We start from the raw sequence: 144,179 nt of genomic DNA on the forward strand, positions 1-144,179 counted from the left end.
TACTGTAACAGATGAACATCCCGCTGCGTTCATTTATTTTGTCCATTATGTCTGCTCTTTGGTTTTCTCCATGTAAGTGCAATTTGTTTGTTATTGACATATGATTTCATTCTGCACATGACACAGCCCTGTTGGCTTCATCCAGATGTGAACTCCAAGCAGGCATTGAGACTTTTTTTGACTGAGTGTGAAGTGGCAGAGATGAGGATTAGCACCTCCAAATCTGAGACCCTGATCCTCAGTGGGAAAAAGGTGGACTGTCCTCTCTGAGTGGGAGGTGAGTTACTGCCTCAGGTGGAGGTGTTTAAGTACCTCGGGGTCTTGTTTATGAGTGAGGGAGAAAGGGATGGTGAGATTGGCAGATAGATGGGGGTGGCGAGTGCAGTTATGCAGTCACTATACCAGTCCATAGTGCTGAAGAAGGAGCTGAGCCAGAAGGAAAAACTCTCTCCATATACCATATACAGTACATCCTGTAGGGGCTCAGAGTAGAGCTGCTGACCCTCCACTTCAAGGGGAGCCAACTGAGATGATATTGGCATATGATATGGTTGCCTTCCTGTGGAGGGTTTATGAATATAACTTCAGCCACTTCAACCATTTATTACAGCACAGTATCCCCTTTACTGCACTGGGATCCACATTCAGACCAAATGATGGTCTCACCAACACCTCTTCCAGAAGCAACCCATGCTTTTCACTGGCCAGGCCTGAAAACGCTTAGCTTGAGGTGGAGGACCTGTTATGAAGTGCATGTGCTGCTGACCTGGGAACACCTTGGTATCCCACACTGTGAGCTGTCAGGTGTGGCTGAGAAAAGGGATGTATGGGCCTCACTGCTCAGACTGTTGCCCCCGCAACCCGGTTTTGAATAAGCATTGAGAAATGAATGCATGAATAATTGCATTTTTTTTCCATAATAGGATCTAAAAGGCTTCAGTTTTGAATTAAGAACTGGATCTCATTTGCTTAATATCTTAACATACTTTTATTAAGTAGGACAAAAGTCATAGAGTCAGTTGTGCCAAAGTAAAGCGGATGATTAATTAAAAGGACTAGCATGACCACTTATAATTTGTCAGATTACAGAGATGAAATGGTTCATGATGAGAACTAATTAAAGATTTTCCTGAATTATCTACAGAAATTCACGCTGGACAGTAAGAATAAAGCACACACAAAAGACATTAGAAAGCATGACATTAGAAGTCAATGCAATTAACATAAATAGAGATTAAACCAGATTAGCTTTATATTCATTTTCATGCAATTTATATATTGTAATAGATTATGGTGCTTCTCGCACCCTTGTACCCTCAGACTATACGTCAGGCACCAGGTAAAAGTCCAATGATGATATTTATTATAATAATAAAGTGCACAAAGCACGCTCCTCTCCACAATTCTCAATAACCAATACAATAATTAATAACAATCCTCCACTCCCAGACGCTTAGCCACCCTGCCTCCCAACTCAGCTCATCATCTGGGAGCTCCCACAGTTCTTTTATATTCCCTGACCCGGAGGTGTTCCTGCCCAACAGTCCATAAGTCCTTATTCCTTCTGGGTCAGGGTAAATAGTCCTTTTCTTCAACCCGGGAGCACGTCGTTTCTTCCTGTCACGTGACCGTGACGCACTCCCGGGTTATAGGGCACATAAGAGCCTACGAGCCCCCCTACAGCGACGCCTGGTGGCCCCCAAGGTATCCAGCAGGGCTGTGTACAAACACTACATAGTCCATGATACCCTGCTGGAACTCGGGGCATGATCATGCTGTCGGGAGAGCTCCTCCCGGCGGCCTGGGGTTGAGGGCCGAAGTGAAATGCCGGCAATCCACCACAATATATATATATATATATATATATATATATCCATCCATCCATTCATTATCCAACCCGCTATATCCTAACTACAGGGCCACGTGGGTCTGCTGAGGCCAATCCCAGTCAACATAGGGCGCAAGGCAGGAAACAAACCTTGGGCAGGGCACCAGCCCACAGCAGTGTGTATATATATATATAGTAGAAGAAATGCCACAAAGAAAAAGGAATCTTCACAAGATAAAGGTTTGGGGACCGTCCTCGTATATTGTCCTGTGGACAAATGAAAGCAAGAGATGCAAAAGGTAAATCAAAAGTGCATGTATTGTAACAGATGACCATGTGGTATTGCCAAAATGGCATTTTCATATAATGGTGGATGATGGGAACAGAAAATGGTTGGCAGGAAATAGCGTTATGGGGGAGGAACCGGAAGTGATGTCCAAGGTGAGAGTCGGAAGTGATGCTATATGGAGTTGCCGGAAGTGACATCATGGCGGCCATTTTGAAGCCCGGAAATAGCCGCAATTATTTTTTTTCAGTTCTCCTGTGAAGAGGAGAGGTTCAGGTAAGCACCATGTGACATCCTTCCTCTTGCAATATTTCACTCACCTTTGAGCTTTTTGACTGCTTCCTAATCGAACGTGTGTGACAATATATAGAGATGTATATATATATAGTGTATATATATATATATATATATATATATATATATATACAGTTTGGCCAGGGCGTTTCCTTAAGAGAAGGACAGGGGGAGATTGCTTTTGAAGGCCGCTATCTCCACCAAACTGCTATTTGCCAGCCCCCCTGGGGTGTCCCACAGGGTTATGTGGGACTTAGTATTGGTCTACTCAGCCCTGTTGGGTTCCAGGGTTGCCACCAGGGGGAGCTGCAGGAGTTGCAAAGCCCCACATTGGGATTCCTCCACACCTGGGAGTAATTCCAGACCTCCCTAACAAGCCACCCGGAGTTTTACCGGATGTGGCTTACAAAGGAGCCAACTACCTCACAGTACAAGCCAGAGCCGGGTGGAAGAAGACAAAGCTTGTCAGTGGAGGAGGAATAGGAAAGACAGAAGAGGAAGAAAGAGCTGCTTTTCTGTGCTATTTGGTGCTATGCTGTGGGGAGCAGGGAAATAGAGCTCTTGTGCTGGACTTGTGTCTGGTGTGTCGTGTGGTTGGGGAGCTGTACGCCCTCTGGTTTCCAAAATATATATGCTTTGCAATTATTATTCCTACAGATCTCAAACTAAAAAAGTATTTTAAGTATTTGTAATACAACGACAGACACTCTGTTAGAAAAGATTGGGGTCCCAGCAGGAAAAACACCATTAAATTGCCTTACACAAAGGGGTAAAAACAAGATAAAATGAAAAAAGGAAGGGTTGTGTAAGACCAGCATGATGGTGTGCTTGTGAACTTGCTACTCTTACAATTAATGACACCTTTCCCTATTTCACCATCCCTTATATGTGGGGACCAGGAAACGTAGGTTTAAGTTTGTCCACTCTGAGAGCAAATCTGGAAGACATAGTAGTGATGGTGCCACTGTGCTGACTGAAAAAAGAGACAATTTTAATTTTCCTGAACAGGATCAGGAGATGAGACATAGTATCACGCATGCATGTCTGGGGTTCGCCTTCCAGGCTCATCCAGTTTAAGCATTAACACTCCGGGATATGACGGGACGCTGTTGCTGACAATATCACCTCCTATTCCTGCCGCAGTCCTTAGAAACTACCCACGTAGGGAAACTGACTCTGCCCATCCTGGTCCCTCCCTTATACACTATAACTGAGATGCTCCCAGCACGGCTTGTCTCATTCTGGAGAGACGCTCCCATCCAAATACTGACGGCTCAACAGAGGCATTAAAACATCCTGAATTTATTTTCCTTTACTATGCTTTGATCTCTTGTACCTTTTCGAACCATGAGAGGACCTGTTTATTTTGGGGACATTGTATATGTTTAAAGGGGTGACAGATTGGTGCCCCAACATTTCATTTTGTGGACTGTGCCTTCCCTTGGGTGACGGAAATAATAAAAAAGGTTGAGTCAAAATCATTACCAAAAATTTAACTTGTAGTGGAGATGAAAACACTGGCAATATCTAGTATGTATGCTGATAAATATTTTGTATTTTCTCTTTATCAAATAGCTAGAATTTCCCCTTGGGATTAATAAAGTATCTATCTATCTATCTATCTATCTATCTATCTATCTATCTATCTATCTATTATCTATCTATCTATAAGAAAGTAATATTTAAGGGAAGCTTTGTAAGCCGGTTGTTTCACGGGCACATTTATAATTCTACAATATGAGATAAAATCATCTCTTTAGCTGCTTTGGGGTGTGTATTTATGTTACGCAATTGAAGGCTACAGGTAGAATTTACGAGCCACCATTAAAACAGGATAACAGAACATTCTGCCTAATAAAGCTTAGCAATCCTTTCTTAAAGTTTTGAAGATCCATCAAGTCCTACTGTCCACTAAACTACTTGGTAACTCATTCCATATGTCTGTAGTTCTCAGTATGAACAAAAAACTCCTAGCATTTGTTTGAAATTTACCCTTAACAAGTTTCCAACACACACACACACTCACACACAGACTCGCACGCGAGAGAGAGACACACACGCACGCGTGCGCGAGAGAGACAGGCTGGACGCATATGGCATGCTTTTAAAGAGACAGATTCGAGCGTTGTTTTAACCTTGTTGTATTTAATGAAGACTTTTTTCTATTGGATTTTAACCTCCAGTGTTATTCAGTGTTTTTTTATTTAATTTACTATTACACTGTGCATTCTATGGTATAATTAACTGTATGTGTGCTTAAAAATCTTTAAAAATATATATTTACATATAGTTCGTACAGTCTGGAATGGATTAATTGTATTTACATACAATCCTATGGGGGAAATTACTTCGGTTCACGACCAAATCGGTTTACGACCAGAGTTTTGGAACGAATTATAGTCGTGAGCCGAGGTTCCACTGTATCTATGCAAAAGAATGAACATCCAAATCTTTAGAGTTTTGGTGCTCCTTATATGGTTGCGGCACATGTACGTTATCCATTGACCTGAGATGAAGACTGGACTCCTTCAATATTGTGACTCTTCAGAGAATCCTTGGGTACACCTGGTTTGACTTTGTGTTGTTCATGGAGTCCCAAGTGAGGCACATGACCTGCATTGTGAGGGAGCGTCAGTTACAGAACTACGGCCATGTGGCATAATTACACCGAGGGTGAACCGGCTTATAGGATTGTCATTGTTGGCTGGACCAGGCCACGTAACGGCTGACTGTGTAAGATAGAAGGTCATTTCCACACAATGCAAATAATAATAATAATAATAATAATACTGCAGTGGGCTGGCGCCCTGCTCGGGGTTTGTTTCCTGCCTTGTGCCCTGTGTTGGCTGGGATTGGCTCCAGCAGACCCTGCAGTTAAGATATAGCAGGTTGGATAATGGATGGATGGATAATAATAATAATAATAATTATTACTATTATTATCATTATTAACAACAATAATAATGATACAGATTTAGATTATTTATTTATAAAAGCACATTTAAAACAACAGAGATTGTGCCAAATTGTTGTACAAAGAAGCCTTAAAATAACTACAATTCAAACAATCATGCAGAAGCAGACACAAATAGAAGAACACATACAGGCTTGGACCACAATAGAAGTAAAATCCTGCAGTACTTCTTTGTATTCCTTGCTCTGCACTCCAATAAACACACGTTATCGGCAATACACTAACAACCCAATTGTGCTCCACTCGCTTAGAATCTGGAACCAATGTAGAAAGCATTTTAAGACGGAGAAGCTTCTTTCTGTGGCACCCCTGCAAGAGAACCACCTCTTTCAACCTTCACAGACATATGCAGTTTTTAATATCTGGAAAAAATTTGGAATTAACTTGCTTAGAGATCTTTATATAGACAACGTCTTTGCATCCTATGAACAATTACAGTCCAAATTTAACATTCCAGCTACACATTTCTTTCACTATCTTCAAATCAGGAACTTTGTTAAACAGAACCTTCCAGATTTTCCTCATCTTGCACCCTCATCCATGCTGGAAAAAATATTGCTCAATCTCAAGGAATTAGACTCCATCTCTACAATATATAAAATCATTTTACAATCCCTTCCCTTCAAAGATCCAAGAGGACACTGGGAAAATGACCTCTCAATTAATATATCAGAAAGGAGTGGAAAGTAGCAATGCAGAGAATTCACTCAAGCTCCATATTCGCAAAGCATACAATTATACAACTCAAAATTATATATCAAGCACATCTGTCTCGACTAAAACTCTCCAAAATATTTCCAGGGTGAGATCCAACCTGCGAACGTTGCAACCAAGTCCCAGCCTCACTGGGTCACATGTTCTGGGCCTGCTCCAAATTAACATTATTCTGGACAAAAATTTTTAATTTACTTTCAGACAGCCTTGGACTCACAATCCCTCCTAACCCATTAACAGCTGTGTTTGGGGTTCTTCCAGAGGGGTTTAAAGTGGAGAAAGACAAACAAACTGTGATTGCATTCACAACACTGTTGGCACGCAGACTTGTTCTGATAAACTGGAAGAATCCAAACTCTCCTCTTTTAAGTCAGTGGGAAACTGATGTGTTATATTATTTAAAATTGGAAAAAATCAAATACTCAGTTAGAGGATCCGTACAGACTTTTTTCAAAACATGGCAGGATCTAATCAGTAATATTTTAAAATGAGTTCATAAAGCACAGAGAATTTATTAATTTAGGTATGTTTACAAGCCTTAAATTTTACACCGTCTGGCTTGCTCTCTCTCTCTCTCTCAGAGGTGGGGATCGATCTGTTCTTAACTCAATTTTTCTTTTTGTAAAAACTTGATTGCTTTGTATGGATTGTAATAAAATTAATAAAAAAAAAAAACAAAAACAAAACAACAGAGATTGTGCCAAATTACAAAGAAGCCTTAAAATAACTACAATTCAAACAATCATGCAGAAGCAGCTTAATAAAGAACCAATTATAAAATCCACCACAATTCCATTATACACAGGATTATTATTATTATTATTACTAACCCAGCCACAGGGGATGTGCAGACCAGAGTGTTTCTTCATGCCGGTCCCAAGTATCTGGTGTAAAGTTTTGACAATATACGGAAGACAATATAGATTTGCATATTTGGTTGAGGGCCGGGTTAACAACAGCCGCCACTCAAGGCCCGGGTTAACAACGGCCACCACCAGTACTGTTAGCCAACAATATTAATTATTATTATTATTATTATTATTATTATTATTATTATTATTATTCATTCTATTGGTGCTGCCTTGTCCCTGACTCACTTTCCAACTCAATGACTCCATCAGTTCAAGGTTTCAGGCCTTCTGGGGTGGTGCTGAAGACCCTCTGAACTTTTTATTTTACACTCCATTGAATATCAGCAGACTGTGGAGACTCCTGACGTGTTTAGTTGTCTCATCCTTAATGAATTAATGCGGGGTGACAATGTTTATGTGCATTAACATCAGGAGTTTCAGTTGCCACAACGTGCACGTGCTGATGTGCTCAACATTTAGTGTACAATTAGGAGTGAGTTGCCTTTTCTAAGTGACAGCAGTTTATGTTTATTTTAAGAGCATGTCAGACAGCTTGAATGGCAGGTTGGTGATGATGAATGTCGGCTCCTGAAAACTGGTTTCTGCTCTGGCTCCTGTCTGTGTGAAATGGACATACTTGCAGATATTTTCTTTTGGCATTCCAGTTTCCTCCTACGGCTGAAAGATATGCGTGATATGAGGTCTCGTAGTTCTTCTAAAGGCAGCCAATACCACACAGGACATCACCTGTTTGAGTCGCTGCCCTGCCAGCCATCCAATTAGAGACAAACAGATTTAACAACAGTTTTTAGCCCAGAGCCATACGAGAACTGAATACTACTAAACATTTATAATGATTGACAATGACCAATATAACCGTCACGCTTGCACTACTTTTTATTTTTATTTTACTAGAGGGCTTCCCCCTGCTCGCTTCGCTCGCCCACCCCCGGGTTTGGTTTTCCAGATATATTCCATATTGTTATACGTTTGCATTATTTTCATTTTTACTTTAAAACTTTAATAAAAACTATATTTGGAATTAAGTTTTCTCCAAGATCGCTTTGAATTTTGATTCCGTGTTTGGACTTACATCGTGACAATGCAACGTATAACTGCCTGTGAGTGAATATCGTTTCTTTCTCTCTAATAAATAAAATGACTTTCTCAAATGTTTGTACCTGCTCTTTCTTCTTCGCTTTGTCATTGACGTATCATCTAGAACATATACAATTATTGTCCTGATAAAATTTATAAGAGCTGAGAACGCAGGAAGTGTGTCTGAAAAAAGCATTGAGGTTAGATGACCGTGGACTTGTTTGAAAACAGTTGTAAGTAGAGCGTGACTTGAAAGAATCTCATGTTAAAAGTCTCCGTCTCATGGGACTTCATACCACGCCAACATTTTTGGAATCTTTTAATTCTCGCTGGCAACATGAATTAGACGATCTACAGGTCTCTAACTTAAAGTTTAAATCAAAATGATATAGTCTTGTCTCTTGTAGCTGTTCTATTATTTCACCGAGCAATAAGTTCTGTTTGTTTGCTTTAATGCGATCCTTACTATTATTTTGAGACTTTCGAATTTTAGTACTTTCATTCTCTCTAACCTGCCCTGCCTGTGTATCGCGCCAACATTTTTGAATTCTTTACAACGTTCGACTAAATCTCTTTCTCACAGGACGTATAAGTGTCTCTCCGAGAAAATCACATCTCATCCCCTTCCAAGATTTTTTGTATAATAGAGAGACTATTATACAGTATTAAGGATTGCTTGGGTTCTGTTCTGTGTATTGTATTTACTCCCTTTTTTTGACACCCACTACACGCCCAACCTACTTGGAAAGGGGTCTCTCTTTGAACTGCCTTTCCCAAGGTTTCTTCCAATTTTTGGGGGGAGTTATTCCTTGTCTTTTTAGAGAGTCAACGCTTGTGGGCTGTCAATTGGTGGCGCGGAGGCTGTTAAAGCCCATTGCGGCACTCCTTGTGTGATTTTGGGCTAAACAAAAATAAATTCTATTCTATTGTATTGTAGAAGCACATGCTCACAATGTTTTTTTGTTAAATTAGTAAATGCTGGAAAATGAAAGTAGTCCATTTACAGAAGATCCCTTCACACAATATGATTTTGAAGGAAACAGAATTTTAACGTAAGTGACTTTTTTGGTATTAAATATGGTACAATTTAAGTGATATTTTAAGTCTGACAAAATTGAAATGTAAAATAAAGTTTCGATATTTTTTTATGGTTTAAGTGTGGCCTAATGGTTAAGGCTTAAGACCTCAAACCCTAAGGTTTTGTGCTCAAATCCAACTATAGAAACTGGGTGCTGAGGAGCAGGTCACTTCACCTGCCTGAGCTCCAAAGAGTTCAACAAAAAGAAACGTAACCAACTGTATTGGAAATGTTGTAAGTCGCCTTAAATAAAGGTGTCAGCCAAATAAATAAATGTAACTTCAAAAAAAAAAGTCATTATTTTAGATAGATAGATAGAACTTTATTTGTCCTCAGGGGGAAATTTGGCTTTTTATAGAGGCTCTTTAAATAAATAAATACATAAATAGATGAATAAATAAATACACACACACTGTGGTCTGAACACACACCAGAATGACTATAAAGCAAGAAAATTATAAAAGAAGAAAACTTCTGACTTGGCTGTCACAGTCTCAGTGAGGTGCTATACAATCGTATTTCTGTTGGTGTAAAGGAGCCCCCGTAACGTTTCTTGACACACCTATGAATAATTCACTAGCGGAAAGTCTTCAGTGTTGGTGTGTCAGAGAGGGGTTGTGCAGCATTGGTCCTATTGGCACTCACTTTTGGTTTAATCCCCTCCTTTGCTATGACCTACAGGGGGTCCAGAGTGCATCCCCATAACTGAGCTTGTTGATTCAGTGGGCCTCTCTTGAAGTGATGTTAGCAGCCCAGGACACCAAAGCATACAAAAGTCAGACTGGCTGACAGAGAGTTGTAGAAGATGTGAAGGATGTCACTTCCCACTTCTCCTGAGAAAGAACAGCCTGCTGTGCTCTTTCTTCTCTAGTTCAACTGTATTATGAAAGGAGTCCAACCCGTCATTGATGTGGACCCCCAAGTACTTGTAGGAGTGGACCACCTCTACATCCACTCCCTGAAGAGTAACCCGACATATGTATATTTTACATAATGCCATGCTAGCAATTGTAATCCGTCTGTTCAAATCAGGTTTATGTGAAGTTCCATTTCATTTTATGTAACTGGCCACGAACATGAATTACCATTTTCTATTTTCCTAATTATTCCTCCCTTTAGGGTTGTGCTGGAATGTTAATTTCAATAAGGATGGTAGATATGGAAAAAAAAGTTTTTAAACTTTAGGTGGAGTTAAGTCTCACTGCTTCTGCTTTAACTGACGATGAGCAAAGTTGCTTTTTATAGTCTTAGCCTTTCTGCTTTACTCTTTAACAAGCCTTTTAAGCATCTGACTCATCCTGACTGGGGAATTTGTGGAAACACTGTTTCTGTCTTCCTGAATCTAAAAAAGGGATTAGTTGGAACCAATAAGATTAAAGGAAAAGCCTAGAGGTTTTTCTTTTTTGGTTTTTAAGCAGTTGAAAATACTGTTAATTAAATATAATGTGTAGTGCAGCATTCAAAACCCCAACAGCACAAATTAATACAGCTGCCGCGGTGCATAAGGTAAACAGGGCAAAGGATAGATAGATAGATAGACAAGGCACTATAATAGATAGATAGATAGATAGATAGATAGATAGATAGATAGATAGATAGATAGATATGAAAGGCACTATAATAGAAAGGCACTATAATAGATAGATAGATAGATAGATAGATAGATAGATAGATAGATAGATAGATAGAGATAGATAGATAGATAGATAGATAGATAGATAGAAAGACAAGGCACTATAATAGATAGATAGATAGATAGATAGATAGATAGATAGATAGACAAGGCACTATAATAGATAGATAGATAGATAGACAAGGCACTATAATAGATAGATAGATAGATAGATAGATAGATAGATAGATAGATAGATATGAAGGGCACTATATAATAGATAGATAGATGTACAGGTACTGTATAATTGATATTTAGATATCAAAGGCACTATATAATAGTTAGATATAGGGTGGTCGAGATCTAATTATGCAATTTTCATTACGCTATAACTTATTAAGTTTATTACATAGAGAATTCACAAAAAATTATTTTTCTCACCGATAGATGGAAGCATCTGCCCTGCATTCCAAAATGGCGGGAAGACGGTTGTCATTCGAACAGCGGGTGCGATGTGTTTGCCTTTTCATAATTGCATAATTAGATCTGGACCACCCTGTAGATAGATAGATATATGTACAGGTACAGTATAATTGATATTTAGGTATTAAAGGCACTATATAATAGATACATAGATAGAGTGGCATCCTGGTCGGTTGGGGTCTGTAATGGAAGGACTGCAGGATTGGAGACATAACCCCGCCAGAACACTTTTTTCTGTTCATTCTAACTGGAATAGATGTATAAGTAATGAATACCAGAAGCAGTTCGGACCCCCACAATGGAGGTGGGAACAGTGCCAACAGTCTCAACTGAAAAAGCAGTTTTTAACAACAGAATTTATCTGTTTGTCCAGTTTAAGGCTGCTGTTAAAACTCACTCACAAATTCCTAACTGATGTCCAGTACTGTTCCAGCGGAGCAAGACGATTAGTGGTCATACCAGAAACCACAGAAGGACCAAAAATCAAAACCTCAGTTTTGTCCTGATTAAAATCCAGAAAATTTAAGGACCTGATGTCATCGAGACATTTTAATAGAGACTATAACAGAGTTGTTTTTAAGTGGTATGTAAATTTGGATGTCATCGGCCTAGCAGTGGAAAGACATACCATGTTTTTTAAAAACAGAACCTAGAGGAAACATATAGATGGAGAATAAAATAGTGCCAGGGATGGACCCCTGAGGAACTCCATAATTAAAATTGGGCCTGGAGGACAAATATTTGCCTATAGAAACAGAACAAGGTCCTGTCATTAAGGTATGATTTAAAGCAGTCAAGCATGGAGCTTCTAAAGCCAATAACTTTTTTAAGGCAAGATAAAAGGATGCTGTGGTCTACTGTATCAAAAGCTGCAGTTAAATCTAAAAGGCACATGTGCAACAAAAACCCCAGAGTCAACAGTTAACAAGGCGTCATTAAAGACTTTTAGAAGTGCTGTCTCAGTACTATGGTATGGTTTAAAACCAGACTGAAAAGTTTCATGCATATGATTTTTCATCTAAAAATAATGGGAGCTGCTCAAGGACCAAAGGAGCTTAGCAATAAAAGGAGCTTGCGATATAGGCCTAGAATTTAAAAGCACAGTGAAGGTCCAAATTGGGATTTTTGAGGAAGGAACGATCGCAGCACATTTACATTATGAAGGCACAAATCCAGTAGAAATACCATCCCAGGCAGACAGGTGGCACTCACGCTAACCTTTTCCTCTTCTTTTTCCTCCTCAGTGGCCAGAAGACATCCAGTGGGGACAATTGACTCCGCCCCTTCCTGTCTTCCACCTTTAAAGTCCACAGCTGCTGTAAAGAGGCGGTCAGTTCTGATTCAACTGAACCGTAGGATGGAGCTCCGAAAAAACTTAGCAAGAAGAATACCAGAAGATACTGCCTAACCTGCCTTGTTTTGCTGCTCTTTACTTATAGAAGCGCACACAGCAGCCCTCTTTGTTTCATTTATTGGACTGTGTTAAATGGGGACGACTGGGTTGGAGTGCCCTACAGTTTCTTCTGGGAACCTGCAGTGCTGCAACTTAACTAGACTTGTCTCCTTCAAAGTATTCCCCTCTTCTATTTATAATCTGCTCCCAATTTCCTGGAATTCATTTTACGAAATGTACTGCTTCTATATTTTTCATTAATGGGTTATGAGATTCCTCATAGAACTGCTGCTTGACCAGCCACCATTTAATTCTGCGAAGGGTTCTTTACATGTGAAGTTGGTTCCTTGTGCTTTGAAGAACGTCCTACTATGTAGAAACAAACTGAACTCTTTAATGTATGGTTCGCTCTTAAAAATTCAAGATGCCAGAGTGGTTTTCTTCAGAGTGATCCCATGGGGGAACCATTTGTGGCTCCCAAATGTCTCATTCACATGAAGGTTCCAGAAAGAACTGGTTATTTATTTATACCTACGAGGGTGAGTCAAAAATTATCCGCACTCCGGTTGTAGAATTTATTTTCATTGACTTTCAGAAAAGACAAATGCATCATTTTTCAATATCATCTCCCTGCTTTTCAATACACCTTGTCCATCTGTCAACAAGCTGTTAAGCTGAGCTGCGAGCCACGAATGCACCACTTTCTTCACCTCTTCATCAGACGTGAATCTTCGTCCTTGTAGGGCTTCTTTCTGTCGTGGATTACTGCATAGGCAGACCCATGGCTGATTTACGAAATGATTTGCCACATCATCTGCTGTCTCTCATCTATTCAACAGAATCATTTCACGGGTGCGCTCAATGTTGTTATCGGTCGTGGCTGACACTAGTGCGACCTCCCTCGTACTTCTCTATCCATTCATAGAGACTTCTTCACGACAAAATACTTTCTCCATATAGTGCACAAAGTCTCTGATAAATATCAGCACTGGGCGCAGCCTCAGACGACAAAAATGAATTTCTGCACGTTGATCTTCATTCATGCAAATCACAAGTGGGGCAGTCATTGTTTCTCGCAGTTACAAATGACCTGACATAATACTTTCACACCTGCGGAGAAAGGGACCTCGTACGGAAAGCAGTGATAAGAAAGTGATGCTAATCAGAAATTTTAATATAACCGGAGTGCAGAGAATTTTTGATTCACCCTCGTATAATGGGCTCCTTGCAGTAAATAACCGTGAACAAGATGGTAACAGATTGTGAAACACCAGTAGGTCATGATATTCAAAAGACTTGCTGGGTACCCTAATACAGGCTACGTACAGGTTTTATTAATCAGTTACTGTCCTAGTTAGTGTACCGTACATCCAAGATTTCAAGCTTTTTCTACATATTAGGAGTCATTGGTATTTCACAAATCTGTTACCATCTAATCATGGCTATTTACTGTATGAACGTTGTTATGGATCTAAACAAAATTAGGGTTCTTTTTAGAACTTTTATGTGGGTGGGTCTTTAGGGAACCAAAAAATGGTTCCCCTAGGCCAGGGGTGTCCAACTCTGGTCCTGGTGGGCCGCAGTGGCTACAAGTTTTCATTCTAACCCGTTTCCTAACCAGTGACCAGTTTTCACTGCTAATTAACTTTTTCTCCATCAATTTAATATCCCTGTTAGAAGAGTTCAGGCCTCTGAATTGATTCCTTTCTTCATTAAATGACAGCCAAGCAGAAATGAGACGTGAAACGTGCTAAGAGATGACCAGCTAAACTGGGGCTTCAAACTCCAACCAGTTTCACTCCAATCACTTTCTTAATGAGAAGCCGATGCTTGCTGTTAATTAAACCCATTATTTAATTCCATGGCTAGTTGCTGCTCTCATTCTGCCACAGCAGACATTTCCAAAACAGTTGTTTTTCTGTTCTTTCTAAGAGCACCAGTGTCAAAATGTTTTGGTGACCTGAGAGACCAACCTTACCAAGACCATCAGCTCTCTTTAATTTCAGATATTTTGTAATGGGCACAGGGGAGCTGGTCAGGTGGTGGCTTGTTTTGTGTCTCATTATTGTTTGGCTGCTAATTAAAGAAAAAGAAACAACTTTGGGACCTGAGTCAAGTGAATTAAAAGAAGTAATCAGCAGCAAAAACTGGTCACTAATTAAGAAGATGGTAAGAATGAAAACCTGCTGCCACTGCGGCACTCGAGGCCATGGAGTTTGCGACCCCTGCCCTATGACATCACTCTGAAGATCTGCTCTGGCACCTTTCATTTTTAAGAATGAACCGTACACTAAATATTTCAGTTTTTTGCTATATAGTACGATATTTTTCAAAGCCCAACAAGTCACCTTAATATGCAAAGAATCATTAACAGAAAAGATAGATAGATAGATAGATAGATAGATAGATAGATAGATAGGCACTATATGATAGATAGATAGATAGATAGATAGATAGATAGATAGCTAGACAGATACTTTATTAATCCCAAGGGGAAATTCACATACTCCAGCAGCAGCATACTGATAAGAACAATATTAAATTAAAGAGTGATAACAATGCAGGTATAACAGACAATAACTTTGTATAATGTTAACGTTTACTCCCCCGGGTGGAATTGAAGAGTCTCATAGTGTGGGGTCTCCTCAGTCTGTCAGTGGAGCAGGACGGTGACAGCAGTCTGTCGCTGAAACTGCTCCTCTGTCTGGAGATGATCCTGTCCAGTGGATGCAGTGGATTCTCCATGACTGACAGGAGTCTGCTCAGCGCCCGTCGCTCTGCCACGGTTGTCAAACTGTCCAGCTCCGTGCCTACAATAGAGCCTGCCTTCCTCACCAGTTTGTCCAGGCGTGAGGCGTCCTTCTTTATGCTGCCTCCCCAGCACACCACCACGTAGAAGAGGGTGCTCACCACAACCGTCTGATAGAACATCTGCAGAATCCTATTGCAGATGTTGAAGGATGCCAGTCTTCTAAGGAAGTATAGTCGGCTCTGTCCTCTCTTACACAGAGCATCAGTATTGGCAGTCCAGTCCAATTTATCATCCAGCTGCATTCCCAGGTATTTATAGGTCTGCACCCTCTGCACAGTCACCTCTGATGATCACGGGGTCCATGAGGGGCCTGGGCCTCCTAAAATCCACCACCAGCTCCTTGGTTTTGCTGGTGTTCAGTTGTAGGTGGTTTGAGTCGCACCATTTAACAAAGTCCTTGATTAGGTTCCTATACTCCTCCTCCTGCTCACTACTGATTCAGCCCACGATAGCAGTGGCATCAATGAACTTTTGCATGTGGCAGGACTCCGAGTTGTACTGGAATGGTGCTTGGTCAAGCAATATTTCCGTGAAGAAACTCACAATTCAGTAAAGAACCATAGAGTGCCATTAAAGTACCTGCATTTTTCAGAGTGTAGATTACCTAGCAGGACAGGAACAGATTAAGAAAGCCTGGGTTTAGCTTGTGTTATTGTATACAGGAAGAGTCCATCACCCACTGGTATTTCATAAATCTGTTACCATCTAGCCTGGGCTATTTACTGTATGGAGCCCATTACAGACCTACATAAATGAATTCTTTCTGGAACCTTCATGTGAATGAGTCTTTTGGGAACCAAACATACAGTAGTTCCCCTATGGCATTGCCCTGAAAAACCACCTTTATTTTTAACCAGTAACAGTGCACTGCACAATAACGTGCGGTGAATACACTTGGCTGAGAGCGTTCTAGCTATTCTCATGCATCTCTTTGTCGTCACTCATTTGTTTTTGCAATTCTGGCACATTTGATTGCCAGTGTCGATTAGCCTCTTCCTCAGTCTCATTTGCTCTTGCGATTCTCTTTCACTCAGTGTCAGCCTGTCTTCATTGTATGGTCTGTTCTTTGCTCTCAGTTGCTCGAGCAATTCTCTTTCGCTCTGTCAGCCTGTCGTAAATGCTCTTCATAGTTTCTATCCTCTTTCTCTGTACGTTTACCATTCGTTTGCTCAGAGTTTGATGCACTTGCTGCTTCCTGAGCAGCTCTTCTTTTCTCCACCCTATCGGCCCGCTTCTTCTCTTCTTCCGTCGACATCTTATTCGCATTAAAACTGATTAAGTCAGTGTTTGTGTTGCAATTACTTAGTATGTTTTCCTTAATTTTTTACTTAAGCTGGCACTTAAGAATTCAATGTGCCTCGAGAATGATTGAAGATATGAAGAAGTTGGGGAAGTGACGGAGTAGGTGGTAGGGAATGAAAACGGCGCCCGTACGCATGCGCAGCATGGATGCCCTGCTGCCGCTGCCAAGAGTTGATTCTACAATAAAATAAAATAAAAATACAAAAAGGAATAACCTTGGAGGTCAAAGTAGATAGTAGATGTTACGTTGTATACATGTACCAAATTTCAGGTCAATATTTCAAACGGTTTGCGAGCCACAGGTGATTTAAAATCCTGGACAGACAAATGGACAGCCATGGTAGAATATTATATAAGTTACTGTAGGTCCAGTAGCGAATTTTCTATCCATTCAAATCGGCAACCTTTTAGGGTGGGTTTCGATTTTGGTACTGAAAAAGTCCGTAGGAACTCTACCCTCACGTTTCACCACCAGTTATGATGTGTTTCCGAATGTTTTCTTCTGCATTTGTTTCGTGAAATGATTTGCTTATCTATCAAGAGAGGTGACACAAATTTCACAGTAGCACGATGCATCGCAAAATTGTGTGGCACAGACTTTTACTGATGCATTCTTCTTCTGCAACTTCACAAATTGTATTTTCATGAATTGACACACACGTGTGCATGGGGGGCAGCTAAAGGGCTTGAGAGAGGATAATACCATGCCAGACCAGGGGGTGGCAGAAATCACTGACCGTTTCTCTTTCTTTTGCAGAACAAACAACGGGAAATTCCGCCTGGGCCCGATGACATCAATTCCAGTCCCGGGCCCGATTTCATCACTTCCTCCACCCGGCTTTAAAAACGCCATTTTGTTTTTCACACATCAGTTCTGTTCTAGACTTAGCACTGTAAAGAGATATTGATGCTTTTTTCTTTGATTTTTCAACCCAATCTTTGAGTAGATGGGGTGGCTACCCCAAACATTTTTGCAGTGTTTCTCGTTTTATTTGACAGAATCAAAGCACAAACTTTCTCAATGTGATCACCGTCCATCATCTGCCCAAACTGAGACATCGGAACTATTCATAACATGGCGTGTGCCTTAAACAATCCTCTCTGTAAGCTTGTGGCAATATCTGAAAAGCCTCGGTAAACAAATTTGCCAGTTTCACACAGAATTTCACAGAGACATGTTATTCTTCAAGATCCTTCATGTTTCATCTTGAGAAAAAAATCACAAAAGGCACAGGAGACAAATTCACTCTACCACAACTACTCGATGACTTATTGATGTGGCAAGATCAAGCAAGTAGGGATTTTGAAGATCAGGGTCACTGATATACACCACCACTAACACAATTCTGCTGTGTTGTGGCTTGTTGGCACCCGATTTAAGAAGTTTGTTTTTTTTTTTTGGACTGACCTCACATGGGAGCGAGTCACAAGGTGCAAAAGAAAGGAATTCCATGTCCAGGTGGTGGGTGGTGGAATGCATTCAACGTTCTTATTTTGTCCCCGCAGACCAGACACAGGAAATTCCACCTGAATACAAAGACGCCACTTCCGCCTCAGCTCTGAAGACGTCACTTCGTGGCCTGACCCCGAGGACCACATCATTTTGTGCCCCGGCCCCGAGGACCACATCACTTCGTGTCCCGGCCCCGAGGACCACATTACTTTCACCATCGTCCCTATAAAAACCCACTCTCTTCCTCTGTTGATCAGTTCTGTTTTGGACTCTGTTCTATACACTATTGTGTTGAATATTTTGCTTATTTTGCAGCCAAGGTCAAGTACACGGGTGGCGGCCCCAAACCTTTGTCTTGTGTCAAGGCATCTTATTTTACACAGTATATCTTGTAAGTGCCTAAAAGACAAAACTCCAAATACCCAAGCATAAAGTGTATTGTTCACTTAAAATGATGGCAACAATGACAATGACAATAACAAGAAGAAGAATAAAAGCTAAATTAGAATGTACTGTATCAGATTGGTCCAAAATAAATACAATTCTTTTGGACAAGTTACATTATTCACATATTCACATAGACAGGGGTGTGCATTCTGTATTTTTTGTTTTTTTCTTGTGTATATGTATTTTAATTTACTCCCCATGTTTATCCCTACCTTGAGTGTATTTTTAGTATTGGATAAATGTAGGGTGGCACGGTGGCACAGTGGGTAGCGCTGCTGCCTCGCAGAAAGGAGACCTGGGTTCGCTTCCTGGTTCCTCCCTGCGTGGAGTTTGCATGTTCTCCCCGTGTCTGCATGGGTTTCCTCCCACAGTCCAAAGACATGCAGGTTAGGTGGATTGGCGATTCTAAATTGTCCCTAGTGTGTGTCCTGTGGTAGGTTGGTGCCCTGCCCAGGACTGGTTCCTGCCTTGCACCCTGTGTTGGCTGGGATTGGATCCAGCAGACCCCCGTGACCCAGTAGTTAGGATATAGCGGGTTGGAAAATGGATGGATGGATAAATGTATGATTTTCATGTGCAGTCTGTACTTTAAATTGTGTGTACATTTTGGATTTACTTCGGGTATGAGGGTGCTGGGTCACAGTATATACGCTAACCCATATGTCTTCATCTCGCTTTAGTGATGTTTTAGAAACCCCGACGTACAGGGCTTATTTTCAACACTACTTCACGCTTACACTGGGATACCATTGATGCCATTCTATTCCTCTTTTTGAGAATATACTGTACCTTGTCACTCACGTGCGCCTTGGAGATAGTTAATGAGCCTGACTAAATGTTGTATGCTGGACCAGGGTACACTAACACCTTTGCTCGTTCCTCTGCAGATCCTCCAAAGCTTGCTTAATTCTAATCTCATTACTCAGACAGACTCCATTTCCGGTCCCAGTTCCTGCCCTGACGTCACTTGGACAAACCTCCTCCTACTCCTCCTCCTCTCCGACTATAAAGCCAACCACATTTTCTTTTTTACATTAGTGGACTCAGTCTCAACTTATTACTCAGTCATATAGATTATTTGCTTTTTGCATGCTAGTGAGAATATACGGGGTGGAACCCACTAAACCTTTTTTGCCTCTCTCTTGCTCTTTTCTTACAACGTATGTTAAAAAAGTCTGAAGTCACCCTAATTCTGAGTGGTTATAAGAAAACTAATGAGGTAGAAATACAGTCATGGCCAAAAGTTTTGAGAATGACACAAGTGTTGGTTTTCACAAAGTTTGCTGCTCCAGTGTTTTTAGATCTTTTTTGTCAGATATTTCTATGGTATACTGAAGTAGAATTACAAGCATTTCAGAAGTTTCAAAGGCTTTTATTGACACCAGTAACGACGCACTGCACGATAACGTCCAGTGAATACACTTGACTTGAGCATTCATGGCTGTCATCCTCTTTCTCTGTACGTTTACCACTCGTTTGCTCAGAGGTTGATGCCTTTGCTTCTTCCTGAGCAGCTCGTCTTTTCTCCACCCTAGTGGCCCGCTTCTTCTCTTCTTTTGTCGGCACAGGCATTCCCTCTGTACTTGGAGGAATGCTAGACTCGGTGACTTGGCAACGAATCCTTGCGTGTGCGTGAGTTGCGAAATGTAAACAATGGCAAGATGGCATCAACATGTGACAAGGGAGCGAAGTGAGTGCAGAAAAGAAAACACTCGGCAGACAATGTTTTGCGCATTATCGCGGAGTCGGACTCTGATTTTTCAGAATCGGATTTTATTGACAGTGATCAGGAGATCGAGCAAGAGAGTGAGAAGCCGGCATCAGCTGATCAAACACCAGCCGATGCCACGCCAGCGGATCTGCTGCCAGTTGAGCACCTTCGCGCAGCCGATGTATCTACGGCAAGGTTCGCGTGGGATAAATACACAGACATTGATCCGTTGAGAGCCGATCTGACTACTGGACTTCACAAGACGGCTTGCTGTTGGACACGACAGATCACCAGCTGCTGTACTTCAGGCTGCTCTCTCCTGATGCTGCTTTTCAGCTACCGTCAGACGAGATAAACAGGTAGGCAGAGAAATTTTTTGAATCGCGGGCTGCGTTTGCATCGCATTCTCGTTTTTCAAAGTGTAAACACACAACAAAAGACGAGATGAAGCATGCTGTGGTATTACAAATAGAGATGGGACAGAACTGGTGATATAACTTCAGGGAGCATTGGTCCAAACGTGCTTTGTCCCCTGGTGGCTTTGGACAGGTTATGCAGCATGGTGATAGGTGCGTGCTGCTGCAAAGTTTTATTCACTTCTGTAATAAACAGAAGCAAATCCTATGGGGTGAGCCAGGCTATAATGCCATGCATAAAGTTCATAAAGTTTCAGAAGATGAAAAGAGGTGACAATACGGTTTTCATGCGGGCAGAAAACTTGGTGGCAGTGGAATGGCACAATGGCAAAAGGGTGACTTGTCTCTCTACAGTACACACTAACAATATATGTGAGCAAGTGCAGCAACAGACAATTGACAAGTAGGCACCAAAGCAACACGTATTGTAAGCAGTGCAATGTGGCAATGACTGAAATTGGCTGCTTTGAGCGAGATCAGACTTTGCAGTGTAAAATGTATGTGATATGTATGTGAAATCATAGAGTATGCAGGCTCATACAACATGCAAGACAGTAACATTTGTCAAAAGTAAATATTTTTTGTTGATTTGATATGTTAAACAATTGCTTTGTGTTCTTTTTTAAAAAATGTTAGTTTTTGGAAAAATATTCAGCCCTGGGAGATAAGAAACCAAAAAAAAATTAGCCCTAAAAGAGTTAAGATATGAAAAGGTAGGGGAAGTGACGGCAAAGGTGGTAGGGATGAGAATGGTGTCCTGCTGGCTACTGCCGAGAGCTGATTCTACAATAAAATAAAGGGGGTAACCTTACAGGTCAATCATCACCCCGAAAGCGGATAGTAGAGGTCATGTAGTATTTGTGTAGCAAATTTCAGGTCAATATTTCAAAGGGTTTGCGAGCTACAGGTGATTTAATATCCTGTACAGACAAACGAACAGCCCCGGTAGAAAGATTACATTAAGTTTATGTGCAGAGTCAATATTTGCAGTGTTGGCCCTTCTTTCTTTTTCAAGACCTCTGCAATTCACTCTGGCAGGCTGTCCATCAACTTTTGGGCCAAATCCTGACTGATGGCAGCCCATTCTTGCATAATCAATGCTTGGAGTTTGTCACAATTGGTGGGTTTGTGTTTGTCCACCCACCTCTTGAGGATTGACCACAAGTTCTCAATGGGATTATGGTCTGGGGAATTTCCTGGCCATGGATCCCAAAATTGTGAGTGAGCCCACTGCCTTGGCTGAGAAACAACCCCACACATGAATGGTCTCAGGATGTGATGGAGGCAAATGTGAGCACTAAGTGGCTCAGGGAATAAAACATCGAAATTTTGGTGTTCATAGCCAGGAAAATACACAGACCTTAACCCATTGAGAACTTGTGGTCAATCCTCAAACAAAAACCCACCAATTCTGACAAACTCCAAGCTTTGACTATGCAAGAATGGGCTGCCATCAGTCAGAATTTGGTGCAGAAGTTGATGGACAGCATGCCAGGGTGAATTGCAGAGGCCTTGAAAAAAAAAGAAGGGCCAACACTGCAAAAATTGACTCTTTTTATAAACGTAATGTAATTGTTGTGAAAACCAATACTTATGTCATTCTCAAAACTTTTGGCCACAACTGTATTCATAATCATAGACCTTGAAATAGTCTAAAATGATACCCCACATGCTGATGTTTAAAATTTGTCACTTGTAACATTCTGGGAGTGGCCCATAGCAGGCTAGGACCACTGGTTGAGAATCAAATATCCAAAATATTATCACATTCAGGTGGCACGGTGGTGCAGTGGGTAGCGATGCTGCCTCGCAGTTAGAAGACCTGGGTTTGCTTCCTGGGTCCTCCCTGCGTGGAGTTTGCATGTTCTCCCCATGTCTGCGTGGGTTTCCTCCCATAGTCCAAAGACATGCAGGTTAGGTGCATTGGTGATTCTCAGTTGTTTCTGGTGCGTGTGTGTGCCCTGCGGTGGGCCGGTGCCCTACCCGGGATTTGTTTCCTGCCTTCTGCCCTTTTGGGATTGGCTCCTGTGACCCTGTAGTTAGGATATAGCAGGTTGGATGATGGATGGATGGATGGATTATCAGATTCACCCCGGCTCTTCCTAAAGTTGTTCATCTGTTAAGAAGGGTCACTCTTAAGAGAACTTCTGTTGAAACTGGAGAAGCTGTCACAAGGATGATAATCTCAGCAGCACTACATCAACGAGGCATTTATGATAGAGTGGCTAGATGGGAACCCCTCAAGTAAAAGGCATATGATGGTTTAAAGGACTGGGAGAGCATGAGGAAGAAGACTCTCTGGTGTGAAGAGACAAATATTAAACTCTTTAGTTGGAACTCCAAGCAATATGCCCGGTGAAGACAAGGCACTAAACTACACTACTCATCACCTGCCTAATGACATTCCTACGGTGAAGTATGGTGGTGGCAGCACTATGCTATGAGGGGTACTTCTGAGCAGAAGGGGCAGAATTGAGGAAAGGATGATATACAGCCAAATATAAAGAGGACCTTGAAGAAAACTTGCTTCAGGGTGCACCCGACCTCAGACTCGGATGATGGTTCACTTTTTAGCTAAGACAACGCTGGATTAGTTTTGGGACAAGTCCCAGACTGTCCTTGAGTAGCCCAGCCAGAGCCCAGTTTTAAACCCCATTGAACAATTCTGTGGAAAGACCTGAAAATGGCAGTTTACAGACACTTCCCCTGCAATATAACAAAACTTGAGAAGATCAAGAACTGTCCTGATCCTCTTCCTGTTGACCCTCCCAATGAAAGACGTCCAACACAATACTGTCCCTTGCCATCTACAGAAATTTTCAGACGACTCTTCCATCATTGGCTGCATTAATAATGGAGACCAGTCAGAGTACAGGAAGGTTGTGGAAGACTTCGTCTTATGGTGCAGGGACAACAATGTACAACTCAACATCAGCAAAGCAAAAGAGAGCTGGTGTTGGACTTCCGCTGTGCCAAGGAGCCTCTGAGACCACCAGTCACCATTCAGGAGGAGGATGTGGAAGTGGTGCAGAGCTACACATAAATAACAAATTGGACTGGTCTGACAACATGGTGGTGCTGGACAAGAAGGGCTATAGCTGACTGGACATCCTGAGAAGACTTGTGTCTATGGATGTGTGCAGCAAGCTGCTGGAAATGTTCTACCAATCCATAGTAGCCAGTGTGGTGTTCAATGCTGTGGTCTGCTAGAGAAGCAACTTGAGCACGAAAGAAGCACAAGGCCTGAACAAACTTATCAGCCTGCTCCATCACAGAGCAAAACCCTGGACACACTGCACGGGGATGGTGGCAAAATTGAATGTCTGTAGCATAGTCAATGTTTAAAGTACATTGATCTGTAAAGTGTATTTCATTGTTCTTGATTCATATGAACAGAAACCAGACACATTTAGGTAAGACAGCTCACAGGAAAAAGGCATGCGTCTCTCACATCACACACGAGGCAATGAGATAAGATGAGATGAGTCAAGTGTGACATAATGCTGATGTGCCCTATTTGGCCATCGTCATGGTCGACAGCTGTTCCATGGCTTCCCAATCAAGCAACCTCTGCAGTCAGCAGACCAACTGTACCTATCTTTGGAGCCTGCATGTGTAAAGAGAAGGTATACAAATCAAACAACTGCATGAAACTCCAGAGCTCACCCAAGGACGGAGGGAAGACATCATTCCTGCCCGTGCCTACGACACAATGCTTTCCCATGCCTCTCTGTCAAAGACTGAAGAAGTGGCGATCACAGGAAACCTCGACTGCATCATGCTTTGGTCAAGCAGAGCTCTCCTTTGACTATTGTTTTATTGTAAGTGTTAAGCCAACATTAAACTGAAGCTAAAATACACTCACCTAAAGGATTATTAGGAACACCATACTAATACAGTGTTTGACCCCCTTTCGCCTTTAGAACTGCCTTAATTCTACATGGCATTGATTCAACAAGGTGCTGAAAGCATTCTTTAGAAATGTTGGCCCATATTGATAGGATAGCATCTTGCAGTTGATGGAGATTTGTGGGATGCACATCCAGGGCACGAAGCTCCCGTTCCACCACATCCCAAAGATGCTCTATTGGGTTGAGATCTGGTGACTGTGGGGGCCATTTTAGTACAGTGAACTCATTGTCATGTTCAAGAAACTAATTTGAAATGATTCGAGCTTTGTGACATGGTGCATTATACTGCTGGAAGTAGCCATCAGAGGATGGGTACATGGTGGTCATGAAGGGATGGACATGGTCAGAAACAATGCTCAGGTAGCCCGTGGCATTTAAACGATGCCCAATTGGCACTAAGGGGCCTAAAGTGTGCCAAGAAAACATCCCCACACCATTACACCACCACCACCAGCCTGCACAGTGGTAACAAGGCATGATGGATCCATGTTCTCATTCTGTTTACGCCAAATCCTGACTCTACCATTTGAATGTCTCAACAGAAATCGAGACTCATCAGACCAGGCAACATTTTTCCAGTCTTCAACTGTCCAATTTTGGTGAGCACGTGCAAATTGTAGCCTCTTTTTCCTATTTGTAGTGGAGATGAGTGGTACCCGGTGGGGTCTTCTGCTGTTGTAGCCCATCCGCCTCAAGGTTGTGCATGTTGTGGCTTCACAAATGATTTGCTGCATACCTCGGTTGTAACAAGTGGTTATTTCAGTCAAAGTTGCTCTTCTATCAGCTTGAATCAGTCGGCCCATTCTCCTCTGACCTCTAGCATCAACAAGGCATTTTCGCCCACAGGACTGCCGCATACTGGATGTTTTCCCTTTTCACACCATTCTTTGTAAACCCTAGAAATGGTTGTGCGTGAAAATCCCAGTAACTGAGCAGATTGTGAAATACTCAGACCGGCCCGTCTGGCACCAACAACCATGCCACGCTCCAAATTGCTTAAATCACCTTTCTTTCCCATTCTGACATTCAGTTTGGAGTTCAGGAGATTGTCTTGACCAGGACCACACCCCTAAATGCATTGAAGCAACTGCCATGTGATTGGTTGATTAGATAATTGCATTAATGAGAAATTGAACAGGTGTTCCTAATAATCCTTTAGGTGAGTGTATAATCTTCCTTTAGTGTTGCCAATTCTTTCTTCCTTTTAGAAGCACCATTGTACCACTGGGGAATGATACAATACTTTATTTTATATATTTTTATGTATGTTAGTGGTATAGTAAAGGCTGCAATCACTAACAAACCTCTTCCCTCTGAGTATGTGCCTCTTGCTGGATACAATGTCATCACGAAACATCCCCTTCATCCCCCCTAGGAGGTGCCCTCTCAGAGCACTTTTAGCCACAGGCTTATTTACCATGGTGTGCTAAGAAGTACCTCTGGGAGTCTTTTCTGCCCACTGCTATCAGGCAATTCAATGATTCCACCCAATGTTCTCATTAAGTTTATTTATATTTATGTATTGATTAATTGATTGATTGACAATATCATCTGTCCTGTGAATCTGTATATTTGTTTTTCCTTTTGGGGTTAATAAAGTTTTATCTAATTTAATCTAAGAATGGGATAATCTGCCCAAATCCATGTGTGCAAAGCTTGCAGAGACTTACTCAAGAGAACTCAAAGCTGTTTCTAAAAAGTGCATAAGTAAGGGGTTGAACACTTCTGTGAATGAAAGATTTCAGTATTTGATTATTTAATAAGTTTGCAGACCTTTCTGAAAACAGGTTTTCACTTTGTCATTATGGGTTATTCCAAGTGGATTAGGGGTCCTCAACTCCAGTCCCAGTGGCTCCAGGTTTTCATTCTATCCCTTTTCATAACTCGTTTTTGCTCCTAATTAACTTCTTTTGAATTAAATGTATTTGACTTACTCTTGAAGATTAATTGTTTCTTTTCCTTAATTAGCATCCAAACAATAATGAGATACAGAATGATCTAAAACGAGCAAACTTTGTCCATCACACAATATCTGAAAATAAAGAAAGATGAAGGTCTCAGGAATGCTGATCTGCTCAGGTCCACAAAACATTTTCACAGAGCTCTTAGAAAAGAGGAAATCAGTAATTGCGCAAATGTCTGCTATTGCACAATGAGAGCAGCAACAAGCCACAGAATTAAAGAATGAGTTTAATTAACGACAAGACTCGGCGCCTAATTAAGCAACTGGTTGGAGTTTGAGGCTCTGACTTAGTTGGCTCACTCACCCAATTTCATTTCATTTTGGCTGCCACTTAAGGAAAGAAAACATCGAAATACATCAAAATCTTGACATCGAATTGTTTGGACAATTACAATACTTTCCCTACGAGAAAATACATCAAACTCAGGGAGGTCTAAAACATCGAGATACATCAAAACGATGAAGAAATTTAGGGGGAAAAATCATAAAAAACAAGTCAATTAAAATGAGTTCAAAAGAAGTTAATTCACAGCAAAACCAGGACACTATTTAAGAAAAGGGTTAGAATGAAAACCTAAGGCCACTGGGGAGCTCCAGGACTGGAATTTAGGACCCCTAGTGTAGATTGATAAGCAAAAATGGCAAATTTATCCATTGGAAATGACCTAATAATGTGTGCAGAAAGAGAAGTGGTCTAAATGGTTTCTGAATCCACTGTATGAGCTTGAGTGAGGTTTGTAATATTTTCCTTCATTTTGTTTTCGCACCTGCTTTAAATGTGTTTTGAGAAACTGTAAAATGTCAGCACGCCCTGTTAGCAGGGATGAGAGCCTGCTGCTAAGTGAGCTCTTTGGAGGTGCGGATTGTCTTTTAGAAAAACTGGCACATCTCAGAGATGTTTGTCTCCTCCTCAGAAAGAAACATTTTGCTTCATATTTGAAGGAGAAGACATAGTCTGTAACTAAGAAAAGAAGCCAACCTGGTAATATTAACCAGCGTTTTACTGCTGCTGATGGGGCGACGTGAAGATTTAACCCACCAAGATTGTACGATGTTACGGAAGCATGCTAAAATATTCAGTCCGTAGTCTTTTTTGGACAATCACTGCAATAATGAAGACAAAGGAGCATCCTACTGATGTTAGAAACAAAGCCATTAAAACACACAAGGCAGGAAATGGCTGCAAAAAATATCAAAGAGTTTGAATGTCCCGATAGGCGTTGTTGGATCCATCACAGCACCCAGACACTCACTAGAACAGGCCTTCCCTCAAAACTAAACGTCAGAGTTAGACGTCGACTGCAGGGAGAGGCGACTAAAACTCCAACCGTCACTCTCACAAGTCTGCAATGCTCTTTGACTGAAACTGGCGTGAAGGTTGCAGGGTTCCACAATTTCAAGGAGCTTTCCATACAACAGGCCTCTATAGAAGGGGAGCAAGAAAGAAGCTCCCATTTTATTAGCAACATTTACAGAAGCTAGAGACAATAAAATTCTACCTCAAACTTTTCGCTAAGCATTAATTACTGTCTTTCAAAATAAAGACTTATTACAATGTGCATCATACAGACCAATTTCACTTCTGAATAATGATGTTAAGATACTCTTCAAAGTCCTAGTAAGAAGGATTAAGAAAGTGCTTCCTTCTCTAATATCACTAGACCAAACTGGATTTATTAAAGGCATACACTTAGTTTCTAATCTTCGATGCCTGTTTAATGTAATATATTTACCCACAAAGTGTAACACCCTGGAGACGTTATTATTGTTGAATACAGAAAAAGCATTTGATATGGGAGAATGCATACAGGGGCAGCTGGGCGCCAGACAATTTGGCGAAAAGACAACTCGGCGAAAGACTATTTGGCGAAAAGACAACTCGGCGAAAGACAATTCGGCGAAAGGACTTGTCATTTAAATATAATTAAAAAATCTCTTTGAACCTAACTATTACCTAACCGGTAAAGGATGTCGACGAGTTGTATTTCCCCAAGATGTTTTTTCGCCAAATTGCCTTTCGCTGAGTTGTCTTTTTGCTAAGTTGACTGTCGCCCAGTTGCCACCAAAACGGTTGAATGGAACTACCCTTTCAATACGTTAGAGAAATTTGGGTTTGGCCCGAACATTTGTGCATGGATAAAATTACTGTATACCAGTCCAGAAGCTTCAGTTTGTATTAATAACATTAAGTCAGACTACTTTAAACTACAACATGGTACTAGACAAGAATGCCCCCTGTCACCACTGCTTTTTGCAATTGCCATTGAGCCACTGGCAATTCACCGTCAAAATGCTCATGAGATAAAGGGATTATCAGAGAAAGATTTGAACAGAAAATTTCACTATATGCAGATTATATGGTACTGTATACTGTATATCTGATCCATAAAATACTGTGCCTGCAGTCCTAACAGCACTAACAGAATTTGAAAAGATTTCTGGTCTTAGAATTTAAAAAAAAATAAAAGTTAGTTCTTCCCAGTTTAAAAGACCACTCTGCGGCAGTCCTAGTGTCTCACTGCCTTGTCTCTCTTCCACTAGACACCCTCTGCTCCGGTTAGGGCTCCTGAGCCGCTGCGCCCCTTTGAGGAGGAACATTATGTGTTCTTTTGACCAAGAGGCGGAGCTGAGCCAGCCGATTCGACAGTTGTACCTTGTGTGGCCGAATCGCTCCTGGAAGAGATTTGTCTTTGTTCCACCTGTTCTGAAATTCTCAGTTTACAAGAACACAATATTAGACTGGACACTTTCTCTTTAATCATTGCAGATCAGTTTAAATACCTAGGGGTAAACATCACAAATAAATATAAAGCTCTTTATCAAGAAAGAAGCCATTCCTTAAGGAGGTCACATAAAAGCATATATGACATTTGCTACAAAGCATGAGAAAGACCCGTTAAGATGTGGTAGAAGATTTTCTGGTCACATGAGACCAAAAAGAACTTTTTGGCCTGAATTCAAAGAGGTTTGTGTGGCATAAAACTACCACTGTCCATACCTCAATAAACACCATACCTACAGTGAAATATGGTGGTGGCAGCAGAATCAGGCTGTGGTAATCCTGGTACTGGGAATCTTGTCAGAGTTGAAGGGACAAAGGATGGCACAAATAACACACAATAATGCAGAACTAATAGTCTGCTATGAACCAGCAGCTCGGGAGAAGATTAATCTTTCAACAGGACAAGGACCCTCAGCATGAGGCCAAAACGACACTGGAATGGCTCAGAAACAGAAAGGGGAATGTTTTGGAATATCCAAGTCGAAGACCTCACACCTCTTACACCTATTGAGAATCTGTGGCACTATTTGAAAACTGCTGTCCAGAGGAGCCATCCCACCAACCTAGAGGGTATCCCAAGAAGAATGGGGAAGTGAACAAAGTGCAAAACTGAGACATACTTATATACCGCAAATGAATGAAGGCTTATTGCTGTAAAGGGTTCTTGACAAAGTGTGAATGTGAAGAGCTTGAATACTTATGGAAACATGAACTTTGGAGTTCTTCTTCAGTTAAATATTTACAGAAAATGTTTTTGTTTGATTTTGGAAATGTATTTTACAGCATAAGAGTTCACTTTAAAAATACTGAATGGATAAATATGTAGACAAATCTTTTGTCAGGCATTAGAATGACTTTTCTAGGGGTTTGAATACTTTTGCACACCACTGTAAGTGTCACTTTGTACTTTTGCTTACTGGTTTAGATTTAAATAAATATAGTTTGTGAGTGAAAGCCTAAAGAAAGTCTCTCCGTCAAAGTGCTTCTAGGTTAGAGCACAAGAGGACATCTTTGTGAAGTCCTCTAATGGTGAGTTGAAGTAGAGGTTTGAAACGAAAGACAGCCAAGTCAGTGAGCAACCCATCATAGAGGTTCTGTAGGTGGAACTCACGGGATGCAGCAGGACAGTGAAACAGGAAAGAGGTAACAGGTAATAATTCCAAAGTTGTGGTGGACATTTCTTCTTATCCTCCATATAGCAAAGAACCTCAGATGTTTAATGGGAGAATGACATAATAAAATAATAAGCATTGCACCTTAGATCAAAACCTTCAAAGATTCAAAGTCAATAGGTTAGTAAAGGCATATATCATGTTCTGTTTTGTACTTAATACTTCTCGAAACAGCAAAGCCATGTGTAAAAAATAAGCCATTGATTCATCTCTCAACCTTTCTAAGTCTTAGACTGAAAGTTGTATAGGAAGTGCATTTTTGTATTCAAGTAAATGTGGGGTGTGCTTTACAGAGCAGTCATTACAATACAACTCTTTCTAAAAGACACTTCTAACAAATTAGAGCGTGATGGACATTGAGTTTACATGAACACCAGTGAGAATGAGACTTATTTTTCATTTTCTCAAAAAAATCCCTTTTCTCCGCAGCAGTCTCTTGTCATCAAGCGTCATGGAGATGCGTATCACTAAAGAGAAAGTACAACACTTGACATATTATCTCAGAAAGCCTATCAGAGGCTGGAGAAACAATCCCAGAGTTCCCAAAAGACAAACCAATACAAACACCCACAGAAAGATCCGGTCGATCACCATAGCCACGTACTTCCAGTCGTCTTCAACCTGAAAGAGGAAAGAAGGATCCATAAGTTGAGTTTCCAAAGTTGAATGATAATTTATGCCACCGATCTAAGATATTTAAATGTATCAACTCTTTTCGGTAGCTCTCCCAGAAGGCTAACTTCTGAATTCTGATCATCATTAAACCTCAGATATTCTCTCTTCTTCCTATTTATCTTCAACCCTCAATCTTCCAAACCTTTCTCCATTTTTCCAACTTCCTCTCCACTTCTTTTCTGGTGCTACACAACTCAATGTCATCAGCATCAGCGGAGATTGGTCTTTTATCCCATGACTCAACATATTCATAGCCAGATCAAAGTAGTACAAACTTGATGAAGATCCCTGGTGCAGACTTCCTTTAACTGGTTTCTTGTCTGTTACCCCAACACTATTCTTATCCCTAGTCCTCACTCCCTCGTACATATCCTGGACAATCCTCACACACGTCTTTGATCCTCCTTTCTCTCTCATGCACCTCCAGACCTCTTGACGTGGTGCTCCATCATAAACCTTCTCCAAATCAATAAACACCACATGCAAACCTTCTGTTGTTCTCAATGTTTCTCTATCTGCTGTCTCAATGTTAAGACTGCATCAGTTGTTCCTCTCCCTGGCATAAAACCAAACTGCTCTTCCCTTATGGTGGTCTCTTTCCTAAGCCTTCTCTCTATAACCCTTTCCCAAATGTTCATTGTGTGTGACATCAGCTTTATCCTTCTATAGTTTCCACAAGCCCAAATGTCTCACGTCACACACGTGCGACTGGGAGACAGCTGAAGGGCCTAAATGATAGAAATTCCACGTCAGAGCAGGGGGCAGCGGGGTGCTCTGATTGTCTCTGTCAATCTCTTGCAGACCATTCACAGGAAATCCTGCTGGGTTTCAGCACCACTGATGACATCAATTCCGGTCCCCACGACGACACGCTTCCGGCGCAAATGATGGCGCCACTTTCGGTCCCGATGATGTCACTTCAGGTTTCGATGATGTCATTTCCTTTACTGGCCTTCAAAACCACCATCTTACCTCCATACTATCAGTGCTATTTTGGAGTCGAATCTGTGAACATCTCTGTTCAATTAACTTCAATTTTGCAGCCTGGCAATAATATGCGGGTGGCTGCCCCAAACCTTCATGATGTCTGTGACTCATTCATGTGACAGTGGCTTAGGAACCCAGCAAGATTCCCCGTGAATGGTCTGCAAGAGACTGACAAAGACAGTCAGTGCACCTCGCCGCCCCCTGCTCTGGTGTGAAATTTCTATTATTTAGGCCCTTCAGCTGTCTCCCAATCGCACGTGTGTGACACTCTCTTCTCTCTACAAAATGGTACAATCTCACCGCTCCTCCACTCCTCCGGTATTCTCTCCCGCTCATAGATCTTCTTCATTAGATCCCACAACAGACCTAACCCCTCGTCTCCTGAACCCTTTCACACTTCTGCTGGTATTTCAACCTGTCTTGTTGCCTCTCCATTTTTCATTCAATTTTGTTTCCTCCCTGCTTATTCTTCATACTTGACCTTCACTTAGGACTTCATCCCCAAATACTATACAGATCACTAATTGAAAAAATCATTTGATTTTATCACTACTCCTTATCAGCAAAATATCCACTAAGAGGGTGCTTTGTATTTTAGAAAAGATTTTCTCTCTGTGATGCAGAAATATGAGATTTGAATATATCTGGAGATAACCATTGCCTTCATCCTTAAACTTTTTAAAATGAAACTTCAAAACAATCTTAATCCTTTGAAAGTGCTGACATTAACTTCATATTGAGATAAAAGAGAGCCTATAATTTGTTTTCCTCCTGTTGGTATTGCTTTTAAGTAGACATATGAGTCATAAATATTAATGTAAGAAGAACTGTCTCTAAAAATGTGCACACATTTGCAGCCATTTTGCTGTTCTTTCCTATTTTTTAGAACTTTAGAACAATCTGAACAAGAACAGGCCATTCAGTCCAACAAAGCTCACCAGTTCTATCAACTTAATTTTTCTAAAATAACTTCAAGTCGAGTTTTGAAGGTCACCAAAGTCCCCCTGTCCACCACACTACTTGGTCACTTATTCCATGTCTCTATGGCAGGGGCGGCCAACTCCGATCCTGGCTGCTGGTTTTTGTTCATACCAAGTTGCTTAATTAGTAGCCAATCCTCACCAATAACAGATCTTATTTAATTTCATGGCTTGTTAGTGTTTTAACTCATCCATGTCAGCTCATTCCTAAATCATAGATTATTTTTTTCCTTTCTAATGATACTTGCATCATCCAAGTGATTTATCTATTTAATTAAACCAAATAATGAATTATGAATACACACAGGTGAAAATGGAGACAAGTGAGATGGAGAACTGCTGGGGCCTCATGCATAACGCCATGCATAGAATTTACACTAAAACATGGAGTACGGACAAAAGCGGAAATGTTCGTACGCACAAAAAAAAAAAATCCAGATGCATAAATCTGTGCATTCACCAACTTCCATGTTCTTCTGCTAAATAAATCCCGGTCAGCATGAAAAGTAACACATGTGCATGCGCCTGCTGTCCCGCCCCATCTCCTCCCAGAATTACACCTCTTTGAATATGCAAATCAATATAAATAGCCCTTAAGCTCAGTGTTCTGTGAAAAGGTAATGGCAAAAGCACGAGGGGAAATAGAAGAATTTCAGAGAATACCAAGTGGAGGCAAAGAAAAACGTACTATTTGTTGGTTTAAACAGTGGTATAAACAACAAAAGGAAGTTGATCGAGTGACATAGAGTGTCGGAGAAACTTGAAAGCTCAAGTTCACAAAGTCGCACAGTGCCTGAAATAAAAAAGAAGTTGTCAGATATCATAGTCGTAGCCCACCGTCAGAGTGTCATATGAAAACTTATTAGGCTACAGAGAAAAGAAAAAAAATAGGCACACAGTGCGGAAAAAAGCTTGAAATGTCAACATCAATCTCGACATTTCCACTTTAATCACATATTTTTTTTGTCATTTAAGTAGAACATCATAAACTTCATCTTTAAATCGTTTAATTTACTAGTTTCTCAAATCCCATCGTAACTAAAGTAGCACGTTAAATGCTTTGTTTTGTATTTGTTCTTCTATGTGCTCTATGTGTGTGAATCACTATGTGCTTCTTAAACTGGCTTTCTCTTCCAAAGACTGGACACAGAATCCATTACATTCATGATATTACAGCTCTCTGAATAATTAAAATACTGAGATTTATACTTGATATCATTTTCATGATGATAAGAATTAAAGCATGTTATTAAACATGGGAACAAACGGTGGCGCAGTGATAGTGACGAGCTGGTCTCCTGTCCTTGCCTCATGTAAGATGCTTGCTGCGCCATGTGCGACCTTCGATGAAATTATTTATTGCTACAGTACTGTCTCTTTCAAATGATCAGCTACTGTAGAGCTGTGATTCCACACTCAGATACAGTTATATAATTTCTCCGAGTGGCGCAGCGAGAGTAATATGGAAAAAGATGATCCGCTGTTTCAACCCCTAACAGGAGCAGCTGAAAGAAGAAGAAGGTGCAGTGACAGTAGTAGTAATAGTTTGGCTATTCCATGGACCATTATATTGTTACAAGGGTAATTACAATCAGATGCCTTAAACTAATACAAAATATGAGGTTAATTTCAGTGTATGTGATAAAGCCGCGTCAGGGATGTGGATCTAAAAAAAAAAAAGGAAACCACACTGGAACAAAAGCACTGCTCTGACGCTGGGTGCCACCAATTTGTAAAATTGAGAGGAGAATTTACATATGCCAGGGTTTGAGCTGGCGTGAAAATGTGCGTATGCACTGTTTATACATGAGGCGCCTGGTTCATTTGTCATGTGCATATTACTGCTAACTAGCTGTCCCCTATGGCTCTGCCCGCATAGTAGTGAAACAGGACAAACTTTAAAAATCAATAAACAAATTTAAAAATAAATGTAATAATTTGTATTGAGAAGACTTTATATTGATACCTTTCATATCCAAGGACCTCTTGATATATAATATTTTTGGTTTTGCTATCAGGGGCGAGAATGTAGCTTTGTTAAAAATGTAAAAATTTGGCAAGGTATCTCTGGCCAAGTATAAGGGAGGTACACTCCAACATCAAACGTTGTCACTGTATCTGATTGTGTTCATCTCTGATGGTAGAGTGTTCCCTGTGTGGGGAGAAGAGCATGTGGCTGTGATATCTCGGCCAATGGGCAGGTAATCTCTAAAACACATGTAGCTGTGATCTCTCTCTCTCTCAAAAACGTCAACCATTAATCCATAACAATCTCTAGATAATGTCTGCTGAACAAACAGGTATCGCTAGCTAAGCGGAGGCAGGGTACGCTCCAACATGTGGCGAGTGGTAGACCAACTCGAATGGAGGCCGGCATGTGAGTGAGGAGGGCCCTGGCCGACTCCCCACTCCTGAGATCCCACCTCCCCCTACCCTTGGCCTGCAGCCTGTCTCTTGGATTTGTACGAATAAATCGGTGCAGCAACCGAACTATGATACTTAGTGTGATGAGAGAAGTCGCAAAATCAACCGGAATGTTCCAGCAAATTATATAAATAAACCCGATCTAAATACCTTAAGTAGTTTTCTCGTGAAAAACAGACAGACATACAGACAGACAGACGTTGGATTTTATAAATCTAGAGACAAGAAGCAGTTAAAACAATGAATATAACTGTTTTAGACTAAAATAAGCAATTAAAGGTTCAAAATCTTAACATGCCGGATAAGCAGAAAAATCTCACTTTGTCATGTAGCAATTGGGTTTGAACAAAAATCTGAACCCACTGTGGCCCTCCAGTACCGATGTTGCTCAGTCCCAATTTAAACTTTCTGAGTCTTAAATATCAAATAAATAAATAAAATTAAATGAATTAATTATTAGCAAAAACTAGTCATTAATTAAGAAAATGGTTAGAATAAAAACCTGTAGCCACTGTGGTTTTCCAAGACTGGAGCTGACCGCCCTTGGTCTGTGGTTCTCTGTGTAACGAAAAACCTTCCTAATGTTTGTGCAAAGTTTTCCCCAAATGGGATTTGAACCTACAACTTCACAGTTTGAGGTCCTAAGCCTCAACCACTACACCACACTGTCTACAATGCACCATTCAAACAATCCTGATGATAACAGACCATTCAGCCCAACAACGATCGCCAGTCCTATCCACTTAATTCATCCAAACAACATCAAGTCAAATTTTGAGGGTCCCTAAAGTCCTCCTGTCCACCTCACTACTTGGTCACTTATTCCACGTGTCTGTGGTTCTCTGTGTGAAAAAAAACTTCCTAATGCTTGTGTGAAATTTACCTTTAACAAGTTTCCAGCTGTGTCCCCGTGTTCTTGATGAACCCATTATAAAATAACAGCCTCAATCCAACTGGACTGATTCCCTTCATAATTTTAAATACTTCAGTTGGGTCTCCTCTTAATCTCCTGAAAACGCTCAGCTCTTTTAATCTTTCCTCATAACTCATCCCCTGTAGCCCCTGAATCAGCCTAGTTGCTCTTCTCTGGACTTCTTCTAGTGCAGCTATGTCCTTTTTGTAGCCTGGAGACCAAAACTGCACCCAGTACTCCAGATGAGACCTCACCAGTGTGTTATAAAGATTGAGCAGAACGCCCTTGGACTTGTACTGCATACATCAGGGTGCTATATAACCTGACATCCTGCTATCCGTCTTAATGGCTTCTGAACAATGCAACACATTTCTGGGACAGTTAGCAAGATCTCTTACCTCTTTTGCTTTATTCTGGCTCCGCATGTTTTCCGCTATGTATTTCACACTTTCAATAGCCTGTTTGATTTCTGGGGAGACAACGGAGAATGCGACCACCGTATTAAGAGGTTGTGGATTCAGCTGTCTGCTCAGCTTGCTGGAATCGGGTTCTGTGTGCTCCTTAGAATGTTTACATGGACACTTTTTCTGCTCGGTGGATAGCTTACTTTCTCCAAACTCCATGCAATTCTTGGATCCCGATTGGGACATGCTGTTTTTTCTCTTCTTATTGCTGGACTTCCCTGGTGGCTGGTCCATAGGCCTTCTCATCAGCATAATTCGAGGCAAGATACAGAGAAAGACAGACCTGACCCATTCCGGCATGGTATGGGTCATTGGTGTCCTGTAGTGAACGTTCAAAACAAAGACGGTTATCACAATTGAAAGTGTCACAAATATCATTGTGAACAGAAGATATTCGCCAATAAGTGGGATCACCAAAGAGGTGGAGGGAATGGTCTCGGTGATCACAAGCAAAAACACAGTCAAAGACAAAAGCACTGAGATGCACAGGGTGACTTTTTCTCCACAGTCAGAAGGGAGGTAAAACACGAGAACTGTTAGAAACGAGATCAGCAGGCAGGGGATAATAAGATTTATGGTATAGAAAAGTGGAAGTCTTCTGATGTAAAAGGAGTAGGTGATGTCTGGATAGATTTCCTCACAGCAGTTGTACTTGATATCGTGCTTATACCCCGGAGCATCTATGATTTCCCATTCACCACTCTCCCAAAAATCTTTCAGGTTTACTTTGGAGCCAATTAGCACAAGGTCTATTTTAGCCTTATCGTAAGTCCAGGAGCCAAATTTCATCGAGCAGTTTTGATAGTCAAATGGAAAATAGGTGATGTCCATTGGACAAGAGCTTTTGAAAATAGCAGGTGGAATCCAAGTCACTGTGCCATCATATTTCAACAAAGCTTTGGTTTTGTCCTCAACGAGAAAGTCACCAACAGCACTGGAAAGAGAACAATGCAATATATGTGAGAACATGAGATGATGCACAAAGATGGCAGCAATGCACCACACGCAAAATCCATACTGACTTACTTGTTATAAAGTACAATGTCAGGCCTCCATATCTTATTGGATGGAACTCGTATGAACTCAATGCCATCAAATTCAACTGGATTCCACCTCAACTTGTAGTCATTCCATATCTGTCAAAAAAAAAGATTAAGATAACAAAGCAGACCATTGTTTGTATGTTATCACATGTAATAATTCCCAGTGCTTCAGAACCACTACCTTCAAATCCATGCCAATGCATGTCTCTCTCACTATTGCTCTCATACTGGTCATCATGAAGTACTGAGAGTGGCTAGTCTTGGGCCACCTAAAAGATAGACTTCACACATCACATGACCCCCTCCAGTTTGCCCATCGCCTAAACCATTCCATTGTGGATGTCATATCATCAATTCTTCATCTAGTCCTGTTCCATCTAGACAAAGCAGACATTTATTCTAGAATGCTGCTCACAGCCTCAGAGGTTCATAGAGAAGCTGAGGCTACCAGGTGTGGACCTCTAAGGTGGGCACCGCTCACCCCAACCCGGCACAGACAGACACAGAGGCACAACTCCAAAGCACACAGGACTTTTCCCAGTCTTCCCCGTCTCCCACATGCACAACAACACAGTCCCAAGCACAATACACAACACAATTCTTTTCTTCCTTTTCTTTTTCTTTTTCTCCTCCACTCCTCCTGGCAAGTTTCATCTCACTCCTCCCGACTCTGGCTCACCGAGTAGTGTCTGCTGACCCCGTATATAAGGCACCCAGAAGTGCTCCATTTGTTTTAATGACCTACTTCCGGCAACACTTCCGGGTGTGGTGAAAGAACTGCCCACGAGGGCTCAGCATTTGCTGCAGCACCCCCTGGCGGCACCCACGGACCCCATCAGGGCTATACCAAACTCAAACTCCCATGGAGCCCTGTGGGAGTCCTAGGCACCACTGCAACCAAGGGGGGGCTCCCAACTAGCTCTCTGGTGGAGGTAACACGCTGGCCATGCTTGCTCCCCTGATCCTCCCAGTGTGGAGGCGTCCAGGCCAGGGGAAGGTCCCCGGTTATCCGCCACTTAGGTTACAACAATTCATTATGTAACTGGATACTTGCCTTCCTGACAGAGAGGTCCCAGAAACTTGGTGCTCCCCAAGGCTGTGTACTCAGCCCACTTCAGTTCACTCTGCTGACTCATAACTGTACAGCTGCATATACATCTAAATCCACCATTAAGTTGGTTGACAAAACAACTCTGGTGAGTCTTATCAGCAATGGGGATGAGTCAGCTTACAGAAAAAAATATGAAGCTGGTTTTAAATTAAAAGTCGTTGAATTGGCAAAAGAAATTTGAAACTGCGCTGCTGCAAAAAAAATTTGATGTGTCTCAGAAACTGGTGCAAGATTGGAGGAGGTAAGAAGATGTATAAAAGAAATTGTCACATTTTTGAATGGCCGTATAAGTTTGGGTCTGATTTTATGATCATTTTTCGGGTTTCAAAACCCAACTTATACGCAAGTATATACAGTATCTTAAATTTCAGAAACCATTTGATAAGGTGACAAATGAGAGGTTGGGCATCAAACTAAAACTTCAAGTTGATGTTTTTAGATGGGTGCAGAATTGGCTCAGACACAGGAAGCAGAGAGTGATGGTGCGAGGAGCCACTTCAGAACTGGCCGATGTGAAGAGTGGTGACCAGCAGGGGGCAGTGCAGGGACACTGTTATTTTTAACAAATATAAATGATTTAGATAGGAATATAAGTAACAAGCTGGTTAAGTTTGCAGATGATACCAAGATAGGTGGATTAGCAGATAATCTGGAATCCGTTATATCATTACAGAAGGACTTGGACAGTAGACAGGCTTGGGCAGGTTTGTGGCAGATGAAATTTAATGCCAGTAAATATAAAGAATTACACGTAGGAAGGAAAAATGTGAGGTTTGAATGCACAATGGGCGGTCTGAAAAATGAGGGTACACCTTATGAGAAGGATTTAGGAGTCATAGTGAACTAACTCTACGCTATCAACTACTTATGTTTCATGATTATTACAAAATGCTCGATCCAGACAGGCTTCACTCCACATTGGTGCTTTAACTTCTTCAGTAGCCCAATTTCCAGCAGCACCCTGCTGGCTAACAGTACTGGTGGTGGTTATTGTTAACCCGGGTTTCGACCGATGTGGTATAGAAATTTGTATTATTGTCCGCATATTGATTTGGCAAAATTTTACACCATATGTATGTTCTGCCTTTTTTGTACCAGCCAGGAGATGAGCGGCTGCATTTTGCAAACAGGAAAAATAGCGAGAATTACAATAGTCGAGATGAGAAGAAATAAATGCATTAATAACTATCTCTAAGTCTTTAAAGGAAAGTACAGATTTCAGTTTGGCAATTCTCATTAGCTGAAAGAAACTTTCTTTTACTATGCCATTCATTTACTTGTCAAATTTAAAAAGCTGGATCAAAGATTACACCTTGGTTAGCCAATTCTGTACCCATTTACACATGACACCCCCTTAATTGGGTGCCTAACCTCTCATGTTGGACCTTATCAAATGCTTTCTGTAAAATAAAGATAGTCTGGTCATATCTTCCAGTGTTTTCGTAAAACACAACCTCCCACATCTGAACTCGTGCGAAATGTTCCATAAACTTCGGTTTTTGCCATGTAATGCTCAATCTTTTCCCTAATAATTAATTTATTAATTTAATGTGATGAACATTAAACTTTCTGACTATAGTCGCTTGAATCTGCCCGATCACCCTTTTTATATTATATATTTAAATAATATTTGCTATTTCTCAGTCCTTAGGAATTCCCCAGTGTGCAGTGACTAACCTCACTAACCTCCTAAAGCACTGAAGAATAAATATTATCTACTCCTGGTGATTTATTTGATTTCAGCCTATTTAATCTAAGCAGTATTCTCCCTCCAAAATTTCCAAATCCCTCAGTACATCCTTAGTAGTCCCTGTTATTGCTGAGAGGTTATCAACTTCCTCACATGTGAAGATCTCAGATAATGCAAGTGTAGAGCACCTACTTTTTTCACTATTTGTATATTTGAATTTGTCTTTACTATTCCTGATGCTGGCTGTTTTGGCTCCAGCAGCCACCGCGACCCTGTTCAGGAATAAGCAGGTTAAAAAATGACTGCCTTACTATTCCTGATGCACTTAACCTCTTCCTTGACTGTTCTTTTCTTACAAAAATACCGAAAGAATCTCTTTGGGACTTCTTTCACCTTATCCTCTATGTTCCTCTCTAACTGCCTTTTAGCCTCCCTAATATCCTTCTTAATGGTTGCCATCATGCTTGCGTTGTGAAGATGGGGGCTGAATGCATCCCAAGGAGACGCGGTTGCTGCTCTGAAACCCACTCTTAAACGGTGATACAATGGGAAACAAATATATATATATTTTTACCTCCTCTTTGCTTAATCAGCTGCTGGCTTACTGCTGCTGCTGCCGCCGCTGCTGTACCGCGTGATCTGCATCTCGCACAGCTTACTTTTCTCATATCACCTATGTCCATATATTCGATCTCTTTTCACTTTTACCTTTTCATCAATATCGCATTGAATTTTGATTCTATGTTTGGAATTACATTGTGACAACGCAACGTATAACTGCCTGTGAGTGAATATTGTTTTTTTCTCTGTACAAGAAATGTGTCTGACAATAGCATTCACACAAATGAGAAAAGAGTTCTCTCGCGTAATTTCACTTTCACCGAACAACAAATCTTTTAATTCCTGCGGATACACCTCTTCATTGGGAAGAAACACTACTTTTCCCTGATTGCAACACGAATTAGATGATCCACAAGTCTCCAACTTAAAGTTTAAAGCCGAACAATATACTCAAACTCTTTTTGCTGTTCCGTTATTTCACCAAGTAATAATTTCTGTTTGTTTGCGCTAATGCGATCTTTACTATCATTTTTTTGAGACTTTCGAATTTTCGTACTTCCGTTATCTCTAACCTGCTCTGCATGTGTATCGCGCCAACGTTTTTGAATTCTTTACGATGTTCTACTTTGTCATCTACTCTTTGTCTTTTATTTCCAGCCCTCGGGTGTGGTTAAATCTCTTGGCACAAAGACTCGTCTCGCGGGACGTGAAAGTGTCTCTCTGAGAAAATCACATCTCATCTCCTTCCAACCTGCCAAGATTTTTTTTTATAATAGAGAGATTTATGCACTACATAGTTTTTTCTCTTTAATTTCTTACTAGTTCTAAATTTTAGGATGCACCTGCCCTGCATTATGTGTAAAATGTTTCTAAACCGACTCCACTGCTCCTCAACTGTCTCCGCACTTAAAAGCTTATCCTAGTCTGACCTCCTTAGTCTTTGCAGCATCTGCTCAAAATTTTCCCTCATAAAACTTCCCAGTTTTACTCTTAGCATCTGCACTCTGCCAATATACTGAGAATTGTATTATATTATGGTCACTTGACCTTCATCACCTCTGCACCCTGAATTCCACACTGATTATTACAAAATACTAAATCTACACAGGCTTCCATTCTCAATCATTCTGAGTAGGTGTCCTTATTGCAATATGAGGGCAGTAAGTTGCTCTGGTTATGAAAGGAGAACTGCACACTACTGCAAATTTGAACATTACAATTGCTGGCACATTTCACTCAGGCGACTTAACGACATTATGATACAATTGGTTACAATTACAATACAGTACAATACAATACAAATTATTTTTGCATAGCCCAAAATCATGCAAGGAGTGCCACAATGGGCTTTAACAGGCCCTGCCTTTTGACAGCCCCCCAGCCTTGACTCTCTAAGAAGACAAGGAAAAATTCCCAAAAACCCTAGTAGGAAAAAAAATGGAAGAAACCTTGGGAAAGGCAGTTCAAAGAGAGACCCCTTTCCAGGTGGGTTGGGCGTGCAATGGGGGTCAAAGAAAAGGGGGTCAATACAACACAATACACAAAACAAAACACAAGTAATCCTCAATACAATATAATAGTACAATAAAAATTTTACAAGGATAGAGTAGAATTTAACAGTAGATGATATCACATAATAGGATCGTTTTTGTATTCAAATTAGAGCACAGACCAAGTGCCAAGTGACCTGCTCATGGTCACACAGTGTCAGAACTGGGATTAGACCCCACAACTTCAGGGTTTGAGTTCCTAAGCCTTAACCTCTAAACCACACTGTCTACAATGCAGCATTAGAACACTCTAGATGAGAACAGGCCATTCAGCCCAACAAATCTCGCCAGTCCTATCCACTTAATTTTTCCAGAAAACATAAATTCGAGTTTTGAAGGTCCCTAACCTTCTACTGTCTACCATGCTGCTTGGTCAATAATTGCATGTGTCTGTGAAAATAACACCTTCCTAATTCTTAACAAGTTTCCAACTGTGTCCCCATGCTCTTGATGAAGTCATTTTAAAGTCACAGTCTCGATCCACTGGACTAATTCCCTTCATAATTTTAAACACTTCAATCAGGTCTCCTCTTGATCTCCTTTAAAGGCTCAGCTCTTTTAATCTTTCCTCATAATCCATCCCCTGTAGCCCTGGAATCAGCCACGTCACTCTTCTCTGGACATTTTCTAGTGCTGCTATGTCCTTTTTGTAGCCAGGAGACTAAAACTGCACACAGGAGTCCAGATGAGGCCTCACCAGTGTGTTATAAAGCTTGAGCAGAACCTCCTGTGACTTGTACTCCACACATCAAGGCGCTATATAACTTGACATTCTCTTAGCCTTCTTAATGGCTTCTGGACACTGTCTGGCAGTCGATAGCTTAGAGTCCACTATGACTCCTAAATCCTTCTCAAATGCAGTACTTTCAGGTTTCAGATCTACCACTGTGTATTCAAACCTAACATGTTTACTTCCTACATTGAATACTTTATATTTACATTACTTGACATTAAATTTCATCTGCCACAAATCTGCCCAAGCCTGTATGATGTCCAAGCCCCCTGTAATGACTCAACAGAATCTACCTGCCAATCCACCAAGCTTGGTATTATCTGAAAATCTAGCCAGCTTGTTACTTATTTTATATAAATGTCTTTTTTGGTATTTTTACGTATGTGCATCCACACCACACAAAAATTGGACGCAGCCCCTCACTGGTTATTTAATGGCTTCCAGAACGGTAGACAAGACTGAGAGAAGCTTGACTGAGATATTCCTGTTCCCTGAGAAGTGAAAACAGGTAGCTGATATAAACTGATGGATAACCATAAAGGTTCTTTTGTGTAAATACACAGCAGTGACCCTGTTAAAAGCAAACTCAAGTACAGTCTTACAGTCTGTACATCACATTCATCACTTTTGAGGTGTATTATGTTTGTCACATCAACGCACATATTTATAAAGCCTTGGTGATGTGAATTATTATGTGTGTGACTCATCATTTAGCTGTATAGGCTGCGTTTTTCTACTTAATCAAGGGTGTCATCCCAATTTCTCTGAAATGTTGCATATGGGTCAGAGCTGCCATAAATATACGCATCATTTTTGTTTTATAAATCCCGACATTTGTGTGGGAAGTTGCATAAGCAAATTTCAAACCTCTTTGTGCATACGTGAGCTTTATTAATGAGACCCCTGCACTCCATTTCTCTTCTGGGCAGCTCTGGCTCATTAAATAAAAGTAGGTTTCTTGGTAAAACATGAAAATGCTTTTATATTTATATGATTTTGTAATCTTTGAAGACCATATCAAAAGTCTATAAACCGAGAATAACTTTGAAAGCACCTGTGTATCTTAAAACATCAAAACTGAATTTCTTTGTCTGAAGACAGAGGTGAATTTTCTGCCTGTACTCTAAAGGGAATGGATGACTTGAAGAACGTGACCTGTCACTGAAGAAAGTGCTAAAAGTGCCAGTACAGAGTCTGCCAGGCGAATTAGACGGTGGATCAATACAAAGTGTACTCTCTGATCACCTCTGAGGCAGTCAATTATATTAACACCACTATCTGAAACACACAATTAATCCGCTCTTTCATCAATCGGATCAAAAGACTAAGGAGTAAAGGGTACAAAATGAGGGAGGATTAAATTGTGGTGGCAATCACTACACGGGTCCTCCTAGGAAATGGCATCAGATCAATGTGAAGAAGACAAAAAGGAATTGGGAACTTGAGATGTGATGATTTTTTAATTAGCCATATGACAAATAAAGATCTATCTATCTATCTATCTATCTATCTATCTATCTATCTATCTATCTATCTTATCTATCTATCTATATCTATCTATCTATCTATCTATCTATCTATCTATCTATCTATCTATCTTATAGTGCCTTCCTATCTATCTATCTATCTATCTATCTATCTATCTATCTATCTATCTATCTATCTATCTATCTATCTATCTATCTATCTCAGCGTTTCTCAACCTTTAAGTATTTGCGACCTGAGTTTTCATAACAGTTTTAATCGCGCCCACTAACATTTTTTTTGAAAGGAGCCCACTAATACCAATTTGTTCTTTTTTAATTAATGATATATCATAGATGCATATTTAATTATACCTACTTAACTTTTATTAACATTTATCTAACTTTATATTTGTTTTTCTAGTATCAGAATGTAGTTTAAGCTAATTTGTTTTGGTTTCAATATGTATTGAAGATGTATTTTTCATATTTTTGATTCTTGTTTTCTTTTTTGCACATCTTTGCGACCCCCTTTTTGTTATTTCACGTCCCCCTAGGGGGGCCTGCCCCACAGTTTGAGAACCACTGATCTATCTATCTATCTATGTATCTTAGGCACTATATCAACACCTGACTCGACACAGACAGACACGGGAGGCACACTTATAAAACAAATAAATGTTTTATTTTTCTTCGCCTGTGGGCAATGCCTTCCCCATTCCCACCGGCACAACTAAGTTCCAAAGCACAATAACACAATCACCACATTACTTTTTTTTTTCTCTTTCCTTCTCCACCACTCCTCCTCAACAAGCTTTGTCTCTCTCCACCCGACTCTGACTCCCGGAGTGGTGGCTGCTGGTTCCTTTTATAGCCCACCCAGAAGTGCTCCAGGTGTCTGACGACCCAGCCTCCGGCTGCACTTCCGGGTGTGGCGGAAGAACCACCCACATGGGCTCAGGAGCCACTACTGTGCCTGGTGGTGGCCATGGACCCTAACAGGCTTGAGTTCCAAAATCCCATGCCCATGGCCCTGATGCAACCCAGGGGGGCTGCCATCTAGTGTTCCGGGGGAGGTACTGTCCTGACCAGACTTGCTGCCCCGGTCCATACAATGAAAAGGTGACCCGGCCAGACAAGAACCACAGCCATCCATCTATCTATCTATTTATCTCTCTAACTTCTTTTAAAAATCAGATCCTCACAGACAATTCCATTTCTTGATACTACAGCTGTAAAGTGCAATGCACACCATCTTATTGAGCATGGAAGTTTTATAGAGTGTCAGAGGATCACCCTCCAAGTTCTTCCCAGGTATATAATACCACCCCAGGCAGAGAAAGGACACTGACACTAACTGTCTTGTCTTTTTCTTCCTTCACACTACAAAGAAAGTGCCCAGTGAGGGCAACTGACTCCATCCATTCTGGTCCCTGGGCTATAAAAACATGACCACTCAGAAGGAGGTGTTACTTCTATGCAGAACAACCAGTGCTATGAAGCTTCAAGTCTTTCCAAAGGCAGACCAGAAAGCATAATTGATTGCAGCCACCTCAATTTCATGGCAATAATTTTGTTTTCCTTTAATGTCATTGTGCATTTGGTTTGGACTAAGAAGTAAATGTGCACAGCCAGGTTGGTGCCCCCAAAATTCTCTCTCTTCTGAGCCTGTTATTCCCTTGGGTGACCACAAGAGATAAAGGTGTGGCTTTAAGTGGTGTTGTAGCAGACTGCTGACTTTGGACTGATGTTAGCAACCTTTTAAAAGTCACAGCCATTTATCAGTTGGGTACTGTAACATGAGATGATATCTGCATAGATAGATAGATAGATAGATAGATAGATAGATAGATAGATAGATAGATAGATAGATAGATAGATAGATAGAATTTTATTTGGCTTTTTACAGGTCTTTAAATAAATACATTCATAAATACAGGAGGTAGATATGTAATTATGAGATGGACCTGGCAGTCATAGTGGACTCATCACTTTCAACATCCACACAGTATACAAAAGCCATCAAGAAAGCTATCAGAATGTTAGTTTATACTTCATGGTGTGCTGAGTATAAGTCCTAGGTGGTTATGCTGAGGTTACATCTCTTCTGGAGTACTCTGCACAGTTTTGGTCTCCATAATCCAAAAAAAAAGACAAAGTAGCACTAGAAAAAGGCCAAAGAAGGGCAATATGGCTCATGTAGGGTATGGGTTATGAGGAAAGGCTGTAGGAAATAAAAGCTATTTCCATTTAAGCAAACGCTGATATGATTGGAAGTGTTTCAAATTATGAAAGGTATTAGTTCAGTGGATTGAGGCTGTGACTTTAAAATGAGCAAAGCAAGAACACAGGGACACAGCTGGAAACTTGTTAAGGGAAAATTTCGTTCAAATGTTACGAAGTTGTTCTTCACATAAAGAACTATACACAAATGGAATTAGTTACAAAGTAGTGTGGTGGAAGGTAGAACTTTAGGGTCATTTGGTATTGTTTTGGAGAAATTAAGTGGACAGGATTGGGGAGCTTTATTGGGCTGATTGGTTTGTTCTCTTTTACCATTTTTCTGATGTTCCTATCATCAAACCAGTAGAGCCACTAATATTCTACAGAGCCAGGTGCAGTGGTTTGGATATAGTGTTAAGATGATACCCAGATGCCTCTTGTTGGTTATACTGTACCAGGCACAACTGGACTGAAAGTAGACTCAGCAGCAGACGCTGGGCAGTATCATATCTCCTGGCCAGCCTAAGGGGGATCTTCCAGGAGGATGGACAGTCCTGGCCTGTCTACCTTGGCGTGATGCCATTGTAGTATTCAGCAGGATAATCGCATGTGAAAGTGAGGAACTGCTCTTTCCACAATAATTTTTTTCCTGAAATTGACTTTAATGTACTTTAATTATACCTTCTTGTATCTTCTTGTCAATTTATTCTTAGGCGCATACATTCATTGATCTACTAGAGTGTGGGTGGATGGCAGGTCATTTGGCAGCCTCACACAGTCTTCTGATTATATTGCTTCACAATATGTTTTGCCAATTCTATTCATTTCTAACTATCAAGTGCAATGTGATACTGTCTGTTTTGTCATATATCATAAACAGCGGATAATTTGTTGGCTGATATTCCGGCTGTTAATTCTGAATCTGCAAAAGCAAATATCGTTCATTAAAGAGTTCAGCTTATTGCTAAAATCCACAATTGATTCAAGGGCTGCCTGCAATAAAAATAAAGAAAACCTGTAGACGCTGTCATTCTTCCTCGACTGGGTTGTGATCCACACTGTTAACAGATTATAGAAGTGAAGGGAACCTGTGCCAAGTCGCCAGCACAGATTAGCAGTCGATGCGTCACTTTGCAGCTCTTGCTCTCTCCTGTGAGCGCTTTCACTGCAAGTGAGCAACGACTTGTCAGAAATCGTTACAGCATTTACAAATGCCTGCATGGCTTCCTCCGCCAGGTTTCGTTAAGTCAAAAACTATAAGTTTAATGCTTGAATAGAAAATGTGGAAAAGAAAAAACAAACCTTCCAATACAATCTACAGTACAGTGCCCTCCATCATGTTTGGGACAAAGACCCATTTCTCTCTGACTTCCCTCTCTGCTCCACAGTTTAAAATTACAAATCAAACAATTCAGACATTGGGATCAAAGAGCACATCGCAGATGTTCATTTAAGGGGATTTGGAGACATTTTGGTCACACAACACTTGTTCTACCCGAACCCCCAGTTTAGGGCACAGGGACACAGCCATGGCAGGTCTATTAAAGCCGTTGTCAAATTTAGGACTTTGTCGCATATCCCAGCTTGCAATGACTGCTTGAAGTCTGCAATCCATAGACATCACTAAGGTGCTGAGGACTTTCTCTGGTGATGCTCTGCCAAGCCTCTCATGCAACTCCTGCTTGTTTCAAGGGGGTTTGTCCCCTTAAGGTTATCTCTTCAGCATATGGAAGGCCTGCCCAATGGGACTGAAATCAGGTGACTAGCTTGGCTATTCAACAATCTTCCATTTTTTTAGCTTTGATAAACTCCTGTGTTACCTCAGCAACATGTTTGGCTCATTATCTTGTTGTAGGATGAAGTTCTGCCCAATGAGTTTGGAGGCCTTTACTGGAACTTGAGCAGATCAGATGTTTCTCTACACCTCAGAGTTCATTGTGCCGTCAGCAGATCCATCATCAGTGAAGAGAAGTGTGCCAGGACCTGTGGCAGCCATACATTCTCAAGCCATAACACCCCTGGCACTGCCATGTTTAACAGATGAGGTGGTCTGCTTTGGATCCTGGGCAGTTCCTTGTCATCTCCACACTTTTCTCTTGCCATCACTCTGAGGAGATTCATCCTCATCTCGTCTCTCCACAAGACATTTTCCCAGAATTCTGCAGGCTTTTCGAAGTCCTTTTTCACAAACTGTAATATGGTCATCTTGTTTTATGTGACTAACTTGTGGTTTCCATCTTGCAGTGTGTCCGACCTCTGTGTTTCTGTACATGATGTCTTCTGCTGATAGTCTTCTCTGACACACACACACATCGGCTCTCTGATGTCTGTTTCTGACCTGTCCATAGTGAGGATTGTTCTGTCATCAGCACTGGAGGTCTTCCTTGGCCTTCCAGTCCCTTTGTGATTATTGAGCTTACCAGTGTGTTCTTTCTTCTTCATGATATTCCAGACAGTTGATTTTGATCATCTTAAGGTTTTACTGATGACTCTCGAATGTTTTTATTCTTGTTTTTGTCCTCTTTGACTTTCACTGGCTGTGGTGAGCTGGCGCCTTGCCCAGGGTTTGTTTCCTGCCTTTCGCCCTGTGTTATCTGGGATTGGTTCCAGCAGACCCCCATGACCCTATAGTTAGGGTATAGCGGGTTGGATAATGGATGGATGGATGGACTTTCACTGGCACAGCCCTTTCATGTTGAACACTGGCGATTATCTATCTATCTATCTATCTATCTACAGACTCCAAAGGGTAGAAGCAAACCGAGGTCTCTCATGAAGCCATGAAACGCACCTGAGGAATCACAAACACCTGTGACGCCAATTGTCCCAAACATTATAGTGCCCTGAAATGGGGGGGCTGTGTAGAAAAAGTGTTGTCATTTCTACATGGTGGGACCGAAATGTCTCCAACTCCCCTGAAATGAAAGTCTGCAACGTGCACATTAACAACAAATCTGAATTGTTTAAACTGTGGAGCAGAGGGGCTAATCAAATAAAAATGTGTCTTTGTCCCAAACATTATGGAGGGCCCTGTACCTCATAATAGGTCAGTCGAGCTAAAGCAGTCATTTATATGTTCTTCCTGTGTCTGTGTGTTTTCCTGTAAGTTCTCTCTGACTTTTTTCCCATGTACTAGATAATCAGGTTGTATGTTGTCAGACCCTTTAAACTCTTTGAGGGGTGAATATTTTTGGAGCAATTCTGTTTTCTGAAAAGCACGCAAAGTAAAGGTTTCACATGTAAATCAACATCTATTGCCGTGGCTGCTGTCGACGCCCGTTCAGTGTCTCTGGTGGCTGTGTAGGGACAGCTCGGTGGCTGGTAGGAATGTGTGGAGGGCCGGCTGCCTGGCCTGTCTTCGAGTGGCAGTGCGACACAATCTGGTTTGTACCTCTTGTCATCGTTAAATGGCGCTTCCTCCCAGGCGAACATTACCGTGGATGCATCAGCTATACAAGCGCATTCAGCAACATGATCAGCTGGGGACTGATGAGCTGAAGCCAGTACCTCACTTTCGTTTTCAATCTCCATCTTTAGATCACTTCCATCAACTTTGGATTCCGACAAGTCAAGAGTCTGATTCGGTGATAATACACAAAATGTCGTCCACTGAGTACTTTGGTTTATGCACTCCCTTTGGTCTCTCGCCAGATGTTGATGCCATTTTAGAGGCCGTTTGCTCTTCTGTACTCCCGCATGCGCAGGAAATCGAGGTCAAATCAATGAAGCTAATTTTCCTTCTAGCAAAGAGAGCTGAACTAAAACATAACAGCGAGTTTAGTCGCCGTTTATGGCTGATTACCATCCTCTACCCCTGAATTTCGACAAAAGTCGACATCCACCCTAAAGAGTTAAACTGCCTCTGTGGTTCTTTAAGATACTGGTCTCTGAGATGGACTGGCGTCTCATTCCAGGCTGGTTTCTGTCCTTCTCCATGCCTGTGAATTGCATTAAGCAGCTTTTAGAATGTTATGTAGTTACCTTAGAATATGTTTTAGACCTACGGGGCCTATTAAAAAGTCTTCAATGGAAGTTTTCACATTTTATTGTTATATGGTGGATTTAATTTGGCGTTTTCTGACACTGACCAGCAGAAAAAGACTTCAGTGTCAAAGAGAAAATCAGATCTAAAATAATTGCAAACATAAAACCAAAAAATCATGGATTGTGTAAGTATTCACCCCTTTAAACTGGCACACCATCAGAAGGTGGAAGCCAGAGCAACCATTTGTCAAAAATTTCATGAAACAAGAAAAGAGAAGATGACCCGAACAGCATCAAATAAACACTTCAGAGCTCTGATGTTTCAACTTAACCTCTGGTGGTGAGGATAACATTTGCCTTAATAAAAAAAATGCACGTAACAATGGTCGATGTCTGTTTGATGAAAAACAAAATTTCCAACCACCCGCCATCCCTGACTGTCCATCATCCCACTTTGACAAATGCATCATGTCAGAAGATGGTATAACTATTCAGCTAATTTGCTTAATTTCTTGTGCCTGTAATGTTGTCGTGGCGCAGTGGTAATACTGCTGCCTCGCAGTTAGGAGACCCGGGTTTGCTTCCCAGGTCCTCCCTGCGTGGAGTTTGCATGTTCTGCCCGTGTCTGCGTGGGTTTCCTCCCACAGTCCAAAGACATGCCGGTTAGGTGGATTGGTGATTCTAAATTGGCCCTCGTGTGTGCTTGGTGCGTGAGTGTGTTTGTGTGTGTCCTGTGGTGGGTTGGCACCCTGCCTGGGATTGGTTCCTCCCTTGTGCCCTGTGTTGGCTGGGATTGGCTCCAGCAGACCCCCGTGACCCTGTGTTCGGATTCAGCGGGTTGGAAGATGGATGGATTGATGACATGTTGTCACCGTCATTCTGCATTATTCACAAGTCGTGCCTGCAGTTCAGTTATAGCAGGAGACCTGACATAGCGGCACTTACATTACTTCGTCTTGAAAAGAATTTGATAACATTATCAAATCTATACCGAATAACAGATGAACATTCTGCTGTATTTATTCATTCTATTTTCTTAATTATTTTGTATTTTTTCTCTTTCTTTGTCCTGTAAGGTCACCTTGAGCTACATGATTTGTATGAAAATGTGCTATAGAAATAAATGTTATTGTTGTTGTTGTTTTTGTTGTTATGTTCATTATGTCTTCTCCTCAACTGCTGCTGCTTATTAAAATATACTTCAGACCAGTAACAGTGCACTGCGTGATAACGTGCGGTGAATACACTTGACTGAGAGCGTTCTAGCTATTCTCACATGTCTCTTTGTCGTCGCTCATCTGGCACGTTTGATTGGCGATGTCGATTAGCCTCTTCCTCAGTCTCATTTGCTCTTGCGATTCTCTTTCGCTCAGTGTCGGCCTGCCTTCGTTGTATGGTCTCTTCTTTGCTCTCAGTTGCTCCAGCAATTCATTTTCGCTCTACGTCAGCTGAGTGCACTCCTCATAGTTCACATAATCTTTCTCCATACGTTTATCATTCTTTTGCTCAGAGGTTGATGCGCTTGCTGCTTACCATGCCATTAACAAAATGACATTATACGAGAAATGCTAAATATTCCATATAGATTGATTTCTATACAAATTATGTTGAAGCAAAAATGAAATTAAAAATCTCCATCACTCCAATAATGCATAAAATCTAATATTAACCAGTAACGGCACACTGCACACACGATAACATGCAGTGAATACACTTGACTTGAGCATTCATAGTCTTCCTCCTCTTTCTCTGTACATTTAGCATTCATTTGCTCAGAGGTTGATGCCTTTGCTGCTTCCTGAGCTGTTCTTCTTTTCTCCACCCTAGTGGCCCGCTTCTTCTCTTCTTTCGTCGCCATCTTTTCACGTTAAAATTGATTAAGTCAGTGTTTGTGTTGCAAATGCTTAGTAAGTTTTCTTGCATTTTTCACTTAAGTTGGCATTTAAGTCTTCAATCTGCCTCAAGAATGATTTAAGATATGAAAAGGTAGGGGAAGTGACGGCGAAGGTGGTAGGGATGAGAACGGCGCCCTGCTGCTGCTGCCAAGAGCTGACTCTACAATAAAATAACATAAAAATAAAAAGGAATAATTCCGAAACTCTTCGCTTTTAATATAAAGCTGTAGTGCAGAGTTTCGGCGTAGTACATGTGTACCAAATTATAAGCTATAGGTCATTTGATTTTTGACCTTGACCTTCCTGGGTTGACCTTTAACCTTGGAGGCCAATCATCACCCCAAAAATGGACAGTAGGCGTCACATAGTATATTTGTACCAAATTTCAGGTCAATAGGTCAAACGGTTTGCAAGCTACAGGTGATTTAAAATCCTGGACAGACAAATGGACAGCCACGGTAGCGTATTATATAAGAAGACAGTTACAAGAATGACAAAAATTAAATCATATCTTCCACGGTTTTCTTAACAAATATCTTTGTTGTTCTTTGCTAGTTGTACATAAAGTGCCTATTAAAAAGTCCTAACCCCTTTGGAGGTTTTCACATTTTCTTGTTGCACAACATTGAATCCCAGTGGATTTAATGTGACATTGTTGACACTGATCAACAGAAAAAGACTCTTAAACATCAAATATTAAAATATTAAAATAAATATCACATCTTCTATAATGCTGTGATGACCAGTGTGATTTTGTACAGTGTGGTGTGCTGGGCTGATAGATAGATAGATAGATAGATAGATAGATAGATAGATAGATAGATAGATAGATAGATAGATAGATAGATAGATGTGAAGGGCACTATATGAGAGATAGATAGATAGACAGATGTGAAAGGCACTATATAATAGATAGATAGATAGATAGATGTGAAAGGCACTATATAATAGATAGATAGATAGTGTGGTCCCCGGCCCCGGGACACCTTGGAGGACCAGAGGAGGGCGTGTGCCTCCTCCAGACCGAGGGGGGGCGTCCGTCCTGGTTATGTTGGGGACCGGGTAGGGGCTTGAAAGCCCAGCCCTGTAGGGACCCGTGGCCACCGCCAGGCGGCGCCCCAGTGCCTATTTATCCCGGGAGCCCGGCACTTCCGCCACACCAGGAAGTGCCGGGGGGAAGACGACAGGGGACACCCGGACGGCTTCCGGGTGCGCAGCCGGCACTTCTGCCACACAGGGGTGTGGCCAAGTCTAATTGCCGGGAAGCAGCTGGAGCCCATCCGGGTTCCCATAAGAGGGGCCGCCTCCCTCCAGTCAATGGTGAATGTCGGGAGGTAGTTGGCAGAGCTGGAGAGAGGACTGGAGGTGGCCAGAGGAAAGGCACAAGGACTGTGAGCCCTGGACTTTGGGGGAATCGGTGCAAGAGGCACTGGGGGTGCACGTGAGCAGATTGTAAATATTGTAAATAAACAGTGTGTGGTGATGAACAATATGTTGTCCGTCTGTGTGTGTCCGGGCCAGCTTTCACAATAGATAGATAGATAGATAGATAGATGTGAAAGGCACTATATGATAGATAGATAGATAGATAGATAGATAGATAGATAGATAGATAGATAGATAGATAGATAGATAGATAGATAGATAGATAGATAAAAATACCCACACACTTTGTGCTGAACACACACCAGAATGATTATAAAGAAAGAACATTTAAAAGGAAGACAAGGAAAAGAAAGAAAGGTTCTCACTTGGTTGTCACCGTCACAGTGAGGCAATCCAACAGATGTGTTGCTGCTACTATTAAGGAGCCGCTGTTGTGTTTCTTGACACACTTCTACTGAATGATTTGTTGGCTGAAAGTCCTCAGTGTTGGTGTGTCACAGAGAGGATGTGCAGCATTGTTCACAACGGCACTCAATTTTATTTTTGTTCTCTCTCTTTGCTGTGACCCCTGGTGGGGTCCAAAGTGTGTCTGTTAACTGGGCTTGACTTTTTAATTATTTTTTTGATTTGGTGGCCCTCTCTTGAAGTGATATTACCAGTCCAGCACATCACAATGTAGAAAATCACACTGAACATCACACTGGACATCACAGAGTTGTAGAACATGTGAAGGATGTCAATTTTCACCTTCAAGGAACACAGTCTCCTCAGGAAAAAGAACCTGCTCTGCCCTTTCCTCGATAGTTCATCTGTGTTCTGAGACCAGTCCAGCCTGTCATTGATAAGGATCCCTAAGTACTTGTAGGAGTGCATCTTGACATCCACTCCTTGAATAGTCATCAGACATAGAGGGTCTGTGATGTGGTGAAAGTCAATAAGCAGTTCCTTGGTTTTGCTGATGTTAAGTTGTAGACAATTCTCTTTGCACCAAGAAACAAACCTCCCCCTGACTCCTCTCACCTGTCTCATTCCCCTTATCAATAACACCCCTTAAATACAGAATCATCTGAGAATTGCTGTGAGGGACATGACCTGCTGTTATATTTCTAATTTGAGGTGTACAGAGTGTGGAGATGAGCAGACAGGCATGTTCCTTGTGGTGCTCCAGTGTTGCTCACACAGTCCTTGAGACTCACAAACTAAGCTCTGCCTGACAGATAGTCCATCATCTGGACACCCCAAGCTCATCCACCTGCATATCTCTGAGGGGCTGGATGGTCTTGAAGACCCTGGAGAACTCAATTACCATCATCCTCCCAGGGCTGCCAGCTTTGTCCAGCCTTGCCCAGCAGTGAGTAAAGAAATGATTTTATACAGTATTATGGTCTGGTCCTACTAGTGAGTCCAACACAATGGGGTTGAGTTTAAAGAGTTGACCTTTGAACCCTACCAATGCTTTATTGTTCTTTTCTGGAGGCCTCCCCTTTGCTGCCAAGTCCATATGGTGAAAAGCAAACTGGCAGAATTCTGACTGAAACATAATATGACACTAAAAAACAACACCTTATGATCGATTGGATTTGACACAAGACATATTCTAATGTGAATTTCATCTTCATAAAGAATATTTGAAATAACAGTCACACTTACATGCCTTAACCAAAGGTTGGTCTCCATTATCTGATTTACTTCGTCCTGAAAAAAACAAACACATTCATATAACGTAAAAAGGTGAAATATACTCTGGTCAATTTACAACACTCATGGCAATAAGATGTGTAACTTAAACTTTCTCTTACCACTTTCACCAGCTGGGAAATGGATACTTCAAACTCAACCGTTACGGGATCAGAAACATTCTCTACCGGTCTGATAAACTGATTGTAGCGGCGAAACAGTTTCCTAAACAAACGGTCTTCACCTTTGGATCCCAGGCCACCTGTTTACCCAAAAAAGAAGCAAAAAATCAAGTTAATTGAAATGATAAAGCACAGTTTTGAACTGTCAGTGTTCTCAAACAACAGCATTTATTTCTAGAGTGCGCTTTCATACAACTGATGAAGCTCAAAGTGCTTGACAAGATGAAGAAAAAATAATATAAAAATAAGATTAGATAATGCTAAGTAACAAAGGATAAAGTAAAGTCCGATGGCCAAGAGAAGAGAAAAAACAAAAACTCCAGAGGGCTAGAGAAAGAAAGAAAAACAAAATCTGCAGGGGTTCCAAGGCCTTGAGACCACCCAGCACCTACTGGGCATTCTACCTCACATAAATGACCTCAATCAGTCCTCATGGCTTTCAGGCTTCACTTGGAAGAATTAGATGATGACGGTCATGTGGACCTCTGGCCTTCAATCCATCAACGTAAGGACAGTACGGTGCCCTGATCAGGTGGTGGTGGCTCAGATCACCCCCACAGAAAACCAGAAAAAGAACAGCAGAGCAAGAAGGGGTTAGTATGGATGGCGGAGCCATGATAAAAATGATAATTAACTCTTTGAGGGCTGAATATTTTTTCCAAAAATCATTCTATGGTTTCACATAGAAATCATAATAAAATGTCTGTTGCTGCATGCATGCTGTGGCTGCCAGTTTGCCAAGAATGTGTGGCAGGCAAGCCTGCCAGGCTGTGTTCACATGGCTGCACGGGGCAGCAGCAGTGGTCACGGTCATAGTGGATTGCAATCTGGTTTCTACCTCTTATCATTGTTAAGTGGCATTCCTCCCTGGTGAAAAGTGCCATAGGCTGTGTCAGCTACATGAACTTGTTCAGCACCACGATTAGCTAAGGACCAATCTGCAAAACTTCATATTCGTCTTTGATCACTTGTATCAAAATTAGAGTCCGACAAGTCTTAGTCCAATTCAGAGAGAACAGGCAAAACATCATCCACAGAGTATTTTGCTTTACGCGTTCACTTTGATCTCTCGCCAGATGTCAGTGCCATTTTTGCCATTGTCTGCCCCTTGCTACCCACGGGAGTGCAGGAAAACTCGTTCAAAACCAATGAAGCTAACTTTCCTTCTACCAAAGAGAGTTTAGCTAAAATGTAACGGTTGGTTTTGTCACAGTTTACAGCTGATTACCGATTATCATCAACTCCTCCTTTTGACAAACGTCAACATCAGCCCTGAAAGAGTTAATTGTATGTACAGAATATGAGGGTTACACTAAAATAAAGCTATGAGAAAGCCATGTTACAATAATGAGTTTTGAGCAGTTTTTTAAAGTGCTCCACCTGGTGGATTTCTATCGGTCAGCTTTTCCAGATTTGAGGCCGCCTCACCACTTCTTGTAAGTTTAGCTCTTGGAATGATAAGCAGACACTCATCTGAAGATCTAAGGTTACGATTTGGAGTGTAAGGTGACAGGCATTCTGAGATATAAGATGGAAGGAGAATATTTAAGGCTTTGTAAAACATAAGCAGTATTTTAAAGTCACTTTTTAATGGCACAGGTAACCAGTATAGTGAGATGTGCCCGGATTTTCTTTTCCTAGTTAAGATTCTGGAAGCTGCATTCTGCACTCGTTGTCTTTTTTTTTGGGTGGTCCTAAGAGGAGTGCACCTTTTCCTTGTTTGGAATGGCATGATTTACCTAAGTGGGGGTCTGCACATTGTATGTTGGGTTTTAATCCTTAAACTGCCACATATTTGGCCGTTAATGTATCCCTGGATGCCAAATACTTTTTTGCTGCACTTTTTAAGTAAACGTCACAATTCACAAAGAAAATGTGAAATTTTAATGGAATACATTTTTTTCAATGCAAAGAGCATTACAATACTGCAACACTGATCATTTTACACACTGCTAATGAACTGTAAAAACTATTAAAAAAACTACTGCAACAATCAATTATTATATGTTCAAGGTGCAACTGACGCCATTGATAAAATTCAGTAAATCACCGAGCCGACTGCGCTTGAACTGGCTGCACGTGAGCACACAGAGGTAAGCGCTGATGCTTGCAGGCTCATCTTGTGCAGCGGCTGAATCCCAGGGACAATGATGCTGCAGTTCTGCTGGGGCCAGAAGTGGTCATGAGCTGGCTGCTCAACGAATGTGCAGCATGGACTGATCAGCAATGGCAAGCTGGGAAATTGCACTGGGAAGTGACTATAGCCGGTTGTGGCGTTCAATGAATGTACGTCGCCAAATGTATGTCGCTGAATATACTCGGCTCCGGTGTGCTTCCAAATTGCACTGGAAACCGACTTTAGCCATATGCGGCATTCAACAAATTGAATTTCCCCTTGGGATTAATAAAGTATCTATCTATCTATCTATCTATCTATCTATCTATCTATCTATCTATCTATCTATCTATCTATCTACTTTGCCGAATATACTCAGCTCCAGCGTGCTGGCAAATTGCATTGGGAACCAACTATAGCCAGTTCCGGCGGTTTAAAGGTTAATGTGAAAAGGTAGGGTGTATCATCATAAGGACAAAACTGAGTCATATTTAAAATAATATTTTAGAATACCCGGTATTACACACTTTCTTAAAGTGATGAGACTTTAATGAGAGAAACGTTGTGTTTGGCTGCATTCATCCTTCCTTCAGTTCTCACCAGTCTCCCTGACCCTGCTGCTGAGAAGCATCCTAATAGCATAACGCTGTCACCTCCATGCTTCACATTTTGGATGGTATTAGACAGGTGATAAGCAGGTGCTTGGAGTTCCGCACAAAGAGTTCAATTTTTGTTTCATCAGATTGGAGAATGTTTTCCTTAGGCTCTCAGAGTTCTTTAAATGTCATTTAGAAAACCCAAAGCCTGCTGTCATATGCTCCTAATTGATTGAGTGCTGCAGAGTCGGTCGTCCTTTCCCCCTTCACAGGCAAGGAAAGACACCCAATGAGAAAGCCTAACCCCGCCTCAAGGCCAAGAGATGGCTCCGCCCATTCTGATATCGGCCCTTTAAAGCCAACCCACTCCTGGTCACTCCTCACATGTTCCACTGTCACCTGACCAGGACAGCTCTCCTAGCATGTTCTCACCTCCATAGAAAAGAGTACAGAAAGCTATTTTTTACTTTTTTCTTTAAAGTTGTTTCGACTGTCTTTCCAGTTCCTGTTCTTTCAGGGCTGGTACCCTAACCTTTCTTGGTTGTTCCCCACATTCTGCTTTCCCAGCCACACTTACAGGCCACAAAATAAATGTTGAGTTTTAATGTGAAAAGGTAGGGTGTATCATCATAAATACAAAATTGAGTCATATTTAAAATAAAATTTTAGAATACCTGGTATTGCACACTTTGTTAAAGTGCTGAGGCCTTACTGAGAGAGAGACGTGTTTGGCTGCATTCATCCTTCCCTTAGTTCTCACCAGTCTCCCTGACCGTGCTGCTGAGAAGCATCCCAATAGCATAACACTGCCACCTCTGTGCTTCGCGTTGGGGATGGTATTAGACAAGTGATAAGCAGGTGCTTGGAGTTCTGCACAAAGAGTTCAGATTTTGTTTCATCAGACTGGAGAATGTTTTTTCCTCAGGCTGTCAGGGTTTTTTAAATGTCATTTAGCTAAGTTGAAGCCTGCTGTCATATGCTCCTAATTGATTGAGTGCTGCTGAGTCGGTCGTCCTATCCTCCTTCACAGGCAAGGAAAGATGAAAAAGCCTAATCCTGCCTCCAGGCCAAGAGATGGCTCTGCCCCTTCTGATATCAGCCAGTTTTTGTCATATTCTAGTGATTGATTGAGTGCTGTTGAGTTGGCCGTCCTTCTGACAGGTTCTCCCATCTCAGCTGAGGACTTTTATATTAGAGTGACCATCGAGTTCTGATACACCTCCCTGACCAAGGCCCTTATTGCCCAATTACATGGCTTGGCCAGACGACCAGCTCTAGGAAGAGACCTGGCAGTTCCAAACGTTTTCCATTTCATGGTTATTGAGGTCATTGTGCTCCTGTGAACACTCAAAGCTTTAGAAAAGGCTTTATTCCATTGAACTGATCTATTGCTTAACACATTTCGACTATGGATGTCTTCAGAGAGTTTCTTGGACCTCATGGCTTGGTTTTAGTCCCGATAAACAGTGTGAATTACAGGATTTTAAATATACAAGTGTGTACCTTTCCACACAATATACAATCAATTCACTTTGCCGCAGGGAGACTCCAATCAAGTTCTGGGTACATCTAAAGGAAATTTAAAGTATACCTGAGCACAAATTGCAGTGCAGCAGCAAAGGGTCTGAATATTTATATGAATGGGAGATTTCAGTTTTTTATGTTAATAAATTTGGAAACATTTGAAAAAATATGTTTTCACTTTGTCATTGTGGGTTATTGAGTGTCAATTGATACAAAAAATGACAAATATATCAATTTAAAATCTACAACACAATTAAATGTTCAGAAGGTTTCAGAGGTCTGTAAATTTTCTGAATCTATCAATCTATTATATAGGGCCTTTCATATCTATCTATCTATCTATTATATAGTGCCTTTCATATCTATCTATCTATCTATCTATCTATCTATCTATCTATCTATCTATCTATCTATCTATTATATAGTGCCTTTCATATCTATCTATCTATCTATCTATCTATCTATCTATCTATCTATCTATCTATCTATCTATCTATCTATCTATCTATCTATCTATATATCTATCATATAGTGCCTTTCATATCTATCTATCTATCTATTATATAGTGCCTTTCATATCTATCTATCTATCTATCTATCTATCTATCTATCTATCTATCTATCTATCTATCTATCTATCATATAGTGCCTTTCAAATCTGTCTATTGATTCTGAACCCAGTTGACTCAAGTTTATGGCTATGGAGAGCCCAAGCTATAAAACAGCATAGTTTTGTCATATGTTTAGTATTTTTTTTTTTGTAATATCTACCAAAATACCAAGAAAAAAGAAAATAAAAACAATTTAAAGAAAATGCTGTGGTTGCCATATCATTGGCTGAATTGCTGAAGCCAAGCCAGATGGCAGGGATTAGTACTGCAACATTTAGTTGGAAACTTCCCCCAAGGAAAATGCAGAAATTCCAATAAGACGTCTGTTTGAAAGACTGTCGTCCAGCTGCTAGCTAAAATGGAAGAAATTCACTGAACTATCGTAACCGTTTGATTAAATATAAAAAAGCTTCCCAAAGTAAATATATGCAGCTTATCTGGACTCTGCATTTATTAATGCATAATCTTCACAGAAATATTTTAAATTTCTATTTAAGCAGTTAACTGCTTAAAATTTTGCATTTCAAAAGGGATTAGAAGTAAGTTTAAATATTGTGAATTTCCAAAGGTCAAGGAAGGCTAAATATAACTGAAATAAGCAGGAATGGGCAAAATGTCTCCACCATGAGTAGACACAGACATAATTTCAAACTCCAAAATGAAGCACCTTATAAATTTAATAGCTTAGTGTTTAATAGCTAATATTCGGGCTGTATCCTATTTTATTTGTAATATTATATGTTGTCTTTTGCATTGTGACTTTACACATGTTATTTTTTTGTTCTTCTGAAAGAGGTCAGGGTCAGAGCCCTTGAAGGTTTTCACATTTTATTGTTCTTCAACAATGAATCCCAATGGTTTTAATTTGGCTTTTTGATAGTGATTAGAAGAAAAAAAATGTCTTTAATTTCAAAGTGAACACAGATCTCTGAAAAGTGGTCTAAATTAATGACAGATATAAAACACAGAATCATTTTTTTTTTTTTTTTTTTTTTTTTATTTATTTATTTATTAATTTTATTACAATCAATACATAGCAATCAAGTTTTTACAAAAAAAAAGAATTATGCTAAGAACAGATCGATCCCCACCCTTGAGAGAGAGAGCAAGCCAAACGGTGTAAAATTTAAGGCTTTTAAAAATACCTAAATCAACAAATTCTCTGTGCTTTATAAAATCATTTCAAAATATTACTGATTAGATCCTGCCATGTTTTGAAAAAAGTCTGCACAGATCCTCTAACTGAGTATTTGATTTTTCCAATTTTAAATAATATAACACATCAGTTTCCCACTGACTTAAAAGAGGAGAGTTTGGGTTCTTCCAGTTTATCAGAATAAGTCTGCGTGCCAACAGTGTAGTGAATGCAATCACAGTTTGTTTGTCTTTCTCCACTTTAAGACCCTCTGGAAGAACCCCAAACACAGCTGTTAATGGGTTAGGAGGGATTGTGAGTCCAAGACTGTCTGAGAGGTAATTAAAAATTTTTGTCCAGAATAATGTTAATTTGGAGCAGGCCCAGAACATGTGACCTAGTGAGGCTGGGGCTTGGTTGCAACGTTCGCAGGTTGGATCATGCCCTGGAAACATTTTGAGAGTTTTAGTCGAGACAGATGTGCTCGATATATAATTTTGAGTTGTATAATTGTATGCTTTGCATATGGAGCTTGAGTGAATTCTCTGCATTGCTACTTTCCACTCCTTTTCTGATATATTAATTGAGAGGTCATTTTCCCAGTGTCCTCTTGGATCTTTGAAAGGAAGGGATTGTAAAAGGATTTTATATATTGTAGAGATGGAGTCTAACTCCTTGAAATTGAGCAATAATTTTTCCAGCGTGGATGAGGGTGCAAGATGAGGAAAATCTGGAAGGTTCTGTTTAACAAAGTTCCTGATTTGAAGATAGTGAAAGAAATTTGTAGCTGGAATGTTAAATTTGGAATGTAATTGTTCATAGGATGCAAAGACGTTGTCTATATAAAGATCTCTAAGCAAGTTAATTCCAAATTTTTCCAGATATTAAAACTGCATATGTTTGTGAGGGTTGAAAGAGGTGGTTCTTTTGCAGGGTGCCACAGAAAGAAGCTTCTCCGTCTTAAAATGCTTTCTACATTGGTTCCAGATTCTAAGTGAGTGGAGCACAATTGGGTTATTAGTGTATTGCCGATAACGTGTGTTTATTGGAGCACAAAGCAAGGAATACAAAGAAGTACTGCAGGATTTTACTTCTATTGCGGTCCATGCCTGTGTATGTTCTTCTATTTGTGTCCAGGTTCTTATCGACTGTATATTTGCCCCAGTAATAAAACTGGAAGTTAGGTAGAGCCATGCCGCTTCTGCCTTTTGTCTTTGTAGGGTCGCTCTTTTGATGCGTGGATGTTTAGAATTCCAAATAAATGAGGTTATTGTTGAATCTAATTGCTTAAAGAACGATTTATTAATGTATATTGGTATGTTTTGAAATAAAAAGGAGCTTAGGAAGAATATTCATCTTAACAGTGTTAATTCTTCCAGCTAGTGTGAGATGAAGGGTTGACCATCTATGCAAGTCTTGTTTAATTTTTTCCATACAGACGATAAATTTTGTTGATAAAGAGCTTTATGTTTACTTGTGATGTTTACCCCGAGGTATTTAAACTGTTCTGCAATGATAAAAGGAAGGGTGTCTAATCTAATATTATATGCTTGAATTCACCGGAAAGAGTACACTTTTATTCAGATTAATTCTGAGACCAGAGAGCTTTTGAAATTCTGTGAGTGCTGCTAAGACTGCAGGCACAGAATTTTCTGGGTCCGATATATACAGTACCATGTCATCTGCATATAATGAGATTTTCTGTTCCAGTCCTTCTCTGCTAATCCCCTTTATCTGATCAGTATTTCGACAATGTATTGCCAGTGGTTCAATGGCAATTGCAAACAGCAGTGGTGACAAAGGGCATCCTTGTCTTGTGCCACGCTCTAGTTTAAAGTAGTCTGAGCAAATGTTATTGATGCAAACTGAAGCTTCTGGGTTAGTATACAGTAATTTAATCCATGCACAAATGTTCGGGCCAAACCCAAACTTCTCCAAAATAGTAAAAGGTATTTCCATTCAATCATGTCGAATGCTTTTTCTGCATCCAATGATAATAATATTTCTGGGGTGTTTGATTTAGTTGGTGAGTATATTACATTAAACAGGCGTCAAGATTTGAAGATAAGTGTCGGCCCCTAATAAATCCAGTTTGGTCTTGTGATATTATTGAGGGAGCACTTTCTCCATCCTTCTAGCTATGATTTTAGAGAGTATTTTAACGTCGTTATTCAGAAGTGAAATTGGTCTGTATGATGCACATTGTAATAAGTCCTTATTTTGTTTTGGAAAGACAGTGATTAGTGCTTGGCGAAAGGTTTGTGGAAGAGATTGGTTATCTCTGGCTTCTGTAAATGTTGCTAATAGGACGGGAGCTAGCTGAGCGGAGAATTTCTTGTAAAACTCTGCAGGGTAGCCATCAGGGCCTGCTGCTTTTCCACCTTGGAGTGACTTTATAGCATCCAGTAATTCTGATAATGACAGAGGTTTATCGAGCTCCTCCACACTAATAGCGTCAATTTGTGGTATCTGTAATTTATCCAGAAATGCATTAGATTGTATATTGTCTTCTTTAAACTCAGTAGTATATAGGGATTTATAGTAGTCTCTAAAAGTGTACATTATATTTTTGTGTTCGATGATTTTATCTCCATTCGTGTTAGTAATTACCGAGATTGCTATGCATTCTTGCTTGTGAATTTGTTGCGCTAAAAGCTTATTAGCTTTTTCCCATGTTCATAATAATGATGTCTGGATTTGTAAATTAGTTGTTCGGTTTCTTTAGTTGTCAAGAGGTTTAATTCTGAATGTAGAGCCTGCCTCCTCTTATGTAGAGTCTCGCTTGGTAGTCTGGCATGTTCTTCATCTATTTTAGTAATTTCGCTTTTTATCTCTGCTACTTTCTTCGCTTCGGATTTATTTCTGTGGGAAAGATATGAGATAATCTGTCCTCTTAAGAAGGCCTTAAGAGTTTCCCAGAGTGTTCCTGCAGAGATCTCAGGGGATGTATTTGTCTCTAGAAAGAATTCAATTTGTTTGGATATAAATTCAGTACAATTCTCGTCAGCTAATAGAAGCGGATTGAGACGCCATCTGGGGGTGAGTGTATGGGGCTTAGTAATTTCAGCTCCAAGATCATCGGAGCATGGTCTGAAATAACAATAGCATCGTATTTACAAGATTTAATCTTAGGCAAGAAGTTATTATCTATAAAGAAGTAATCAATCCTTGAGTAGCAATGATGTACTGGTGAGTAGAAAGAATATGTTCTTGAATTTGGGTTTAAAAACCTCCAGGGATCTGATAAGTTGTGATCAGTTATAAACTTTGTAATTATCTTTGCGGTGTTAGTTGCCGTTCCCCCTGTGGAGGAAGTCTTATCTAAAAGTGGATTTAGAACACAATTAAAGTCCCCAGCCATTATAAGTTTATGAGTGTTCAGATTGGGAATGGATGCAAATAAATTTTGTATAAATTCCTTATCATCAACATTAGGTGCATAAACATTTATCAAAATCATTTTACAGTTAGATAAGTCTCCCATGACCATCACATATCTCCCTTCAGGATCCAATACTACATCTGATGCTACAAATGGTACTGTTCTATGTATGAGAATTCCCACCCCTCTAGTTTTCTTTGTAAAACTAGAATGGAACATTTGGCCAGTCCAGTCTTTTGCAGCCGGAACTGATCCTTACTTAGTAAGTGGGTTTCCTGTAAAAATACTATTTTAGCATTTAGACCTGTTAGGTGAGAAAGTACTTTCTTTCTCTTTAATTCGTGATTCAGGCCTTTAACATTCCAGCTTACGGTTAACTGTCCCATCATGGAGACACTGATTCTGAGTTTTTGGTGTCATATTATAGTCTTAACTGGAAGTGAAATAGTTTAGGTCTTAATTTCCTATTCCCCCAAGAGTTGTTGCCATGCAGCTTATTATTACGTTGATAGTTATAATTATAAAGATTGAGATGATAGATTAGATATAGATCAAGCCTGCTCTCTTTCTCTTCCCCTTAACCCCCACCCTCCCTTTTGCCTCCCCAGGTGAGGCTAAAACCCACTTCATGCAGTCCCAGTCCTCTGACATACCCAGAGACAGAGCACGCCCAAAGCACATCAAGCCCCCATGCAGTGGCGCTTTAAGGTTAAAAGATAGAGATATCTGTTACCAATATAGTCTTTAAAAGAGGAAAAAGAAAGAAAAGAATTTTGCACTTAATATATATATATATATATATATACATATACACATATATATATATATACATACATACATACATATAATCTTCATCAATTTTAGTGCATTAAGATGATATCCCCAGATAATAAACCCAGGTGATGGTGTTAAAGATGTGTCCAAAACAAGCATAACAAGTCTTAATGCAGTAATAGCAATAACAGCAAACCAAGGGTATGATATTGAACAGTCTCATTTAGGGTACACATGAAATAATTAGAAAAGAAAAAAAAAAGAGGAGGAAAACGTAATTAAGCACAATAAAACACAAACATTTAGCGCCCTAGTAATACTAAGTAATGATAAGTAATAAGTAAGTAATAATAATATAAGAATATGAGAATATATGCTGATAAAAAACCCGTATTTTAAAAACAAATAGATCAGACAGTAGATTATTAATCCTAGCTTTATCATTTACCGCCATGACTCACAATTATGTATCAGAATAGTCCCGGGATCAGCTTTCTTAACTCATTTTCTGCCTCCTCCTTGCTAGCGAAAACATAGAAATGCCCCTGCCATTCCACTTTCAGTTTTGCCGGATACAGGAGGCCGTATTTGACATTGGCTTGCCGTAGCCGCTGTTTAATATTATAGAAGGCGGCGCGTTTGATAGCTGTTGCTGGAGAGAAGTCAGGGAAGACGCAATGTGGCAATCTTCATATATAATATCTTCCTTTTTTCCTGAGGAGTTCCATCACCTCTAACTTAAATGATAATCGCTCAAAACGGACTATAAAAGATCTTGGTCGGGTCTGACGGTGTTTGATCCGCGTACGCGGTAAGCCGCTGCTATCTCAGATTCTGCTTTAAAGTCGCCCCCGATTATTTTAGAAAAAAGTTCAGTTGCGAATTTCACCGGGTTTAAACTTTCTCGATTCTCACACATGAACACAGAATCATTTATCACATAAGTGGTCTAAATTAATGACAAATATAAAACACTGATAAAGCACTAATGCACTCTGCACTTTGTAAGTATATACTGTATATACACATAGACATAAACACATATACATATACAGTATACTCACACACACATATTTATATATACATACATACATATACTGTATATATGTATATACACACACACACATACACACACATATATATATATATATATATATATATATATATATATATATATATATATATATATATATATATATATATATATATTATATAATGTATAAACGTCTACACGTGGAAGTGTATGTGTCTGTCTCTCCAGTCCGGAAGTGTGAGGCTACAGTATGAAGCTGAAAGAAATTGACTGTTTTACCAAAGTGAAAGAGAAAGCAAAACTTGCTTAGGCGCCAATACACAAGCGAGGCAAGCACGTTGGTAAAACGAAACCTCCCTGAGGGCCCTGGCTGTCTACCACAATACATATATATTGTAACACTAGATGGCACTATACCAGTGCTTAACCTGACACACAGACACTGACAATATGTTAAAAGCACTAAGAAGTTATTTTTATTTCTTCTTTTTGTGCAGTGCTCCTCAAGCATCATCACCACCAATAAACAGGCAAATAATTACACTAGTAATCACAATTCTCTCCTCTACACCTCCCAGCAAGCTCTGTCCTCTACCCACCAACTCCGGCTCACTTGCTGGGTCTCCAACAGTCCTTTAAATAGTCCTTGACCCAGAAGTGCTTCTGTCCTTACGAACACATGACTGCCTAGCACTTCTGGGTCTAATGAAGAACTGCCTTTTTTCTTCATCCCAGAAGTACTTTAGGGCTTCCATCCTCGTGACTGCCTTGTACTTCCAGGCTATAGGGAAAGGATGAGTCCCCAGGTCCTTCGACAGCTCCCCCTGGCGGCACCCATGGAACCCAACAGGGCTGAGAAACCAAATTCCAAGTCCCAGGATGCACTGTGGGAACCTGGGGCATCACTACACTCCAGCAGATCTACCATCTAGCATTTTGGGGGAGGCAGTGTTGGCAAGTAGCTGCATTCCCCCATACTTCCATTCCAGAGGCATCCCGGCCCAGGTTGAGCTGCCGACCGTCCATCACAATATACATTTACATGCTCTGTCTTGTGTGTGTGTGTTTTTATCTCAGGTGTGTGATTAACTGCTGTGTGTATGCTGATTATGTAACTTATAATTGAAGAATCACCTAAACTGAAGTCAGATTCCTTGTTTGCATGCATTCTTGGCCAATAAATCGGATTCTGATTCAGATTCTGTGGGAGTCAGGTGTGGAAATCATGACTCCGGTGCTAAAAATGGAAAAGGTTAATCTCGAACGTGAAGGCAGGATCACACGCTCTCATCCCTGGCTCCGATGTCACTTCACACAAGAATGCAAGTATGTCTGTTATTTAGTCCTCAAAAACGCGCGTGCCACAGAGCCTCTATATCACACACACACACACGTCATCTGTTTACCATTCCTTGTTGTTTTTTGTTTTAAGTTGTTTATCTTTACATCACATCAAGTGATTCAGTTTACTTGTTGTTGTGTCTTTATAGTTCTGTGCCCTTGATGGTAGGCTCTAACGTGATTATTTCTGGATGTATTCAATGACTGATGACAGACCTCATTTTGATGCTGGTGGAGCCTGTACAGCGCACATGTAATGATGCTCAGAAGCCAAAGTAGACCTGAAAGCTCCATAATGACAAGGGCAAAATCCTGGAAGCTATCTGCATCATTCTGTTGCTAACAATGTTGACCTTCTTCAGATCTCAAGCTTAATCAGAAAAGATTTTTTTTTTTTGAGAAGCCGCTGGGGTCTCCAGATAATTCTCTTCTTCATCTGCTCAGGGCTGTTAACACTTGGAGCACTGATTTCATGCGCTTTTGCCCACATCATTCCATAACATTTTTTTTGCTTCAGCATTTCTTCATCTTGCGTTCCTTTAAGAATGCACGTATGGGACTTAAAAAAAATTGAAAAGACCAGGAAGGTGGAAGTCACCAAACTCCAGTCGCCAATGTCAGGCTTTTCAAAATAAAGGAATAATTTCTACAGATTTTGTTCAAGAGATTTCAAAAGAACATTCTTTATTTTATAATATTTAAAGTGGTCTGGCTCAAATTACATTAAAATATTTGAATCCAAAACTGACAATTGAAAAAAGAAAAAAAAAAAAAAAAGAAATGTAGCGAGTTCCAGAAAGTTAAATTGAATCTCTTAAACTGAATCTGCAATAATAAGAGATAACTGGCAAAGAGCCGGCAGTTCTACAAGGTGTCCCAGAAGTCAGGAATTACAGGAAGAAATAACTAATTCATGGATTTTTTTTTTAATCTTTGCAGTTCCAGGATGTCTCGGAATAAAGAAGAATGAGTCCTGCTAATTTTTCTCAGAGGGAATCAGAGTCAGAAAGTGGCAGCCAAATTGATCAGTCTGTGTCCAGACCCAGAGACAAACATATAGGGCTGCCATATTTTATTCTTCCCTATAATTAATAATAATAATAATCCATCCATCCATCCATTTTCCAACCCGGTGAATCCAAACACAGGGGTCTCCTTGAGCCAATCCCAGCCAACACAGGGCACGAACCAAATCCCAGGCAGGGTGCCAACCCACCACAGGACTCACACAAACACCAAGCACACACTAGGGACAATTTAGAATCACCAAACCACCTATCCTGCCTGTCTTTGGACTGTGGGAGGAAACCCACGCAGACACGGGGAGAACATGCAAACTCCACGCAGGGAGGACCCGGGAAGTGAACCTGGGTCTCCTAACTGTGAGGCAGCAGCACTACCACCGCACCACCATGCCGCCCTAATAATAATAATAATAATAATAATAAATTATTATTATTATTATTATTATTATTATTATAATATTTACATTTATATAATTAATTAATTAATCAATCTGTAGCCACAGGAGTGTAAGGCAAGTGCAAGCACGGGTAAAACGCGTGCCGAAAGAAATCTCTCAGTCCAAAAGTTTGTTTTAAAATATTTAGTGAAAATTCAAAGCAAAAAATCCACACAAAAATAAAGAAAAAAGTTGTTACACACGTAGAATAAAAGGCAAAAAAAATTAGAAAAAATGTATCTTCTCTAAACTTAGCTTTCCTTGTAAACTTTAGTTGTTTCTATACTTAAAGATTCTTAAGTTCTTCTTCTGTATGCTTTAAACGTACTGCACAGCACGTTCAATTAAATGCTTTGTCTTACATGTTACTTGGCACACAAAACACGCACACGAGGCATGGTTTAAAACCGTGTGCCCTCTACACCTTACACATGGCAAGGCTGATCACTAACTGAGAATAATGTGTAGTCAGAGAAGCTAGAAATAGTTAGAATACACCAATTCAATTCAGCTTATGGGGTTTATAGGAACCTCCCGTGGCTTATGCACTATCATTTATTAAAACATTTATGTATCTTATGTAACTACATAATCAATCAATCAATCAATCACATTTACATTTATACGAGGGATGTTCAAAAAGTTTCCACACTTTCATTTAACTCTATTTATTAAGAATTTCAAAAGCAAATCACATCACTTTCTACATAGTCACCTTCCTTTGCAATGCAAATTTTCCAGCATCGTACCAACCTTTTAATACCACCAGCAAATAATGTTTTTGGTTGAGCGTGTAGCTGCTTTCACATCATCATCACATGAAAATCTTTTCTCCCGTCCGGAGTGCGCTCTGCGTCCGTCACACTAGTACAGCCATTTTCGAACATTTCAATCCACGCATAGACGACTTTACAAGAGAGAGAACTTTATCCCTACACTGAGCACACATGCAGAGATGAATTTTTGCTCCTGGCACACCCATATAAAGCGTAGGGCAGAACGCTGTTTCTCTTTGGTGCAATATGTACAGTGCATCCGGAAAGTATTCACAGCGCATCACTTTTTCCACATTTTGTTGTGTTACAGCCTTATTCCAAAATGGATTAAATTCATTTTTTTCCTCAGAATTCTACACACAACTCCCCATAATGACAACGTGAAAAAAGTTTCCTTGAGGTTTTTTGCAAATTTATTAAAAATAAAAAAATTGAGAAAGCACATGTACATAAGTATTCACAGCCTTTGCCATGAAGCTCCAAATTGAGCTCAGGTGCATCCTGTTTCCCCTGATCATCCTTGAGATGTTTCATTGGAGTCCACCTGTGGTAAATTCAGTTGATTGGACCTGATTTGGAAAGGCCAACAGCTGTCTATAGAAGGTCCCACAGTTGACAGTTCATGTCAGAGCACAAACCAAGCATGAAGTCAAAGGAATTGTCTGTAGACCTCCAAGACAGGATTGTCTCAAGGCACAAATCTGGGGAAGGTTACAGAAAAATTTCTGCTGCTTTGAAGGTCCCAATGAGCACAGTGGCCTCCATCATCCGTGAGTGGAAGAAGTTCGAAAACACCAGGACTCTTCCTAGAGCTGGCCGGCCATCTAAACTGAGCGATCGGGTGAGAAGGGCCTTAGTCAGGGAGGTGACCAAGAACCCAATGGTCACTCTGTCAGAGCTCCAGAGGTCCTCTGTGGAGAGAGGAGAACCTTCCAGAAGGACAACCATCTCTGCAGCAATCCACCAATCAGGCCTGTATGGTACAGTGGCCAGACAGAAGCCACTCCTTAGTAAAAGGCACATGGCAGCCCGACTGGAGTTTGCCAAAAGGCACTCTCAGATCATGAGAAACAAAATTTTCCGGTCTGATGAGACAAAGATTGAACTCTTTGGTGTGAATGCCAGGCGTCACGTTTGGAGGAAACCAGGCACCACTCATCACCAGGCCAATACCATCCCTACAGTGAAGCATGGTGATGGCAGCATCATGCTGTGGGGATGTTTTTCAGCGGCAGGAACTGGGAGACTAGTCAGGATAAAGGGAAAGATGACTGCAGCAATGTACAGAGACATCCTGGATGAAAACCTGCTCCAGAGCGCTCTTGACCTCAGACTGGGGTGTCGGTTCATCTTTCAGCAGGACAACGACCCTAAGCACACAGCCAAGATATCAAAGGAGTGGCTTCAGGACAACTCTGTGAATGTCCTTGAGTGGCCCAGCCAGAGCCCAGACTTGAATCCGATTGAACATCTCTGGAGAGATCTTAAAATGGCTGTGCACCGACGCTTCCCATCCAACCTGATGGAGCTTGAGAGGTGCTGCAAAGAGGAATGGGCAAAACTGGCCAAGGATAGGTGTGCCAAGCTTGTGGATTCAGATTCAAAAAGACTTGAGGCTGTAATTGCTGCCAAAGGTGCATCAACAAAGTATTGAGCAAAGGCTGTGAATACTTATGTACATGTGAGTTCTCAGTTTTTTTATTTTTAATAAATTTGCAAAAACCTCAAGTAAACTTTTTTCAAGTTGTCGTTATGGGGTGTTGTGTGTAGAATTCTGAGGAAAAAAATGAATTTAATCCATTTTAGAATAAGTTTTGCAGCCATCTTCACCACAGGGTGACAACTCTTATACTAAACTGCAAGGGTAGGTGGCTTGCCAGACAGAACTAGTCACATGACACTCTCAGACATGACCAATTACTACTCCTCCCACCTTCACCGTTTCCAACGAAAATACAAAAGTTTGGAAAAATTTTGAACGATCCAGTATAGCGGTTTTCTCACTACACAAAGCACTTTTACAGAGAGATTAGGGAGCCACTTCAACCACCGCTAGTGTACAGAATCCACCTGGATGATATGACAACAGCCATTTGGCAGGATATGTCCACCACAAAATTAGCTGTAAGGTGGCTAAGAAGTGAAAGAGATAAGCAATTAGGGACAGGGGATGATTAGGTGGCCACAATGACAAGGCCAAAGTGGGCAATTAAGCCTGGACATTGGGATTCACCCTACTCTTTATGGCATCTTTTATGACCACAGAGAGTCAGGACCTCAGTTTTTTACGTCTCATTTGAAGGATGGCTCCATTTTTAAAGCAAGGTGTCTCCCTCACTGCACTGGGATCCACATTCAGACCACAGGGTAAGTGCCCCTTGCAGACCTCACCAACGCCTCTTTCAAGAGCAACCCAAGGTTTTTCCTGGTTGGTCTCCCATCTAAGAACTCGCTAGGCCAGTACATGCTTAGCTTCAGGTGGATGACCTCTTCTGAAGTGCAGGTGGTATAATTCTAGCCTAATGGGACATCCTATATAAATTCCACAGTGTTCTTCACGAGAAATGAGGGTTGTTGATCACCTTGAACTGACAGGTTTTAAAATTAGGAACTCTTCATGTTATAAAAGTGTTGGGAAAAATCACAAAAAAAATGTTAAAAAACATAAAAAAAGCTACAGACAAAAGACGTTTATAGTGGATTCAGAAAGCATTCAGACCCGTTCACTTTCTGTACATTTTATTGTGTTGTTTTAAATTTAAAATTTGACACTTCTGCTCTTCAATCTCCCACTCAAGATGGGAGTCACTGTCATATAAGAACCAACCTCATTAAAAGATTTAGGGGGTTATGTTGATCATAAGAAGTTTGACAAATGAGAGGAGACCATTCAGTCCATCATGCCCGTTTGTTTAGCTCATACCTGAGCTGTCCCAATATCTCATCCGGAGTCTTCATAGAGGTTGTCAAGGTTTCTTCTTCAACGCCAAGTCTCAAAAGATTCCCACAACTCTTTGAGTAAAGAAGTTCTTCCTGGCTTCAGTCTTAAATGTACTTTCTCCTAATTTCCCCCAATGTTCTTGAGTATGTGATTCACTGTTAAGTTGAAAGAATTCTGATGGATCTACTTTATTAGTGTATTTGAGGATTATGAAGACCTGGATTAGAGCCCCACACTGTCTGCTCTGCTCGGGAATAAACAGCTTTAATTCTTAGAGTCTGTCATAGTACACCATCTCCCTAAGTCCAGAGATGCTCCTGGTTGCTCCCACCTGAACAGCTTCAAGTGCTGTTATGTCTTTCTTGTAGTGTGGTGACCAGAATGGCCCATAATACTCCAGATGTGGTCTCACTAGTACATTACATAGTATGAACATAAGGCCCCTTGTCTTACATTCAACAGTTTTTACGATGTAGCCTAATATTTTATTTGCTGTATTATTTGAAAACGAACAGCGTCAGATCGGGTGTGAATGTGTGCTGGCACTGTTACTTAGAGTCAGATCAGGAGCTTATTCAGTGCACGCAAGAACATGCAGGTGGCCAGTTGCTGTGTGCTACAACATGCTGGCGGTGATCAACACAGATGTACTGTGCAAGGCATCCACGGGGCCACTGAGAAAAGAAGAGTGTTCATGGCTCAGCTTGCAGAGGAACTTCGTTGTTGCATCTTACTAGAAAAGGCGATAGAAAAAGAAAAGGAGGATCCAACATCGACAAGCTGCTGTTCCAGACAGCCGCTATCCCCAGGAAAGTAAACTGAGTCAGGACGATCCTTGTGCGTATGTGAACTGTTAACATTTGAATCTGATGATTGCATATACTGTAGTGCTGAAGTTACTGCTCTGTACTATTCTTTCCTCTGCACGTCCTGGAGTACAAAAGAAGCAGCATACAGCAACATGTAGGGACTGGCAAGATCGGGAAAAAAAAACACACGGTCACTGATCACAAACCACAAGATGTTATGCGAATAAATATGAATAATGTTGCATCTGTGCCACAAAGTTTTCCGAAATGTAATATACAGGTCATAAAACGAATAATTCCAAATATCATATATACCTAGGTCTGTGTTTTTTTTTTGTTTTTTTTTGACATCATAGACCATAAGGTGCATACTAATTCAGCGTGTGCAGGAACACTCAATAAAACTAAATAAAAAAAAAAATCAAGTGATGGTGAGATACGAAGAAGGCAGATTTGCCAGAGTTTGTGTGTCAGCTTTTATCCCTCCAGATGAGAGAATGTCCAGTTCCATTGTCTCAAAACACCACTCACATCTCCAGTTATTCCCAGTTTCAAATAAAAAATAACAGCGTCAGATCCTTGGGTGGGGAGGCGGTAGTATGTATCGTGATCGTGATTCAGAGGGAATAAAAGTGAAAAAAATGGCAACTTTTACAAGTCCTATAAATGTACACTGTGTGCTACAGATGCAAACCAAGTGTATGTGTGTACTGTATAATATTAACAATAAGAGCAGCTCACTACTGAAAACGGCAAATACAGGAGACAGTCAGGATCGAACCGGTGACTCTTGATTACAAGTCAGCAAATCTTACCGCTATGCCACAGAAGCTGTTGTTGTTTCTTTGAACCTTTTGTGAAAGTGTTTATTTGATCTATGGACGTCAGGCTTCATACATTATATAGTTTATGCCTACATTTTGTCATTTACTATTAAAATATGAATGTGTTTACACAGATTACTGTAAAAACAGAACACACATGAAATGCGTGTGTTCCAAATAACAATCTATTATTTCCACTCTAAAACTCCACTTCACTCCCAGATAATCAATCAAGACATAAGCTGGCAGAAGTTCATGTACATTCTAAGTCGATGGGCGGATGGAATAGCCGGCTGCTTGCAGCTTGTCTTTATCGGCACATTTAGAGGACAAAGGACGCTGGCAGAGAGGTGCGAACGGATTTATGGTGGGCTGGATCTACGAGTTTTTTCGTAGGCTCTGGTAATTCTAGTGTTAATTGATTCTGCACATGGCTTAATCGATGAAAACGTTGCACCAACATAAACCTCTGCATCCTTTTCACAGGTTTCTTCCTGTAGGTTATTGTCTCCCATCTTGTATTTATAACTGATGTTCATTTGCCCACGTGTAGAACTTTACATTTTCTACATTAAACTGTATTTTTCAGATGTTCACCCAGTTCTGAAGGTTGTCCAGGTCTTTTTTGAATTCTTTTTGATACCTCCTCAGTGTCTGCCATCCCACCAATTTTATCATATGCAAATCTGACAAGTTTACTATGTCATAAGAAAATGCTAGGGTCCAAGGACAGATCCTTGGGCGACTCCATTTATGCCCTCATTCTCCTCTTATCTGTGTACTCTTTGTCTCCTGTGTGTTAACCAACTAGTTATCCACTTTTGTAGGTTACCTCTGATGACGACAAAACCTTCTTGATTCAGAATTAATTTTTGGTATTGGACAACTGTATCAAATGCTTTTCTAAAGTCTAGGTAAATGATTTCACACCATTTTCATCAACTAAGAAAATAAAATGCTAGATTATATCATAGAAACTGCACAATTTAAGTCAGGGGATGCTATGCTGAAACTATTATGGCAGAGAGCGGGGGCCCTTGCCTGATCGGGATGCCTCCATGCTGGGAGGACCAGAGGAGCAAGTGTGGCTAGAATGTTATCTCCCTTGCAATGCTAGATGGCAGCCCCCCTGGGTTGCAGCGGTGCCTCGGACTCCCGCAGGTCTTCATGGGAGTTGGAGTTTGGTGGAGCCCTGTTGGGATCCGTGGGCTCTGCCAGAGGGTAATACAATTACTGCTGAGCCTTGGTGAGCAACTCTTCTGCCACACCTGGAAGTGCTGCTGGAAATACATCATCAGACACCTGGAGCACTTCCAGGTGCCCTATATAAGGTGCCAGCAGACACTAACTACTCCGGGAGCCAGAGTTGGGAGGAGGAGGATGAAGCTTGCTGAGGACTGGAGGAGAAAGAGAGAAAGAAGGACTAGGAGAAAAGAAAGAGTGAGAGACAAAGAAAGAAGAAAATTGTGTGCTTGGGCTGTTGTGGACACTGAACTGTAAATAAGTCACGTGTGCTTTTTGTACTTGTGCCTCCAGCATCTGTTTGTGTCAGGGTTAACCTTTACATATATAATGCACTAGTGAGAACACATCTGGAGTATTATGTGGTGTTCTGGTCACCATGCTACAAAACGACATAGCAGCACTTGAAGCTGTGCAGAGGAACTCAACCAAGTGCATTCCCAGGACTTAAGGACATGTCCTACTGTGACAGACTCCTGTTTAGTCTCGAGTAGAGGAGACTGGGTGGGGACCTCATCCAGGTCTTCGAAATCTTCAAAGACATTTTTAAAGTAGATCCATCAGAATACTTTCAGCTTAACAGTGTATCACGTACTTGAGGACATCAGTTGAAATCAAGGGGAAGTTTATTTAAAACTGAAGCCAGGAAAAGTTGTGGGACTCTGGAACAAATTTCAAGACATGTTGATATCTTGACACCTTTTAAGAAGGATCTGGATGAGACATTGAGACGGCTTTGCTATTAGGTAAACAAACGAGCTCGATGGACTGAATGGTCTTCTCTCATTTGTCAAATTTCTTATGATTCCAAAACACATAATGAAAAAGTGAAAACAGATGTTCAACAAGGTTTGCAAATTCATTAACCATCCAAAACCAAAATCTCTGTAGTCAAACCCTAAATTCATAATTTTGTAGAAGACTCCCTTTGGTTTTCTATTAAAGCATAGCACTTCTTTGTTTTTAACTAAGCACCACAGGGTCCTGGCTGAGTTTAGGTGGGAGTCTTCTGGGCAGGTCAGCTCAGCGAAGGTCCTGACCAGCTTTACAGATCTTTTGGAAGTCTCACACACTCTTTTGTTATGTTCTACTACATTCTATCTTAACGGGGGTAAAAACATAGGTTGAAACAATAATTTAGTTGCTTATATTTGTAAATTATTTGTGCCACATTTCAGGGATCTGCTTTCACTTTGACATTAAAGAGAATATTTTAGCTGATCAGCATCAAAAAAGACATTAAATACATTGCGATTCAAAGTTGTATAAAAACAACATATGAAAACTTTGAAAGGGTGAACATTGGATGAGAGTTACTCGTCTTTGAACACAGTGTCACACACGTGCGTATGGGAGGCAGTTAAAGGGCTTGAGTGAGGGCGATTCCGAATCTGACCAGGATGTGGCAGAGTGCACTGACTCTTTTCCTTGCTTTCCTGCAGACCATTCACGGGAAGTTCAACTTGGTCCTGTTGACGTCACTTCCGCTTCTGGACCTTTAGAGGAAGGCCTTGCCGGCTCCAGCCCCCTTGATGTCACATCCAGGCTCGAGCTAATGGCTGAAGACCTTTCTGATCCCAGCCCCTTGACGTCACTTTCTACCCTGACCTTTAAAAGCCTCCACTTTTTCCCTTTTCCCTCAGTTCTGTTTTGGGCTCCAGTTTGTGCACATCAGTGCTGTCATTTATTTGCAATTTGCAGCCAGGAAAATAATATACGGGTGGTTAACCCAAACCTTGCTATGGCTCTTTGTGGAGTTTGTGACAACAGATAAATCAGAAATGTTAATTACTGGAGGGAATGATGCTGATCGCAACAATATTTTTTCATTATTTAACTCAGTTGGAATCCCCATTAGTTTTATGGACTCTGTTCACTAGCTTTGGCAATAGCAGGCTGTTTGAGGGGCACTGTCAGGTCATGTCAGGTTGGGGAGCATGTACTGGTATGGTATGTTGAAATGCCCACCACGCGACTAAACAGCTCGGGAAACCCGGTTGGCAACCCCTCCAGGCAGACATGCAGTCCAGCCCCACCCTCCGGAAATGCCAAACAAGGTATTACATGGATGTCCCCTTGGCCTGGTCCGCTGCTAGAGTCCTCAGCATTGAGGGTCCTGCGAGCCGGATAACCATTGCGTCACATGGCGGTAGTACCATAGCTGATGCTCCCTGAGCTCCAGATCACAATGAAAAGGAAACACAACCCTACTTATTCATCTTTGTAACAGCTCGTGTTAACACTGCAGGGATGTCGGCTCCCCTACTTGTAAACGTATTCACGGTTGAGTTAAGAATTTGTACAGAAAGTGATCAGGCCAGGTGCCAAACCTATGTAACCTGGAATATTCTCACCGGAACAAAACACCATTAGCATTTTTTACATTAGAACCTGTGAGTGCCAAGCCAATGAACCAGAGCTAAACGGGTCTAGCTCATCTTGGGCATTACCTCTGCATGATAACGCTCCAGCAAAATTTGTATGAAACATCATATGCTAAAAGAGCTATCAACATTTGCTTTAATGGCGCCTGTGTATTACAATCTATTTTTATACACAGGGCAAGCCCTCTTAATCTCATCCCTTCCATACTTTAATCTTGCATCAAATCTGTGGTCAATGGGATGCAATGTAAAGAACAGCATGCATGAAAGCATTACGTCAGTAGGTCGTTTATTCATCGCTCTTCACAATGATGCTGAAAACCAGCCCTGACAGAGATGTCTTGTAACCAGGCAAACGTCTCATGTTATGGATTGATTGTGCACGACAGCCGCTGCTTCAAGATCAGTGCGGTGAGAACATTCTGCCACATTAGGAGAAGATTACGCTTGTTTTGCAGGGCACTTTCTAGACGTTGAAATGCACTTAGCAGTTCAGCTTTTTTTGGAACTACTATAAGATCTATTGCCACGCGGCAGTAAACTGCAAACGGGACTGCTCCAGTCATCATCAGAATCATACAGTGCACTGAGAAAGAATTCAGATCCCTTCACATCCTGCAGACTTCATTGCACTTTACATGTAGACATTTGCCAGTTTTGTCCATCAGTCTACACTCAATAACCCATAACGACAAAGTGAAAACACATTTTCAGAAAGGTTTGCAAATTTACTAAAAATCTAAACCTGATGTTTACCCCTAGGTATTTAAACTGAACTGCGAAGATAAAAGGGAAGGTGTCCAATCTAATGTTATGTGATAGAGAGTTCAATGGAAAAAGAACACTTTTATTCACAAGTTAACATACAGCTCTCTTTCAACAAAATTTTTCTGTCTGCTGTGGCATATGGCCTGGACGCCTCCACTCTGGGAGGACAGGCGGAGGGAGCATATCCAGAGCATTACCTCCCCCAGAGCACTAGGTGGCAGCCCCCCCTGGGTTGTAGTGGTGCTTCAGACTCTTGCAGGGCTCCATGGGAATTGAAGTGTGACACAGCCCTGTTGGGTTCCATGGGCACCACCAGGGGTTGTTACAGCTGCTGCCGAGCCCTTATGGGTAGCTTTTCCGCTAGAGGAAAGAGTTTTGTGACAGTGTTTTGCTTGTGGGACATGGGGGAAGGCATTTCCCATGAGGGAAAAAGAAAAAAGAAAAAAAAAAAAGTGTGCCTTGAACTTGTGTCCCTCGCCTGTCTGTGTTGGGTTTGGGCAGTGGTGCACTCACTGGTGGTCTACGCTGCAGGACAAAAAAATGAAATAAGACGTGCATAGATACCCTCCATCTCACTTTAGCAGCGAGAATTAACACTGTCAAGAAGAATATGGGATAAAAGAAGCAATTAAGGGTTGAGAATTTTAACAGGCGTGTTTACTAAAATGAAACCCAGAGCAATAACTCCTTTAGCACCAATAATTGACTTCTCAGTAAGAAATTGAGTTTGCAGTAAAAGCTGCAGCCGCAGCAGCCCTCCAGGATCTGACATTAATCTCACTCAAGTACTGATACCTGATTATATTTATTGCACACTACAAAGATTCCAAAAAATGAACAACTCGGAGAATGTAAGGTGGGCCTGACGATTAAGCTAATCTGCAGATCCTTGGGATGAAAGTCGTAAACCCAATCCAGACGTCTCTGTGAAGCACACGTGTCTGGAATGCGGCAGACAAAGCAGACCAGTGGATCTCAGGCTCTACCTTTGGGGGTCACCCATGGCCGCAGATTTTTACACAGCAAATCTTTTACCTTTAATTGATTTCATTCTTTACATAGTTGAGCTTTTATTCTTTTCTTATTGCCTTCTGAAAAGCACAATGGTATGAGATTGACATCTATAAGAAATGCTGACATATTTGTACTTTCACCATAGCTGTAAATGATTAACTGTTTCTTGCCATTATTTTATTTGGAGTTAAGAACAAGCTGTGTAGACACAACACTGAACGCCACAAGGCTGCAGCTAATTCAGCTTCAAGACCATCTAAAGTGCGCAAAAATGAAATCAACGGAGAAGAGCTCTGCAATTCAGAAACTGCACTGAATTGCCAATCAGATTGCATGGTTATGTGACTTGATTTCCACAGTAAAATCTTTGAGGAGGTTCTGGCTGCGGCCCACTGCTCTTACGATTCTGTGTATTTTAATATAACCCGAGCGCCCTTTTAAGCTTCTATCATTCCGATTTATAGTTTGTCACACACGCACGATTAGGGGGCAGCCAGAAGGTCCAATGAAGCACGGAAACTCACCAGATGGGGATATGAGGCAGCGTGCTAACATTTCTCTCCTTATTTAATCAGAAAGACCGAAGAGCAGAAGAAACCCGATGCGCAAGGTCTAAATTTCAAAATGTGCACAAACAAGAAGCCTTTCCACATTCCAGCTGTCCCCACGTGACACTTCAACCCGGTCGTCCTCCAATGACCTCTTCTCTGTTCCTTCCCATCCACCACTGCGCCAAAACTCCAATTTCCGGTCCATCTGCCATAAAAATCAGCAGTCTTATCATTTTCCATGATCTGAATGTATATCAAAAATACTTACGTCTTGTAAAGAAAATATTATTCTGGTTCACTTGACAGTATATGGGGACGGTTCGGCAGCCCTTAATCTGTCTCTTTGATCTCTCTTTATCACAAGTTATTAATAAGAAAAATTGTGCTACCTTTATCACAGTTTTGCTTATTTTTATGGGTGCTGACATATTCAGTTGCTGCTGTTACAACAGAAATGTAATAATTAACGTAATTCAATGCAACAATATATAAAGTGTTGTGTTTTGTCACAAAATCAAAGAAGCCACAGAAAGGTTTGGGGCAGCCAGCCGTATATTATTCCCTGGCTGCAAAAATGGTTGAAAGGTTTGTACAGATTAGAGTCCAGAATACAATTATGAAAAAGTTTGGGAACCCCTCTCATCCTACATAATAATTTACTCTTCTTTCAACCAGAAAGATAACAATGGTATGTCTTTCATTTCCTAGGAACATCTGAGCACTGCGGTGTTTTCCGAACAAAGATTTTTAGTGTAGCAGTATTTAGTTGTATGAAATTAAATCAAATGTGAAAACTCGCTGTGCAAAAATGTGGGTCCCCTTGTAATTTTGCCTGTCACTGCTCAATGCTGATTACTTGCAACACCAAATTGGTTGGATTAGCTCATTAAGCCTTGACCGTCATAGACCGGTGTGTCCAATCATGAGAAAAGGTATTTAAGGTGGTCAATTGCAAGTTGTGCTTCCCTTTGACTCTCCTCTGAAGAGTGACAGACAGCATGGGATCCTCAAAGCAACTCTCAAAAGATCTGGAAACAAAGATTATTGAGTCTCATGGTTTAGGGGAAGGCAACAAAAAACGATCTCAGAGGTTTAAATTGTCAGTTTCAACTGTAAGGAATGGAATCAGGAAATGGAAGGCCACAGGCACAGTTGCTGTTAAACCCAGCAGGTCTGGTAGGCCAAGAAAAATACAGGAGCGGTATATGCACAGGATTGTGAGAATGGCTACAGACAACCCACAGATCACCTCCAAAGACCTGCAAGAACATCTCGCTGCAGATGGTGTATCTGTACATCGTTCTACAATTCAGCGTAATTTGCATAAAGAACATCTGAATGCAGGGTGATGAGAAAGAAGCCCTTTCTGGACTCACGCCACAAACAGAGTCGCTTGTTGTATCAAATGCTCATTTAGACAAGTCAGAGTCATTTTGGAACAAAGTGCTTTGGACTGATGAAACAAAAATGTAGTTATTTGGTCAGAACAAAAAGCGCTTTACATAGCGAAAGAAGAACACCGCTTTCCAAGATAAACACCTGCTACCTCCTGTCAAATTTGGTGGATGTTCCATCATGCTGTGGGGCTGTGTGGCTAGTTCAGGGACTGGGGCCCTTGTTAAAGTCGAGGGTTGGATGAATTCAACCCAATATCAACAAATTCTTCAGGATAATGTTCAAGCATCGGTCACAAAGTTGAAGTGAAGCAGGGGTTGGATATTCCAACAAGACAATGACCCAAAACACAGTTCGAAATCTACAAAGGCATTCATGCAGAGGGAGAAGTACAATGTTCTGGAATGGCCGTCAGAGTCCCCTGACTTGAAAATCATTGAAAATCTATGGGATGATTTGAAGCAGGCTGTCCATGCTCGGCAGCCATCAAATTGAACTGAACTGGAGAGATTTTGTATGAAGAATGGTCAGAAATACCTCCATCCAGAATCCAGACACTCATCGAAGGCTATAGGAGGACACCGTCTAGAGGCTGTTATAGTTGCAGTATTGAAGTTTTGATGTCATATCTCTGTTGGGGTACTCAAATATATGTACCTGTCTAATTTTGTTATAATGCATATTACATATTTTCTGTTAATCCAATAAACGTAATGTCACTGTTGAAATCCTACTGTTTCCATAAGGCATGTTGTATATTAAAAGGAAGTTGCTACTTTGAAAGCTCAGCCAATGATAAGCAAAAATCCAAAGAATTAAGAGGGGTTCCCAAACTTTTTCATATGACTGTAGAACTGAGGGGATAGGGGGAAAGGTGGCAGCTTTTAAAGGCCAATATAGGAAATGAAATCAGAGGGGCCAGAACCGGAAGGGTCGTCCATAGGCTCAGACCTGGAAGTGGCGTCAAAGGGGTCGGAACCAGAGTTGACGTCATCAGGGCCAGGTGGAATTTCCCATGAAGGGTCTGCGGAAAAGCTAGAAAAAGAGTCAGTGCACTAGCCATCTTCCGGTATGGCTAGGAATTACCGTCATTCAAGCCCTTTAGCTGCCTCCCATGCGCACACGTGAGATAGTTTCTAGAACCACACGATAGCCAAATGGGTGAGGCCTGCAAAAATATCAAACAAAAAAATAAGAGGCCACAATCTTAACTAAGTGCTGGACACCACTCTTAAAATCAGCCAATTCTGATCAGGTTCCTCACACCATCACCCTCTACTTCCTGCGTCTGAGCCAATTCTGTCCCCATCTACACACAACACCTTGAACTCCCACTTTTTTTAGTTTAGTTTAGTGACTTTTAGTTTTACTTTTTATTATACTATACTAGGGGGCCTTGCCCCCTGCTCACTTCACGAGCCCACCACCCCGGGGCGCGCCACGCGCCAGCCACTTCATGTCTCTGCCGCTCTGCGGTGGCTGAACGTACGCTTTAGAGATACGGACGGATCACCTGCTGGCTTACTGTTCCTCCTGCCATGCTGCATGTTCTGCTTCTTGCGCTGCACGTCAATCATTTCAAAGCCTGAGCAGCAGCTGTCCTCGCTTTGCTCACTCCCCCCCCACTTTTTTTTAAATTGTTTGTAAGTAGGGCATGACGTGCAAAAGTCATCATCTCACGGGTCTTGCTTCCTAAGTTTGTAATGTCTAGTCTCGCATGACATCAAAGTGTCTCTCCGAGATGATCACATCTTGCGTGACGTCAAAATGTCTCTAGGAGATGATCACGCCTCGCGTGACGTCAAACTGTCTCTCCGAGATGATCACGTCTCTCGTGATGTCAAAGTATCTTTCCGAGATGATCACGTCTCGCATATTGTCAAAGTATCTCTCCGAGATTATCACGTCTCTGGTGACATCAAAGTGTCTCTCCAAGATGATCACGTCTTTGGTGACATCAAAGTGTCTTTCCGAGATGATCACGTCTCGTGTGACGTCAAAGTGCCTCTCCAAGATGATCATGTCTCGCGTAACGTAAAAGTGTCTCTCCGAGATGATCACGTCTCTGGTGACATCAAAGTGTCTCTCCGAGATTATCACGTCTTTGGTGACGTCAAAGTGTCTCTCCTAGATGATCACGTCTTGTGTGACGTCAAAGTGTCTTTCCGAGATGATCACGTCTCGACCCAAGATTTTTTTATATAATAGATAGATTTGTTTGTATCAAGAAAGGAGTGCACAGATTAGGGATCAGCTACTGATTAATAAAACATGTATATTAAGGATTTTAAGGATGTATATTAGGACTATCATGAAAAATGCACTACTGGTTTCAAAAGTCAGCATCTCTGTGAGCCACCGTGTCCTTTGAAAGTGATCTGTCCTCTTTAGATGTTCAGCGTATGCTGGTTTCACGCTTGATGGCAGCATATTCACAGCAAAAAGGCATCGGCTCAATGAGATAATTACATTCCCTTTGCCAGCAAGTACTGCAGGCACTTTCTCAATATGTTATCTTCTAAAGACGCCTTTGTTTTTATCAGAAAGAAAATGGCGAGCAAAATCATATTAGTCTGTTGAAACGCTTCCTCAATTTCCTTCTAATAGGTGTTAATGCATGTACTTATACTGTACACACTATGAGGAAAATGAAATGTTAACAATGGATTAAATATCATTTTGCGCTGCCACTTGCTCCACATGGCCTGCCCTTTTATTGCTGCTTTCTATAAACAACCCAGCGGTGCATTGCCATTAAATAACACGTTAATGTCTAAGCTGCACAAGCCTAAAAATCAATATTAGTTAAAATATGTTGATTGCTATAAAAGTCAGTGATCATTGTCCAATTTTGAATGTTCTGTCAGCTTCAAAATTAGAATTTTTAGGTTCATTCCACAGCAGCCATGCCACCTGCACTCGAGAAGAGATCATCCACAGGCCCGGCCATTACTTGGATGGGAGACCATCCATGAGAAGCTTGGGTTCCTGCTGGAAGAGATGTTGGTGAATCCAGCAGAGGGCACTTACCCTGTGGTCTGAATGTGGATCCCAGTGCCCCCAGGGCAGTGATTGGCACACTGTGCTGTAAAAACAGTGCTGTCTTTTGGATGGGACCTAAAAATCAAGGTCCTGTGAACATTAAAAGATGTGCGACTGGGGGGGTTCACAACTAATTGGAGGATCAGCCTCAAGAACCGTGGATCCAGAGAGATCTAACGTCCTAGGCGGAGGATCAGCTTTGAACAACTGCTCAAAGTTGCCAGCCCAGTGGGTCACAACTGCAGTGTCATCCGTAAGGACCGTTCCATCTGACTGCGACTCTCCGAAGAACAGATTCGGATGTGTGTAATGCTTCGATTCCTCTGTAAGCAGGACATGGGTCGCTAGGCCACAGATGGTGTGTCACTTGCTCAAAGATTCCTCTAACAAATGCCTCTTTATTTGCCCTCAGAGCCCTCACAGCCATACTTCTCATTTCCCGGTACATACCAGAGTTGCCATTGAGCCGTGTGCTGTGACTCCTCTTGATGATATCCAGGATGCCCTGCAAGATGAAACACCTCCTTCTGGGAACACCGGTAACACCAACATATTCCCACAGCAACCTTCATGGTCTTGTCATGGAAGGTCTCCCATATCACATTAGGATTGGAAGTCGTACCCAAATCTGAAAGTTCCTCACACAAACTCATTAGAAACTGCCTCGTCTTGGAGTCTGGCCAAGTCCAGGCTCATTTTAGGTGGTAACCTACTGGACAACAAGCAACAACAAGTCTGTGGTCAGAATTCACAAACTGGGCCCTTCTGTAGTCTCTGCAGTTTTGCAAGAGCCTCCAGTGTCTGCACACGAGGATGTGATCGATCTCCTTCACCGCACCAAAAGTATTGGAGTACCAAGTCCAACAATGCGGTTCAGGGCGCTGCAACTAGGATCCAGCAATCTGCGGCCCTTGGCCTTTTGCAAAGTCAAGAAACATGGAGCCACTTTCACCACGGTCACCAGACCCATGGGGACCGAGACGATCCTCATAGCCAGCCCTGTCAGTGCCAGTGGCTGCATTGAAGTCACCCATGACAAGAGGAGTGCCACCACCAAGTGAAGCTGCAAATAAAATGTCTCCTTCACCAAGACATCACAAGACTGGGTCGGAGCAGACACTGAGACAACAGACAAGACACCCAATTGAGTGCCGTAATCTGAGTCTCATAATACGCTTGTTGAAAGGAGTGACATTGGACACCATTGGAAGAAGATAATCTGTTACAGCAACAGCTACTCCCCGAGTATGACAGCCATCAGAACGATCATACCAATAAAAGGTGTATCCACCTACAGAGATCTGGCCAGTCCCCAGTCTGCGCACCTCAGAGAGTGTAGCCACTGAAATGCGGAGTTTACGCAGCTCCTCCGACAGCAAAGGAAGATGATCATCTTGCCGTAGAGACAAGACGTTCCATGCACCTACCCTTATGGGCCGCCTCAAATTGTGACCCAAGTGCTGCTGTGCAGCGGGTGACACCTCAGCACCACCCCAATTCTGATCCCCAACAGACCTCACCCCTTTGGCTCTCCAACAGTTTCAACTCTTCCGGGGATGGGGCTCCCGAGGGCTTTCCCCGATCCCCTTCATGATGCGAGCAGCCTTCCAATGGGTGGCTGCAGCAGAGCTACTCCCGCGGAGAGCAAAAAGTCCTTTCTGTCGTCTCGGAGCTGTCCTGCCACCATCCCTCATGATTTCCCTGCAAGTCATAACCAGGACAGCTCATAACAAATAAATGTAGCTCCCTCTTCTGTCTCTTCCTCTAGTCCTCCCAGGTGATATTTGCCCTTCCTCTGCACCTGACTCCAGTTCACCAGGGTGAGGCAGAGCGGCTCCTTTTTTGCAGGACCTGACAGTGCCAGGATGTTGCATGTAGGAAGCACTTCTGGGTCAGGCGGAAGTAAAGACAGACAATCCTTACAGCTCCCCCTGGTGGTTCCCATGAGGCAACAGTTCCCAGCATGCTCTGCAGGTGTGCGTATGGGTACCCCAGCCCAGGAATGCTGGCACCTAATGTGTCAGGTGGGAACACACAGTCTTGGAAGACCATTGCCCCCAGCCCCTCCATTATACTGGCTTCTTCAATTCAGTCCTGTCAGGACCCTATTGTACCCACCTCTAGTTTCAGGTTATTATGTCGTGCCCGCCTCCTGGCTGAGGTAGGGAATGTCCTGCTTGTCTTTCTGGCCACTCACTATCATGGCCGCCTGGCCAGGTAACAAACTAGGGACTATCCCAGCAGAGACGCCAGCCCATTCCTGCCGCCCATCACAATATGTAACTGCATACTTTTCCTAAATTATACAAATGGAAATTTTAGGCTTTGCATTTTTGTATTCCATGTCAAACCACACTACAGTTCTTACATTAAAAAAGTAAACAATTTAAAATATATTTGGTGTACATACAATTACACACACACGCACACACTCAAAAGGACCTTACACCTTTGAGAAGGTCGGACCTCCCCAGATCTTTCGACTGCATTGATTATTGTAGTCATTGAGGTGATATTTATTTATTTATTTCATTGCCATCGAATGCCTATTTACTTTGTATGCAACCAAGAATATAGGGGACGACCTGGTTGGCACCCCAACATCTTTCCTCCAACCGTCCAAGTGTCTAATAAGAGTTTAGTAATGAACAAAACTGTACTCCAAGAAAAAAAAAAGTTTGAGAATGCCTAGCCTAGAGATATCAAACCACATTTGTTTGCATACACGTCAATGGGCCACTCAAGTTCAGCATTTACTTTGATTATTAGGTCAACGCTTACCCAAAATCATCCCGAATGACTGCTATTAGCGTTAACTAAAAATCCAAACCTTCAAACAACAAGGACGCAGACAGAATGAATACCATAAACAAAATACAGCAAATGCCACCAGCTAGCAACAAGTAAATGAAATGTAGTCCATCGTGGTGATAGAGTTCTAATGTTGGGGCACCACAAGCAGTGACATGTGACTGCCACGTTCCACGGTTTGATGTCACAGTACATAGCCTGGCTTCTCTTGTTTGTCATTTTCTAACCCACTTTTTCCAGACCAGAGTTTTTCGAGGGTGCTGGATCGTATCCCAGCTAGCACTGAGTTGAAGGTAGGAAGAAATTCTGCACAGGACATCAGTCCATCGCATGGCCAACACACACACCAAAAACACACACAGACCTGGGCCAATTTAGCATCTCCATCTCCCCTAACAAGCATGTCTTTGACCAGTGGGAGGAAACAACAAAACCTCTGAGGAAATCTTCACAGACACAGAGAGAACATACTCCAGGCAGGGAGGATCCGGGGCTCCTTATTGCAAGGTAGAAGTGTTAACACTGCACCACCACGTCACCGTCTCTTATTCCTGAGCTGTATAATTAACATGATGTACTTTAATCACATCTCAAATTCATAGTATGCACTGAAACAAAAAATCTTAGCGATCAAGTAAATATCTGGAGAAAGAACACACAGGCCTGAGGAGAATGTGCAAAATCCAGACATACAATCTATCCAATCCAATCTAGGACTATGGAGCTATGAGGCTGTGGTGGAAATTTCACTGCTTGGAGCTGCCATATTAAAATGTATTTAAGGTAAAAAATATATATATTTATTTATTTAAATATACATACAGTGTATATATATATATATATATATATATATATATATATATATATACTACTGTGGCATCCGGCTGGGGTGGAGCCCAGCCGGGACGCCCAGGAGGACCGGAGAAGGGCTTGTACCTCCTCCAGACCGCGAGGGGGCGACCGCTCTGGTTGTATTGGGGTCCATGGGTAGAGGGCTTGGAAGCCCAGCCCTTTAGGGGCCCTTGGCCACCATCAGGTGGCATCCCAGTGCCTGAAGAAATCTGGAGCCCAGCACTTCCGCCACACCAGGAAGTGCTGGGGAAGAAAACAGGGGACACCCGGAGGGCTTCCGGGTGAGCAGCCGGCACTTCCGCCACACTGGGGCGTGTCTGCGGAGGAATGCTGGGAAGCAGCTGGAGCCCATCCGGTTTCTATATAAGGGGCCGCCTTCCTTCATTCAGTAGCGAAGTCGGGTGGAAGAAGGACGGAGCTGGAGAGAGCACTGGAGGCGGCCAGGAGAAAGGCAGTTAGACTGTGAGGCCTGGACTTTGGGGGATCGGTGCAAGAGGCACTGGGTTGTGCACTGAACTTGTTTGTATATGGTGTGTAAATAAACGTGTGTTGTGTGAAATAATGATGTCCGTCTGTCTGTGTCTGGGCCATCTACCACTATATATATATATATTGTGGTATTTGGCCAGCTTGTCATCCTGGCCAATACCCCCAGGCCACCAGATGGAGCCCTCCCTGCAGTATGGAGGTGCCCCGAAGACCAGCAGGGAATCATGGACGCTGTAGTTTTTATCCACAGCCCTGCTGGATACCACAGGGGCCACAAGAGGGAGCTGCAGGGAGGACCAAAGAGTCATATGTGCCCTATAACCCGAAAGTGCGTCATAGGAAGAGCGACGGCAGAAGTGACGTACTTCCAGGGTGAAGATAAGGACTTGTACCTGACCAGGAAGTGATAAAAAATCACATGGACTGGGGATTGGGAACACTTCCGGGTCAGGGAGTATAAAAGGACTGTGGGAGCTCCCAGATGGTGAGTTGAGCTGGATGGAACGGTGGCAACACGTCTGGGAGTGGTGGTGTATTATTGTAGTGATTATTGTTTGGTTTATGAGTATTGTGGAGAAGAGGGTGCATTGTGCACTGTGGAAGATAAATAAAGTCAACATTTGGACTTTTATCTGGTGTCTGGTATCTTGGACAGGGGTTCAAGGGAGCGATAAGCGCCTCCTATCTGTATATATATATATATATATATATATATATATATATATATATATATATATATATATATATATATATATATATATATATATATATATATATAAACACTAAGGGGCTCCGCCCCCTGCTCACTTCGCTCGGCCTTGATTAACTGGATATACAATTTAAAGAGATTGTTATTTTCATGGGAATTGTTACATACTCTTTCAATTTCGATTCTATGTTGCATTGCTTCTCCATGATCATAAATATACACCTGACCGAATTGTGGTTTCTTCGAAATTAAACTTGTCATAGCTTTAATTGTTGTGGGACCACAGATAGTCATAGCGTATGGTCCATTATTGTTTAAATCTACATTTTGAGCATTGAATGATGCGAATTCGAAAAGATTATTGTAGACTCGCGATATTTTGCCTGTAGTGTTTGTGGATTTCACTTTCACCAAACAACAAATCTTTTAATTCTCGCAGATATGCCTCTTCATTGGGAAGAAACACTACTTTTCCCTGATGGCAACATGAATTAAATGATCTACAAGTCTCCTACTAAAAACTGTAAAGCTGAACAATATCTTCTTACTTCTGACATATCACCTATGTCCATATATTGAATTTCTTTTTGCTGTTCTGTTATTTCACCGAGTAATAATTTCCGTTTGTCTGTGTTAAAGCGATCTTTACTTTAGTTTTTTTTTATACTTTCGAATTTTACTACTTTCATATTCTTTAACTTGCTCTGCATTTGTATCGCACCAACGTTTTTGAACCTTTTCATGAAGTCTTTTATTTCTGACCCTGATTGGACCTACGAGGTTTTCAATTCCACTTGGTCCGGGCTGATTATTACTTTCCTTATTTTCAGAATTTGCACTTAGATTATTATCGTTCTCTTGTGCATCCTTTTTTGCCTTCTTTTCTCTCCAACGCTTTCGTGTCTTTTTTTGACGTGCTGCACTTTCTTGTTTGCTTAGTCGTTAACGTGCCATCTAGAATATATAAAATTTTTAAGAGCTGAGAGAACAGAGAAGTGTGTCTGCCAAAAGCTTTCCAACAACTGAGAGGTTAAATGTCCGTGAACTTGTTTTAAATTGGTTGTTCTCGCGGGACATCAATGTATCTTTCTTAGAAGGTCACGTCTCGATCCAAGATTTTTTTATATTATATATAAATAACTTAATATTAAAATAATAAGTTTGTCCAGTTCCTGAATTGGCCAACCGTTTCACATTTTGGCCGAGAGGTGCGGCCAAAATCCGAATTACTACAAATGACCAGCATAAATGCTACTTTGGCTTGCCATTTCGTGAAGTGGCTAGAACGCCTTGGCCAAAGTTCAATGCACTGATGCAAGGCTGTCCGCTCAAGGTGCGAAGATGCTTAAAACTTTCAGATGCAGATTCAGAAGTGAGTTTTCCATTCTGCACGAGAAACTGCTCAAGGCAGGTCTTGTTCAGAAAGCGGACGCCACTTGAGACGGCCTTCCCCTCGCCCAAACACTAACCTTCAGGTCAATAAAATTGTTCCCTGATGTTACTAATAGTCACTATTTTAGGTTCTAAATGATAAAAGAAATGTGAAACCTATTTATATACCTAATCTTAATTAATTTGAAACAAACAAGTGGTGTCCGCTTTCTGAACAAGAGCCACCAAGGCTACACTCGATGCAATTGCACTACTAATCGCTGCTCATGCCTTTTTTCTTCCAACTTTGGCCATTCGCCCCATGCCATTTCCCAAACTGGCTGGCCAAATCACGGAATCGAGGAAAAGATCGGACATTGATCGGTCAATTTACAGTGACATTGGCCATTTCCCACTTTGGCCAATTTCGGGTTTTGGACGTAACATATGAAACACACACTCACATATATATATATATATATATATATATATATATATATATATAAACACATCCACGCGTTTCCTCCGCTTCCAAGGAAACAGAAAACTCACTTAGCCACTAACAACACAAGGGAGGCGAGCACGTCAGCAAAACGAAATCTCAGAAGAAAGCTAACGTCGCTTAATGGTGTCCCTTTTACTTTCCTCCAACGCTAATGCACAAGCGAGGCGAGCACATCAGCAAAACGAATCCTCCTAGCAGAGAGATGCTCAGAGTAGTTCCTTTCAATTACCTGACATCTCTACATTTCAGTTTATTTTCTGATAATTTCAAGTTTCTAAGGCCCCGGGCTTTTTACACCATGGGCTTACACAGCTAGTATATATATATATATATATATATATATATATATATATATATATATATATATATATATATATATATATATATATATATGTGACAGATAGGGCGCTGTCGTCCCTTTGAACCCTCGGACCAGACGCCAGACACCAGATAAAAGTACAAAAGTTGACTTTATTATAATAATCATGTGCACAAAGCACCCTCCACTCCACAATACTCATAAATAATTCACAATAAACAATAATCCAATCCTCCAAGCCTCCAGACGTATTGTCACCCTTCCTCCCAACTCAGCTCAATCCGCTGTGGTTTCCCATAGTCCTTTTAAAGTCCTTGACCCAGAAGTTTTTCTCTCTCTCTCTGTCCATGTGACTGGCAACACTTTCGGGTCAGATGAAAACTCCTTCGTCATCTCTTCTGTCCCCATGACTGGAGTGCGTACTTCAGGGCTGTATGGAAAATAATCCTTGAGCCTCCCTGCAGTGTCCTCTGGTGGCCACCATGGTATCCAGCAGGGCTGTGAAGGAATACTCCAAGGTCCATGATGCCTTGCTGGAATTCGGGGCATCTCCACGTCACAGGGAGGGCTCCATCTGGTGGTGTGGGGGTATTGGCCGGGATGAATGGCTGGCCTTATACCACAATATATACATATATAAATATCTTCTCCTCCCTGCGTGGAGTTTGCATGTTCTCCCCGTGTCTGCGTGGGTTTCCTCCGGGTGCTCGGGTTTCCTCCCACAGTCCAAGGACATGCAGGTTAGATGCATTGGCGATCCTAAATTGTCCCTAGTGTGTGCTGGGTGTGTGTGTGTGTGTGCCCTGTGGTGGGCTGGCACCCTTCCTGGGGTTTGTTCCTGCCTTGCCCTGTGTTGGCTGGGATTGGCTCCAGCAGACCCCATGACTCTGTGTTAGGATATTGCAGGTTGGACAATGACTGACTAACTAAACATCTTTTTTCTCCATGCAGCATTTAAACCACATTATGCATCCTGATGACAGCTTACTGTCATTTATGTACTCTCAGCGTTGCTAAATAATGAGCATGTAATCTGCTGATACACACAATTATAAAGTCAAATGGTAAAGCAATATTTTTCAGTTTCTCGGTCAAAAGGGTGGCAACACGCTTATACGCTTAAAGCTGGTTTTGACTTAGTCATAAATGTCACCAGTTATAGACAGATGCTCCATTGTCACTTGGCAGCACAGAAGAAATGAGTCCACTCCTTTTTCAGAACACCCTTCCTACAATTCAAGGTTGGTGCCCTTATTTATCAAGCGCCCTCAGAAGAACTCCTAGGAATTGCACTAAACGTCTGACTAGGATAAGAATTTCTCCTATCACACAGTAGAACACGAGGCGTAGCTGTAAAGTATCCTACTGCCACTCCAGGTAAGGAGTAGGAGGCCACGTCTGAAAAAGAACGACGGACCAAAACTACCGTGAAATTCGCAAAGACTGCATGTAGTAAAGTGAGGCCCGCAGCTGATCGGGTTACCTTTTGCTGCATGTCGGCACTAATAATATTTATTTACAGCAATCTGAGGTATTAAAGAGGAACTTCATCCCTCTATGCACCAAAGCTAAAAGAAAATGTCGAATTTAGTTGTATCTGGCCCTTACCAAGATTACCAAGATTATCAAGATCGGCATCTTTTTAAAATAAATAATCGCAGCACTCGCCACTTGGTAGGAGAGGGCGTGGTAGAGCGGCGAGAGCTGTTCCGGGCACAATGTGAGAGCGGGTGGGCCTACACTAAGTGCACAGGAGTGAGATCGTCTGTGACACTAATTACCGCCGAGTGCTGCTAATCATAACAGCTGGCCTCAGCGCTCGCCGGGCTTCGGCCTGTAAAATAAAGGAAAAGAGGGCCAGAAGCACAGCCAGGACACTCATCCCAGCGCCCGCCGGTCTCCGTATCGACCGTGCTCCTGCCCCCCTCCGACAGCCCCCAACTTGCCTGCTGAAGTCCTCCGCCGCAGGTTCCATGCCCGTCCGTTCGTCGCCTCGGCACCGCCTCGCAGGCAGCTCGCCCAGCCGCCCAGGGGATCTCCTCTGCCCATCCAGAGGGCGGCCCTTCTCCGACGCGCGCACTCCAGCGCGCGTCCTCCCTATCGGAGGAACCGGCATTCACCCTTCGGTTCCTCCTTCTTTTCTTGACGCGCTGGCGGTCTGGGTCTGAGCACAGCAAAGCTCAAATCCAGCCCGTCTGCGTCCAGGCAGAGCGACAGGAGACAGCTGCAGGCTTGAGCGCAGGGCGCTAGGACCCAGGGCACTCAGCAGCCCGATCCTACCAGCCTTGCGTGTTCGAGCTCCTCGCCTCGCTAGCTGTCTGCACCGCCGCATCCGCTGTTGGGAGGTTGCCTACTCGGAGCCGGTCGTCCCGTAATCGGTCACGCCATGTTCGGAACCCCCTTGCTCTACGGGCAGCAACACTCACCACTCCCGCCGTGTTCTGCCTGCCTCCGGTTCCAGCGCCGCGCCGATCCTCCGTCTCAGTCGGTGGCTTTCTCGGCGCGACCGCCATCTCCATCAGCTGCTCACACTGGCGCGAGAACACGTAGCAGTTCCTCTAAAAGCGGCTTGGCGGGCGAAGGACTCCTCCGGCGCACGCCGAGCCGCTGGTGGAGAGAGACAGGCGTCGGTGGGCTTACCTGTCCATCAGCTCCACGCGGCGCCTGCCTCCTCTGGGCCACTCCCTCTGGCCCAATCGGGTCTCGGTTTGGCACGAGACTGGCATTCCTTGGGCCCGCCTCTATCCAATCATGGGGGGGCACGCAAGACACACCGGCCAATCCCGTGCCTGTCAGCGGGCGGGACCACCGCCCGCCATCTTGTCTCCCTCGCTGGACGGAGGCGTGCCTCCTCACCGCGTTGTAGCTGCAGTGATTCCTCGAGCCGCAGCGGCTCCGATTCCGCAGCCTCCTTTGCTGCCTCCGTAGCCGCACTGCCGACAGCCCGTGGGTCGCGCACTCCTGCCACAGGCGCGATCCGGTCTGTCCCTCCCTGTGGAAAACAAGGTATGACCGACCCGAAGGGCCGATTACTGCAGGGCAGGGCACTCACCTCCCGGATCCCGTCTTGCCGAGGCCCCCACCTCGGTGTGGCCTTTGCGCCGCCACCGCCTGGCTGTCCGTGTCGACAGCGCGACTTCGGAGCCCGCTGCGCCCAGCGAGGCCCGCTCCTCCTCCGCACCGGGGATGGCCTCTTCATTCGGCGGTTTCGGGTAAACGCCCGCTGGGCGCGGCGGGCCGCTCCCGCGGCCAGTGTGTGGGGTCCGCTGCTGCGCCGGGCCGTTCACAAAATATTTATAAAGACGGGTCCCCCCCTTTTAGCAGGGGGTTGGCCCCACGTTGGGCGCCATTGTGAACGCTGGCCCCGGCACAGACAGACGGACAGCATATTTTTGCCCAACACACTGTTTATTGACACACTATTTACAATATAAAGTCCTAGTGCACACTCACACACCCCAGTGCCTCCTCCCGATTTCCCCAAGTCCAGGCCCACAGTCTCTTGTGCCTTCCTGGCCGCCTCCAGTCCTTCCTCTTGCTCAGTCCACTTCCACCCGACTTCCACCAATCACTGGAGGGCGGCCCTAAATAATGCCCCGGATGAGCCCCAGGTGCTTCCGCCTCTAGCCACGCCTGCGCGTGGCGGAAGTGTCGGCTGTCTTCCTGGCAGCCTCCGGTGCCACACAAAGTCTTCCCCGCACTTCCTGGTGTGGCGGAAGTGCCGGGCTCCCGGATAATTAGGCACCGGGCGCCGCCTGGCGGTGGCCACGGGTCCCTACAGGGCTGGGCTTCAAAGCCCTGTACCCGAGGCCCCTGCCTAACCAGGACGGACGCCCCCACTCCGTCTGGAGGAGGCACTCGCCTCCTCCGGTCCTCCAAGCGTCCGGCCGGGCTCCTGCCCCGGCCGGCAACTGCACGGGATAAACCGGCATCGGGGCGCCGCCTGGCGGTGACCACGAGCCCCTACAGGGAAGGGCTTCCATGCCCTCAACCCGTGGCCCCCAACAGAACCAGGACGGACGCCCCTCGCGGTCTGGAGGAGGCACAAGCCCTCCTCACGCCCTCCTACGCCCCGCCGGGCTCCAGCCGCCGGGGCCACAATATATATATATATATAAACACATCCACGCGTTTCCTCTGCTTCCAAGGAAACAGAAAACTCACTTAGCCACTAACAACACAAGGGAGGCGAGCACGTCAGCAAAACGAAATCTCAGAAGAAAGCTAACGTCGCTTAATGGTGTCCCTTTTACTTTCCCTCCCGCCGCTAATGCACAAGCGAGGCGAGCACATCAGCAAAACGAATCCTCCTAGCAGAGAGATGCTCAGAGTAGTTCCTTTCAATTACCTGACATCTCTACATTTCAGTTTATTTTCTGATAATTTCAAGTTTCTAAGGCCCCGGGCTTTTTACACCATGGGCTTACACAGCTAGCTATATATATATATATATATATATATATATATATATATATATATATATATATATATATATATATATATATATATTGTGACAGATAGGGCCGCTGTCGTCCCCTTGAACCCTCGGACCAGACGCCAGACACCAGATAAAAGTACAAAAGTTGACTTTATTATAATAATCATGTGCACAAAGCACCCTCCACTCCACAATACTCATAAATAATTCACAATAAACAATAATCCAATCCTCCAAGCCTCCAGACGTATTGTCACCCTTCCTCCCAACTCAGCTCAATCCGCTGTGGTTTCCCATAGTCCTTTTAAAGTCCTTGACCCAGAAGTTTTTCTCTCTCTCTCTGTCCATGTGACTGGCAACACTTTCGGGTCAGATGAAAACTCCTTCGTCATCTCTTCTGTCCCCATGACTGGGACGTACTTCTGGGCTGTATGGAAAATAATCCTTGAGCCTCCCTGCAGTGTCCTCTGGTGGCCACCATGGTATCCAGCAGGGCTGTGAAGGAATACTCCAAGGTCCATGATGCCTTGCTGGAATTCGGGGCATCTCCACGTCACAGGGAGGGCTCCATCTGGTGGTGTGGGGGTATTGGCCGGGATGAATGGCTGGCCTTATACCACAATATATACATATATAAATATCTTCTCCTCCCTGCGTGGAGTTTGCATGTTCTCCCCGTGTCTGCGTGGGTTTCCTCCGGGTGCTCGGGTTTCCTCCCACAGTCCAAGGACATGCAGGTTAGATGCATTGGCGATCCTAAATTGTCCCTAGTGTGTGCTGGGTGTGTGTGTGTGTGTGCCCTGTGGTGGGCTGGCACCCTTCCTGGGGTTTGTTCCTGCCTTGCGCCCTGTGTTGGCTGGGATTGGCTCCAGCAGACCCCCATGACTCTGTGTTAGGATATTGCAGGTTGGACAATGACTGACTAACTAAACATCTTTTTTCTCCATGCAGCATTTAAACCACATTATGCATCCTGATGACAGCTTACTGTCATTTATGTACTCTCAGCGTTGCTAAATAATGAGCATGTAATCTGCTGATACACACAATTATAAAGTCAAATGGTAAAGCAATATTTTTCAGTTTCTCGGTCAAAAGGGTGGCAACACCGCTTGTACGCTTAACGCTGGTTTTGACTTAGTCATAAATGTCACCAGTTATAGACAGATGCTCCATTGTCACTTGGCAGCACAGAAGAAATGAGTCCACTCCTTTTTCAGAACACCCTTCCTACAATTCAAGGTTGGTGCCCTTATTTATCAAGCGCCCTCAGAAGAACTCCTAGGAATTGCACTAAACGTCTGACTAGGATAAGAATTTCTCCTATCACACAGTAGAACACGAGGCGTAGCTGTAAAGTATCCTACTGCCACTCCAGGTAAGGAGTAGGAGGCCACGTCTGAAAAAGAACGACGGACCAAAACTACCGTGAAATTCGCAAAGACTGCATGTGGTAAAGTGAGGCCCGCAGCTGATCGGGTTACCTTATCGCTGCATGTCGGCACTAATAATATTTATTTACAGCAATCTGAGGTATTAAAGAGGAACTTCATCTCTGTATGCACCAAAGCTAAAAGAAAATGTCGGAATTTAGTTGTATCTGGCCCCTTACCAAGATTACCAAGATTATCAAGATCGGCATCTTTTTAAAATAAATAATCGCAGCACTCGCCACTTGGTAGGAGAGGGCGTGGTAGAGCGGCGAGAGCGGTTCCCGGGCACAATGTGAGAGCGGGTGGGCCTACACTAAGTGCACAGGAGTGAGATCGTCTGTGACACTAATTACCGCCGAGTGCTGCTAATCATAACAGCTGTGCCACGTCCCAATTTTAAAAGGAGAAGTGCGAGTGTGAGATGGGAAGACAAAGAAAGAAAGAAAAATGAGGAAGGGAAGGAGGGAGGGCGCGTTCGTGTGTGTGTGCTAACGATCGAGAGAGAAAGTAAGAAAAGGCAGTGCAGTCAGTGGTCCTGCGATGGATCTGCACTCTAGGGACAGATTGTCCCCAATGAGTGTATAGTGGAGTGGGTGTCATCAAGGTGGTGTCTTCTCTGATGTACGCCGAAGCGAGCGTGAAGAAAGACGAGAGGACAAACGACCCCGAGCGGTCTGAGTGACATAGCTCAAGGCAGTCAGGACAGGGGTTAAGATGGAGAGGACCTCAGCTGTTGAAGTCTCCGTTGAACAAGTGTGCCTAATAAAGTGGCCAGTGAGTGTATATATACATCAGCTTTAGTGCCATCTGCAAATTTCATGTCTACTTACCTATATTGGAATCAAACACATAACTTATTTTTGTGTTGAGAGGCAAAAAATGGTTGCACTTCAAATAATTAACCTAATTTTCTCTCTTCTTGGCATGAGAGCTTAGCATGATATGTTTATAGAGTCATTATCTGTAAGTCTGCAAAATTATAGCATGAAAGCTGTGAGGCCCTGCTATTGTTACACAGATATTCAATTCACAAATTTCCAGCTTACAAAATAGTACTAGTGTGCCTTACAAATACTCGTGAACAAAACACAGACTGTAAGTCCCAAAAGCACTTCCACACAATGTCCACTAGAGGGGGATCTCACCATCAAACCCTGGCTAGTAATAAGGACAAGCACCGAATCTTTATAAAATAAAAAGTTTATTTTTACAAAATGCTCTTTAATAACAATGAAGCTCCATGGAGCACAGGAAGTAAATGAACTGCATAAAAATACTAAAGGCAGTCCAATGCAAACAGAGTCTCAATACTGTACAGTAATACCAGAAATGTGGTCAAACAGCGAGCTTGAGGGTCAAAGTTCCAAAATATACCAAAGGCACAAACACAATTAGCTCACTGACTCCTGAGCGCATTCACAATGAACCACCAGGAACTGTGAAAGACCCTCTGGATTTACTGGGAGAAAAGATCCTCATTCTCCCTGTCTTGTATTTCTTAGGTTTTTGCTCCTCTTCTTGCTGTCATATAACGTGATATTCAAACAAATCTCCTGCTTGTATGCTGTCTTGTATAAAACTGAAAATGTCAGTGCAAACAATGCTGAAATGTCCAGTTATATGCCCTCCATCATCCATATGCTCAACACGTGTCTAAATATATATATTGTAATACAAAACAAAATTACAAATTTTATTGTAATCTATACTCTGTTTTCTCCCAAACCACAGTGGGAAGTAAGCAGAATAGTGTTTCCAGCACAGTTAGGAAGCACACTTTAATCGCACAATTTTAACAGTCCTACAGATCCAGCAGAAACCCTGCTGTGTTATCTGCAGCAGCTTCTTGAGTCCTGCGTTGCTGTTTTGCTTCAACGATTTTCACCGCCGGCTCTAAACTACAAAGACTGATAATGAGATGAATATTAAGTATTATTATCCACGTTTGTCAAATAATTAAATAACTAGCTAACTGAGAAATAAAAAATTAGAAAAGAACTTCCTCTGAGAAAAAAACAAATGTTAAAGTTGATGCCATGCCAAGGACTGGCATCCTGTTCAGTGCTGGATCCCCCAGTGCCAATAACAAATACTCATTACTGTGGAAGTTTTCACATTTTATTGTTATACAACATTGAATCACAGTGGATTTAATTTCTTTCTTCTGACAATGATGAATATGAAAAACATGGATTCATGTCACAATGAAAAAGTGATCTAAATTAAATAGAATTACAATTAATGAATTATAAAATACAAACAAATTGATTGCATAAATAAATATTCACTACCCTTAAATCATAACTGGTGCTGCCGGAAATCACATTTTTAATTAAATGGATCATCTCAGGCAAATTCAGTTGATGGTAATATAAATGGTGCCACTTGTGGTGAGTCAGTGCAGTGGGCTAACCTACACAATGAAGACAGAAGAACACTCCATGAAAATGTGATCAGAAAGCACATTTCAAAGATAGATAGATAGATAGATAGATAGATAGATAGATAGATAGATAGATAGATAGATAGATAGATAGATAGATAGATAGGAAAGGGACTATATAATAGATAGATAGATAGATAGATAGATAGATAGATAGATAGATAGATAGATAGACAGATAGACAGACAGATAGATATGAAAGGCACTATATAACAGATAGACAGACAGATAGATATGAAAGGGACTATATAATAGATAGATAATAGATAGATAGATATTAAAGGCACTATATAATAGATAGATAGATAGATAGATAGATAGATAGATAGATAGATAGATATGAAAGGCACTATATAATAGATAGATAGAGATTAAAGGCACTATATAATAGATAGATAGATAGTGTCACACACATATGGAGGCACGTAAAGACCCGAATGGTAGCGAGAAAACTCCAGCCAAGGGGGAAAACCGAGGTACTAACCTTTCTCTCTTTATTTACCACAGAAAGAAAGAAGTAACACCACCATGAAAATGCCCAGGTTCCACAAACACGTCTGCTACTTCCGCATTCATTCCCTCCCTTCCATCTATCTCTGATGATGTCATGGCTCCCATCTACCACCTCGGTCCTTCCCAGCATTCCTCTATCAGTTCTGGTCCCACTACATAAATGTTCCCCACTCCGCCATCATGTTTCTGACCTGATTTCTATTTTTGCAAGACTGTACAGTATACGGGGCTGGACAAACCCCAAACCTTTATGCTGTCTGATTGCTTTATTTACAATAGATAGATAGATATGAAAGGTGCTATATGACAGATATTATTTTTAATTTTTAAAATAAACTTTTTTTGCACAATATAGAAAACATGAACACATCAATATTATACACTTAAAAAATAAATAACAGCTTCACAAGAAAATTGATAATTACATTGCTCCTCCACTACTCCCCAGTACACGCCTCCTACCCCACCCACAAATTTAAATAATTTTCCTTGATAAGTAAATAGATACATATGTTAACAAAAAAACTAAATGTTTAACTCCTCCACTGCTCCCTTGTGCAGATAGATAGATGGATGGAGACAAGAAAATATCGAAGTCACTGAATATTCCTTGGTAGTCGAGTTAAAACACTCATTGAGAAATGGAGTGTGGCACAGCTGTAAATCAGCTAGATAAGGCCGTCCACCAAAACTGAATGATCCAGCAAGAAGACGAGGAGTGAGGAAGGCCACTAAGTGACCTAGAAGAACTCTGAAGGAGTTACAAGCTACAGTAGTTCAGATTAGAAAGACTGTGCAGGCATCAACTGCTACTCGGTGCCTCACCAGACATAACATTTCAGCTAGGGTGTGCCAGAATGTACATAAGAGACCCTGACGTCAGCTGCAAAAAGGTTCTAAGCTCTGATGTGAACAAAATTGAGATTTCTTTAGGCCATCCAAGTAAACCCGTAATCTAAACACATTATCAAAATCATCCTATGAAACCTGGTGGTGGTGGTGGCGTCAGGCTGTGGGGATGCTCCTCTGCAGCAGGCTCGGGAAGGTTTCTGTGGGTAAAATGAATGCAACAAAATCCAGGGAAATCATGGCCGAAATCCTGAATGCAGGAAATCACAGAGAAATGCCAGAGGAATAACTTGATACTATTTATAAGAAACCTGCATCTTGAGAGAGGATTTGTTTTGAAGCAAGACAACAAGCCTAAGCATAAATCCAAAGTGACACAAGAAATACAACAATGTGAATGTTCTGGAGTGGCCAAGTCAGTGTCCAGATCTCAGTCCAAGTGACAATTTATGACTGGATGGTTCACTCAGGATCACCGGACAGACCTTTTGCAAAGACCAATAGAGAAAAATGGCAGTGTGCAGATGTGCAAATCTAACAGAAAAAGAGACCTGAGCAGATAGACTGAAGACTGCCTTGGCTGCCAAAAGTACGTCTAGTAAAGACCTGAAGAGCACAAATATACTGCTCAAAAGAATTAAAGGAACACTTTTAATCAGAGTATAGCATAAAGTCAATGAAACTTATGGGATATTAATCTGGTCAGTTAAGTAGCAGAGGGGTTGTTAATCAGTTTCAGCTGCTGTGGTGTTAATGAAATTAACAACAGATGCACTAGAGGGGCAACAATGAGATGACCCCAAAACAGGAATGGTTTAACAGGTGGAGGCCACTGACATTTTTCCCTCCTCATCTTTTCTGACTGTTTCTTCACTAGTTTTGCATTTGGCTACAGTCAGTGTCACTACTGGTAGCATGAGGCGATACCTGGACCCTACAGAGGTTGCACAGGTAGTCCAACTTCTCCAGGATGGCACATCAATACGTGTCATTGCCAGAAGGTTTGCTGTGTCTCCCTGCACAGTCTCAAGGGCATGGAGGAGATTCTAGGAGACAAGCAGTTACTCTAGGAGAGCTGGAGAGGGCCATAGAAGGTCCATAACCCATCAGCAGGACCAGTATCTGCTCCTTTGGGCAAGGAGGAACAGGATGAGCACTGCCAGAGCCCTACAAAATGACCTCCAGCAGGCCACTGGTGTGAATGTCTCTGACCAAACAACCAGAAAGACTTCATGAGGGTGACCCAAGGGCCCCATGTCCTCTAATGGGCCCTGAGCTCACTGCCCAGCAGCATGCAGCTCGATTGGCATTCACCATAGAATACCAGAATTGGCAGATGCACCACTGGTGCCCTGTGCTTTTACAGATGAGAGCAGGTTCACCCTGAGCACGTGACAGAAGTGAAAGGGTCTGGAGAAGCCATGGAGAACATTATGCTGCCTGTAACATCATTCAGCATGAGCAGTTTGGTGGTGGGTTAATGATTGTCTGGGGAGGCATATCCATGGAGGGTCACACAGACCGCTACAGGCTTGACAAAGGCACCTTGGCTGCCATTAGGTATCAGGATGAAATCCTTGGACCCATTGTCAGACCCTATGCTGGTACAGTGGCTCCTGGTGCACGACAATTCCTGGCCTCATGTGGTGAGAGTATGCAGGCAGTTCCTGGAGGATGAAGGAATTGATACCATTGACTGGCCACCACACTTTCCTGACCTAAATCCAATAGAACACCTCTGGGACATTATGTTTTGGTCCATCCAATGCCACCAGGTTGCACCTCAGACTGTCCAGGAGCTCAGTGATGCCCTGGTCCAGATCTGGGAGGAGATCCCCACAACACCATCTGTCATCTCATTAGAAGCATGCACCGATGTTGTCAGGCATGTATACAAGAACACAGGGGCCATACAAAGTGCTGCGCACAATTTTGAGTTGCTGCAATTAAATTTTGGCAAAATGGACTAGCCTGCCACATAATTTTTCACTCTGATTTTGGGGCGTCTTTGAATTCAGGGCTCTGTAGGTTGATCATTTTCATTTCCATCAAACGATGTGGCATCCTTTCGTTCCTAACACATTACCCAGTACTTATGTGATCAATTATTGTTTTAGATTTCTAATTTAGATCACCCTTTTCATGTTGACATTAATTATCTTTTTCTGTTGATCTGTGTCAAAAAAGCCCAATTAAATCTATAGGGATTTAAAGTTGTATTACAATGAAATGTGAAAACTTCCAACTTTGCATAGCACTGCATATGGTGTGAAAGTGAGACGAGGAACAATCAATTTATTACCCTTGTTAATGTCCCCTAGGCCACTAGAGTGTACTGGGGGCTAAATTCATTAGAGTATTGGGGAGGACAGACCAAGTGCCACTTACGGGTCCTCAGGGGTACCAGCAGACTTTTGAGTGCTGGCTGGATATTTTGGAGACCGTAGTGAGGGGCCTTACCTGGATGGGTTTCATGACCCGGGCAGTCACTATATGGTGGCCTTGGAGTTGGGAGAAAGCCATTGCTAAGTGAAAAGTTAAATAAAGAAGGCTAGAGGGCAAGTAGAGTGGCCAGAAGGCTGATTTTTTTTTTGTTGTTATTATTTTTAAGCCTTTTTACTTTTGCCACTTATGTTCTTTCTTTATTAATCACTTGGGTTCAGAGATAAAGCACAAGCTACCCCTATAGTCCACATTAGCCACCACCACTTCCCTATTATGGCCATTCCCACACTGGATGAAATTACCCACACCTTTCCAGTGATGGCCCTGCTGTCAAATCTTTGCTTCTCTCAACAGAAGATCTCAAGTGTTCATTTTTTCTCAGAGAGTAAACAAGTACAGGACATTTTACAAAGCAAATTTAAATAAGAGTGAGCTGCAGACTACTACAACTACTATTACTACTAATAATAATAATAATAATTTTATTTATATAGTGCCTTTCATGTGTTGTTAGGAACACCGATTCACTTTTTAACTTTAAAGGCACCATAGTTTGTTCTGCTTCTTCCCACCTTGAGGGATCTGCGTTCACTTCCTGGTCCAGTCTCCCTCTGTGTGGACTTGGCACATTCTCCACAAGTCCCAGTGGCTGTTTTCAGGGTTCTACAGTGTCCGTCTAAAGTTATGCAGGTGTGATAAAGGCGCTATATAGCGCCCGACCCGGCACAGACTACGCAGAGGCACGTGTTCACACTCAAAGGGCTTTTTATTTTCTTCAGCCGTGGGCACACGCCTTCCCCGTGTCCCACAGGCCCAACACAGTCTAAAGCACAAAATAACCCACACAACCAAACGCTTCCTGGCACCACCACTCCTCCCAGGCAACCTCGTCCTCTTCCTCCCGATTCTGGCCTTGATTGCTGGGAGGCAGGCCCTTTTATACCCCACCCGGAAGTGTTCCAGGTGCCTGACCAGCTGGTCTTAATTGCACCTCCGGGTGAGGCTTATAAACCGTCCAGCGTGGTGGCTGGTTGTCCGCAGCACCCCCTAGCGGCCACCCCATCTCCCAACTGGGCTGCTGTGGTGGACTCCATGTCCCATGGAGCCACGGGGAAGATTGAGGAGGGATCCACGGCCAGGGAGGCTGCCCTCAAGCGCCCTGGGGAAGGTACTGTAATGTCCATGATGGTTCCCCCGGGAGCAGCAGAGGCGTCCCGGCCGGGCATGGGACCCGGCTGTCCATCACACAGGTTAATTGAAAAGTCTAAATTTAATGAGTGAGTGTTACCTGTAATGGACTCTCATCTTGTCAATGGTTATTACATTTAACCCAAATCTCGTTGGACTCCAGCACACTGTGGCCCTGGTTTGAGTCTAGTAAATCTATTATTAAATTCTATCCTGAATTTTATAGTACTTTTGTCCTTATAGCAAGTATTCCATACCTTATCATACCATGCTACATCATACCAATCCTGAATGAACCCAGAAAAATGGCCTTTAAAATGGAATTTGAGGGTTGAGGATACCACACTGTTTTTCAAATGCACTTACTCCAAACCAAATCAGGGTTGCACTAGGCTGGAACCTATTCTTACAGCACTGTATGCAAAATGGAAAAAAAACACCAGTCCATTTTAATTCAAAATAAATTCTGTTTTTAGACAAAAGTGCAAACAGTTGTTTCTCAAGTTATGTAACAGTTCTATTCTGGAAATCATTTCATAACTAGAAATTGAGCCCATCTTTCACCTTGCAGGCTGAACACACCTGTGTACAGCAACTAAATGGAACATCAATATGTCAGGGAACACATCATAGATATCACCTCTTAATCTCTTTCTGCTTATACTGAGAAGGAGTTGAACCTTTTTAGTTTGAGCAAAATGGACATTAAAAGGTGTCATGACTGGAGTGTTTAAATAATGAAAGGAATCGATGCAGTGGATCCAAGCGGTTACTTTACGAGAAATTCTGCAACAAGAACACAGAGACACATTTGTTAAGGGCTCTTGACAATTGTTAGATTAATATAATATAATATAATATAATATAATATAATATAATATAATATAATATAATATAATATAATATAATATAATATAATAAAGAGCGGCATGGTGGCGCAGTGGTAGCGCTGCTGCCTCGCAGTTAGGAGACCTGGGTTCGCTTCCCGGGTCCTCCCTGCGTGGAGTTTGCATGTTCTCCCCGTGTCTACGTGGGTTTCCTCCGGGTACTCCGTTTTCCTCCCACGGTCCAAAGACATGCAGGTTAGGTGGCTTGGTAATTCTAAATTGTCCCTAGTGTGTGCTTGGTGTGTGGGTGTGGGTGTGTCCTGCAATGGGTTGGCACCCTGCCCAGGATTGGTTCCTGCCTTGCACCCTGTGTTGGCTGGGATTGGCTCCAGCAGACCCCCGTGACCCTGTGTTCGGATTCAATGGGTTGCAAGATGGATGGATAATATAATATAATATAATATAATATGCTGGGTGTAGATGCAGAGGACAGGAGGATATAGAAAAAGATGATCTGCTGTGGCGACCCCTAATGGGAGCAGCCAAAAGAAGAACAAGAAGAATATAATATAATATAATGTAATATAATAGATTGGCTCCAGCAAACCCCCTGACCCTGTAGTTAGGATATAGCGGGTTGGATAATGGATGGATGGATAATATAATATAATTATATATATTATCTGCCAGCCCACCACAGATATAACATGATATAAAATCCAATGTCTCTCGGTCTGCCTGTTTGTCTGTCTGTCCACTTTTCACGAGAGAACTACTTAACAGATTTAGATCGGGTTTTTTTCTATAATTTGCTTGAGCATTCCGGTTGATTTTGTGACCTCTCTCATCGCGCTAAGTATCATAGTTCGCTTATGGTTCCATTTTATTTGCACAAATCCGAGAGAGACGCAGCGGACTGAGCGTCACGCTCCAGCATCGAGGCATACCTTACCTCCACTTAGCTAGCGAACGAGAGAACTACTTAACGGATTTAGATTTATTTATTTTTTTTTGTATAATTTGCTTGAACGTTCCGGTTGATTCTGAGACTTCTCTCATCACGCTAAAAATCCTAGTCACTTGCATGAGCAATATATTCGCGCTAATCCCAGAGAGAGGCTGCGGGCCTAGGGGGAGGTAAGTGTGACGTCAGAAGTGGGAAGCCTCACTCACATGCCAGACTGCGTTCAAGTTGCTCTACCTCTGTGTTTTGGAGTGTAGCTTGCCTCCACTTAGCAAGCAATACCTGTTTGTTTATTGATTTTTAAAGTGTGTCATGTTTCACTACCACACGGACGGAGCTGTGGGGTATGGCTAGTATACTATAATATGACATGACTTCGGTATTGATAATAGCTTTCAGACCTCAGTATCAGTATCAAAATGGTTCAGAAGCAAATAACAGGTAACTCCAAAACCCCCCGTCTTATTCAAGCCTCATTGGTGCCACAGTACATACTGCTTTCCTCTTGAATCCCTGAGATGAAGCAATAAACATTCCTACGTGAAGTCTCAATTCTACCCCCCCTACCATCATGTTCTAATTGCATCAATGCCTCTTACTTTCATTTCGTGAAGTCTACAAAATGATGGACATCATGAAGTCCTTAACAGTCTGAAGTAATGGGGGTATGGGAGTCCCACGTGAAGTCCTGATTGCATCAAAGCAATAAAAGGAGGGAGGTTCCCCATGATATTCTGGCTGTGTCATAGCATGTACTTCATTTCGTGAAGTCTATGAAATGACAAACCCCCATGAGATCATGAAGTCCTTATCAGTCTGAAACAATGATGGTGTGGGAGTCCCACATGAAGTCCTGATTGCATCAATGTAATAAAAGGAGGAGGAGTGCGTCAAGATATTCTAATCATCTCAAAAGCATAGACTTTCATTCTATGAAGTCTACAAAAAGCAATAAGTGGGGGTCTCCCATGGTATTCTAATCATGTCTTTGCAAGTACTTTCAGTTCGCAACGTCTACCAAATGATGGAGACCATAATACCATGAAGTCTTTAACAGTTTTAAGCAATGGGTGGGGGGGAGTTCCACATGAAGTCCTGATCGTATCAAAGCAATAAGGAGAAATGGAGGGGGGTCCCCCATGATGTTCTAATCGTGGCAAAGCATGTACTTTCATTTCACAATGTCTACGAAATGATGGACACCATAATACCATAAAGTCTTTATCAGTTTGAAGCAATGTGGGTGTAGGAGTCCAACGTAAAGTCCTGATTGCATCAAAGCAATAAAAGGAGGGGGGTTCCCCATGATGTTCTGGTTGTGTCATAGCATCTACTTCATTTCGTGAAGTCTATGAAATGACAAACCCCCATGAGATCATGAAGTCTTTATCAGTCTGAAACAATGATGGTGTGGGAGCCCCACATGAAGTCCTGATTGCATCAAAGCTATAAAAGGAGGAGGAGTGTGTCAAGATATTCTAATCGTGTCAAAGCATAGACTTTCATTCTGTGAAGTCTACAAAAACAATAAGTGGGGTTTCCCATGATATTCTAATCATGTCTAAGCATGTACTTTCATTTCACAATGTCTACGAAATGATGGACACCATAATACCATAAAGTCTTTATCAGTTTGAAGCAATGTGGGTGTGGAAGTCCAACGTAAAGTCCTGATTGCATCAAAGCAATAAAAGGAGGGGGGTTCCCCATGATGTTCTGGTTGTGTCATAGCATCTACTTCATTTCGCGAAGTCTATGAAATGACAAACCCCCATGAGATCATGAAGTCCTTATCAGTCTGAAACAATGATGGTGTGGGAGTCCCACATGAAGTCCTGATTGCATCAAAGCTATAAAAGGAGGAGGAGTGTGTCAAGATATTCTAATCGTGTCAAAGCATAGACTTTCATTCTGTGAAGTCTACAAAAACAATAAGTGTGGGGGTTTCCCATGATATTCTAATCATGTCTAAGCATGTACTTTCAGTTCGCAACGTCTACCAAATGATGGAGACCATAATACCATAAAGTCTTTATCAGTTTGAAGCAATGTGGGTGTGGGAGTCCAACGTAAAGTCCTGATTGCATCAAAGCAATAAAAGGTGGGGGTTCCCCATGATGTTCTGGTTGTGTCATAGCATCTACTTCATTTCGTGAAGTCTATGAAATGACAAACCCCCATGAGGTCATGAAGTCCTTATCAGTCTGAAACAATGATGGTGTGGGAGTCCCACATGAAGTCCTGATTGCATCAAAGCTATAAAAGGAGGAGGAGTGTGTCAAGATATTCTAATCGTGTCAAAGCATAGACTTTCATTCTGTGAAGTCTACAAAAACAATAAGTGTGGGGGTTTCCCATGATATTCTAATCATGTCTAAGCATGTACTTTCAGTTCGCAACGTCTACCAAATGATGGAGACCATAATACCATAAAGTCTTTATCAGTTTGAAGCAATGTGGGTGTGGGAGTCCAACGTAAAGTCCTGATTGCATCAAAGCAATAAAAGGTGGGGGTTCCCCATGATGTTCTGGTTGTGTCATAGCATCTACTTCATTTCGTGAAGTCTATGAAATGACAAACCCCCATGAGGTCATGAAGTCCTTATCAGTCTGAAACAATGATGGTGTGGGAGTCCCACATGAAGTCCTGATCGTATCAAAGCAATAAAAGGAGGGGGAGTGTGCCATGATTTTCTAATAGTTTTAAAATATAGACTTTCATTCTGTGAAGTCTATGAAAAGCAATAACTGGGGGAGGGGGGTCTCCCATGATAGTCTAATCGTGTCTAAGCATGTACTTTCACTTTGCAAAGTCTGTGAAATGATGGACATGAAAATATCATGAAGTCCTTATCAGTTTGCAGCAATGGGAGTGTGCGAGTTCCACATGAAGTCCTGATTGTATCAAAGCAATAAGGGGAAGGGGATCCTCCATGATGTTCTAATCATGTCAACGCATGTACTTTCATTTTATAAACTCTATGAAATGACAGACATTTTTCCCACACTGCAATGGTGAAAGTTGACATTTACTTCTAATATCAAAAATCCTGAAATTCCAGTACTGTTTCTTTTCAAAATTTGTTCTTTTTCAGTACTTTTCCAATACCACCACACAACGCAAACCTACACTTGACCAACGAATAATGGGGAAAGGTAGAAGTTCACTTCCAAAGGTCAAATGTGGTGTTAGTTTCTTGCTTAGGAAGTGCACTGATTTTTCCATTAGTCAGTCAGTCAGTCATTATCCAACCCGCTGTATCCTAACACAGGGTCACGGGGGTCTGCTGGAGCCAATCCCAGCCAACACAGGGCACAAGGTAGGAACAAACCCCGGGCAGGGCGCCAACCCACCACATATTTTACCATTAGTATCTAATATTATTCTAGCAAAAATCATGTTTTTTGCCCAATTTGAAGCATACAATTGGATCAATGACATGTGGATTATGCAATACAAATAATGTGAGGTTATTTGTTCTTTATTTCCATAAACATATTCCCAATTGTTTGCCATTGTACAGCACTGGACACCATTAACATATCATACACTTTTTCCTTCTGCATGAAATTTATTTTATCCAAATTTTTTCTCAGCCATCACTACAAGCTTCATGGGGTAAGTAATGTATAAAACAAAAACAAAAGTCAGTGCTTGTGGCAGCAATGCCAGGACCTCTTCCAATTTCAACATGGAGTACCAGCAGATTTCCTTGCCATACTGGATGTGAGGACAGGCACCTCTTTGAAAATCTTCAAGGGAGGACCCAATCAACCTCCACTGTCTCACGATAATCGATCCACGTTTCAATGTACTGGTCTTTACACCCGGAAACTCTTTCAGCATCATCAAGGGTGAAATAGATCGACTGTTGACGTATCCCACCATTCGAATGTCATCATATGGCAATAAAAACAGCACTGCCGGAAATTTGCTTCCAATTCTAGCATTGTAAAAATATCTCACTTGTGAGTTGAATATTGCTTTAAAAGATAAGAACACCATTAGCAGCTTCTAGGCTTTATGCCTTTGAGTGGTAACCTTGTCACACTAGTTATCCTGCCCTGCAAGCCTTTTGGAACGTGCTAGGTAAACAGGAGCAAACGGGCAAAAATACCTAAAACAGAGGAGAAGAACAAGCAGGCTGCAAAGAGACAACAACCGAGAGAGGATCAGACACAGGAGCTGTGAGGTAACAGCGGCAACCAGTGTGCCACCTCCTTTAAGAAAGGAGTTACCTTATTAAAAGTTAAAAGCTTATTTATTATTCATGGTATAAATGATGTATAATCCACAACTAAAACGTTACTAGATTTATATGCCTGGCAGGCAGTGTGGCCTCGTAATGGCAGCCTTGGCCTTTAAGGCAGGCTGCAGTTTGTGAGACTCAAGTACTGAGGGAGAAACATTGGGACAGGCCTGTCTCCTTCACTTTTCACTCTGTACACCTCCGACTATAAATATAACAGCAGGTCATGTCACTTGCTGAAATTCTCAGATGATTCTGCACTTTTTGAGTGTATTGATAAAGAGGATAAACCAGAGGAGAGGAGTCAATGTGAAGAACTTTGTTTCTTGGTGCAAAAAGAACTGTCTACAACTTAACATCAGCAAAGCCAAGGAACTGATTTTTAACTTTCACCGCACCAAAAGCCTCCATGTCTGGTCACTGTTCAGAGAGTGGAAGTTGAGATGGTGCACTTCTACAATAACTAAGTAGGTCCACATCAATGACAGATTGGATGGGTCTTCCTTAGGAGACTGTGCACCTTGAATGTGGGAAGTGACGTCCTTCACATCTTCTACAACTTTTTAATGACCACTGAGATCTTATACCCTGTAGAGGGCTGGGTTGGTAACATCACACGAAGAGAGGCCCACTGAAGCAACAAGTTCATTAAAAGGGCAGGCTCAGTTGTAGGAGGCTCACTGTGGACCCCCTAGAGGACATATCAAAGGAGAGAATTAAATCTAAACTGAGTGCCATTATGAACAATGCTGCACATCCTCTCTGTGACACACCAGCACTGAGGACTTCAAGGTGTAAAACCATTTAGCAGAAGTGTGTCAAGAAACATGATGGGGGCTCATTTATACCAACATGTCTGCAAAATGACTCCCTGGGGCCGAGACTGCCAAATCAGAAGTTTTCTTTCTTTTTAAATTTTCTTCATTTTAGTCTATCTATCTATCTATCTATCTATCTATCTATCTATCTATCTATCTATCTATCTATCTATCTATCTATCTATCTATCTATCTATCTATTATATAGTGCCTTTCCTATCTATCTATCTATCTATTATATAGTGCCTTTCCTATCTATCTATCTATCTATCTATCTATCTATCTATCTATTATATAGTGCCTTTCCTATCTATCTATCTATCTATCTATCTATCTATTATATAGTGCCTTTCCTATCTATCTATCTATCTATCTATCTATTATATAGTGCCTTTCCTATCTATCTATCTATCTATCTATCTATCTATCTATCTATCTATCTATCTATCTATCTATCTATTATATAGTGCCTTTCCTATCTATCTATCTATCTATCTATCTATCTATCTATCTATCTATCTATCTATCTATCTATCTATCTATCTATCTATCTATCTATTATATAGTGCCTTTCCTATCTATCTATCTATCTATCTATCTATTATATACTACTCTATCTATCTTACTGTTAGGTTTTACAAACAAGGTGCACAACCAAGTATAATTCAAATATGTTTCTTTATAGAGCAGATCTTTACATAATGCGTGTGTTATATCATCTGTCAGCCTACAGCGCCTTTATCTATATGTATATTAACATTATATTATATTATTAGCCTATTTCAGTGGCTTAGAAAACCAAAGTGCAGCTTAATTAGAAAGTACAAACTTACACAACAGAGAAAATCCATTTAAAATACAGTCACTTCCTGGTTATGATAAAATGTACATTTTGTGCGTTTTCTTCGGCAAAGTGAGAATTAAAGATTTGCGCCCATATCCCATATTCTGCATGTATATCTAACTGTTAGGCACTTGCAGCTTTAAAGAATTCAATTCTGTCTGCTCGTACACCCGTCAGTCTTGAATGTTGGTCGGATTCAATACGTCTGCGTGTAATTTCACATTACAATAAAGCCTTTAATGCCACGTCGAAAAGAAATTTCAAAGATGAATTTGTGTACCTCATTAGAAGCCACGTACGCGTGTGAAAGGTCAGTTCTTTTTCAATATAATTGACTTTTATTAAGCGTACTATTCGGTGTCTGCAGGTTTAGTATGTTTCACGTATTGTCAAAAGGCATTACTGATGAGTTATTAATAACTAATAAAAAGTTGCTTGATATGTGTAAGCACCATGTTAGAAATCTGTTTAGTCTTCTCTAGTCATTTGCGTTCACACACAACTCTTAAATTCAAATAGTATTAATGACACTTTAATTTTGTCGGGTCTGTTCATAAAGTCGCCCTTATATTTATAATAATACTTTAATGCTGTCCTGTCTGGTTTTAAAGCAACTCCGAAGAAAGTCGAACAGCAAACGGCAAAGGGGCGCTGACACACCGCACGTGATCCATAATTTATCTGAAATGATGCAGTGCTCCGCTAGGTCTTTATAGTCGTAAGACTCGCGAAGCAATGCTCTGCCATTTGCCCCAGTGGTAAAACGACATCGCCAGTAAGACTAGGTGAGACCACAATCTAAAGCACAAGCCTCAAAGAAATTCTCATTAAAGAAAAATAATATTGCTAGCTAAATAAACTTTGATGTAAAAGCAGTCTTGAACTAAGCGCTGGAAATGCATCATTAATGCTTGGAGTTATATTTTTTGTATTCTTGCCACTACGTGCATGAAGGATCCACATTAAATTCAAAGAAAAAAAAAGAACTGAGAGCTTACACTCCCACCACCCTCATCCTCCCACCCATTCTATTTAACACTCCGTCTCCCTATAGGGATTAAGGTGCCCAGCACGCACAAACTCCAAAGCCGCATCTGTCTGCCAGTCTGTCAGTCAGTCACGGTGCCCAGTTGCAAGTGTAATCGGTTAAAATAAATAATAATAAAAGCGCACGCCTATCGGTCTTTTCACCGACGAAACAATCTTACCTTTCACGGAGACACAGATGAGTAGCAGAAGTAAATTGTGCTGTCCGGTCGGCTTCATCTGGCGTATCCAGTTGCCGGTAATTCGCAAGCAGGAGAAGCAAATGCAGCTTGGCTATACGAGAGGCAGACAATGCGCTTCCTGCTACAGAGCAAGTTCGCGCTGTCCCGCTCCAGACCCCCACCTTCTCCTCCTCTCCCCCCCTCCCCTTTCTCTCTCTCTCTCTCTCTCTCTCTCTTTCTCTCTCTCATATACAGAGACAGAACGCACAATTCACGTTGCAACAAATACCTGATTATTATAAAAAAGCCCACGAATAGCTGCAATCCACCTGGATCAAGGACTATTGGAGCAGAGAAAGAAAAGAGGGACAGAGAAGGGTTTTTGGATGATGAAGAAGACAGATTCCATACGAAAAAAAAAGTTAATAATGAACCTCTCTGAACATGAATTCAAAACTCTACTTACATGCAGAAACAGGGTCCAATGTGTCGTGCTATTTTCGAACCCGTTTATATATAGATAGATAGATAATAATTCAATAGACTCCAAAAGAAGAGTTGGGGGAAAACTGACCTAAGTGTGATGCCCACAGCTGGCACTCTCGTCCATTGAGGGCAATGAGGACATATCACAGACATGGGGTGTTGCAAAGTGCATAGTGCTTTTATTTGAAACGAAAAGTTCAAATGTAATAAAGTGAAATTATAAATAAATTAATAAATATTCCAGGATAAAGACAGAGCTCTCCTGGAGGCTAAAATCAGTGAATAAAACAATCCAACAATGAATCTACTTTTGAGCCTTGGTGAATCAAGCTACAAACTAGCATCTCATTTGCTTACCCTTTTCAGTCTCCTCAATAACAAGAGATGTTCCCTGATGGATGCAGTCAGCCCATTTTATGTGTCTTGTGCCTTCACCACCAACCCTTGGTGTCCATAATCACAATAAGAATGCCAGGCAAGTTGTTCAGTGATGAGCTGTGAGCACAGGTCCCACTAGAAGACGTTAGACCCTCATACCCCTCTCATGGAGTCTGTTTGTGACAGTTTGGTCTGAAACACGAACACCAGTAGCCAGCTGGAGGTCATTTTGTAAGGCTCTGGCAATGCTCCTCCTGTTCGTCCTCGCACAAAGGAGAAGATACCGGTCCTGCTGCTGGATTGATGCCCTTCTACGGCCCTGTCCTACTCTCCTTGTGTGATGGCCCACCTCCTGATATCTCTTTTGAGAAAACCTTTTTGTGATAGTATGTATGGATGCGCCATCCTGGAGGAATTTGACTACCTGTGCTCATGAATTGGCTGCAGGTGCCACCTCATACTACCAGTGGTGACAAGGACAGTAGCAAAACGCAAAACTAGAGAAGAATCAGTCAGGAAGGATAAGGAGAGACTAATTGCCTGTGGCCACCATTCCCTTTTTGGGTGTTGTCTTACTGTTGCCACTCCAGGTCACTTTCATTTGCACCACAGCAGGTGAGGTTGATCCTAAGTCGCTTATGCTTCCTAAAGGGACAGCTTGATATCCCTGAAGCTTCATTGACTTTGTGTTAGACTGAGATGATTTCGTGTCTCCTTCATTTTTTTGAGAACTCACCGCATCATTGAATGAACAATCAGGAAGATTCATACATCCAGTCCACAAAGGTTTTCCTTGTTATGCTGCTCCTTAAAACATTCTACTTTAAACCCCCTTTCCCCTGCTTTGTTGACATGGGATTTTATAAATCAGATTTCTTTGAATAATCAGCTTATCGAAGTGCATGTAAATTGTTCTAAATGAAACTTATAATTTTTCTGCCTTTTCTGGGGTGATTTGCCAGTTTTCTGGGTGGCTCAACTAAGGTCTTGGACCTCAATGTATTTACTTCTGAGGTTTATTTTGCACCATTTGACTTCTTCAGAAATGTATATATTTTTATTATCTTATCACATGGCCATTTTGAATGTTTACAAATGTTGTTACAGTGGGACATTTGCGTCGGTGACTCAAAAGACTCTGGCTGTGGACCTTCAGAGGTCCACTCCATTGAGGAGGTTGTCGCCTTACTTTACACATCAGTGATACATCTGGTTACATTACGGTTAAGGTTAGGGTTGAGGGAAGTCGAACAAACCAGGTGACAAAAACCTGCAATCCAATTGGCTCTCCAGTGCAGCTACTGAATCGTGGGACTGTGGAGGTCTGCAGTTGGACCCATCTCCGGCGACTGCTGTGGGTTCCATCCCAGAATGCTCTGGGAGTGCACATCACAACATAACCCTATGAGAGTCATCATTGGGTGCCAAGTGCTTACTCATCTTTGGATTTATTTAATGTTTTGGTGTACTCCAGCATTTCTCAACCTTTAAGTATTTGCGACCCGAATTTTCATAACAGTTTTAATCGCGCTCCCCCTTAACATTTTTTTGAAATGTACTGTAGATGCATATTTTATTATACCTACTTAACTTTTATCGATATTTATCTAACTCTATATTTATTGTTCTAGTATCAGAATGTAGTTTAAGTTAATTTATTTTGGTTACAACAGGTGTTTTTTTCATATTTTGATTCTTGTTTTCTTTTTTTCACATCTTCACACCCCCCTTTTTGTTACTTCACGCCCCCCTAGGGGAGCCCGTCCTACAGGTTGAGAACCACTGGCATACTCTCTCTTTCTGTTTGCGGAGAGAGTGTCGACCTTATCGAGAGGTTTACTTACCTTAGCAGTGACATTCATGTCTCTGGTGACTCTTGCTATGAAGTCAGTAGACAGATTGGGAGAGCATGGGGGGTCATGCGTTCGCTGGAAAGGGGTGTGTGGCACTCCTGATATCTACTAACGTGTGGAAGTCTCACCCTCAACAGATGAAATTTAGTGGGCTTTTACTTACCTTCATCAGGGGTGTGTTCTGCTCCCACTCTGTTCAATGATTACATGGACTGGGTGTTGGTGCAGGGTCGTGGGCTCCAGTGGCTCTGGGGCATCTGTTGGTAAAGAAAGATTTGCTGATCTTGGCTTTGTCAATGATGCTGTGATCTTCGTGGAATCAATGGAGGCTCTCGAGAGACTAAGCATGGAGTCTAAGTGTCTGGGCTTGCAAGAGTCCTGAATAAAAACCAACAGCCAGGCATTCAATGACCTGTTGGTCACAAACATCAGCAGTGTGTCTGCCTGCGGAGAGTGTCGACCTCATCGAGAGGTTTACTTACCTTGGCAGTGACATTCATGTCTCTGGTAACTCTTCCTATGAAGTCAGTAGATGGATTGGGAGAGCATAGGGAGTCATGAAGTTGCTGGAAAGGGATGTGTTACACTCCCAATATCTATGCAAAAGGGCGAAGGTCCAAGTCTTTAGAGTCATGGGGCTTCCTGTCTTGCTATATGGTTGCGAGACATGGACACTATCCAGTGACCTGAGACGAAGACTGGACTCCTTTGGTACTGTGTCTCTTCGGAGAATCCTTGGGTACAATTGGCTTGATTATATGTCGAAAGAGCAGTTGCTCATGGAGTCCCGAATGAGGCACATGACCTGCATTGTGAGGGAGCATCAGTTACGGCACTACGGCCATGTGGCGTGTTTCCCTGAGGGTGATCCAGCTCGTAAGATCCTCATTGTTGGGGACTCGAGTGGCTGGACCAGGCCAAGGGGTCACCCACGTAACACCTGGCTGTGACAGATAGAGGGTCATTTCCGGATGGTGGGACTGGACCGTGGGCCTTCCTGGAGGGTTGCAGACCGGGATCCCAAGTTGTTTCGTTGTGTAGTGGGTGCGGCAACGCACTGTACCAGTGCATGCTCCCCACCTTGACTTGACTTGACTTGGTGTGCTCTTCATTTATTAACCTCTTAATAGTATCCTGACTAGTTTCAGAATTTTGTTTTTAATTTTTGCTTTATGTCTCTGGCATGGCGAATTATTTGTTTCTTTTCTCGGTTATGATCCAGGCATGTAGCTTTGACTTTGCTTCTACTCCTGATCCTATATTTAAAATTCTCTTCCTGCAGAACAGACATGTGATCAATTCCTAGGACAAGGGGACTTTTTTGGGAGGGGGGGGTAGAATTTTCCCTTGTAGTTTCGAGCAGAGGTGATGCGATTGAACTGTATAAAATTATGAAGGGAATTAATGCAGTGGATTGAGTCTGTTATTTTAAAATGAGTTCATCAAGAACACGGGGACACAGTTGGAAACTTATTAAAGGGAAATTTCACACAAACATTAGGAAGTTTTCCTACACACAGAGAACCACAGACACTTGGAGTAAGTGACCAAGCAGTGTGGTAGACAGTAGGACTTTAGGGACTTTTAAATCCCGACTTGTTATTTTAGAAGAATTAAGTGAATAGCACTGGTAAGCTTTGTTGGGCTGAATGGTCTGTTCTCGTCTAGATTGGACTTATGTTCTCAAGGGATACATTGCCAAGAAATAATAAAAATAAAAATAAAAAAACGGTTTATTAACTCAAAAAAAAACACACAGTTAAAGATAATCATTGAGAGAGTTAATGTTTAAGTGGCTTTACGGCAATAAGACAACCTCAATCTCTACAGTATATAATCCAACACCTGTCTGTCTGTCTGCCTGTCCGTCTGTCCACTTTTAATGAGAGAACTGCTTAACAGATTAGATCGGGTTTTTCCTATAAGTTGCTTGAACATTCCGGTTGATTTTGTGACTTCTCTCATCGCGCTAAGAATCATAGTTTGGTTGCATCACCGATTTATTCACACAAATCTGACAGAGGGCTGCAGGCTGAGAGGAGGGGGAGGCAGGACCTCAGGAGTAGGGAGCCCTCCTCACTCACGTACCAGCCTCTGTTTGAGTCACTGTACATCTCGCCATGTGTTGGCGTGTACCTTACTTCCGCTTAGCTAGCGATACCTGTATGTTCAGCAGACATCATCATCTAGAGATTGTTAAAGAGTAACATTTGACGTTATTGAGAGAGACATCAGAGATTTGTGTGTTTTAGAGGGTAGCTGCTCATTGGCAGAGAGACATGCTCTTCGCCCCAAGCAGGGGATGCCCTCCCATCCGACCTGAACACGATTAGATACAGTGCCAACGTTTTGATGTAGGAGTTGTACCTACCTTTCGCTTCGACAGAGATATCCTGCCGACTTTTTACATTTTTGGCAAAGACATCCCAGCTACATTCTTGCCCATGATAGCAAAACCAAAAATATTGTATATCAATAGGCCCTGGGATATGAAAGCTATCAATATAAATTCTTTTCAATACACATGGTTACATTTGTCTAATCTTTAAATTGATTTTTAAAGTTTGTCCTGTTTCACTACTACGTGGGTGGAACCACAGAGGACAGCTAGTATTTAATAAAATCAAAACACCACAACACATTTATTCCAATTTAGAGACAAAGGGCAAGAACTTATCCCATACTGTGTTCAACTGAGTTTGTCTACAGGCCATAACTGTATTCAAACACTTTTACTAGTGTCAATATACCATTATATAATTAAACCGCAGTACTTCAAAACTAGAGCCTGCCTGGGCCCACCTTATCCAACAGAGTCCTTCTACAGCCCAACTGGGCAGCTGCTCTCCTGCTTCACACAAAACACCTGCCTTTGTCTACTTCTTCCAGAACCACACTGTCTGATATTTCACCCATTGGGCAGGGTTGTCAGATTTCACAGACAACAACAACAACATTTATTTATATAGCACATTTTCATACAAATAGTGTAGCTCAAAGTGCTTTATATGATGAAGAAAGAGAAAAAAAGACAAAGTAAGAATTAAATTTACAACCCCTGCGGTGGGTTGGCACCCTGCCCAGGATTGGTTCCTGCCTTGTGCCCTGTGTTGGCTGGGATTGGCTCCAGCAGACCCCTGTGACCCTGTATTCGGATTCAGTAGGTTAGAAAATGGATGGATGGATGGAAATTTACAACCCAGTCACAGTCAAAATCCCACCCTATCCCACAAAGTCTAGCAATATATATATTGTAATAAGAATGAGTCATAGACATCATAAAGGTCTGGGGCAGCCACCCATATATATATTTTCCTGGCTGCAAAAAGTTGATTTGAATTAAGCACGATGTGTATCGTACAGAGTCCAAAACAGAACTGAGACAAAATGGCCGTTTTAGGCAAGAGTATGGGAAGTGACATCACTGGCTTTGGAACCGGAAGTGACGTCTTCATGACCGGAAGTGACATCATCATTGGCACCGGAAGTGACGTCTTCATGACCGGAAGTGACATCATCGTTGGAAAGTGATGTCATCAGTGGTGCCGTAATCAAGCGGGATTTCCCGGGAATGGTCTGCAAGAGACTGAGAGAGACAGTCAGTACACTCCGCCGCCCCCCGGTCTGGTGTAGAATTATTATTATTTAGGCCCTTCATACAGTCACACACATGCACATGGGAAACAGCTAAAGGGCCTAAACAATAGTAATTCTACGCTAGGCCGGGGGCTGGCAGAGTGTACTGACTGTCTCTCTCAATCCCTTGCAGACCTTTCCCAGGAAATCCTGCCTGTTGCCGGCCCCGATGGTGACGTCACTTCCACGCATGAGGATGCCAGTCCCAGTTCCTGCACTGATGACATCATTTCCCCTCCGGGCCTTTAAAACCGCCATCTTGCCTCAGTGCAGGCAGCTCTGTTTTAGACTTTGTAGTAGGCACATTGTGCTTCCATAAAAAGTGACTTTTGCAGCCGAGAAAATAATATACGGTGGCTGTCCCAACACTTTATGATGTCTACGACTCATTCTTGTGACTATATATATATATATATATATATATATATATATATATATATGTATGTATATATATATATATATGGTATAATCTTTTATTGAATTTATTAAAAGCATGTAACATTTCATACAATCAAGTCAGACTTTTCAAAACTAAATTTAAATCAATCCCCACCCATGAGAAAGACAGGAAGGCCAACAGCCAGAGTAAAACTTTTGAGAGTAGTATAGAAGGAAAAGAGTCCTTCTCCCCAATATAAATGTTTATTCTGAAATGTTATTGATGAGATCCTGCCAGGTTTTAAAAATGTTTTGCACAGATCCTTGTGAGAGCTTGATTTTTTCTAATTTCAAATAGTATTGAACATCAGTTACCCACTGACTTAAAAGAGGTGAGTGGGGATTCTTCCAGTTGAGCAAGATAAGTCTACATGCCAACAGTGAGGTAAAGGCAGTTCCAGTTTGTTTGTCCTTCTCCACTTTAAGACCTTCTCGGGGGTCTAGCATATATGTTGGTTAGTCCATTTCAAGCCAGCCTGCTATCCAAATACCCTCCAACATCTCCAAGCTGCAAACATCTGTAGATGTCGCTCCTCTGATTGGTGAATTTGTACTTAATTCGCATAAGTAGGTGAGGCTATGCATTTCAGATTTGAGAGCAATTTCTTAACAAAACTAAAACTTTTTAAGCTATAAATGAAAAAAGTTGTAAGAAATTTCACTGTCATAGGTTGAAAAGAAAATGAGCCAAAGAGACACAGAAATACAAATAGACATTTTTTGTTTTAACAAAACTGTACACAGTTTCAAGAAAAACAGGCCAGAATGAAGAATCATGTCCAAGCCATTTTTTATCACACACAATGGATTTAAGAATATCTAAACTAGATGTGAACCCCCCAATCTGGTAACTATGCCCACAGGTGAGCACTCGCTAACTACTCCATTTTGTTTTTTTCATGGCTCTGAAATCCGTACTAACACCTATTTTCTCTGCTGTTCCTTTTCTGGTCTGCACCACCACCACCACCTGATCAGGGCACCATGCTGTCCCTACATTCCAAACCTAATTATGTCATATCATCTACTGTTAAACCGTACTTCTAAAATTTTTATTATTATGCTGTCTTAAGGAATTGTTCTGTTCTGTATATTGTATTGTATTGACCCCCTACTTTTGACACCCACTGCACGCCCAACCTACCTGGAAAGGGGTCTCTTTGAACTGCCTTTCCCGAGGTTTCTTCCATTTTTCCCTACAAGGTTTTTATTGGGAGTTTTTCCTTGTCTTCTCAGAGAGTCAAGGCTGGGGGGCTGTCAAAAGGCAGGGTCTGTTAAAGCCCATTGCGGCACTTCCTGTGTGATTTTGGGCTATACAAAAATAAACTGTATTGTACATTGATGGATTGAATGCCAGAGGTCCACATGACCGTCATCATCTAATTCTTCCACGTGAAGCGTGAAAACCATGAGGACCGATTTATGTTAGATAGAATCCACATTCAGACCACACAGTCAACTCCTCTTTCAGCAGCAACCCTAGTTAGAACCACCGTGCATTTTCTCTGTACTATAACCATCCCAGCTATGCCAAGAGGTGTCTTAACCATTTTGTTTTCACTAATGGCTCATTTGCTCAGCATACTAATAAGTGCATCCCTACTGCCCTACCCACAACAACCGTAGAGAGCCTAAAACAGCTTGAGTGAATGTAAAAATAAATGTATTTTTTAACACAGTGTATATTGCGTGCATATATTTTCATTTTAGATGGCGCTATACATTTTCTATTAAAAGAAAAAACTTCCCAGGTGTGCTGATGTTGGGCAGAAAACTGCCAATATTTATCAGTGAAAAACAAAACATCACATTTCAATTAGATAGGCAGACTAAATAATACATGAAGCAAAAGTAATTTTTTTCATTAAAATTAGAGCATAAAAATTATAACCACACTTGCAAATTTCAAGGAAAATTGACAGTAAAGGGCAAGCGGCATGATGAACTCATTATAGTTCTGTAATCTGTCTGCAGACTGTCGACGCTCTGGTGATTTCAGTTGGTTATACAAATGGATGTAAACACATCTTGAAATTGAGAGAACTGAGAGAAAGTGTTGTTTTAATCAGAAAAAACAATCGTCAATAAAGGCTTTTGAAATCCGTAAACTCGGGCAAGAAAGCGTTGAACATGACAAATGAAAGAGATTGTAAAATCTGTGATGACAATGCAGAGCTATCCTAACAACAGGATGACCAACACAGTAACAAAAATGGTATAAAATAAAGGTGTAACAACTCACAGCAACAAAAATATGTTTCCATATGAACAACTAGTAAGAGATTCATAATCTAGGGCTTCAGATACTCCCAAAATGAATGCCTAACTGCATAAATTGGCAAAGAAAAATGCATTAATAATAAATAATGATCACATTCTCAGAAATTAGTCCCAATATAATAATGTCCTATTATTTTTAATTACCACTTTAGAAACAAAAGGCTCTTCACTTTTACAACTTGCAAGATTAGCATATGTTTTTATATTTTAACCATCACAACGTTTTCGGGTCGAATTTGACCCTTTTTTGTATTTCATATAAGTAGGTCAGGTCAGGTTGGGGAGCATGCACTGGTAACAGTGCATTGCCGCACCCACCACACAACAACCTGGCAAGGCCCCAGGCACACACGCAGTCCAGTCCCACCCTCTGGAAAAGACCATCTATCTGCCACACCTAGATGTTACATGGGCGTCCCCTTGACCTGGTCTAGCTGCTCGGGTCCTCAACAATGACGATCCTGTGAGCCAGATCACTCTAAGGGAATCACACCACATGGCCGTAGTGCCGTAACTGACGCTTACTCACAATGCAGGTCATGTGCCTCATTCGGGACTCCATGAGCAACACAAAGTCAAACCAACGGTACCCAAGGATTCTCCGAAGAGACACAGTACCAAAGGAGTCCAGTCTTCATCTCAGGTCACTGGACAATGTCCATGTCTCGCAACCATATAGCATAGTAAGCCCCATGACTCTAAAGACTTGGACCTTCGCTCTTTTGCATAGATATTGGAAGTGTAACACATCCCTTTCCAGCGACTTCATGACTCCCTGTGCTCTCCCAATCCATCTACTGACTTCATAGGAAGAGTTACCAGAGACATGAATGTCACTGCCAAGGTAAGTAAACCTCTCGATGAGGTCGACACTCTCCACAGACAGACACACTGCTGATGTTTGTGACCAAGAGGTCATTAAATGCCTGGCTGTTGGTTTTTATTCAGGACTCTTGCAAGCCCAGACACTTAGACTCCATGCTTAGTCTCTCGAGAGCCTCCATTGATTCCACGAAGATCACAGCATCATTGACAAAGCCAAGATCAGCAAATCTTTCTTTACCAACAGATGCCCCAGAGCCACTGGAGCCCACGACCCTGCACCAACACCCAGTCCATGTAATCATTGAACAGAGTGGGACCAGAACACACCCCTGATGAAGATAAGTAAAAGCTCACCAAATTTCATCTGTTGAGGGTGAGACTTCCACATGTTAGTTACATTTTTTTTAAAAAAAAGTTAAACATCCCATAATGTGTAAAGCTTTTAAAAACGTTTACTGTTTGGGACAGTTTTATCCCACTTTGGTCGTTAATTAATTAATTTTCTGCACCATGTAAGGTAGTTTGGTTGTTCACCACCCTTAAAAACTTCTTAAATGGCATCATTTCACTTCACACATGTGATGAGGTTTAGTGAAATGACCGAACATGAAAACAAAACATTTTCCAGATGTCATATTTTTGTGTTGCTGTTGCAAAATCTGAACACTTGCCATGCCATTTGGATATGTGTTGACTCACCATTGACATCTTAATTTTCATCCGTTCTGAAAGTTAGCCACAGGGTAAGATGGTCAATAAATATACAAAGGGTTCCGGGCAAAAAATTTGATATTCAGGGCACATTAGAGGGGGTGTGAGAATCGGGTCAAAAAAGACACATAAGGAAGAGTACAGTAATCCCTCGTTATATCACACTTCGACTTTCGCGGCTTCACTCTACTGCGGATTTTAAATGTAAGCACATCTAAATATATATCATGGTATATTTTTCGCTGGTTCGCGGCTTTCTGTGGACAATGGGTCTTTTAATTTAGGTTACATGCTTCCTCAGTTTGATTGCCCAGTTGATTTCATACAAGGGACGCTATTGGCGGATGGCTTAGAAGCTACCCAATCAGAGCATGTATTACATATTAACTAAAACTCCTCAATGCTATAAGATATGCTTCCCGCGCGGTGCTTGATTGTTTGCTTTTCTCTGTCTCTCTCACTCTCTCTGCCTGACGGAGGGGGTGTGAGCAGAGGGGCTGTTTGCACAGAGGCTGTTTGCTTAGAAGATACGGACGCTCCTCTACAAAATGCCGCTTTATCGCGGTGCTTCTGCATACTTAAAAGCACGTATTGATTTTTTGATTGTTTGCTTTTCTTAGCGAGCGCTCTCTCTGACATTCTCTGCTCCTGACGGCGCTCCTTTGAAGATAAGATATGTTCGCATTCTTTTAATCGTGAGAAAGAACTGCCATCTCAGTCTTGTCATGGAGCACAGTTTAAACTTTTGACTAAAGGGTGTTATTTCATGTCTAGAGGGCTCTAATAATGTTAACAGTGTGGGAGAGTTTATAAGGGCTTAAAATATATAAAAAGAACCTCACAAACATATGGTTTCTACTTCGCGGATTTTCACCTATCGCGGGGGGATCTGGAACGCAACTCCCGTGATTGAGGAGGGATTACTGTATGGAGTCAAGACTTGAAGACGTTGTGATGGTTGATAGTATCTGCCGGTCCTCTGCTTCTTTTTACAGTGGATTCAGAAAGTAGCGGCATTGTTTTCTCATTTCGTTATGCTGTAATATTCAATTTTCTCACATCAAGCAACACTCAAAACCTCAGAACGGCAAAGCAAAAACTGGATTTTAGGATTTTTTGCAAAGTTATTACAAATTAAAAAAAAAAACCTGAAATATCACATTGACATAAATATGCAGATCCTTTGCTATGACACTTGAAATCTGGCACAGGTGCATCCCAGTCAACTGCTCATTGTAGAGATGTTTCTGCAAGCTTATTGTAATCCACCTGTGGTCAAATCAACTGACTGCAAAATGGTTAGGAAAGGCACATATCTGTTGTAATACAAAAGAATCGAGTCCACAATATCAAAAAGAGCGGGGAAATAGCTCTATATAGTGTCCAGTGGACGTTATAGAATAATAATGAGAGTGATCAAAAAACCAAAGCATTTGACATCAGACAGTTGGAAAATCGTGATATTTATACAGAAAAAATGGTGGTTGGAAACGATGTGGCAGGAAATGACGTCAAAGCTTTTGGACAGAAGTGACGTCATTGGGAAGGAACCGGAAGTGATGTCATCATGGGAGACCAGAAAAGTGACATCATCATCAGTAGCTGGAAGTGATGTCATTGGGAACAGAACTGGAAGTGATGTCTTCCATTGAAAATGGAAGTATTGCAGGTGAGTTATTTTTATTCTGTGGGTTTGATGACAAAGAGAGAGAGAGAGATGTTAATACCATAAATCAACCCATCCATCCATCCATCCTAGGAGTTCTGTTGTTAGGGGTTTTCTGCCCCTGCTAGGGTCACCCAAGGCAAACTGGTCCTAGGTGAGGGATGAGACAAAGAGCGATTCAGAAAACCTCCTATGAAGAAAAAAAACTTTGGATGGCATTTTCCCTCGCCCGGACGCAGGTCACTGAGGCCCCCCTCTGGAGTCAGGCCTGGAGGTGGGACGCGATAGTGAGTGCCTGGTGGCCGGACCTGCACCTGGGGCTCAGTCGGGCAGAGCCCAAAGAGGCAACGTGGATCCCCCTTCTCATGGGCTCACCACCTGTGGGAGGGGCCAAGGAGGTTGGGTGCAGTGTGAGTCGGGTGGTGGCCAAAGAGGACCTTGGCCTTGGTGGTCCGATCCTCAGCTACAGAAGCTGGCTCTTGGGATGTGGAATGTGACCTCTCTGAAGGGAAGGGGGAGGTTGAGAGGTTCCGGCTAGATATAGTTGGGCTCACCTTGACGCACAGCATGGACTCTGGAACCAATCTCCTGGAGAGGGGCTGGACTCTCTACCATAATTCAACCCTTCGTCTCATGATATTTCACTCACCTCATGGCTTCTTGACTGGTGCCTGAGCGCACGTGTGTGACACTATCTATAGAAGGTCCAACAAGTGAGCAAAATCCAGGCCATGAGGTGAAATGAATTGCCTGCAGAGCTTAAAAATGAGATTGTGTTAGAGCAAAGATCAGGGGAAGGCTGCAAACAATTCTGCAGCATTGACAGCACATTGGTCTTCTTAATTCTTAAGTGCAATAAGGTTGAAGCAACCATGACTCCCAAAGCTAGCCATCCAGCCACACTGAGCCTTCATGGGAGAAGAGAGGTGACCAAGAACCCAATGGTCACTCTGGATAAGCTCCAGAAGACCAATGTGGAGATGGTAGAGACTTCAAGGAGGACAAGCATCAATGTATTAATCCTCTGATCTAGACCTAGAGTGGCCACTTAGAACATCCTCCTCAGTAAGAGACACATAGTCGTATGTACAGAGTTTGCAAGAAGGCACCTAAAGGGCACTCAGACTGTGAGAAACAAAATTCTCTAAACTTATAAAACCCTGATTAGTGTCAAGTCTGGAGGAAACCGTGTACAGCTCATCACCTGTACAATACCATTCCAATGGAGAAGCAGGGTGGTGGCAGCATCATGCTATGAGGTCGTTTCTCAGGGGCAGAGACTGGGAGACTAGACAGGGTTGAGGAAAAGCTAAATGGAGCAAAGCACAGAGATATCCTTAAAGAAACTTACTACAGAGAAGTCTGGGCCAAAGGTTAGGCCTTCCAGAAGAACAATGGCTTAGGGACACTCCTAGAATGTTCTTCAGTTGCCCAGCCAGAGTCCAGATTTTAATTCACTTCAACATCTCTGGAGAGCCCTGAAAATAGCTGTCCACTAAAGGTCCCCATCGAGCCGGACAGAGCTTGAGAGGGTCTTCAGAGGTGAATGGAAGAAAATCCACAAATCCAGGTGTGCAGAGCTTGTTGTGTCAAACCCAAGAATCGCTGCCAAAGGGTCTTTGACTGCTTACTGAGTAAAGGGTCTGAATGCTTAGGTTTTTTTATTGGTAATGAATTTGCGAATACTTCTAATATCCTTTTTCGCTTTGTCTTTCTGAAGTTTTGAGCTTTGCTTGATGTGGGAAAAAATGAATTCAAATGACTTTAGCACATAACAAAACATGTAAAATGAGAAGGTCCTGACAAATTTATGACTGCACTGTATGCTGTTGTTTTCCCTGGATGGCTTCATGAATTAAAAGGTTTTTCTATTAGTTCATTTCTTTTGTTGTATTTAGCTTGCTATACTTATCAAAGATAAATACCTATCAACTACATTTTAATTATGTGGTTACAACCTTATGAGAAATATATGTTGTTTACACCAGGGACGCCCCAACACAAATAGGTACTGACACAACTTAAAAGGTACAGAGTCTTTCATTGTGGGAAATTAGTTAAGAGTTTCCCACCTCAGCCACAAGTATACGCAATAAGCACTATATAATGCAATAAAGCAACTCTTTGTCTCCTTCCTCTCTATTTGTGCTTCCTCCACTCCTCCTCACAAGTGTTGTCCACCTTCCTCCCAACTCTGGCTTGTCCATGAGAGGCAGGCAGCAGCTCCTTTTATCTCCCACCCAGCAGTACTTCTGGTCTTCCATACATGTGGTCCAAAAGCACTTCCAGGTAAGACGGAAACCCCATTAAATAGGGCTCCCCAGTTCCTGCAGCACCCCCTGGTGGCACCCACAGAACTCAACAGGACTGAGTTGAAGAACTCCTTGTTCCATGCTGCCCTGTGAGAATCTGAGGCACTGCTGCAACTCAAGTGGGCTACCATCTAGTGTTTCAGGGAAGATGATGCCCTAGGCACACTCTCTCTTCCCCGGTCCTTCCATTTCATGGGCATTCTGGCAGGGTTAGGCTGCTATATATATAGGGAGGCATGGTGGCGTAGTGGTAGCGCTGCTGCCTCGCAGTTAGGAGATCCGGGTTCGCATCCTGGGTCCTCCCTTGGTGGAGTTTTCCCCCTGTGCCTGCGTGGGTTTCCTCTCACCATCCAAAGACACGCAGGTTAGGTGCATTGGCGATTCGAAATTGTCCTTAGTGTGTGCTTGGTGTGTGTGTGTGCCCTGCGGTGGGCTGGCACCCTGCCCAGGGTTTGTTTCCTGCCTTGTGCTCTGTGTTGGCCGGGATTGGCTCCGGCAGACCTCCGTGACCTTGTAGTTAGGATATAGCGGGTTGGATAATATATATATATACATATTGTCAGGGATGCCAGGGGCAACGACCCGGCCGGAACACCTTGAGGGACAGGAAGAGGCTCTACACCCGCCCTGGATCACGTGGGGGCCGCCACCCTGGTTGCTTTGGGGGCCACGGATAGAGGGCTTGGAAGTCCAACCCTGTAGGGACCCGAGGTCACCGCCAGGGGGTGCCCCAATGCCTTGGAGACCCTGGACCTCAGCACTTCTGCCACACCAGGAAGTGCTGGGGGGAAGAGGAGCATGGACACCGGGAGAGCTTCCGGGAGAACAGCCAGCACTTCCGCCACATGGGGGCATGTCCATGGAGTAGTGCTGGGAAACACCTGGAGTCCATTCGGGGTGAAATAAAAGGGGCCGTCTCCCTTCATTTGAGGCTGCAGTCGGGTGGAAGCAGGACAAGGCAAGAGAAGAGAGAGTGGAGGCAGCCCGAAGACTGTGGACTGTGTGGGGGTTTGTGTGTGTGCACTGACTTTATTGTGTAAATAGTTGTAAAATAAACATGTGGTGGTGATTTACAACATGTCTGCCTGTCTGTGTCCGGGCCGCGTCCACAATATATATTGTCACACACGTGTGCATGGGAGGCAGCTAAAGGGCTTGAGTGAAGGCAGTTCTGAGGCATGCCGAGATATGGCAGAGTGCACTGACTCTTTTTCTCCCTTTCCTGTAGACCATTCATGGGAGATTCCACCTGGCTCTCTTGACGTCACTTCTGGGACCGAGTCTATAGAAGGAGACTTTGCCAGGTCCGGCCCCTGTGATGTCACGTCCGGGCTCGAACCAATGGCTGAAGACCTTCGTGAGCCCAACCTCTATGATCTCACTTCCTGTCTTCCCCTTTAAAAGCCTGCACCTTTTCCCTATTTCCTCAGTTCTGTTCTGGGCTCGGTTTTGTGCACATCAGTGCTATACTCATTTTTATGACTTTGCAGCCAGGAAGCCAATTATACGGGTGGCTGCCCCAAACCTTTCCATGACTCTGTGTCGAATTTCTGACAATTTATATATATATATATATATATTGTCATGCATCCGTGCCAGGCGGTCATCTTCCAGGTTTGCCTGAAGTAAATAGTACACCCCAGGATGAGACAGGGCACTACCGCTAATAGTCTTGTCTCCTACTTACTTCAAAGCCTCAAGAAACTGACTTTATAATGTTTAGAAACACATTATCTAGGCACTCTGTAAATAACTTGTTCACACATTCTCTACTTTTTATTATTCACCTTCATACATTGGTCACAAGTTGCGGGTGCAGCAGATGGTCTTCCTGAAGTACTGCAATTCATTTTCTGTGTCTTTTTGAGGGTCTGTTCATGATTGGCAATGATAAGGAAAGCAGACAAGGAGAAAAAGAAGAAATTAATTAAAAATAGTGCATCTGTTTGATTTTCCATTTGTTTTTCAGCATCTGTTCAATTTACTTGATGAGGCGTGAAATCAATCAGTAGATGCAAAGCACAGGATCTGCGTCTTCCCAGTACAAGGGGGGCTCACGTGATTACTGACAGTCGATTGGAATATTCATCCAGATCATAATGCATGGCTTTTGCTGAACACCTGTGCAAATGACTAAGCTTGTGGGTGAAAATTATGAGCCGGTTGGTCAGAAGTGCAGATGGCACTAGACGGTATCGAGGCAGACGTCCAAAAATGTGTTGATCAAGTGCTGAGTCAAAAAAAATAAATAAAGTGAAGGTGTTTTAGCAAGGAGGGGGGAAAATGTATGTTAGAAATAACACAGAAGTGTGAAAGGATGAAAAATGTTGTTTCCTTTGTAGTTAAAATATTGTAACAGTTGGAAGAACCTCCTATGAATGAGTTTGTGGATGTCAAGTGAATGCAGAATAGCATATCTAGAGCCAGTATAATAATAATAAGCATGGATTAAAGGTAAAAAATTCAGGAGTGATCTCCCCTCGACTTTGTTGTATACTCAGATATGGGGATGGAGTAAACCGCAAGGCAATGATTTTATATTACACTGGTCAACAAGCATTTTGCTACTAGGATTCTTTCATCTGTACTTTAACAAATTTCACGTGCTGACTCCAAATCTGAAAACCGTTTTTGTCCAGCACGTCCAGTTTTTTAGTTATGATGTTGCAGGTCTTGGACAACTAGGGTGACTGGACAGTAAAGGCGATGCGGTTCAGCATTTAAGAAATAAGTTTGGCCTCGAGAAAAGTGAAGCCAAAATTAAGGAAGGTGTTTTTGTTGGCCCTGAGATGCATGAACTGATGCTTGACGAGGAGTTCAAAAGGAAACGGAACCCAACTGAATCTGCACCCTTATTCATGCAGGTTGATCAGAATTGTCTTGACAGTCACAGAGCACAGAACTATACTGAGCTTGTGGAGAACCTGCTGAAAGTATATTAGCTTACAGGAGCCAGAATGTCACTGAAGATGCATTTTTTACATTCTCATCTCGACTTTTTTCCACCAAATCTAAGCGATGTCAGAGATGAGTATGGGGAAAGATTTCATCAAGATATAAAGGTGATGGAAAACTGATATCAGTAAAAATTTACTCCGAGCATGATGGGTAACTAATGTTGGTCCTTGAAAATAGAGGTGGATGTGCAGTACAAGTGCAAAAACAAGTGCCTCCAACATTTTTGGGCACTTTTATATTGAGGTAAAATGACATAAATATACTTTAACGTGTCTTTGGTATCGTCTTCTCATTTGTTTTCAGAATATCCATCTATCCATCCTCTTCCGCTTATCTGAGATCGGGTGCGGGGGCAGCAGCTTGAGCAGAGATGTCCTGACTTTCCCTCTCCCCAGCCACTTCTTCTAGTTCTTTCGGGAGAATCCCGAGGTGTTCCCAGGCGAGCAGGGAGACATAGTCCCTCCAGCGTGTCCTGGGTCTTCCCCGGGGCCTCCTCCCGGTTAGACGTGCCCAGAACACCTCACCAGGGAGGCGTCCAGGAAGGCATTCTGATCAGCTCTGCTCTGAGCTTCTCACCCTATCTTTAAGGGAAAGCCCAGACACCCTACGGAGGAAACTCATTTCAGCCGCTTGTATTCCCGATCTCATTCTTTCGGTCACATCAAATAAACACATCAAATCAATTTTGGTGGGACAGAGTTCAAACTCCAGATATCATGTTGATAAATTATATTGATATTCAAAAGTGTCAAAACGTCAATGATGTGTATTTCAAAAACCCAGCGTGCTAGCTTAATTCCTATTTCATATATGAAATCAGTGTAAAAAACTTAATAAAGAACTGGTTTGAAGTTCTCAGTAGCAAACAAAAAATATTTTTTCGTAGACCAGTGTTATGTACATTAAAGAACTATCAACAAAATCAAATCAAATTAATAATATATTGAAGAACTATTATGTAAACCCATTGAACTGGCACATTATCTATGAAATACGTCACGCTTGGGTCACAGATTTGCTCAGAAACACAGGAGATTGTAGAGACAGGAACTTTATTCAAACACTTCAAACAAACATTTCTCTCTTTCAAAAGGGGTGTGCATCAGGAACGGGACCCCCAAAAGGAGCAGTGGATATCTGGAGGAGGAGAGAGAGAGAGACAAGCAATCAGCCAATAAGGACAGGTGCTGTTCAGGCTTTTAAGTATGCGATGTGCCGTGCAAGAAGCACATCACGCGACAGAGCAGCTGCACCAGTCCAGCAAGTAAGGGACCAAAGTGAAGGTAGACTGCCTGCGTTTAAGAGACGGCTTTGGAGGAGCGTCCGTGTCTTCTAGGGGTGCGTTCAACCCCCCTGCTCACACATAGGATGAAATTGTGGGATCCACATTAAACAGATTCCAATAAATTTTAATAACAAATGGATCCAATGAAACAATTATATTTATCCCTGCTGTTTCAATATTTCAAAGTAATGATTTGTAAACACTCACCCTTATTAATTACACAATATGCCTCTTCCCCTTTTATGCACACACACACACACACACACACATATATATATGTCTTTATATATAATACGCTACTGTGGCTGTCCATTTGTCTGTCCAGGATTTGAAATCACCGGTAGCTCACAAACTGTTTGACCAATTGACCAGAAATTTGGTACACAAATACTACGTGACGTCTACTATCCACTTTCAGGGTGATGATTGATGTCCAAGGTTATTTCTCTTTTTATTTTTATTTTATTGTAGAATCAACTCTCAGCAGCGTATTGCAGGGCGGCCATGCGGCACATGCTTACGGGCACCATTCTTATCCCTACCACCTTCTCCGTCACTTCCCCAACCTCTTCACACGGCACGGCAGCAGCAGCAGTAAGGCGGCAGCTGATCGAGCAAAGAGCAGGTTAAAAAAAAAACAATTGTATTTGTTTCCCATTGTATCACCGTTTAAGAGGGGGTTTTGGAGGAGCAACCGCATCTCCTTGGGATGCATTCAGCCCCCCTCTTCACAACGTGAGTGGCAGAGATGCGAAGTAGCACGTAGCACAGGCAGTGAGCGGGGGGAACCCCCAATTATATATATATTGTAATAAGGCGCTATATAGCGCCCGACCCGGCACAGACCACGCAGAGGCACGTGTACAAAACAAAGGCTTTATTCTTTTTTCTTCAGCCGTGGGGCATGTCTTCCCCGTGTCCCACAGGCCCAACACAGTCCCCAAAACACAAAGCACAAACTTAAACAACCTTTCCTGCCACCACCACTCCTCCCAGGCAACCTCGTCCTCTTCCACCCGATTCTGGCCACGAATGGAGGGAGGTTGCCTGCTTTATAGCCCACCCAGAGGTGCAATTAAGACCAGCTGGTCAGGGTGGGGCTGGTAAGTTGTCCACTGTGGCGGCTGGCTCTCCGCAGCACCCCCTAGCGGCCACCCCATCTCCCAACCGGACTGTGGTGGACTCCATGTCCCATGGAGCCACGGGGGAGACTGAGGAAGGACCCACTGCCAGGGAGGCTGCCCCCAGGCGCCCCGGGGGAGGCATTGCACTGTCCATGGTGGCTCCCCCGGGACGTATGCAGCAGAGGCGTCCCGGCCGGGCATGGGACCCGGCTGTCCGTCACAATATATATATATATTTATATATTCATATATATATATGTATATATATTAGTTGGAGTTCATATGCAGTACACAACTCCACAGGAAGTCACGGCGTCCTTCCAGAACTTTTGCTGCACTTCACATTTACCTTCATGGTGAAACACAGGAATCTCACAACTCCGTCTGGGAAGATGCCAGTAGCTTCGTCTTGATGATGGATTTATTTAATTGATTTATTTGCGTTCCCTTTTTCGTATTTCCTTTAGATAGCAAATTTCCGTAAAGTGGCCATCTGACTCTTCGTTTGTCCGTCCCTTTTTTTTTCAAAGCCGAGCTCCCATTTTCATTCAGGTTCCAATGAGCCAAACCCACTCAATGCCCCTCACGTATGCTCGCTCTCACGCTCTCTTCAACCTTAGTACATGCTTTCTCTTTTCTTTCTCTCTCTTTTTTCTTTTTTCCTTTCTTACACACTCTCCCCCACCTCGCTCTGTCTCCACGCAATCTTCCTGTCACCTCACCAAGAAAAAACAAAATCATTGGAGTACTAATAGCGCGCTATACCTTGATTGGTAGTAAATTGCACCAATCACATCTCTGCTCCTGCTTTCCCCAAAGCAAAGAAAAGAGAAAGAAATGGTTGTGTCACTGAGGCTAACTACTATGTTGACTGTTATACCCAACTAGGAGGGCACTACACTTATAAAAGTAAAGTTGAATAAATCGGACTCTGCAGCTGCATGAATAACAAAGTACCAGTTCCGATTAGCAGTTAGCGGAAAACCCCAAAAGTTGATAGAAATCTATATTTTGTACCTAATAAGTGTATGCAAAATTTGGTTGACCTAAGTGAATGCGTACTCATGTTTACACACACACACACACACACACACATACACACGCACAGACATAATTCCAAAAATAGCATTTTCGGACTCATGGAGGTCTAAAATGTTGAGATTCATCAAAATCACAACATTGAATTTTTGGACTATTACAATACTTTCCCTATACTTTGTAAACTAGAAAGTAAAAATAAGTTTCCGGTTATTTTCATTTGTGTAAATATGGTAGTTTAACAAAGTGTTCACACCCTTTTGCCTTTCTGATTAAAACTGGGTTACCCGGTTGGCACCCCAACATTTCATTAGCATCCTTAGTATGTTTTCACCAGTGTAAAAGGCGCTATATAGTGCCTGACCCGACACAGATTGGACAGGGAGGCACGTGTAAAATAAAAGAATTTTTTATTCCTCTTCAGCTGGAGGGCACGTCTTCCCCGTACTCCCCCCAGCCACAACACAGTCCCAAACACCAGTACAGCACCAGTAAAACATAAACACTCTTCTCTGGCACCACCACTCCTCCCTCACAACCTTGTCTTCCTCAACCCGACTTTGGCCGATGAGTGGTGGTTGCTGGCTCCCTTTTATAGGTCACCTGGAAGTGCTCCAGGTGTTTGATCACCATGATCCGGCGGCACTTCCAGGTGTGATGAAGCTGTTGTCCACACGGTCTCAGGAGTCCCAAACACAGCACCCCCTGGCGGTACCTGCAGGGCTGCCCCCAACTCCAATTCTCAGAGGGCCCTGTGGGAAACTGAGGCACTACACCAGCCCAGGGGGGTGGCCATCTAGCGTCCAGGGGGAGGTATTGCACTGTCCAGGGCTGCTCCCCCTGAATACAGTGTGCAGGGGCGTCCCAACTGGGCATGGATGCCAGGCGCCTGTCACACCAGGAACAAGAGAACATTAGCATAATCCAGAAGAAAGCAGGTCATTCAGCCCAACAAAGTGTGCCAGTCCCATCCACTTAATTCCTCCAAAATAACATCAAGTTGAGTTGCGAAGGTCCTTAAAGTCCTACTGCATACCTTGGTCACTTATTCAATGCCTGTGAGAAGAAAAACTGATTTTTTTTGCGATATTTACCCTTCACAAGTTTCCAAATGTGTTCCTGTGTTCTCGATCCACTGGACTAATTCCCATCATAATCTTAAACACTTCAGTCAGGTCTCCTCTTAATCTTCTTTTTCTTAAACTGTAAAGGCTCAGCTCTTTGAATCTTTCTTCATAACTCATCCCCTGTAGCCCTGAATCAGTCTAGTTGCTCTTCTCTGGACCTTTTCTAGTGCTGCTATGTCATTTTTCTAACACTGGAGACTAAAGCAGCAGATAGCACTCCAGATGAGGCCTCACCAGCGTGTTATAAAGCTTGAGCAGAACCTCCTTGGACTCCACACATCATATATATAACCTGACATTCTGTTAGCCTTCTTAATAGCTTCTGAACACTGTCTGGTGGTTGATTGTGTTCAATCTACTACTACTCCTAAATCCTTCTCATAAGGTGTACTTTCAATTTTCAGACCCTCCATTGTGTATTTACATTTGTCCCAGAGTCCCACAACTTTTTGCATAAGGAAGTGCTTCCTGGCATCAGTTTTAATAATAATAATTCTTTACATTTATATAGCATTTGTCTCATTACTCAAATTGCTGTCCACACAGGAGGGACCCACGATGTAAAGCCATGTTCGCCTTACTGCGAGGCAGCAGCGCTACCCCTGTGCCACCTGCAATGTACATCCCTTAATTTCTCCTGATGTCCTCAAGTACGTGATTCACCCTTAAGCTGAAAGAACGTCACTGGATCAGCGCCTCTGAGGATTTTAAATACCTGGATTAGGTGTCCACGCTGTCTCTTCTGCTTGAGGTTAAACAGGTTTCATTCAGTGAGTCTGTCACAGTAGGACAAGCAGGGGTGTCTTAACGCACGGGCATGCTGGGTAGTTTCCTCTGTAATAAGTTTATATGTTTAATATGTCACTGTGCTTTGTACAAAAAATATTTTATAAATCTGCTTCTTCTCACATGTACAGTTGACACAAGGCCAGATTTAGCACACAGGAGCTCATCATTTAGAACTGCTAGGCAAGCACTAGAAGACAAGAAAGGGACAACTACAAAACTGGGCATTGTTTTATTTCTGTGTGTTACAGTCGGCATGTCTCTCTTTGCTTTGTTTGGAATGGCATGATTTACCTAAGTAAGGGCCTGCACATGGAGAAAGAGTATAAAGCCTTGGAACACTGCCCGGCACACCTTTGAAGCTGATGGGTGGATGGAAGATTATGTCATCCGATCCTGAAAATCCTTCCAGTGCAGTGACGAAAATGGCAGATTCTACACATGGGCTGGTCATTGGCTTCCTCGCCTGTAATGCCACGTAAATCGTCATTAAAGAAAGCAAAATTATTTTCTCTTATGTGATTTCTTACCGCCGTATCCCTATGGGAGGGGTATCACCTCGTTATAATATATCTATTCAGGTTGAGGTTACTTAAAACGCCACAATTAAAAAGAAATTATTCCAACCAGGGAGCTAGCGCCCCCCAAAGGAAAACAGCCCCATGCTAATCTATGTACTGTATGTTGTGACTTGCTGAGTGGTTGTGTAGGTAGGGGGTCCCCAGTGCACTGCTTTGCCCGGGGGCCTACATGTATAATGCTGTTAAGATGGCCCAGAGGCCAGGTAGTCCTGAAATGCATTTGGCTGCTCTCCTATGCACAGCTTCACGTGCTGCAATGTCTTTCTTGTACCATGGTGTAAAGGAGACAAAAACAAAAAAAATAGGTTTGTGTATCCGAACCGTATATTCTGACACAAGAAATTTAAACGTTCGCAAAAGAGAGTAATCATAAAAGATTGAAACTGGAAAGTGAAGTGGTTGGGTGTTATAGCTGGTGGGCAGGAAGAGGCGGGATCATGGAGGAAGTGAGGTCAGCAGGAGGGCGTGGTCTGGTAGCGGCAGTAGGTGGGGCTCTAGCTGGGCTTCCCTTTTGCTGATCTGTGGAAGAAGGAGAAAAGGCATTAGTGCATTTCATTAACCCCTGTCTCTGCGCCAGACCCGGCACAGACTCACACAGTGGCACGTGTACAAATAACACAAAAGTTTTATTCTTCTTCTTCAGCTGGAGGGCATGTCTTCCCCATGAACCCTCCAGCCACAAAACAGTCCCAAAAGCAGAACTCACAGACCACACTCTTCCTCTGACACCACCACTCCTTCCAGGCAACCTCGTCCTCTTCCTCCCGATTCTGGCCCTGAGTCGTGGTTGCTGGTTCCTTTTATGTCTCACCCGGAAGTGCTCCAGGTGCTTGATCACCTGTTTCCAATTGCACTCCCGGGTGGGGCTAAAGATTAGTCCGGCTGGGCTCAGGGGCCCATATCGCGCCCCCTGGCGGCCACCCCAGATCCCCCCAGGGTTGGGGAGAACTCCATCTCCCATGGAACCCTGCGGGAAACAGAGGCACCATCATCAACCAGGGAGGCTGCCACCAAGCGTCCTGGGGGAGATATGGACAAGCCCATGGCTGCTTCCCCAGAACATAAGCAGAAGGGGTGTCCCAGCCGGGCATGGGACCCGGCCACCTGCCACAGTGCGTATGTCATAATGGTGACCAGAACTGCACACAATACTCCTGCTGCAAACAACTTGTCCTCTGAGATAATAAAAAGCCTCCACCAGTGTCGCTGTACAAACCTTTGTACAGTACACGGAGATGAACCACCACAGGAAGGACAAGGTGTTAATAATATTTTCTGCTGGAGGCTCAAAGTGATGAAACGCGACCATTGACACGCAACCGGGATGATCGTTGACAGAGGTCAACTGTTGCTAAAGCTGACTTGACAGAAACAGCTGGAGACCCTAATTGGGATAAACCAGCAGGGCCCAGTGGGATTATTACATCACGTCCTGGAGAGTACTAAAGACTCTTTATAGGCTTCGTTGGCAAGAAGTGACACCAAATAAATCAATGGAAGAAAGAGGTGATAAATCTCTCATGCGATGGTGAAATAAGAAATGTGAGAAAACAGGTGAAAGTTAAGTCTAAATATAAAAACAGAAATCTATTTGAGCCTTTGACGTGTTGAAAGGAAATGTTATTTCAAATAAACAATCCACAATCCAGTGTGTAAGCCACTTAATCTAATTTCATATCATGGGAGCTGAAGCATATCCCTAAAGCTCTGAACACAAGTGACTCTGCACAGGATGTCAGCCTAAGGCTCACACACACACACACAAATGGCCATTTCATAGTAAAAGTATATTTCTTTGGAATGTCACAGAAAAAAATGGGATAAATACAGGACAATTTTAATATGAATCTGAGGAAAAGCCATGAACACAATGACAAAACCTGAACTGAATCCCAAACTGTATCCACCGGACAACAGCATTGATGAAAAGAGTCATCATGATTTTAGAAAAGGTCACCCTGTCACACTGTCCCCATTAATTTCTTTGAGGAGGTCACCGTTGAAAGGAGAAAACAAGCTTGCCACATAAGAAGCTAATAACTAAACTAGAAGTAATTAAGATTGTGAAGGACGGTGAAAAATGAATCTCTAACTTGATAATGGAAGAAAAGAAATGAGGAGGCTGATGAATTTGTCTTCGTCCTTCACCGCGGGCCGGGTTGATCTCCTACTGTGCCTTATTTACACTTGGGATTTTTTGGGCAGTACAAAAGCATTTTGCAGGGGGGCACATTAGTACAATGGTAGGGCAATAAGGAGACCCGGGTTCACGTCCCAGGTCCTCCCTCCATGGGGTTTGCATGTTCTCCCCATGTCTGTGCTGGGTTTCCTCCCACAATCCAAAAACATGTTATGTGAATTGGTGACACTAAATTGGCCCGAGTGTGTGCTTGGTGGGTGTGTGTGCTGGACTCTTGTCCTGTCTTGGGTTTGTTCCCATTCTGCGCCCAAGTGCTACCTGTGATAGACTCCATACCACCCCGTCACCCTTTGACATGTGTGGCCTGCGGAGGGCGCTCCAGCTGCCCAACCTCGACACAGACAGACGCAGGACACAAGTGTAATACAATTGCTTTTATTTTTTTTCCTTTTCCCCACGGGAAACGCCTTCACCCGTGTCCCACCTGTACAGCACAGTCACAAGCACAGTCCCACACTAAACTTTCTTCCTTTTCTCTTTATCTCCTCTTTCTTCACCTCCACTCCTCTGGACAAGCTTCGTCTTCTCCCACCCGACTCTGGCTCCCCGAGTAGTGGCTGCTAGCTCCTTTTATAAGGCACCCTGAAGTGCTCCAGGTGCTTGCTGACCTTCTTCTGGCAGCACTTCCGGGTACTGCAACCAAGGGCTCAGCAGCAGCTGCTGCACCCCCTGGCGGCGCCTACAGAACCCAACAAGGCTGCACCAAACTCCAACTCCCATGGGGCTCTGCAGGAGCCTGTGGCACCACTGAAATCCAGGGGGGCTGCTATCTAGCGCTCCAGGGGAGGTAATGCTCTGGATACACTCCTTCCTCAGGTCCATCCGGCAGTACACCACTCATGACATGACAAAAGCAGTTTGTTGATGATGTGGAGCATGGAGAGAATTATGAAGCTATCATGATAATCAATAGCCCCAAGTTCATTTTATCAACAACATATTTTTATGCTTATGGATACAGTGCCTACAAAAAGTATTCACCCCCTTGGAAATGTTAACATTTTATTGTTATAAAACAGTGGATTTATTCTGGCTTTTTTGACATATAACAACATAATAAGACTCTTTAAAATCAAAGTGAAAACAGATCTCTGCAAAGTGATCCAGATTAATAAGTTAATCATTTTTAAGTAAAAAGTAATTGTATTAATGAGTAATAAGTGATTACAAGTATAAAACACAAAATAATTGATCTCATAAGTATTCACCCCCTTTAATACGACACCCCAAAATCATCACTGGAGCAGAATCCTGGTTTTAGAAGTCCCAGAATTAGTTCAATGGAGATCTCTGTTGCTTCAAATCAGCGTATCCAGTTTGTGGTTGCAGGGAGCCCATGGCTAAGTCAGCAGCAACGCTCATCAGTCCATTGTAGAGTACGGGCAGAAAAATCCACATTAACTCAAACTCAGCAAGTTTTTGTGGTAATGCGCCTGCCAGACATTAACAATGTAAAAGAAAAGTTCTAAGAATAGTGTAAAAACTTCTTCTTTCACCTGTTCCCATTAGGGATCACCAAACCAGATCTTTTGTTTCCATATCCTCTTGTCCTCTGTGTCTTGTTCTGTCACACCCACCATCTACATGTCCTCTCTCACCACATCCATAAACCTTCTCTTAGGCCTTCCTCTCTTCATCTTTCCTGGCTGCTCTATCCTTAGCATCCTTCTCCCAATATACCCAGCATCTCTCCTCTCCACATGTCCAAACCAGTGCAATCTCACCTCTCTGACTTTGTCTCCCTAGCATCCAACCTGAGCTGACCCTCTAATGTCCTCATTTCTAATCCTGTTCATTGTCGTCACACCCAATGCAAATCTTAGCATCTTTAACTCTGCCACTTCCAGCTCTGTCTCCTGCTATCCATTCAGTGCCACCGTCTCCAACCCATATAACATCGCTGATCTCACTACCGTCCTGTAGACTTTCCCTTTCACTCTTGCTGATACCCGTCTGTCACAAATCACTCCTGACACTCTTCTCCACCCACTCCACCCTGCCTGCACACTCTTCTTCACCTCTCTTCCACAATCCCTGTTTCTCTGTACTGTTGATCCCAAGTATTTAAACTCATCCACCTTCACCAACTCTACTCCCTTCGTCCTCACCATTCCACTGACCTCCCTCTCATTCACACATATGTATTCTGTCTTGTTCCTACTGACCTTCATTCCTCTCCTCTCTAGAGCAGGCCGCCTCTCCATTTCTCCAGGGTCTCCTCTACCTGCTCCCTACTCTTGCTACAGATCACAGTGTCATCAGCAAACATCACAGTCCGAGGGGACTCCTGGCTAATCTCCTCGGTCAACTTGTCCATCCCCAAAACTACTTACACTTAATAAAATAAAAGCCCTTACCTTTTTAAATCATTGAAGTGTGGGTGTGTTTTGCTTCAGCAGGACCACTCTGTGTGACACCGGCAGCAGGTGTAGGCGCATGTCCGGAATGGGCCTATTGGATCTCATATGTTCCAGGTCAAAAATTCGAGTGTTTCCGTATCCACCTACCACTAATAAAGTAAGAAGCGTGGATTGTTTGGTTTAGTTTAGCTCAAACATGCATTCTGAGACAAAGTTATAAAAATGTAACTTAACTTAAGTAACTCCAGAGAAGGCATTGGCTTGTTCGGTGGGAGTACGTTGTGGTGCGCTTGTGCTCACACTCACGTGAGGCCGCTGTGCTATTTATTACGGGCCTCGATGGAGTTGAGTATCAGCCACTATTGTATAAAGAGAACAGTGTGATGCAGGATTAGGTGGGAGTTTAGTACCCCGTTATAAAAGGCACTTCCTGCCTCTAGGGGTCACCTGTTGCGACTCAGTCGTGGGGACAGTGAGTTTGGTGTAGCTTGTTGTTTCAAGTATATCAAGCATATCGCCTTCTTCTTTATTTTGTATATATTTTCATTCTTTGTATTAATAAATATACATATCTCCTAGTTGTAGTGTTATTTTCTTGGAGGTTTCCATACACGGGGT

General features: G+C 42.3%; 1 protein-coding gene across 1 annotated transcript; it reads right to left on the minus strand.

The window, feature by feature from the left end:
* Nucleotides 1-29,406: 29,406 nt before the first annotated feature.
* On the minus strand, nucleotides 29,407-115,676 carry chrna6 (cholinergic receptor, nicotinic, alpha 6). Its single transcript, XM_039758231.1, has 6 exons — nucleotides 115,518-115,676; nucleotides 56,462-56,601; nucleotides 56,313-56,357; nucleotides 38,050-38,159; nucleotides 36,958-37,957; nucleotides 29,407-31,201 (listed from the first exon to the last, which is right to left on the minus strand). Exons 1-6 carry the CDS (start codon nucleotides 115,573-115,575, stop codon nucleotides 31,076-31,078), a joined length of 1,479 nt encoding a protein of 492 aa, XP_039614165.1. The 5' UTR covers nucleotides 115,576-115,676; the 3' UTR covers nucleotides 29,407-31,075.
* Nucleotides 115,677-144,179: the final 28,503 nt, after the last annotated feature.

The sequence above is a fragment of the Polypterus senegalus genome, chromosome 7, assembly GCF_016835505.1.
Source record: "Polypterus senegalus isolate Bchr_013 chromosome 7, ASM1683550v1, whole genome shotgun sequence".
In the NCBI taxonomy this organism is placed as follows: Eukaryota; Metazoa; Chordata; class Cladistia; order Polypteriformes; family Polypteridae; genus Polypterus; species Polypterus senegalus.

Coding starts and splice junctions, on each gene's coding strand:
- chrna6 (XM_039758231.1), bottom strand. CDS start 115,575: ATGAAGCCGACCGGACAGCACAATTTACTTCTGCTACTCATCTGTGTC. Junction 38,160..56,312: donor CCAACCTTTGGTTAAGGCAT/GTAAGTGTGACT, acceptor TTTTTTTGACAG/ATATGGAATGACTACAAGTT. Junction 37,958..38,049: donor GACATTGTACTTTATAACAA/GTAAGTCAGTAT, acceptor TTCTCTTTCCAG/TGCTGTTGGTGACTTTCTCG.